The 104085-nt window shown below is 40.4% G+C and overlaps 3 protein-coding genes and 1 non-coding gene across 15 annotated transcripts; 2 read left to right on the top strand and 2 right to left on the bottom strand.

Moving 5' to 3' along the window:
* Window positions 1-1609: 1609 nt before the first annotated feature.
* Window positions 1610-24608, bottom strand: SUV39H2 (SUV39H2 histone lysine methyltransferase). Of its 3 annotated transcripts, none has more exons than XM_025000736.2 (6): window positions 24168-24608; window positions 21731-21876; window positions 7385-8056; window positions 5331-5477; window positions 3546-3675; window positions 1610-2722 (listed from the first exon to the last, which is right to left on the bottom strand). In XM_025000736.2, exons 1-6 carry the CDS (start codon window positions 24583-24585, stop codon window positions 2616-2618), a joined length of 1620 nt encoding a protein of 539 aa, XP_024856504.1. In that variant the 5' UTR covers window positions 24586-24608; the 3' UTR covers window positions 1610-2615. The 3 variants fall into 3 exon arrangements, with proteins under 3 accessions (XP_024856504.1, XP_024856505.1, NP_001032556.1); XM_025000737.2 differs by lacking the exon at window positions 24168-24608 and adding an exon at window positions 23701-24147; NM_001037479.2 differs by having other exon boundaries at window positions 2092-2722; window positions 24555-24608.
* A 10033-nt stretch (window positions 24609-34641) lies between these two features.
* On the bottom strand, window positions 34642-59241 carry HSPA14 (heat shock protein family A (Hsp70) member 14). Of its 10 annotated transcripts, none has more exons than XM_059892696.1 (15): window positions 57785-57869; window positions 56878-57053; window positions 54957-55681; window positions 53978-54476; window positions 49255-49303; window positions 49021-49126; window positions 48002-48092; window positions 46939-47043; window positions 45716-45877; window positions 43974-44129; window positions 42072-42174; window positions 38275-38487; window positions 37697-37870; window positions 35670-35740; window positions 34642-34813 (listed from the first exon to the last, which is right to left on the bottom strand). In XM_059892696.1, the coding sequence occupies exons 3-15, from the start codon at window positions 55513-55515 to the stop codon at window positions 34735-34737; spliced, it is 2367 nt and encodes a 788-aa protein (XP_059748679.1). In that variant the 5' UTR covers window positions 55516-55681; window positions 56878-57053; window positions 57785-57869; the 3' UTR covers window positions 34642-34734.
* On the top strand, window positions 37245-37368 carry LOC112449448 (small nucleolar RNA SNORD22). Its single transcript, XR_003038013.1, has one exon. It is a non-coding gene; the product is annotated as a small nucleolar RNA SNORD22 (small nucleolar RNA).
* A 319-nt stretch (window positions 59242-59560) lies between the features above and the next one.
* CDNF (cerebral dopamine neurotrophic factor) lies at window positions 59561-81225 on the top strand. The gene is made up of 4 exons (NM_001205769.2): window positions 59561-59753; window positions 71993-72120; window positions 73204-73345; window positions 78859-81225. Exons 1-4 carry the CDS (start codon window positions 59639-59641, stop codon window positions 79035-79037), a joined length of 564 nt encoding a protein of 187 aa, NP_001192698.1. The 5' UTR covers window positions 59561-59638; the 3' UTR covers window positions 79038-81225.
* The last annotated feature ends 22860 nt before the right edge of the window (window positions 81226-104085 follow it).

Below are 104085 nucleotides of genomic sequence, written 5' to 3'. Positions count from 1 at the left end.
AGCAGTCTAAGCCCATTTCTTCAGTGTGTTTAGGGAAGACAGCACCAACCTCCTCGACTCATGAGAAGCACAGGAGGACACACGTAGGGCCTAAGACTTGCTCAAAGGTTATCAGCTCTAATTCTAAAATTCCTCTGCACTTCCAGGCAGAACTTAGCAAAATTGTTTAAGTACTTGGTGACTAATGCTCAAAAAATTTAAGCATCCATCTACCTTATGCTAAGTACAAAATGGTACTTTAATATTCAAATGCATGAGCCATGACAATAAAAAAACTTTCTTAAAAGTAATATTTAAAAGAATGGTATAAACCTTTGGTTAATCTCAGTAACAGGTACTCAGGAATGCATCAATAATTTTCTGCCCCTTTAGCTTTACTGAAAATGACAGTAAAATATTCAGAAATACAGCTAAGGCATAATAAAAGAAAACCAAACGCTAAACTACATTTATTTTGCTAAGAGAAACTGCTTAACTATGAGTAAGTGCAGTCTAGATTTTGTGCATATGTGGGGAAAAAACCCTGAGCTTACCAACTATGTGTCAGAATCCTTTTCTGTAGATACTGAAAACAGTGCTATCAATACAACATGAACAGTGGATTAATTTACAGCGTTAACTTGATTTAAATATTGTAAACTTGATCTAAATATTATCCTTGCATATTTGCTTGATATTGAGAGAAGAAATTCTGACAACTTAGGAAACAAGTAGCTAGATGTTGACTTAAAATAGTTAAAGCTCCTAACAGCTTCATTTAGTTTCTAGTATTTTACTGCTTAAGTTCAGCTTTTTTAACGACTCACGGTTAATGCGGGTATTTAAAATGTCAAAAGCTCATTACATTTCTATTATAATAAGGACCAAATGCAAGTTTACCGAAAATAGTCATTTTTCCCTTTGTTCTCCAGCTTTACATTTCTTTAACACAGAGTAGACAAGATCAAATAACTAGACAGTAAAACACTGACCAATGTTACAGCTTGAACCTGTGAGAATTATAATTCAAAGTAAGTCTGGCCCCTGGGGGCAGCTGTAAATTTGTGACTTTTTTTAAAAAAATCACTGACACCTTGTGACTTTTTTTTTAAATCAAGAAATGGCACTAAAAAAATATTTTTTTCTTTGACGCCTCCAAATTTTGGTATGCAGATATACTCCGAAGCTCCAAACATGTAAACAATTCACCCTGTACTATGAAAAAGCCAAGTCCTGTGACAGCAATATTAACAAAGTGCAGCTTCTCCCAAGAAGAGAAGTTAAGGATTAAGATGTGAAGTGCTGCATCCCTGAAGTCAGCTCAGTTTTACCCAAGGGCTCTGCGGGTCAGGAATACCAACAGCCAGACTCAGCTGCTGTTGCTGTCACGTTGGACACCATGTCCCAGGATCTGAGGGAGATGAAAATAGTTTTTTTCCCAACTTAGGTTTCACTATGTAGGAAAAAACAAACAACCCCCTCGCCCCAAACAATAAATATAGTCACTTCAGTCTTCAGAGTTCAAGTAATAAATGGTCTCGTAATTCAGACACACTTTGGCCAAGCCAAGTTTAGCTTTATCACATTAAAAAATTTCACGTATAAAATAAGTATCTGTTCAAAATATAGATCAGGTCTTAAGAAAGGCATGCAGGCCCTTTATTAATTATAAAAATTATTAAATTTAGTGGCAAGGAAATGTTAAAACTACCTGAAATTCAGAAGATGCAATGTTAATTATTGTGTGGAACATTATCATTACATACAGCTGCTCTAAAGAGATAATCTTGTTTTTACTGTGGAGACCAGAGGTATTCAGCAGAGATCGCCTGATTCATATTATCAAGAGGGTCCTATAAAGTGCTCCATCTCCCCTGCTTGGTGCTCCAAAAGACCCTCATGGCCCCATGCCCCATCCTTTCTAAGAAGTGCATCAGCCAGCCATTCTAGAATTTTAGGTAAACTTCAGATACCTCTCCTCTACAAGATTAAAAAATCTTTTACTGGTTCAGATATCCACTCCTCCTACTGGTCTAGATTGCTTCAAAGTATTAAATCAAGCTGTAATTAAATTTTTTTACATTTAATTTTAGACCTTAAATTTCTATATCATTAAGATACCAATGTTTTAATGAAAGTAGAAAATAGAGTATAATTCAGTATCACCTATTTGTCTCAAATACAAGTACAAAGAGTTGTTAAGTAGGTAAACAGGAATGACAATAACAAAAATAGAACTTGTGTATTTGTCCAATTCTAAATTCAAGGTATATGGCAAATTGAATGTTCAATCTTAGCAACTGTTACATCATCAGTTTAACACTTAAACACTGAAGGAGGCATTTCTCTATATTCACATAGACTTCCTGTTAAGTATATAGTTGTTGATTTGCAAACAGTTTTCCTTTCATGTTTGGTATCTAACCACTGAATATGTATATGTAGAATTAGTCTATGTGACCCCCACGTTCCTCTCTTCAAAAGGATCAGTAACGCATTTGGTCAATAGTCTGAAAGGTAAATTGTAAATCAACGTAGTGTATAATCTTGATAATATGAAAAGAGTCCAAAATACTTTTAAAATGTTAACATTAGAAAAAACACTATAATCGTCATAAGTTCTATTTCCTGAAAATTCAGTTGAGGTAACCTCTGCAAGTCACAGCTCCACATTTGCACACAGTTCTGGCCCTCTTTTTGGCTGGGCTGTGGTCAATAGAATCTGAAGATACATCTCCAGAACCTGGATACATAGAAAAAGAAATACAGGAGAAAGAGTTAAGACAATTCATAATGAGTTTCAAATTTTGTATCAGTTACAAGTAAGTGTGACTATTCAGAGACAAATCATTATGAAATGTCATGAAAGGACGGTGTAGGCTAGTCAGAGGTAAAGTGTTTGTTATTACCCAATGTTTATGAGGATGGATTTGTGAAATGATGAAACTTACTAGTAAAATTCAATATACAAGCATTTCATAAATTTCTTAAGAGCCATAAAGCAAGGTCAAATAGTAACAATATGTAAAGGGCATCATACTTAGAAAAACAGTAAGTGTTTTCTTTCCTAAGCAAAGAAGACAGTAAAGCACATAAAATTAAGTGTTCACAGGAAAGCAAAGAGAATTCAATGTTCTTTTTAAAAGCCAGATTCAAGTAGAAATGGAATAAGCTCATATATGATTTAATCATATTTTCAATCTTTTGAATATACATCTTAGTAAACATTCAGAAATGTAAGGCTGAAAATTTTTTAAATTCAAGTAATACTGAAAAAAGATCTTATAATAAATAAGCTTCTATGTGGAAGTTCTGAAAAAAGCAGGCAGCAATGTGATGTAAAGAAACAGCATTACTCAGCCCCCAAGGTCAGGCAGACCTGGATTCTAGCATTAGCTCTATCAGATTAGCTTTGTGCCCTTGATGGAAAAGACCAACTCTTATAGCCTTTTTTGCCCCTTTCTATTTAGTTAGTATTTAGTTTGGTTCAGATGTTCTAAAGTCTTCTACTCTAATTAGATTTTTCACACTGAAGTTCCATCAAAGAAACTATTTGAAAATCATACCTTTCATTTGATAATCAAAAGTGAGCTCTTCTCCAGCATTGATAGTTCTCGTGGAAAATAATGCTATTCGGGGAAGACGGGTATCGAGGTTATCAATGAAAACATTGAACACCTGAAGGTTTGGGTCACACTAAAAAGGAACATGAGATCCCACTTAAGTAAAAATGACATGAATAAGCTCTTCTATATGCTATGTAAAATCATTAATTTCCCAGAGTATTAGTGTTAAATTCTATGAGAAATTAAGTGGCTTACTGTTTAGAGGGTTTTGAGGCATGCACACTGAAAAAGTGTTCCCTTACAGAAAATTTCAGACATAAACCTAGAGAAAGTAAGTTCACATACATCCACTATGCAGCTTCAAGGACTATTAACGTTTTTGTCATTCTAGTTTCATCTAATCCCAACTTCTTGTTTCTGGAGAATTTTAATGCAAGTATTAGATAATATCATTTCACCTGTAAATATTTTAGTAAGGCATCTATATATTTTCTGCTTGTTTCTAAAGTTTTTAATATTTTTGGAGAATGTTTGACAGCAGTAACTAAAATCATGGGAAGTAAAACTGCAGATAAACAGGGACTACTGTATCAAAAGTTTATTGAAAAGCCTAGAAACAGTCAAAAAAGGCCCACACAGAACATCTAGAAATAGATTATTAAAAGTAAAAGATGCTCTAGTAAGGCTTAAAGAACTGCAGTAACTGTTCTTAAAATATCAAATCATGCAATTTCATATTGCATGGAGTTTCATTTCTTAAAACTTTTGATTGGAATTATTCATCATTTTGAGAACTCTACACTAAATTCTATAATATGCAAGAAAGATCCAGTGAATTATACTAAGAAATAAAAATGACTGTTTAACTGTCCTTGAATAGAGTAACTATTTTGAAAGCATTTTGATTTTATCATTAAGAAAAAATTAAATGTTTAAGCAAACCAGAAAACTAAAATGTCAGAAGGTCTCTGATATTTCAGTACTCATCATAAACTAGTTTCTTGGTATAAAACCCAATAAAAGATTATCATGGGCTACGTTCCTTCTATGGCCAACTGTAAGACTTACTCTGTGAGATACATTTTCCTTATATCTATAAAATGGAGACAATGCCAATCTAACAAGCCTAAAACTTTGTTATCCATTGAGCACTAAATAGGTGTCTAGTAACTCCTAACCTCCCTTATAGTTTTTATAGAGTGTAGTTTTTTAGAGTGTAAGTTTCTGGAGTTAAGGTTCTAACTGTATTTCTAAATTTGTTTCAAATAGGAATTGAGAATACTAGTTCATAATTTGGAAAAGTAGCCCTAAATACTTCAGTACTCAAGAAATCCTAAAATTTTATAAAAATGTTAACATGTTTACATTTTAAGAGAACACAGCAGTCTTTCTTTAGTCATACATCCTAAATTTAGCTGTATTAACATCTGTAACCCATAAAGCTGTGCTAATTCTTCAACATTTTACCTCTTTACTCCTCTGGTGATTAATTTCCTTCTCTATATGAGGATAATACCTATCTTATAAAGTTGTTGGAAAGTTTAAATGAAGTAATACATGTAAAGATTCTTAAAAGGGATAGTATTTGGTATGCACCTTGATGAATTTTCCTAAAAGAGCAGTAATACCAGGAATTAACAGAAAAGGCCCTTGTATAAAAATACTTTGGAAATAATGAAAAAGTATATAATTATCCCTCAAGTACAGAAAATCTTTTAAAACAGTACTAATTAGTCCTGTCTGTAGTAAGTGGTCCTAGTCCTGTCTATAATAAGTATCTCTTACACTGTGATTCACAAAATGAGACACATTTCCATATCGAGCTGCATCCACTGTGAATTCATCAGATTCATAGTCCAGATCAAAGAGATACGTGATTCCTTTGTTGTCATATAACTGGCCACGTCTCTCAGCTTCCTCACTGGTGATCACCTAAAAAGAAAAAACTGTATTATATAGCTGTTGCTGAACTGAAGAAACATTCATCCATAAATCTATTAATATATTAATGGCCTTCAAGTACATAAAAAGAAATAAAAGTGCCATCAAAATAAACATTTACCATAAACTATTCTAGAAAAACTAGATGAAAAGAGGTGGGGAAACGAGAGGAGAAAATGAGGGTGCTAAGTATGACTATTTAAATGAGAATTAGGACAACCCAACAATTATCAAGCTGAAATAGTATACTACTTTGGTTCTAATTTATTGATATGTTCAATATATCAATACAGGAGCTACATGATAGCTCTCTGTAGAACACACCAGAATGTAAAGAACTAAGTTTACAAGTAAGTATCTGTGCTCTAAAGCATAATTTTCCTATAATTAATCTGTGTGTAGTTACAAACAGAAATTAGTTGCAAATACAGGAGAGAAGGTATGTTAAATCCACAGTTAACTATGGCAAGTTTAGTTTTGTAGAACAGGTGGTTTTCATGAAATTCTGCAACTCATGACCATCATCTATACAGTTCCGCTCTGAAGAACACAGCTTCACCACATGCTCAGATTAAGAAACCAAAAATGTCTCAAGTGATTCATGGTGGCAACCAAATTCAGCTGCATTTATTAAACTCAAAAAGAGAATGATTTGATTATACAAGATCCAGTCTCCTGAATAAGTGATTTATAATAATCTGCCGTTGCCTAAAAATTTAAGGATCAAAATAGGGATGCAATTTAACCTGAGAATTCTGAGTGAATGCAGATACTTAAAGGTGATCCAATTCCAAACAACTTCTAAAATATCTGAGTTGACAACCCCAGATATGCAGTCACACTTGTATTTTTCTAGCCATAGCCTCTCCCACCATTCAGTCTGGGGAAGAATGGTGCAGGGGTCAAAATTCTAGAGCCTTGGTTTTGAATCTTGGTTCTTTGTTACTATTAAGTGACCCTGGGTGAGTTGCTTATTTTTCTCTGTGCCTCAGTTTCCTCCTGTATAATAACGGAGAGAATGCTACCATGTCATAGAGTTGTTGACAGAATTCATAAGTTAAAACACGAGGTACTTAGAATAGTATGCAGTGAATACTATCTTCTGTAGATCTACATTGCATGTATAAAAACAAATTTGCTTAGTATTTGGTAATTTAGAGAACAGTCTTTGTAGCTGAGTTACAAAGGATTCGGACGTTCCTTGCTGGCGGGTGCAATACATGTTTTTATGTATATTTTACAGTGCTTGCTCATAAAACGTCCATTTACTCTACAGTCTTTCCTACTGATACAAAACTGAGTTTTGCCGACTACACATAATCATATTTGGTCAAATGGATGAAGTGAATTACAATTTAACAGTTTCCGGAGCCCAGCCTGGTACTCTGTGATGACCTAGAGGGGTGGGATGTGGGGAGGGAGCCGCAAGAGGGAGGGGGTAGGGATACATATATATATATGATGGATTTGCGTTGTACAGCAGAAACCAACACAACATGGAAAAGCAATTTTCCTCCAATTAAAAAGTAACCACCCCTCTGCCCCCAAAGTTTCCAAGTCAGGATGTTTTTAGATCTGATTTTCAAAACTGTCTTAGGACTCTTGTGTAAAATAGCTGTCATATTTTCAAATTTACAAATGCCAGTTCAGTGACTATGACTGGGTATTTGTTGAAAGATGACTACTACATTTGTCATTATATATAATTTTTTGATTCATATTCAAGTTTATATTTTTAATGATGCCAGTGAACCCTTCTTTCAAACCTGAAATTTGTACATATTTGCAACGATAATATCAAAACATATCAAATGTTTGTCACAGAGGTTAAAAAGGCAACTTTTCAAAAGCATAAACCTTCCTTGTACATTATCTGCTATGAGAGAAGGTGAACGTACCTCTCCAACATATTCCATGACAAAACTCATTCTTTTAATCTTCACAAGGGTTTTTACACCCCAGCCACAGCCATTGCTAGTTCGAAAGATGCAAAGTGAATACTGTGTGCCTTTTTGTACGATCCTGTTGGGACAGTCGGGTCCACATTGACATCTTGAGTTGCACTCATAAATGGGGGTACCAGGTGGGATTTTAATTTGTTGATTTTTATTATAAGCCAAAAGAACTCCAGCTTCAGCAGGACAACATTTTTCAAAGAAGCAATCTGTGCATGAACAACCAAAGGTAGCTTCATTTACTAAGCTGATTCCAGGAGCTGGTTTGTATTCATTAATGTAGTAGAAGTCTGAAGGGGGCCCCTCTAAGTCCACAGTATTTTCAACAAAAATCATTCCTTTGTGAGTCTTCCTTCTGTTGAGTTCATCCTGCCATCTCTGCAGGGCTATCCTTTGTTTAGCCTTCTTTACAATGTATTCAGCAACAGCAGGTTTCAAGGCTCTGTGATTTTCTTTTAGAGTTATTGCTTTGCCTTTCTTTACCTGAGATAAATAATTATGCTTGTCATTAAAGAACTGCTGAAGTAGTAATGGGCACTTGAGATTTTGCAAAGGTTCCCAAGTATTTGTAGAATCTGGCCATCCTTTCCATTTTACAAGATAATATTCCATATCCTTAAAATATAAAAGAAAATGCAAATCAGATTATGACATATCCATTTATCAAAAATAATTTAATATCTTAAAGGGTATTCATTATTATTTTTCTTAAAAAAGTTCATAATACACAGTTACAGATTACTAGCAGATGAAATACAAATCATAAAATAAACCTGTTTTTCTTTACATTACATAAAATATGTACAGAAAACTTAGATATAGCATTATGTTTGACTGCAGGCAAAAGAGTCACACCTGGAGAAAGATAAAAGTAATGAAATTCATGAATATGTTACCAGTGATCAAGTTAAACAAAACAGTATTTATCTTTATATGGAAATAAGCTGTACCAAAATGAATTTATGACATAGGTCAGTGGCTTGCTTGGCCAGCACAGCTGCAGACACCACCCTCTAAGGTCTGTAATAACCGGTTCAATGGACATGAACTTGGGCAAACTCCAGGCGATAGTGAGGGACAGGGAGGCCTGGAGTGCTGCAGTCCATGGGATCACAAAGAGCTGGACGCGACTTGGTGACTGAACAAGGTCTATAATTTAATATTTTACGCTGGATATGAGGGTAGTTCTTTTTCATTAATGTCCAGGACACACCTCCCTAGATTTTCTAGAGTGAACTGTCTCCGTCATTCCTGGCCGCAGGTCACTACTGAATGTGGCTGGTCCAAACTGAGATGTGCTCTATGTAATAAACACTGCACTTCAAAGACTCAGCACAAAAATAATGTACACTATTTAATTTAAAAACATTGATTATACATGGAAATAATATTTGGGGTTAAATGTATTATTAAAAGAAGTTTCACCTGGTTCTTTCCATTTTGTTTAACACAGTTACAAGAAAAGTTTTTTTTAATTATAGTTGTCCTTTGGTATTCACCAGAGGATTGGTTTCAGGACCCCTCTCGGATAATAAAATCCACTATGCTCAAGTCCCAGATGTAAAATGGCATAGTATTTGCATACAACCTACTTGTATACTTTAAATCATCTCTGCTGCTGCTAAGTCGCTTCAGTTGTGTCCGACTCTGTGCGACCCCATAGACGGCAGCCCACCAGGCTCCCCCGTCCCTGGGATTCTCCAGGCAAGAACACTGGAGTGGGTTGCCATTTCCTTCTCCAAAGAAATCATCTCTAGATCTAATATAATGTGAATGCTATATAAATAGTTGCCAGCGCACGGCAAATCCAAGTTTTGCTTTGCAACTTTCTCTTTTTCAAATATTTTCTCTCTGAGGTTAGTTGCATCCTGTGGTGCAGAACCTGGGGATACAGAGGGCCGAGTGTATACACCTGTAGTTTGTATCATATTTCTATTGAACAGCACAATTCCAGAGACACTTGCCTGTGGCTGGATTAGGTGACAGGCCCTCAAAGCACCAAAGATCAAATATTTTGATTTATCCTTCAGACTGCTGTTGGTCACCATGGTACCTGAAATCCTGCTTTCTCACCCCAGGAGTCAGGCTGTGTCTTCTTCCGAATGCTGTATTAAGTTTCTCTTTAGAAACGTAGTCTAGTGTACGTGCGTGTGTGCTAAGTCGCTTCCACTGTGTCCGACTCTGTGCGACCCCATGGACTGTAGCCCGCCAGGCTCCTCTGTCCATGGGATTCTCCAGGCAAGAGTACTGGAGTGGGGTGCCATTTCCTCCTCCAGGGGATCTTCCCAACCCAGGGATGGAACCTGGGTCTCTCACATCTGCACTGGCAGGCAGAAGTCTAGTGTACATGCTGTACATAATAAATTATTCAAGTAACGTCTCGATTTTCTTTGTTCTCTAGAATAGCGAACATATACCTATGAGTGCTAGGGTAAAATGTCTTCTGAAATATAAAGTAATTAAACTGCATCCTATGGCTTTTAGTTAGCATTTTAATTCATAGATATTGATAAAAAAATTAACTGGGATACATTTGATTTCGCCTGAAATTTTAAATAGAGGTTTTATTATAAAATAAGGATGTCTTACTAGTTCTAGTTTATATGACCTGGCAGGTCCAGAAAATGTACTGAGGCATGATGGGGTGAGGAGCATTAAGGCAGCCTTGCAGGAGCTCACCTGGCTAGTCAGGGAGCTTATCTCCATGTTTTATTATATTCTACTCAATACACAATAATGCTTGTTAATGAAAAGAGCTCTACTTCTTTGTGAAATTGGTAAAAATGTTTAGTCAAAAAAAAAAGTGATTAAATTATGGCATGAACATATGCCCCAAAACTGTACTTCTATGAAAAATATATTATGATTCCAGGGCAGAAAAAGCCTAGACATATTGAAGTGTTAGTCAAACTGGCTCACTAAAACATAACATGGGTTTCTCCCTCCTGTCAGGTGACTACAATTTGCAATGTTGTTAGCAGATATATGCTCAATAACAATGAGGATGGTTTGGCACCATGTAACATTACCTATTCCCCTTAATTATAAATAAAAGTTACATTTTTCTGATTCCAAAATAAAACAGTGCAACCCTGGTCCTCTTTTTTTTTCCTACCATAGCCCTGAGTTATACACCAAAAGTTGCCAGCAAACAATGAAAGAAACACTAAAAACACTAAGCCACTGAAGTCCGCTTTCTAAATAATGCATTGTTCAATGATGAGTCATTTGCATTTTTAGTGATTATTTTGTATGTTAATTACATTGTATCTACTTAACTTATGGATGGTAAAGGTGCTTCTAAAGTATGAATGCAGTGTAAATACAAGTAACATTTTATTTCTATTTTGTAGATTTGTCTTACATTTTATAAGAATGAAAATTTTACTTTTTATATATATATCTCATTTTACTTTTTATATAAAAAATTTCCCTTTTTAAAAAATAAAATAATTTTATACAGAAATCAGTTTGACTTAAATGCAATGACTTCAATACCCTAAACTCTCAAATAAAAGTCAAAAATTTCTTAAGTCTCACAGGATGTCAATATCTTATTCAGACATGCAGTCAACTCTTGATTACCTATAAAAATGGAGTGGAGTCATAAAAATGATCCATTAATCACTCCTGTATAATTTGGAATGCATCACATGAAATTTTTTCTTCAAGACATTTTCCCCCACTATATTTGGCTTAGGTTAAATTCATTCAAATATCTTAGTGTCTATAATGAGCATATGGAAGTTCAGTCACTAGGGGGCGGGATGAGATGTAAGACAGTATTAGCCTTTAAGTGTAAAATCTCATTGGGAAAGGAAGGCAGTAGTATGTAAAATAAAGAGCGATGCAAGGTGGCACAACTTTAAAGGCCAAAAAAAGTAAGACAATAAATACCACTAAAACATAAAGAAGGAAATCAATATAGGTCAATGAGAAAAAGGCACAGGAAGCAGAACAAACTACGCTGTGAAAGACTGATAGCGTTTGTTGGGCAGGGCACAGGGCAGGCAGGATGAGAAACACAAGCGAAGCTTGGAGCTAAGATTTGCATGAAGTATCCAGAAAACAGTGAAGAGACAGATTTAGCTAGCTTTGAGGTTGAGAACACTGAAGCGAGAGATTAAACTGCAACAGCAAGGGAAGAGCAAATTTGGGACAGCCTTGAATACCTGACTGAGGCATCAGAGCTTTATTGTAGGCTAATGGTTTTAACAACTCAGAAACCACGGTGTTTCTGTAGGAAGTGTCATTCAAAATAAATATTTAATTTTATCGTGTCTATTAGAACATTTTACCAATCTTCCAACTGTCAAGCCAATTCAGTCCTCATCTGACTTCCTTAGGCTTTGATATCATAGTTCTCTCTTCATTTTTGTTCCTTCTCTGCCTTCTTTGCTGAGATCTCTGCTCATCACTTAAAACAATGTAGTCACTCAGGATTCTGTCCTTGGTCCCTTTTCACACTAAAGTGTTTGTCTCTTTTGAGAATCTCCAGAGAGCTACAGACTTTCCCCTATCAAAAGTTACATGTATGATACAATGGGTAATTTCAGGATATTTGGATTCTAGTCTAAGAATTCTTCCTCTAAATGTTCTCTCTGGGCAACCTCATTACTCCAACGGTTTTAACTGTACGCTGACACTCCCAGAATTTGAGCTGCAACCCCATGGAGTCAGTGACCTACTAGATGTCCTGTAGGTTCTTAATCTACCCACAGGGAACTCACCACTGCTGTTCCTAAGCAGTTCCCCTCTGTATTCTCATCAAAGCAGCCTTAACCTCCTCTACCTGGTCACACAAGCTGCAAATCAGGAGGTCAATCTCATGTCTTTCTTCCCTTCAATCCCCCATCAGCAAGCTTCCTTAGATCCTTTCACCCATCTCTATTAACATAATGCTATTTACTTCAAGCCTTCAGTCTTGCCCAGATTATGGCACTGATCTCCTACTGGTTTCCCTGCCTCCAGACTAACAACAATCCATCTATCCTTCTCTACTAAAGTGTAGATTTTTAATAAAAACAAAAAGCACCCCCCCACCACAGTACCAGTCATTCTGTTATTTTCTTGCTTAAAATTTTTAATGGCTTCCCCACTGCCTAAAGAATTAAACTCAAACTTCCAATTATAACAACAATTATTCTTGACTGGGTCTTTGATGCTCCCCTGACTCAGTGTTCCAATATGGCCCCATTCACATACCACCCTCTAGCCACACTGAACTGCTGTCTTCCTACCTTTATGTTGCTCTGCTCACACAGTTATTTCTAGTTAGAATGTCTGCTTCCATTTGTCTACTGAACACCTATTTCAGTCTCATCTTTTCTGTGCAGAAAAACTCACCCATTTTTAAAACTCAGCTCAAATGTCATCTCTCCTGTGGAGTCTTCCTTGCCACTCTTGCCCAAGGTGGACTGATTATTGCCAACTTGAGTTCCCATTTCTAATAGAAACTATTGGGTTAGCCAAAAAGTTCGTTTGGGTTTTCTGTACAATCTGATGGAAGAACCCAAACAAATATTTTGGCCAAATCAATATTGGCCAACTCATTTGCAGGAGGGTAGCAATCTTATTCCTGGTAGCCCTAGCACCAAGCAGAATTCCCCACTATGTCCTAGGCACTTACTAAACGTTTCTGAATGTGTAACAAAAACTGTGACTACTAATATGTATGCAGTATTAAAAAATCACAATAGTAACCATATGAATCCTTAAAAGAAATACAAGCTGTTCAACTTAACCTGAAGATAACAATTCATGGTTGTTTTTTTTTTTTAATGTCTGTTAGTATCTGTTACCTGTAGCCAGTAAGAGGTAGCAAGCACAAACTCTTTAAAATGCATATATGTGGGAGCACAAAAAAGAAAAACAATTAAAATCTACCTCTCATTAGCTAATTTTCCCCTGCAAGTTTTGAGATCATAATATTCAATATTAATGGTAGAAGAGCTGCTGCTGCTAAGTCGCTTCAGTCATGTCCGACTCTGTGCGACCCCATAGACGGCAGCCCACCAGGCTCCCCCGTCCCTGGGATTGTCCAGGCAAGAATACTGGAGTGGGTTGCCATTTCCTTCTCCAATGCATGAAAGTGAAAAGTGAAAGTGAAGTTGCTCAGTCGTGCCCGACTCTTAGCGACCCCAGGGACTGCAGCCCACCAGGCTCCTCCGTCCATGGGATTTTCCAGGCAAGAGAACTGGAGTGGGGTGCCACTGGTAGAAGAGCATGAATCTGAATACGAAAATCACAGTTACATGGGAACACAGTTTGAGAATTATTCTGGTCAATGGAAAGTCACTGGATTTTCGCACCACTAATTGAGAGAGTGTACGTATTGTGAGGAATGGGTTAGAGGCCCAAAACTGACACAAATGAATAACATGACCCTGGAAAAGTCCTTCTTGGAGCTCTATTTTCCTGACCTCTACAATTTAGGTTTTAGTCTAATGATTTCTATTATTCCATTTCTTAACAAACCACCCTAATTGCAGTTGTCTTTAAGGAATATGACTATGGTGAAATGTGGATATTTTGTTAATATGTGTCATTCAGTCTAGTGCTAGTCCTAGAGACAGAGAATGACCTGGAAACTTTAAGAAGTCAAACCTTTAGGTAATATTTCTTTAATATTTGATTCCTAAGGACTTCTTCACTGATGAGCTGAGTTTGTCAATAAAGAGCACCCAGTTTTGTCACAAATTTTTCTGCATGAAGGGGCAACAATGGCAAACACGTGGCATTAAAAAAAAAAATCACATAGCACCGAGACTCCAGTTCACAGCCTTTGAGTTCCACTGGACCCCAGCAGGAGCCCATCTTGGTAACTGTCCCGTTGTTCCCCCAGCTGGTATTCCTTCCCCGTCCTGAGTTGGCTATTCCAGACCTTCTCCATTTTCTTCCAGGTCCCTATCCCCCGCCTCCCCCCTAGTATTTTTGGGAGCACACAGCCCTGACTTTCGACTTTCCATCCTTCCATGGACGTGGAACTAGAGACGAAGGGGACCAAGGATACGGCAGGAGAGGTGCCCTTCCTCCATCAATGCCTTCCCTCTCCTGTCTCTTCAGTTTCTTGCTCTCTCCTGATTTTCACTAGCATCTGACTCTCCCTTAATTTTTTAAAAGCAAAATTAAACCTCCTTTGAGATATAAATGCTTGAATAAAGAGGGGACCTCTAAAAGATATGATAAATTACTAAAAGTTTAGAGATCAGAGACTAAGGTCAAGGAGTGGAAGATTTTTTTTTTCAGTATAAAATGCTTTATAACATTCAATTTTAAAATTCACATTATCTAGTCAGATATTTTTTTAAATTAAATTATCAATACTCTTAGACCCTACACATCCATATTTGAAAGTGAGAGTTCTTGAAGAGTTGCCCACGCTACTTGACCTTACTTTCTCATTTCCAACTTATTCTTTAATTCATTCTATTTTGGCTTCTTCTATCCAAACCACAGAAATGCTCTCAGGGCATCAGCGACCTGTCCACTACTCAGTCCAGAGGGTAACGTTCTACTTCTGCTTTGACCCCGCTGGTCATGACTCTGTCTTGCTGACAAGAACTGCTCCTCAGGCTTCCGTGGTTTACTCTTCTGATTCTCCTACCTTTCTTGCCAGGTTGTGCCTGTCCTTGGACAGCTCTTCCCTGTGAGTACCCCTTCCTGTTCCTCGATCTTGGCTCATCTCCCATTTTTTTTTGCGTGGATTACTGTAATGGGCCTCTTATCCTTTCAATCCACTCATTGTGCAACAGCCCCCTTCCTGACCCCTCTCTCCCATGTTACTCCCCTAATCAGAACTTAGAGTCAAAAATTCCTCTCTCTGTCTACAAGAAGTGGCACTTTCTGGGCCCTGCCCCATCCTTCCAGCCGCATTTCAATCCTTCTGGCTTATTATGTTCCATCCATACTTCAAAGTCTTTGCAGGAGTCAGGCTCTCTTCCGACTCAGGACCTTTCCCCATTATCTCTACACCCTTTAGTACTAAGTCTGAAATCAGTTCCTCATGGACACCTGCCTATTCTCTCCAGGATGAGTTACAGCCTTCTGTTACACTAGCCTCATCTCAACTATTATTCGGTTCTTGGTACAGTGATAGTTAAGGTTTTCCTACATTCACCAAAAGGCAAACTCCATGACATCAGGGACCATACTTCTGTGTCATTCACCACTGAGATTGCTAGTGCCCAGGGTGTGACATGATAGGTGGTAGAAGACTGGAGAAATATCTGTGGGTTAATGAAGGGGTAAGTGTACCCAGTCCCGGGGCTTCAGTCCCCATTCTTCCACCAATCACTTCAAGGGCCATGGCACCAGTCAGTTCTCACTCTTGATTTAAAGCCACATTTCCAACCACCTGTCTTCTTCAAGTTGGCTTAGAGGGTCAAGAGTCTGCCTGCAATGTGGGACACCTGGGTCTGATCCCTGAGTTGGGAAGATCCCCTGGAGAAGGAAATGGCAACCCACTCCAGTACTCTTGCCTGGAAAATCCTGTGGTCGGAGGAGCCTGGTAGGCTACAGTCCATGAGATCGCAGAGTTGGACACGACTGACCGACTTCACTTCACTTCACTTCCAACCACCTACTGGTTCAGCTCACATTTAAATGTTCTCAACCTTCTTCTCCAACCTCAATCTGGCCCCCTATCCTACTCCTCCTTATACTAAGCCTCATCTTCCTGTATTCCTGGGTCTTGGTGAACAGGACTACCACCAACACCACTGCAAGCTTTCCAGTGCTGGATCCCCAGCCAACACCTTGACTGCTAAACCACAGACTGAAATTTTACATCCTTGATAATTAAGCAAATCATCTACTTCTTTTCATCTTGATTGTTACTACTTTAGTTCAAACACAATCACTTCTCGCCTACATTACAACAGCCTTTCAGAACATGTAAGCTGTACATGTGTCATTTCCCTTCCTGCTAATCCGCTCTCTCCCTCACTGAGAAGAGAAAACCCTCTGAATATAGTGTCACTTTTTAGAACCAGATGATGCTCTCTGCAGTAGGATGGCTGGAGTTCCTTCACTTGTCTCTCACCATCTCCAAATCCCAGATCCTTCCCCTCCATTCTCTGTACTAAAGCCTTAAGGAAAGACTCCATTCAGTGTTACGAGGTCCCAGCTGGATGTTATCTGTTCCAGGAAGCCTTCTCTGAGTCAGCCTAGGCCTTCCTCCCATCAATCGCGTCAGGATGTCTGTCTTAGCGCTTACTAGTCTATACAGCATTGGATGGTTTACTCATCAATCTTGTTCACTGGGCTGTGAGTTCCTTAAGATTCGGGACCATTTCTCATTAATTTTTATGTTCCCATTGCCTAATGTAGCACCTGATACAAAGAAGAATCTCAAATGTTTACTGAGTGAGACTACAGAAAGATGAATCGGCAGACATCAGTCAGTAAATTGGTGCTGTCATTTAAGCATGAAGCTATGAAGACATGGTCCAAAGGTCATTGTGAGGACTGGAGAAACCACTGACATAAAAAACCAATTCATCAACCATGAACTAAATACCCACTGTGTACTACGGTTTATAGTAAGACATAGTCTTGGCCCTCAAATCGTTGATAGTTAAGCAGGGAAGGTATGAAACAAAGCCACAAAATGGGAAAAGTTTTAGAATAATGACAAAAACAGTGCTTATCCTGAACATAAAGAAAGTAATTTTGCTGAGATGAGCAAGGAAGGAGCCTCTGTGGTTGGTGTAACCTTTCAGCTGAACTTTGCAGGCATGCAGGATTTTGCAAAGGAGAGAAGAAAAACAATGTTTCGGAGAGAGAAGTGGATGAGAAAAGTCAAAAGGCACCAAGGTGCATGATGTGTTCAGGAATTAGAATATAAGCTCTGTCTGTTGTTAAGCTAAATTCTCAATGCTCAGAAGACTGCTCAGCTCATACTACACATTCAGTAAGCCTTAGCTACATGGAAGAACTTTCTAGCATATCAGTGCGGTTGGGAAGTAGGATATGTTACAGGAGATGAAGCTGGGAAGGGGTTTGGAGGCCCGATGACAGAAAACATCAGTCCAAAGGGACTCAGCTTAGATTGGCAGACACCAGGTAGCCACTGAAAGGGCTAAAGGAAGGTCCTAGTGCAATCAGAGCTGTGTTTCAGAAACTAATGACTCTGAAGAATATGCTGCTGAACAATCTCTTTTATGAGTTAAATGGAGGGGAATATTTAAGAAAAGGACAGGGTCATAAAATCTCTCACCTGCCCTGACTGTAAGACAGAGAGACACAGACAGAAAAGGTAGAAATATACTGAAGTAATACTGGCTTACAGACTCAATAACCTGTGTTAGGCAGAAGAAGTGAGGGATATAAGTGGGCTGTCGAGGACATACGTGCAGGAAGCGTGCTTATTCCAAAGTAAGAATCCAAAAGGAGAAGGTTGAAGGACAGCAAAAGTTACCCAAACTGAACTGTAAGACTAAGAATTCTGAATAAGAAAAAAGATTGGCAGCTCCTTCAATGTAAGCACAGATTCCTTGGTAATTAACTCTGTATTAAAGTGGATCAGGAATTAACAGCAAAAGACAGAGACATATGGTCTCTAAGAGGTAGAGACCATATAATCAGATGACCTATTAGATTTAGAGGGTAGGGAGAAAAGAAGAATTTATAAGGATAGGTCACTGTGAAGATTATAATTCGATGAAGCTAGACAGGGGACACTAGATCAGGATGCAGGTTTGATGGGGAAAATGGGTATAGATTTGAATATGTTCAGTGTGGTTACCTAGAAACTGGGTGCCCAGTTTGAAATGAAGCTCAGAAAGAACACAATGCCTCACAGAGATTTGAGGGTCACTAATACTTTTGCCTGGAAAATCTCATGGACGGAGGAGCCTGATAGGCTGCAGTCCATGGGGTCGAGAAGAGTCAGACAAGACTGAGTGACTTCACTTTCACTTTCCACTTTCATGCACTGAAGAAGGAAATGGCAACCCCCTCCAGTGTTCTTGCCTGGAGAATCCCAAGGACAGGAGCCTGGTGGGCTGCCGTCTCTGGGGTTGCACAGAGTCGGACACGACTGAAGTGACTTAGCAGCAGCAGCAGCCAAATCAATGTAAGTAGAGACCACCAAGAAGAGGCCGTCCACAGAGCAGATTCCAGGTGAGAAGAGGGCCGAGGAGAGCGCCTTGATGAGTACGTATCGACATTTCAGAGGAAGGACAGGCAAGAGACAGCAAAGGAGCTTCAGACAGAACGTTAAGAAAAACTGGTGGTGGAAAGAGTGGAGATTGAGGTGAGAAACCATGACAGCACATGCTGCTCCCACATGACAACCACGGTCAGTCTGCTAACAGAAACCCTATGAGGTGGTACTGTCCATTCATCTCAGGGAAGAAACTGAAGGAAAGAGAACCAGGTAATATATTGAAGGTCATGCAACTAGTACATGGAAGAGGCGGAATCTGAACCCAGGCAGTCTCTCCAGGACAAGAGGTTCAAGGAAGAAAGAGTAGCCAACAGGGTAGGATGTTGCAAAGAAGGAGAACAGATCTGAGGTCCTCAAATGTGGCAATTAGGAGGTCACTGATAGGAGCATAAATCAAAATGGAGTGGGTTAAAAAGTAAGACGGGAAACAACAAGCAAGCTACAGCACAAACTTTTTGCAATCTGTGTATCTGATAAGGGACTATCTAGAATATACAAAGAACTAGTACAACTCAGTAAGAAAAAGACAACCCAATTCAAAAAAAGTAGGTAGGGACCTCCTTGGTGATACGGTGCTGAAGAATCAGCCTACCGATGAAGGGAACACAGATTCCATCCCTGGTCCGAGAAGACCCTACATGCACGGGGCCACTAAGCCCGTGCACCGTTAACCCTGAACCTGTGCCCTAGAGCCTGGCTCCACGACAAGAGAAGCCACCACAGTGAGAAGCCTACGCACCTCAACTAGAGTAGCCCCTGCTCACCACAACTAGAGAAAGCCTGCACAGCAACGAAGACTCAGTGCAGCCAAAAAGAAATAATAAATTTTAAAACCTTTAAAAAATAGGTAAAGGATCTGCATAGATAGTTCTCTAAAGAAGATACACAAATGGCTATCAGCACTGGAGCAGATGTTCAGCATCATTAGCCATCAGAGAAATGCAAATCGAAAGAACGAGATGCTCCACACCCACTAGGACAGCTATAATCAAAGTCAGATAACAGGTATTGGTGAAGATGTGGAGAAATCAAAACCTTCATACACTGGTGGTGGGAATGTAAAATGGTGAGGTCACTTTGGAAAACAGTTTGGCAGTTCCTCAGATGGTTAGACCACAGAGGTACCATATGACCCAACAGCTCATCTCCTAGGTATATACCCAAGAGAAACAAAAACATGCCCACAGCAAGACTTGCACGTGAATGTTCATAACTTTATCTATAACAGCCCCCAGACAGAAACAACCCAAATGTCCATGAAGTAATGAAAAGATGAATCAAATGTGCTATGTCCATATAATGACATATTTGGCAATAAAAAAGGTACTGATATATGCTACAGTATGAAAGAACCTTGAAAATACTATGCTAAGTGCAAGAAGCCAATCATAAAGGACCACATACATACTATATGATTCCATGTACATGAAATGTCCAAATAGGGACATCTGTTGAGACAGAAAGTAGACTAGTGGTTGCTGAGGGTTAATGGGAAAAAGATCTGGAGAGGTTTGGGGAGTGATGGCTAAGCAGTATGGGGTTTCTTTTTAGGTTAATGAAAATGTGCAACCACTGCTACAACTAATTTTAGAATAATTCTGTGAGTGTGCAAAAAGCTTTGAATTGTACAGCTTCAACTGGTGAATTGTAGGGTATGTGAATCATATATCAATAAAGCTGTATTTAAAAGTTGATGGGAAATGAAGAAGAAGGAAAAGATAGGAAATGCTTGAGTGGGGATGCAAGATCAAAGAAAGATTAGGGAAAATCTGATTTATCGATTAAGATAAACCAGTGGAAAAATAGCACTTGATTAAAAAAAAGACATCAAAGATTAAGCAAAGTTCTGAAAGGGATGGGCAGGGGAAAAAAAAGAAAAATAGGTGCAACCTCTGAACAAAGATAACTGATGTGAAGTAAGTTGAGAGTTCATACTTGAAGGATCCAAAGAGGTAGAAGTCTGCAGCTGAGAGGGTGAGGGACAGAGTAAGAAGTCCAGAAAAGTTATAATTGGGAAAACTGATGACAAGAATGGAAGAAGCAAGCGAAAGATAAAAGGCTTGTCCAGTGGAACTGAGCAGTGTGAGAACAGAAATAATATATAATGGAGCCACGAAGTGTGATTGTATGACCCCTGCAGCTATACTAGCCAGGCAAGAGTTTAGAAACTGAAATGGCAGAGGACTGGGCTGTTTGGGGGTTGAACTACAACCCTGAGTACAGAGAGCGCTGACAGTGTAGGTAAAATTTTGTTGTTGTTTAGTTGCTAGGTAGGTGAAATGCTTCATCACAACATTCCACTGAGTGAGGAAGCCAGTGAGACCAAAAGAAGATGGATGTTTCAAAGGAAGAATTTGATTTAATGGCAGAATCCATATGGAAGATGAAAGAGAAGGAAAACAAGGAAACAGGATTTGATTCATTCATCCAGAACTGACAGATGAACAACCAGAGTTCTTACAGAATAGGTAGGCAATGGAGAGATGAATTACTCGAAAGTATATGGTAAAGTTTAGATTGTAAGAGCTTCTTGAAGAACCCTGTCATTTTCAAGAGAAACAGAAACACAGGGAGGCCCAGGGAAGTTAAATGACTTTTCTGGAATCACAAGGTACTAGACAAAGGCTAGAAATGACTGAACTCCAGGCTGCCCTACTGCACAACAAAACCTGATTGCTATCTGGAGTTTGACAGGACGGTAGGAAATACAAATGGTGATGCTTCTTGAGATTTGGTAACATTAAAATTGGCTTGAATTTCTAGGTTAATCTCAGGTGATAGTGGGGAAATATGATTCAGGAACAAAACGAATGACAGGAGAAGCCAATCTGAGCTAAAACATTTGCTCTGGTAATCCACATGGAGATAATCAAGAGTTGGATGTACAATGACATAAGTACCTTGAAATATTTGAATGTAAGAACATTTTATGCTTCAAAATCCTTTCAATGTTAGTTGGCAAAACAGATGACAGGACATATAAATTTATCATGGCTAAGAATTGTAACCATTAAGAAGAGCTTTGTTTACTTTTAAGGTTATTTTTATGCTACAGAAATATGAAATACTAAAGGGAGGTCTGATTAGGTCTTTTTTAAGGGTCTAGATATTTGCCTTACCTTTACTACCTTGTAGTCACACAAGTATTCCACCTCATAATTGTTTAGATTCCTTTTGGTGATTCCAATCGATTTACATGTGAGCTTTTCTTTTCTACATAATTCCTGAAGAGTATCAAGTGAAACTAGGCAAGGCACACACCAAGCTACAATAAGAAAATAGAATTCTTTACTAATGAAATAGCTACTCAATTAAAATAAAACAAAACAAAAAATCTTGACTTCTATATCCCCACCCTTCAACTGGCAATTTTATAAGACTAAAAATTCAAGAAACCATTTACATGTCTAAGAAAATTTAACCACCGAAGAACTATTTTAGTAAATATTTCTTCCTGGATTTTCTCATGTGTCTCTGCCCTACTATATCAATTTCCACTAAGCCACCTGAACAAAATGTTTCATGTCTATAAGCTTTCATAAGATTACACATAGATAGGCTGGGATAGTATTTTTAACTTTTCATTGTATTCTATATAGAACTGCTGTTTTAGTCAAATGTAGACCTCAAGCACAAAATTATTAGTTAGAGATACATCTTAAATATATTCAAAAATAATCTTACATTGTTAAAAAGTAATTTTCCCTTTCTCTTTGTCCAGCAATAAGAACTGAAATCTAATTCTATAGTTATATACTCGTGACATCATATGATCCACTTTTCCTATTTGAGAAGGTTGTATGAAATTTTAACTTCAATTTTGCCCATGCAGCAATGTAGTTTAGCAAGGTAAATTAACCCAAGGGCTACAATTAAATAATGAAGAGTATATTGAGTTTTGTAATACTCACTTCCTGTATTGTTTTCAAAGCCAAGGATGACAATACAGAGTATTCAATTTACACCAAGCCTGAAGAAAATTACATACACTCATCATCAACCTTTTAGAAGCCAGTAACAGTGCTGTGGAAGAGTCTACCCTCAAATTCCTATTAAGAGTATGCCACCACACTGCATTAAAAACAGGTTAACACAGAGTGGTGATCCACCGGCTAAGACTCCAAGCTCCCAATACAGGGGCCCAGATTCACTCCTGGTCAGGGAACTAGATCCCATACGCTGCATCTAAGACAGAAGATTGGTGTATCTCCAACTAAGACCTGGCACAGCCAAATTAAGTAAATAAATATATTTTTTTAAATAGGTTAACACAAACTGACGTTTAGAAACACAGAATAAACTTGGCTTTCCGGCTAGTGCCACGAGAAGCACCAGAGAGGATCAAGGGTCCTCTGTTCCAGCCCCCGCGAGGCCCCCTAGCTACATGACTTGAGGGAGGTTTCCATCTTTCCGGGATTCAGCTTCACTGAAAAAAATGTGAGGGCTGGAGTAAACTGGGAGTAAACCAAACAAAACCCATCAGTAAACGCACGCTTTACTTGGCAGCTCTCCAAGGTAGCTGTGATAACCTTTTGGGTTTGGAGGTAATTTCCCAGGAAGAGAGAAGAGCTGTTCCTAGTATACCCGTTCCTCGCCCTCCCAAATTCACCCAGGGGTCTCATGATCAGAAAACCTGAAATATGATTTCCAGCCGCCCCACCCCCCAAAAAAGAACTCAGTTCTAGATCAAGAAAGTGAAATGTATTTTCCCCCCAAAAATTTGAGGGGTGGTTTGGGGGTAGGGGAGTAGTGGAAATACAAACCACCCCTTATATCCATCCCTTCCATTTAAAAAGCCTCAGATGTTTTGTGTAGAGTTAACCTCGTTATGCTGATTACCTGGACTTTCTACCCAAGGTGTAATCTGTCTGCTGTTCCTACCAATTTCACTTAGTGCAAGTAACAGAAGAATTCAAGACGCAACCCTCCACGGAAATGCTAGTTTTGAGAGTAAGAAAACTTGGAACACACGACAGCGCAACCCCCCTGGTAACCAATCTGTCTCTAATAATGTAGAAAGAGAATTCACTGGGAAGAGTAAACATTTCATGACCACCACAAAAACTTGACACTAGAAGTTCACACTAACCCCTAGCGGAGGAAAAGTTGGGCGATAATGAGTCCATAATCCAAGCGGAGAGGCGCAGTGCTGGAAAACACCTTTCCGATTCAGAAGGCATTGAAAGTTCCAGTCTTGGAGCGCGCGCACAAACACACGTTCAGCACCGAATTCTTTGGCGACCACAGAAATAGCACGCAAGTTCCCTCCCGGCGGGGATGACGATTCCCGTGAGCCAGAGGCTAACGCCTCCAGTACCCACTTAGTGGGACTTCCTCCAAAGGGTCCTCCCCGTACGTCCGAATCGGGGTACATCCTCACTCATTTCCTTTCTTAGCCTTCACACCTCTCAGCCCCGACCTCTCTCCGCTCCTCCGACACTGAGGTCACACCCACACCACCGGGATCCTCCTGCTCCCAGTTCCAAAACCAGCCCGACCGCAAACGTCCCGCTCAAACCATCACAAAGGAGTCGCGCCCCCCTCGTGTCCACGGACCTCGAGGCGCGCAAGGATCCGCCGTAGCCACCCGCATGCCCCCAAACAGCGGACGGGAGGGGTGGGGTTTCTGGGCCGGCCAGCGGCGGGGGCTGGGCCGCCGGGTCCGTGGGACGGCAGCGGAGGGCGGGGGCCGGGCCTCGCGAGGGCCAGGCGCGGGAAGAGATTGCGGGCAGCGGGCGGGCCGAGCCGCGAGGAGGGTCAGGGGCCGGGGGCAGGGAGGAGCCCTCGGCGCGCGTCTGGGGGCCGCAGTGTCAGCCGCGCGGAAGGCGGTGTCTCGCCGCGTCGAGTTGCGGCCGGCCCGCGCGTTCCGACCCCGCTTCCCGGGCCTCGGGAGTTTGCCCGGCGGACAGGGGACAGTGCGGGGCGCCGCTCTCCAGCCCTCACCTCCTGGCGCCTCGGCCCCGGCCGCCGCCATCTTGAGGAGCTTTCATTCAAACTGGCGCGGTCTGACGGGATAGCTCAGTTGGCCCAACGCCCCGCCCCCGCACAGCCCGCGCGGAACTCGGGAGCCCGGGCGGGGGCCTAGAACCCGCGAGGCGTCCTGACGTCAGCGGCGGCCGTCCCAGCCGCGGCGGCGAGTGCGCCTGCGCCCCACGTCTTTCGCGGGGACCGCGCGGACAGGGGCGGGGCAAGCGGTCGGAATCTGGGAGCGCTCGCTTAGGTGAGCGGCCACCTGCCCTGGCCTGGTTGGCTGACCGCCTAGTTCAGGGAACGGGCATCAGTCAGGCTTTCCTACAGTAATTATTTCTTCTGCCTGGGCGCTGGGTGTGCAATGTGCAGAATTCCAAGCGCAATGTACGTTTTTTCCCCTCATAATTGTTCCTCAGCCACCTGAGCCCAACAAACCCTTGTTTCCTTCTAGGCTCTGCCTCTAGATCACACGTTCCCAAAATTGGCTATACATGGGGACCCCTTGGAGGTTTTGTTTTTTGTTTCACTCTCGGAGATTCAATAGGAATGGGGTGTAACGGGGACGTTGGAATTTTTAAAGCTCCCCAGGTGATTCTCAGTGTGCAATTTGAAACCACTGGTCTAGATCAGTGCTTCTCACACCTGAAAGGGCATAGGAGTCATCTGGACATCTTGTTAACATGCAGATTGGAATTGGCGGTGGCGGTGGCGGTGGGGGGGGCGGGGGCGGGTGGGCGGCGAGCTGGGCTGAGATCTGGAGTTCTGTTTCTGACTAGCTCCCGGGCTAAGCCCCACGCCTGGGGGTGGCGCCTATCCTTGTAGCCGGGCTGCAGGACGCCCAGGTACTCATACCTGGACCACACAGGTCTCCACTCCCAGCCCGTCTCCATCCATCCATCACACCGCATCCATGGTGACTGTTGTAAACAATCTGAAGCAGAAATCTTCCAAGAGTAAATCACAGAAGTTCGGTAGAAAGCCGTTTGACGTCTACCAAGGACTTTTAAAAGCAATTTATGTAAAATACGAAAAGATTTTAAAGCATCCTATCTAAGTTTGCGATGTTGAGAATAAACACAGAACATTAAAGGAATTAATTTGTTTTGATTACATTATGAAATACTGTCAAGCCATTAAAGATGTTTATGAAGCCTTTGGTGTCATGGAGAAGTGCTTAACAAAACTTCCTATAACATAAAACAACCAAAAGCTGTAAAATATACAATTTCAACTATGTAAGGAAATGTATAGGAAAACAGATATAAATTCTCGGGGAAGTGGTTTCCTTTTTGACTTCTTGCTTTTACGAATTTTCTATAATGAGCATCTTGTAATGGTTTAGTCGCTAAGTTGTGTCCAACTCTTGTGACCCGATGGACTCTAGCCAGCCAGGCTTCTCTGTCCATAGGGTTTCCCAGGCAAAAATACTGGAGTGGGTTGCTATTTCCTTCTCCAGGGGATCTTCCCGACCCAGGAATCGAACCAGGGTCTCCTGCATTGCAGGTGGGCTCTGCCAGCAGACTCCTCCTGCATTGCAGGTGGATTCTACAAGGTTATGACTGCCGGGAGCCAGTGAGGCATTCCACTCGGCATATGACCATCTTATTACCTTGATAATAAGGAATAGAAGGTCCTATCCAACCCTGCTACATGGAGGGCCCTTTGTGATATGGTGGTTCCTGCCCACTTCTCAAGCCTCACTGCTCATTTCCTCCTGTTCTGATTGTAACTTCCTGGAATATCCAATCTCCTGCTCCTTGTCTGCAGGACTTCGGTCAAACCTGTTCTCTCTGCCTAGAAAATGCCAACTCTCCCCCTGCCTATGCTAGGATGATTCCTACAGATCCTTTAAGACCCGGATAGCACCTCACCTACTTCCCAGGGCTACCCCTCCCCCACCCTCGTGTACTCTCTGCTTCTATGTTTTCGGAGCACCCCTACTCAACAGCATCCAGCCTCACTCAACTGCCCTCTACTTCCCTCTTGGTTTTCCCCCACCTCACTGGCCACTCTTCACTCCTATGTTGGCTCCCTTTCCTCTATCCAGCCTAAATGCTGGGGTTCAAGATTTGGCCTTGAGACATTTCTCTTACGCTCTTTTCCTAAGTGACTGCCTCAATTTCTATGGATTTAAATATCTTTTCTAGTTAAGAGTCCCAACTTTCTGTCTCCAGTCCTGACCTCTATTCTCAATTCCAGACTTGAATATCCACAGTGCCTAGCTGACATATCCACTTAGGTGTTTAAACCAACATATCAAATTGTATATATCCCCTTATTCGCCTGGAGTATGTTCCAAGACTCCCAGTGGATGCCTGAGACCACAGATAGTACTGAACCCTATATATACTATGGTTTTCCCTAAACATACATCTATGATGAAGATTTAATTTACAAATTAGGCACAGCACCGTCACTTCATGGCAAATAGATGGCAAAACAGTGGAAACAGTGGCAGACTTTATTTTGGGGGCTCCAAAATCACTGCAGATGGTGACTGTAGCCATGAAATTAAAAGATGCTTATTCCTTGGAAAAGTTATGACCAACCTAGACAGCATATTAAAAAGCAGAGACATTACTTTGCCAACAAAGGTCTGTCCAGTCAAGGCTATGGTTTTTCCAGTGGTCATGTATGGATGTGAGAGTTGGACTGTGAAGAAAGCTGAGTGCTGAAGAATTGATGCTTTTGAACTGTGGTGTTGGAGAAGATTCTTGAGAGTCCCTTGGACTGCAAGGAGATCCAACCAGTCCATCCTAAAGAAAATCAGTCCTGAATATTCATTGGAAGGACTGATGTTGAAGCTGAAACTCCAATACTTTGTCCCCCTGATGCAAAGAACTGACTCATTTGAAAAGACCTTGATGCTGGGAAAGATTGAAGGTGGGAGGAGAAGGGGATGACAGAGATGAGATGGTTGGATGGCATCACCTACTCAATGGACATAAGTTTGAGTTAACTCCGGGAGTTGGTGATGGACAGGGAGGCCTGGCATGCTGCAGTCCACAGGGTTGCAAAGAGTCAGATGCGACTGAGCGACTGAACCGAACTGAAGGGATTAACAACAATAAACAATAATGGTAGGACAGTTATATAGTAATAAAAGTTATGTGACTGTGGTCTCTTTCAAAATACTGTGTAGAAATTGGATATTTTCCATCTTAATGAAGCACTTATCACTTGCTGTGGTGGTAACTTTTTCAGTTTGAGGTGTGACAGCAAAACTTGCACAATTTTTTTTCCTTCTTCACAATTTTATAGAACATTTGTTTTTACCAAAGATCATGGGAATCTCAGCAGATGACTTTTTCCCTTTCCTTACTAAGTCGAGAACTTTCACTCTTTCACTTAAATGAAGTACTTTATGTCTTATCTTTGGCATATCTGAATTGCCACATCAATCCTTGTGTGCTTTGGGGTCATTATTAAGGGTATTGTTGTTGTTCAGTCACTAAGTCATGTCGGACTGTTTGCGACCCCATGAACCATAGCACACCAGGCTTCCCTGTCCTTCACCATCTCCCTGAGTTTGCTCAAACTCATGTCCAATGAGTCAGTGATGCCATCCAACCATCTCATCCTCTATTACCGACTTCTCCTCTTGCCCTCAATCTTTCCCAGAATCAGGGTCTTTCCCAATGAATTAGCTCTTACCATCAGGTGGCCCAAGTATTTGAGCTTCAGCTTTACCATCAGTCTTTCCAATGAACATTCAGGGTTCATTTCCTTTAGGATTGACCGGTTTGATCTCTTTGCTGTCCAAGAGACTCTTGAAAGAGTCTTCTCCAACACCACAGTTTGAAAGCATCAATTCTTTGGTGCTCAGCCTTCTTTATGGCCGAACTCTCACATCTGTACATGCCTACTGGAAAAACCATAGCTTTGATTATATGGACCTTTGTCAGCAAAGTAATATCTCTGCTTTTTAATATGCTGTCTAGATTTGTCATAGCTTTTCTTCCAAGGAGTAAGTGCCTTTTATTTTGGTGGCTGCAGTCACCATCTGCAGTGATTTTGGAGCCCCAGAAAATAAAATGTCATGGTTTCCACTTTTTCCTATTTCCTATTGTTGTGAAGTGAGAGAACTAGATACCATGATCTTCATTTTTTGAATGCTGAGTTTTAAGCCAGTTTTTACACTCTCCTCTTTCACCTTCATCAAGAGGTTCTTTAGTTCCTTTTCACTTTCTGCCATTAAAGTGGTATCATCTGTGTATCTGTGGTTGTTGGTATTTCTCCTGGCAATCCTGATTCTAGCTTGTGCTTCGTCCAGCCTGGCATTTTGCATGATGTACTCTGCATATAAGTTAAATAAGCAGGGTGATAATATACAGCCTTGATGTACTCCTTTCCCAATTTTGAACCAGTCCCTTGTTCTATGTTGGATTCTGTTGCTTCTTGTCCTGCATAAAAGTTTCTCAGGAGGCAGGTAAGGTGGTCTGGTATTCCCATCTCTTTAACAGTTTTCCAGTTTGTTGTGATCCTGACAGTCAAAGGCTTTCGCATAGCTAGGTCATAGAAAAAGCAAGGGAGTTAAAAAAAAATCTCCTTTTGCTTCATTGACTACACTAAAGCCTTTGACTGTGTGGATTGCAAGATAAGGGTGACCTGAACACAAGCACTGTGATACCACGACAGTCAATCTGATGATTACTAAGTGACTGAGAGGTGAGATAGATACATTGGACAAGGATGATTCAGTCCCAGGGCAGCCAAGATGCCATCACACTATGCTGAACATTGTGCAATCTAAAGCTTATTGCTTATTTCTGGAACTTTCCATTTTTGGAATTCAGTGTAGGTGACTGAAACTTTGGAAAGTGAAAGCTTGTGTAAGAGGGGACTGACTGTACTCAGAAAAGTACCCTTGATTTTTGCCTCCCAGCCTGGTTTTCTCCACTGCAGCCCCATGAATTATTTCATCTCCATATGCTGGACCACCTGTTCAGGTGTTTAAGAAGTAATTCCAGCATCATCTTGATTCACCCTGTCCTTATTCTCCAAATTAACTCCATCCGCAAGTCATGTTAGTTATAGGTCTAAAATATACCTTGCTTCTGCCTCTCCTCTCCATCACTGTTGCTATTAGTCCAGGCCATCATTTCACAACCAGACTTGCAAAAAGCCTACCTGATGTCACTCCACTATTGCTCCCCTCCAGTCCATCTTCCATACAGCTGAAAATGTGGACTCAAACCTAAGTGGAACATGGCCTCCTTCTGCTTTAAATATCTCCCAATGTGCCTGGAATACAATCCCAACCTTCTAATAGCCCACACATCTTAGTGGGACTGGAATGCTGTCTTCTGAATCGTTGTGTCTCTCTCCTTCTGCCCACTATTCTTTAGGACTTGTTTTACTCATTCAGAAACCTGTCATTATGGAACTCCATTGGTGGTCCAGTGGTTAGGACTTTATGCTTCCAATGTAAGGAGAACGGGTTTGATTCCCGGTCAGGGAACTAAGAGGGCTTTCCAGGTGGCTCAGTGGTAAAGAATTTGCCTGCCAAGCAGGAGACGTGGGTAAAATCACTGGATCAGGAAGATCCCCTGGAGAAGGAAATGGCAATCCACTCCAGTACTCTTGCCTGGGAAATCCCATGAACAGAGGAGGCTGGTGGGCTACAGTCCGTGGGATTACAGACAGTCAGACAAGACTTAGCAACTAAATAACAACAGGGAACTGAGATCACACATGCTGTGTGGTGCTGACAAAAAAAAAAAAAACCTGTCAATGTGTATATCCTACATGCCAGGTTCTGTATGAGGTGCTGGGAATGTAACAAAGGACAAGAAAGAGAAAGACCATATCCTCCTTGTGGGAGGAGCAGATAATAAACAAGGAAATAATGTAAGGTAGCCCAAATTACTTCCTAGTTCAGAGGACATGGTCCTCCCTCTCTTCACATTGCTGAGTCTCAGCTTAAATGTCACTTCTTCCAAGACCTCTCCTGGTCACCCTGTCTGAAATAGATTCTCTCTCCCTTGCACTCTTAAGTGTACTTATCAAACCGTTATTTTGTCTGTTTTGGGGGTCTTGATCAGTTTCAGTAGTAATTTATAGAATGTATTAGGCTCTTTTATAAATCAACTGTTTCTTTTGTTTCTTTAGTCTTGCTGCTGCTGCTGCGAAGTCTCTTCAGTTGTGTCCGACTCTGTGTGACCCCATAGACGGCAGCCCACCAGGCTCCCGTCCCTGGGATTCTCCAGGCAAGAACACTGGAGTGGCTTGCCATTTCCTTCTTCAATGCATAAAAGTGAAAAGTGAAAGTGAAGTTGCTCAGTCGTGTCCAACTCTTAGCGACCCATGGACTGCAGCCCACCAGGCTCCTCTGCCCATAGGATTTTCCCGGCAAGAGTACTGGAGTGGGTTGCCATTGCCTTCTCTTTAGTCTTGGATAGCATTTATTCCAGGGGACAGATTAGGCCTTGTGTCTTCAACACACATTACTGTGTCTACTGTCTAGAGCAGCAATTCTCAAAGTAATGTAAAAGGACCTCAAGATCCTTCCAGGGGGTCATAAGTTCAAACTACTTCATGACAATACCAAGATGTTATCTGCCTTCTTCACTTTTCTCTCATCAGTATACGATGAAGTTTTCCAGAGGTTACACAACTTGGACCCTGGAACAGACTGAATGAAGGAACAGATAATAAAATAGAGCTATTTTTTTAAGGCAGAAATTGAAAAGATTGAAAAATATAAAACAATACCACTCTTGCCACTAAATTTGTTATTTTCAAAAATGTTACCTGTGCTAATGTTAATTTACAAATGAATGATTATTTTAAAAATATCTTGGCTTTAATTTCTATATGGTAAATAACACTGAGAGGGAAGTTCGTGTGGCTCAGCGTTAAAGAATTTACCTGCTAATGCAATCCCTGGGTTGGGAAGATCTCCTAGAGAAGGAAATTGCAACCCACTTCAGTATTCTTGCCAGGATAATCCCATGGACAAAGGAGTCTGATGGGTTACAGTCCAGGGGATCGCAAAGAGTCAGACATGACTTAGCGACTGAACACAATAACAACAAATAACTATATATATATAACAAGTACAAACAAAAGTTCCTTAGGTTTTCAATAATTTCAAAGAGTATAAAGGAATCATGAGACTAAAAAGTTTGAGATGTTGGTAAATCCTGGCTGTAGATGAAGAGGGAAATAAAGTCACTAAACTTAGTGACTAAACAACAAACATACACCAGTGTCCTCAAGAAAAACAAATAGAGAATTATGCCACCACCTCCCAATTCTTTATAAAAACCACAGAAAGCATACTTTTGAAGATCCATGGAACGTCTCCTTTTCCATTTACATAAATTTTCTTCTTTGAGTAATAGAATAGTAGCAGAATGGACACCAGAAAATGTGAATTTAAATGAAAAAAAAAATGCACATAATGTGCTTAGAATAGTAAGCAATCAAGAAAAATTAAGTATACCAAAAAAGCACTTGAACATTAGTTCAAAACCCATTTATTTTCTCTGAGACCTTGGGAAATTATTTAACTTCTCTGAATCTATTTCCACATCTAGAACACAAAAATAATACATGCCATATTACTCTCTATATATTGCAAGTACTCACATGGTGAGATCACAATTCAAAAAGGAAATAACGAATTAAAGCAAATAAAGAGCAATACTATGATGTTACATGATAACTGTTATTTTAGAAATTCTGGCATTTCCCTCTAGTTTTGTGCTCTGACACTGTTTCCTCAATTTTTAAAAACTGTGATGAAATAGTTTGTGACCTCCTAAGACTTTCACAGTATTATATATACTATGGATATATATATAATATTATATATACTGTGAGTGTATTATTAGATATTATACTGTATACAGGCATTTCTTTTTGTATTTGGCTCTGTCCTTTAGACAATGTCAATGTCAGCAGGCAAAATTATAATCTGACATAATCTTCTGCTGATAAAAGTGCTCAAGTGTTTTAACATACATGAGACACTGCAAAAATGGTTGGTAAGTGAATGAAAAGATTATCAAGATGTTCACCAAAAATAACTTAACATTTGTTACTCAAGGTGCTAGAGTAGAGGATGTTTTATGTTTGCTTCTTTAATTTTAATTTATAATGAGTATGTGTCATTTTATAATCAGAAAAATGTTAAAGGTGTTTTCACCTTGAAAAATTAAAAGAAAAAGAAAAAACACTATGACGTTTAATTGGCAAATCTTCCAGTTGTGGATGTAAGAAAATTTGGGAGTACAGTAGACTCTTGAGAACATAGTTCAGGGACTATTCTGGGGGTTGGGATACGATGGTATCTTAGACTTAAGAGTCTCCTGCTCTCACAATGCTTAACAATCCAGTGGAGAAAGCAGTCAAATAAGTAAAGTGTTACCTGGATATGCAAGGAATGAAAACTCTTGGATAAATGCTTATGACATTTTACTCTGTAAATTTCACTCATCTATTTCAGGGGTTGACAAACATTTTCTGTAAAGGGCTAGACGGTAAATATTTAAAGCTTTGTGGGTCATACAGTCCCTGCTATAACTACTCAACACTCCCATTATAGTGAGAAACGGCCGCAGACAATACATACACGATTGAGTGTGGCTATGTTCTAATAAAATTGTTATTGACAAAAACAGGTGTAGGGAGGACACATTGCCAACCCCTGGTCTAAACAGCTAATTATAGCTACAAAATAAAACCCTACAGCACTTTTCCAAAGCATAACTGAAAGCAGATGTAGCAGTTCAACTAGTTCAGCTGGTATTTTCCTAAATTCTAGAAACACTTAATAGCTTATAATCATTTTATTTCAAAATCTTTAAAAACGTTTTATTTATTTATTTATGGCTGCACTGAGTCTTCGCTGTTGCTCATGGACTCTAGATTGTGGGCTCAGTGGTTGTGATGTATGGGCTTAGTTGCTCTGTGGCATGTGGGATCTTCCCAGACCAAGGGTAGAACCCACGTCCCCTGCATTGACAGGAGGATTCTTAATCACTGGAGGATCAGGGAAGTCCTTATTTCAAAGTTTTTAAAACTTGGGACAAGATAATAAAAGATAACTAAGTACTTCGCCTTTAATCAAAGGACAGACCTTTGAGGCTGCTTCTTTGTGGACTTATTAGACTCACACCTGAATTTTCCTTGGTGCTTCTGTCCATAATTTGATGCAGAATAATAGATTTAAGTTTAGTTTCTCCATTTAAGAAATAGAAGATTACTGCCATCTGTCTCCATAAAAATCAACGGTAATAATAAATCACATTTCAAAGTCTTGAACAGGTGAAAAAACAGCAGAGTTTTAAAATTTTACTGGGTAAAGATATTTCTCCTTCTCAAGTCCACTGGGAACCAAGGAAAGAAACGAGTGGAAAATCCTCCCTTGGTAATGAAATCTAGAGTCTGATGCACATGGCTCACCTTCAAGCTCTCTCTTCAATACAGGCAGATTAGCTGTCTTGTTTTACTAAGAGAAAAAGCTTCTTCCTCAGTATCCACCTAAGTATTCTCAATGCACTAGTCAGCATTTTCTGGTGAATAGAAAGTGGCTAGGCTTTTCTTCACAATAAAAAAAAACTTTCAATTTCAAATGAAAAACATGTTTGTTAGAGGGAAAAAATCAACCTCAAGATAATTATAAAAAGTGTATCCCGTGTATTTCCCTCCACTGTTAAGAGTCTGGTGTTCAATTGTCCATCCTTTTCTCTACATGTGTCACATGTGGATTTATAAACAATTGTGTGCTGTTGTTTTTTTTAAGCAAAAATGGTATCTTACTTTGCATATGGCTCTATGGTTTCTTTCATTTAACATCAAAGACTTTTAAACTGTTCTTAGCTGATTAATAAGAATTTCTTAAAATTAGAAATTGTAAAGACAGAAAACATTTTTAACTGCAACATTGAATTTCCAGTAAAGTTTCCTTCATTTTATTCTAAGTAGGTTCATGATAGAAAAAGTTCTTTGTATTTCCCGCTAATAATGGAAATCTTTAAGTGGAAAACAACAAAAATAAGTTTGCAACAATTACCAATATACTATAGTTTAATAGAAACATAGATCATACAGGTAATTTGAAAAGTATTTTAATATAAACATTCTTAAACAAAATGAAATAATGTTGACATTTTAGATTTAAAAAATTCATGGTTCCTCTAAAATATTAAGATGCCACCTCTATAGTAATTGCCTCACATTTTCCAGTTTCTTGATCTGTGCACGTCACGTGTAAAGATCCATCCCTGTGCAAACAAAAAATAGTAACACTTCATAAGCTCAATTTATAAAAGCAGAAAGTTCGTAAGAAACTACTTGAGGACTTTGAGTAAATAAGAGATCATTTTACCTTTTGAAAGAAGAGTATTAAGAGACAAATAACTGAAACACAACTTCATGTCTTTACATTTAGAATCATATGCCATACTTGGGTAGTTGTTCTTTAAAAATCTCCTTCTGTGTCACTCTGATGAAGGTTGTATTCCTTGAGAACCCATGATGATAAAGACCTTGAGTTGAAAACTTTATGCAAGTTCAAGATACATTGAGTTGTTTTCAATCCCAGGCCATGATAGATCTACCCTAATGAATTCTACATTCTGGCTAAATATGATTTATGGAATAAATTGCCCTTAACGTTGATTTGGAAATGATTTACTTGTAAGACATAGTATTATGGATGGACTATTGTTAAAGAAATGATAACAGCTGAATTTAATTTGTAGTATATGTTCTATAGATTTCCTGTTGAAATACTGAAATAAACTTACCCTTTCATAGGACAAAAATCAATTATGTAAACCTTAGGAAATCATATTTAAAGTTGATAAAAATTATGTCTCAAACTTGCATGGACCAGTTTTTAGGTTGAACTACACCCATAATAATAAAAGAAGTCACAAAAAATTCAGAATGGTAATGACTTGAGATATACTTTTCTTGGCAAATACAGTTAATTTTACAGGGAAAAATTTAAGTTACTGATAAGATCTTTACAAGCTTTTAATGATTTTCTCAGAGTGACAACAGATGAATCAATGGAAAAAAAGGCAGAATCTCAAAGCAAATTTTCTTAACATCAGAAGTACATTAATTTTTTACCTTTTCATAGTAAGAACAGCTAATATATCACGTAATCCATTTTCTTTTTTATCTAAATCTTGGAGCACAACCTGTTTAGGCAAAAATAATACAAAGATGATTCAGTATTTTGACATTAATAAACTGATGCATCAATTATTCCAATGGACTAAATCTTATTCATTACTGAAAAAACCTTTTAAAACAGGGCTGTTTTCAGTTCTTTTACCATTTATCATAATTCAGAGCATAGAATTAAGCTTTCTTAACTGACACGTCTCCTGTAAAAGGAGGGCATGGAAGATAACTAATATTATTTGTTCCTCTTAAATGTCATGTCCTAGATTAAAATGATACTGTTTGTTTCAGAAAATAAAGACTGTTTTTCTTTTTGGTGACTACACTATTACAGTAATGCGTACATTACATTTTGGCAAGCCTTTTATATATACTTTAAAAAATTCAAATATTTTCAATGCACTTGAAAAAACCATTTAAAAGAAATACATGTCAACTTCTTTTGTACTACTATGATTACATTTGTAAGTAAGAATTATTAATGGATTTACTATAAAATTACTCGGTTTCCTAAAGAAAGGCATAATGACAGGTCAAGTTTGAAAGTGACTTTTCAGATTTTGCCAACATGAAATTTTATGACCTTAGGTAAACACCAAGTTTACTCATTTGTAAACTGAGGCAGTTAGAAGAGATGGAATCTGTAAAAGATTCTCTTCCAAATTCAGTATTATGTGACTATTTTCCTTTCCAGCATCTGGTAGCTACAGAGTCTCAGAGTAGTGTGTCCAAAGAAAATGTAAGAAATGCACTGATTCAAGAGATGAATACTACTTCCATCTGAGTTTAGAGCCTGGTGCACAGCAAAATACTTTTATAGTGATACACTGCAGAAGCATATGGAGGAGCTTTGAAACCTTTACTAGCTTGAAGGAGCCCAGGCAAGAATACTGGAGTAGGTTGCCATTTCCTACTCCAGGGGATCTTCCCAACCCAGGGATTGAACCCAGGTCTCTTGTGTCTCTGGCACTGGCAGGCAGATTCTTTACCACTGTGCCCCTTGGGAAGTCCATTACTTCTTGGGCATGTTTCTAAGCAAATTACATGGCTCCACCTGATACTTTTTAAAGGATGTAGAGGACCATATCATATGATCCAAGCATGTGGTATTTGAAAAAGCAAACTTATCCTATGTCAGAGGCAGCATGCTGCAATGGCAAGAGCATGGGCTCAGGAGTAAAACCAACCTGAGGATAAATCTCAGCTCAATCAAGCACAAGGTATTTACTATCATGAGCCTGTTTCTTAATCACCTATAAAATGCACAACAATGTCTATCTCATAGCACTTGGGATTATGTTTGTAAATTGCCTAGTAGAGCACACTTGGCATTTAGCAAACAAATAAATGTCATTTCCCCTGCCACTGACCTTATTGTCAAGGAGGGTAGAGAGCACAAAGAGAAGTAGAAACACAACTGTACTTCGTTTTCGTTTTCCTCTTTCAAATTGAAATAGCTTGTTTCTTCTCTTTCCAAAATGAATAAGTACAATTAATCCATTCATAACAATGTGTTAATCCCAGTGAAGAAACATTCATGTCTTATTCCCTGTCCTAGTCCCATAGCCTGTAAAGGTGAACCCACTGGGGTTGGCTGGGGGAGAAGAGGAAAGTTCATTCCAGAAGGAACTGTCTGAGGGATCCTAAGAATTTCTAAACAAGGCAAAGAGGGGAATAAATGACTGATTGAAAAGTAGATTGTATTTTTTTGTTGGGTCTAAAGAAAGAACAAAGCACACATGATGGAATCCAATATGAAGGAAATAAAAAATGAAAATTTTTTGTACAGATTACCTGTTCAAATTAGCATATAATCATTTCAGCCTGTCTAAATAAGTTTTGTTTTAAAAAAAAAATGTTAAATGTCCTATATACACAGTTTATGAATTAATGTTAAACTGAACCTAAACCAGAAGGAAAAGCTAAATGGTTTCATGTGATTAATTCATAGTATAATCTGATATATTCACCTGTGCAAACTTGTTTTCTACTTTTGCAGAGTTTTTCCCCTCAGACTCATAGAGTTCAAGACACACTGAGGATATACTTCCAGGGGCCTGTAATGTGTGTTGTCTTCGAGCTGGCAAAGGAGTCCCTGATGGAAACAGTACTTTGAAGCTGTTGGCTCCTGATTCATCAACTCCCTAATAAGCAGGAAAATAATATGCACATCCTTTGATATCATTACAACGAGAAAAAAAATCACTATTAGAAATGACGATATAGTCCTTGTTGATAATCTCAACACTACAAAGCAGCAAAGAGAAGAAAATGGAACTGATCCTTAATCCCAACCCACTTTAAAAATAAATTGAAACATACACTTCTCAACCTGTATTAGAAGCTTATGATTAAAACGATAGCAAATTAAGAAATTAACAGATTAATATCAACTGAAAGAATATCAGAAACTCATTACAAGTAAAATTATAAACCTAAATTAAAAATTTTTACCAGTACAAGGTTTTATTTTAAAAACCGTATGTATGTAAACCTGTGGCAATAACTTTATACTATGTATGGAAAAGTAAAGACAAGCTAAACATACCTTAACTAAAATATCCTTGGCCGAACACTCTATCTGAAGAGCATCTTCCACTGAAAGGCTTTCTTTCCCAATAAGGATTCCTGCTTCTATAGCTGCACCAATAGGGATGACCTCATCAGGAGGAATGGAATTGAGAAGCTCAACAGCTGGGAAAAGATCTCTAATCATTTGCTGTAGCCTTGGGATTCGAGAAGACCCTCCACAAAGGACAACCTAGAAAATAAAAACAATTTTCAGTTTTTTTACTTTTAGAACAATGATTGTTTCTCAAAATTAGATGTAACAGGCCATCTTCATCACATGAAATGGTAAAATATAAGAAGCCCTATTTTGGCATATTATTTTAAACTTATCATATAAAATATACACATATAAACATGCATTTAGTACACTGTTAATATTTAACATATTCTTTACTTATAATGACAAAGTTTAAAATGACAAAAGAGTAAAGAAAGAGCCCTGGTTATGGAGGCCAAGTATCTGAGTTCTAATCCTGGCTCTATCACTTACATGCCAGCATTACTTCAGGGAAAGTCCTTACCCTCTCTGGAAACCTTTTATTGGGTTGGCCACAATGTTCATTTGGGTTTTTCCATAACAGCTGATGAAAAGGCACTTCTTGGCCAACCCTACAGTTTCCTCATCTGTAAATGGAGAGCCAATTTCCTGACTTTGCCAGGATTAAATGTTTCAGTGAATATAAAGCCCATCATTTTCTCCCTCTATCCCTGTAAGAGGATTAAACATCCCCACCCACAGCTACTACCCAGACACTGCAACCCCTCCCTTTTATTTCTCTGCTCCATACTCAGGACAGGCCATGGGTTTAGCTTTGGCCAGGTGAATGTGAATACACTGGAGTACAACATATCTAAGCAGAAGTTTTAAAAGCCCTGCATGTTCCGCCAGCTGCTTTCCTCTTTCCCTTCCACCACGAGAGCTGCTCCTTTAGCCTGGGTCATGGAATGAGAAGCACACAGAAAAATGCCAAAGCAGTAGACACACGGCCACCTTCAGCTGCTCGTGTGGAACACAAGCAAGAAAAAACTGTTCACTACAGAAAACCAGTGAGACCTGGGGGTTGTTCATTACTGTCACAAGGTCAACAAACTACAGAGACAACACTATATTTTTAAATTCTCAAAAGCTTGTATTTTAGAAGTATCTAGTGGGAAGCTGCTGTATAGCACAGGGAGCTCAGCTCAGTGCTCTGTGATGTCCTTAAGGGGTGATCGCCTCCCCAAGAGGGGGGCGATTGCCTCCCCAAGAGGGAGGCAATAAATGTATACATATAGCTGATCCACTTTATTGTACAGCAGAAACTAACACAACTTTGTAAAGCAATTATACACCAAAAAAAAAAAAAAACAAAACCAACCTTAATTCTAAGAATGTACCTGATCTTTAGTCAAGCAATTGAGGATTGTACCATCTGTGATATCTAATGTCAGGGTTGTATGACCAGTTAATGAAGGAAGAGAACTCACATTAACTGATCATCTATGGTACGTCACACCCTGTGCCATACATGGTTTTCATTTAATCCTCACAACAACCCTATAGAATAATAATACTTACCTGAAAGTTAAATATTATCACCCTCCTAGTAAGAAGAGACAAGACAGTAAGGCTCAGGAAATTAAGTGATTGGTCTATTCTGGAACTATTAGCACTGTGAGCTTTCCAATTCAGCTGGATCTGTCTCCAATCTCATTCCCTTCCCACCACTGCCTTGTATCATTTATACCATGTGCTTTCATCTTTATAAGCCACTCTTCCACTCACGTACCACAGTGCATAGCATATGTATGCAAAAAAAAAAAAAAAAAAAACCCAACTGAACTAAAACCTCTACAAACAGACAAAAGAATGCAACTTTCATGTTACAACATACACAAAAATAGTGAAAATATAAAACTTTCAAACTACAGCAAATTAAAAGAAAACAGTAATAAATATTTGTCAAACACTTCAACAAAGATGGAACTGGTAAATTCAGAAGCAGCTGAAGAAATGAGAGTAACAGACCAACAGATTTAAATAGGTCAATAAATGAAACCTCGGTGTGTCAAATACCCATCCTCCCTAATAGAACCAAAATTCAATAGTAAACTACATGCCTCAAACGAAGGTTGCAGTAAATAGCAGTTAATTTTCTGATTATACAGAGCATTTACACAAATAAATTTTAAAAATCCGTAAGATTTAATCGACTAAACAGTTAAAGAATACGAAATATTTACACATAAGGAAATACAAACTTAAACATTTACTATTTAGTAACATTGACAATACTTTTTCAAAGAGTCCTATAATAGTAAAATATAGAGTAAAAACATCTCTTTTCAACTACTTAATGGAAAATTTATCTTTAAATGTAAAACTCAGTTATACTAAAATGTATAAAATTTATCTTTAAATGTAAAACTCAGTTATACTAAAATGTCTGTTCTCATACACTGCTGATGAAAGTATGAGTTAATCCAGCTCTTTTGAAAAGTAACTGAAGGTAAAAATAGGCTTCTGCTATCTATATTCTTTGACTCAATATTTTTATTATAGAAACTTATCCCAAAGAATAATCTTAAATATAGGAAGAGATGAGCACCACTTTTCTGGGGAAGGGAAGACCCGATCTAGGAGTTCAAAAGAACAATGAAATAACCTACGGTGCTCTTGCTTTTCTAGGATATTAAGAACCTATTTAAAATTCTTTCTTCAATTCTTATTGACTTATTTAGGCTGTGCTGCGTCTTTGCGGCCGCACGCACTTCCCTCTGGTTGCGGAGAGCGGGGCTGCTCTCTTGTGCAGCACAGGCTCCAGGGTGCACTAACTACACAGCTGTGACCCCAGGGCTCTAGAGCACAGGCTCAGTAGCTGTGGCGCACGGGTTCACTCGCTCAGTGGCAGATGGAACCTTCCGGGACCAAGGATTGAAGCCCCGTCTCCTGATCTGGCAGGCAAATTCTTTACCACTGAGCCACTGGGGAAGTCCAAGAGTCTATTTAAAATTGTGTTGATGAAGACTATGTAGTAATATGGACAAAGACATTGGTTATAATATTGTATAAGGAACATAAAATTCAAAATTGTGCAACAAATTTGACAAGTTTATTATAAAGTAAGACACTGGACTATTTTCTGAGTTTTCTTATATGAAAATTCCTTTATCAACAACAATGAAAAAATGTATATATATCGTGAAAGAGTAGAAATAATCTTGGGAAAAAAACTACAAACCAGTAGAATATTCTTCAAAGTCTCTAAATCTTCTTATGCAAGCAAATATGCAATATTTCTCAGCAAGCAGAGAGGAGACCGTTGTACTGGTTAAAAGCAGAACTGGGAACCACACTGAGTTAAATCCTGGTTCTACCACTAGCCACATGATAACCATGAAGCTACTTATATCTCTGTACCTCTGTGCCTCCAATTATAAAATGGAGATAAATAATATCACCTACTTCATAGAGTTCCTGGTTAAGATACAGCAAGTTAATTCATGTAAAACACTCAGAAACAGTGCCTGACACCTAAGAAACACTCTAATATTTGTCAGTTTTTGCTTATATACAAAAAATACACTGAAAAAGAATTTTAATCTTTTTTGCTAATAAACACACAGAACTGTGAGTTCATTAGAGCCATTAATCAAAATTTCCTTATTTCCTAATGTAAGGTAAGAAAATATTTACATGTATAAAAATACTCTTTCGGTACCAAGGGGCCATATCCTAAATTCCCAGTCGAAAACTATTCCTAACATAAATAAGAAAAATACAAAAGTTATTACCTTGTTGATATCATCTGCTGTAAATCCACTTTGTTCTAAGACTTCTCTGATTGCTTCTATACATTTATTAAAAAGTGGAGAACACAGAAGTTCAAATCTTGCTCTGTAAAAACACATAAACACAAAAGAGACAGCAGAAATAAGTTAAACAAGATATCTTTTTCTTGTAAAGGGTAATGTCAAAACCTACTGTAATAGATCTTTTAAGAGTAGGTTTATGATCAGAACAGGATATTAAGCACTCAGCAGAGCAATATCATGGGAGGAAAAAGTCTAGGTTATTCATCTACATACAAATGTATATAATATTAAATTCACATAGAAAAATTATCATACCCATAGCCTGCTTATAAGCTGTCAAAAAACCTAAAAATAAATTCTCAGTGTATGGCATTTCTACCAATAAATCTATTGATTCAAATCAAACCATAATTTGGAAATTTTTGCTATTTTTATGTTTTAAAGTTTTAAAAACTGTTTCTCACTACTTTTCTTTATGGTCTGAGCCTCTGCTGCATTTAAGTTTGGTTATTTTGCACCCCTTGAGAAGCCTGAATGCTAGCAAATAAAATGACAAATTCTATTTCCTTCTTAATAACTGATATGAATAAGCAAACATTTACTGAGTACTTGGACAAACTTAGCACTAAGTTAAATATTCTGGAAACAGAAAAAGTATAAAGACTCTCTTGCCCACAAGAGATTAAAATTCAATGGAACAACTTTCTTTTAGGTTGTAGCTTGAAATGTCTTGAAATATCTAGAGAACTTTCTGGAGCCACTGGCCACTTGAGACTACTGAGCACTTAATTCTGGCTAATGCTACTGAGGAAATGAATTTTTAATGTTATTTACCTATTTAATTAACTAAAAATTTTAAATAGCCACTGGTGGCAGTGCTGACCTGGAATCAGGGAAAACCCAGGGAGAAAGAGGGAGCAAGCTACAAGGGCCAGACAAAGAGAGAATTTAAAGCCTAAAAATAATGAAATACTGTATTCTGGATATTCACTAGGCTTCCAAGTCACCTGTTAGCTTGTTGGGAGATTTAAATAGTGCTAACTCACGGTAGCTATTAGTGTGGTGAGTAATACACAACACACAATGAGAGAACAATGGCCTCCCCTACCCATTCCTGGGTGGAGGTGCAATCATTTGTAACCAATGTTTTGGATTATGGAAAAGATATGAGCATTAAAAATAATTTTATGCACATTAAACCTGTGTTTACTAAATGTCACAAAAGCTATTAAAATTTAAAATGTTGCCAATGGATGACAAAGCAAATAAAACCAAGACAGAGATCAATCCTCAGAGTAAGGTGACAGGTAGTGAGCACGAACCTGGGACTCAAACTAGCTGGGTTTGCATCCCAGGTCTGGATAGCTGGATAACCTTGGACAAGAAACGAAACCTCCTGAGTAAAGTAAGGAAAACAACAGCACTTACCTCATTGGGTTGCTATGAGAATTTGAGAGTTAATACATAAGAACGAACTTAGAATATAGCCTGCCACACAGGGGTAACAGTGAAATAGTAAACAACCACTGATGCATGTGGAAGCCCCACAAAGAACTAGGGACTATACAGGTGGGACTGCTAGTCAAGAAAGGAACTTTCAAGTCTCCCCTTATCATTCTTTCAAAGGCCTGGGATGCTCCTGTCACACACTGCTCCTGGTAGGTTTAACATAACAGGGCAGTCACCACTGACATGATTGCTTTGGGAACAGTCATTTAGTCTGACAAGAGCTGAAAACCCTGGAAGTAGAAACAGAAAAGCTCTCCTTTTATAGTGGGCTAAAAACCTCAAGTGAGAAAATGAAAAATCCAAAGTGAGAACATTACACCTAAATGTGAATACATTTGGAACTTTTTGAAGTTTTTCGAACTGCAGTTTTACCTGGACACGTTGCAGTCAAAATCCTGACCTTCATACAATGAGTCAAGGAAGCAATTGGCGCTTCCCAAGGTTGACAAAGAATGTTTTGCAGTGTCAGCACCGTTCATCAGCTTCATCATGGCGCGGGCATTTCCTCTCACATCATGTCTGAAGGATCTAAACAAGAAATACAGTTTTTGAAGTTTAAAAATTACTAGGTCATTTAGAATTTATTGTAATTAAAATCTGGATAATCCCCATTAGGATAATTGTAAGCTCATGAATCAGGGACTTCCCTGGTGTCCAGTAGTTAAGACTCTGTGCTTCCACTGCAGGGGGTGCAGGTTCCATCCCTGGTCGGGAAGATCCTGGATGCTGTGCCATATGGCCAGTAAAAAAATAAATAAATAAGCTCAAGAATCAATATTAATACCAGATTTTATTTTTTCAGAATATATAAAGAAAGAGAATTTGAAGAGGGGTCTCAGGAAAAATGAATAACCAATATCCTTAAGACTCTGAATTGCTGGATTGTTTAACCACAGTTATGGACTGCACTGAAGAGGTAGAGGAGCCATCATCTTTTTGCAGATGAGACAAAAGGACGTTGAAGGAGATTCATGCAATTCGGTCAAGTCTCATACTTCACCCTTTACAACCATAGCATGATTCTTGTTGAATGGCATAGAATTATCTGTCCAGCATTAAAAAAAAAAAAAACTAAAAGTGCTTCTTCAAAGAAATTTGAAACCTATAAAATATGTAAAATTACAGTTCTTCTACCTCCAAGGTGAGTTAACTGTTAAAACTGCTTGCTAAGTGGTGACTGATGGCTCTGCTTTTAAACAGGTTTAAAACCCATAATAAAATTAACAGTGCCCTTCCTTGAGTGGGAGGGGCTTCCCTTGCGGTTCAGCTGGTAAAGAATCCACCTGCAATGCGGGAGACCTGGGTTCGATCCCTGGGTTGGGAAGATCCCCTGGAGAAGTGAAAGGCTACCCACTCCAGTATTCAGGCCTGCAGAATTCCATGGACTGTATAATCCATGGAGTCGCAAAGACTCAAACACGACTGAGTGACTTTCACTTTCTTTCACTTTGCTTGAGTTGGAACACCTTTATAACAAAAAGCATCATAGGTCTTTATTGAACAAATGAGAAATTACCACTTTTTCAGGACTTTTTTTTAACCCAGTGTAGTCAAACTGATGAAAACACTACTTTTTAGAGCAGTGATGTCCCAAATATAACCTTTATACATTTGACTCATGATGTGCCAAACAGGATTAGAATTTTGAATGGAATAATTACATCCCGCAACAAAACTAAAATATTCCTTGTGGTAATAGACAGCACATAAGACTGGTTCATTGGAATCTAACTACAACATAATCTTTTACACCTGTAAAAACTGTTCAGAAGGTAGTGAAACCTTACTGCCTTTACCCTCCTTCACCCAAACATAAAAGCAACCACTGACGAATTAGGAAGTTGAACTTGAGATCCAAGTTCATGCAGTTCAGTGTCTGGTGGTCCCTTACACCGAGTGAAAACTCTAAGTATACTGCACTAGGCAGCTGGGTCTCTGCTTTCACCTGTTTGCCAGGATAGATTGTATAATTTCAGACATGAAAATATCCAGTGCCCTGGAAAAACCATGCCCTCCTTTGAAAGAACAATTTCAAATAAATTCGGTGAAAAAAATTAAACCTGAAGCTAAATTTCAGGTTTATCACCAAACGTATCAAGTCCATTAATACTCACCTCTGAAACTCAGAGGCTAGGTACTGTGCTAAGGTTTCTGTGAAGTGGGTACCTCCAATGTTATTATCAGTGTTTGTTGAAAGAACACGGTATATTCCACTGTTAACTTCCATGACACTGATAGATAAGGATGTTCCTCCAAGTTTGAACACCAAAATGTTGCTTAAAAAAAAAAAAACAAACCACGAGTAAGTTATGAGAGAATCATAGTATTGTAAAGCCAATTTTGATTTCTTAAACTAAGAAGTCATTTAGTTTAACTCCTGTAAATCACAAATGAGGAAACTGAAGCTCTTACGGGAGAAATTGAGGTGTCCATGGTTATCGCTTAGGAATGAATCAAGCCTAGAAACCAGATCTTCTGATTTTAAGTCAAAGCTCATTTTTATTTAATCCTGCTGGTAAAATTGTATTCTTTCTCACTAATTGGAGTTCAAGACACTAACTTTTCAAAGTAAATAAAAAAGAGATTTGCAATTAAAGTAAGTCTAAGAGCATTAAATATAGAAACTTCGTTAATACTCTTAGTTACTACTGCAATGTCCATGTTCTACAAAAGTTAAAACATATGCAAAACTAGGCATTAATTTCCTATGAGTCAAAATCCAAAATTTCTGGTATTCTACATTTTAGATTACTTAAATTCCTAGTGATTTATATTAGTTTCTTTGTGAGATATGAATAAAAAGATAAAATTAGGGAAAATTAACACATCTGAATTGACATCCCTAAAGTTGCACAATGTGTCAGATCTATTAGGACCAGTTTTACAATTAAATTAGGAGTACATTTTACTATTTCATTATCAAATGAAATCTTAAATTCCCATCCTGTCTTTTCTGTTATCGCCTGCCATGAAAGTCCTCACTGTTTTTCTAAGTATGTTTAATATTCAAATTGGTAGTAAACTTAACAGTGTCCTAGAGCTTCAGTTGTAACTTGGCTGGCTTATAAACTGCAAATCTTCCTTCACTAAAGGGACAAAGTGTTAGATGATAAGAGAAGGGCAGAAGAGCGCAACCTTCCCTCCTGTTATATCTGTTCTCTGCTTTCTAGGACATCTTTCTCATCTATTTGAAAAACTCTAGATGAGGATTTTGATGTCTTTCCATCTATAAAAGCTTGGAATGACTGCACTATATAACAATCTCTATTGAAATAACTGCTATCATCTAAAATGTTTTCTACACTGAAAAACTTAAAGCTGAAAATATGGTTTTTACCTTTTTCCAGTGGGGGAGTCCTGTCCAATTCCGTAAGCCAAAAGAGCTGCAGACGGTTCGTGGATTAACCGCAAAACATTAAACCCAGCAGCTCGGGCTGCTTCCCTGTGGACAATGTGCTTTTAATGAATTTGGTATCGCATGTTCAAGTCTACATTTTTAGAAATGCTCTGCTAAAGATTTTATGCAATAGCAAATAAGATTTCACAAGCAGAACATGAAGGGTAATGATCTTTTAGAAGCAAGATAACAGAACACAAGAAACAGACCTAAGTCTTTAAGTGTAGAGATTAATTTCTCTTTAAAATAATAATGTTCAGAGTCTATTTTCTTGACAAAGAAGACAACATGTGCCCATATTAAGGGAAAGAAAGCTCTCCAAATGCTTGAGCTTACAAATTTCAGAAAGAGATTAGGACATATTTTATAATTCATTTCAGAGTTAATACAATACATATTTATAAAACACTTATAATACATTTCCAATTTCTTTACTTTAGGTTCACAGCTTTAACATTCCACAAGTACAAGTAAACAAAGCAATTCTGTGGCCCAGAAGCAAATCAGATGTTCAGCAAAGCCCTACAAGGAACTCTATCTACAGACCAAAAGACTGGGTGCTTGCCAATTACATTTGCATAACAACTTATGAAAACTAGATACAATTTTTTGTTTAGATGTTTATCTAGGTTAAAAAAAAACTCAAATACTTTCTAAAATTGCTTATTTTTATACAATTCCTACATAAGCCTTAATTACAATACACTAAGGCAAAGTGATTCACAAACGTCAACTTAATCTGGTCATCAAATGTTTCCAATCAAAATAGCGAGGAAGATATTAATACATGCGGTTTCAGGTTCTTTTGACACTTCATAAAATATAGGCAATATTAATGATTATTACCACGATTTTACCACAGGATTTACATATATAAATATATACATGATATACAAACACAACATTTTGTGTAAGGTATTTTCACATATAATTTTACCTTTTACTATATAGCAATGTTGTGAAATTTATATTTTCTTTAAGAGAAACTTCATATTATACTTACCCAAGAGCACTTTTTTGCTTTTCTCCAAAATCAAATGGAACAGTAATGACTACATCATTGGCATCTGAGCCCAAGACAGAATGTGCCGTTTCTGTATACGAAAAAAAATTTTTTTAGTTCATGAAACTTAATGTGGTAATCATGTCATGACATACATAAGTCAAATCATTACACTATACCCTTTAGTTATATAGTGCTGTATGTTAATTATATCTCAATAAAACTGGAAGAAAAACATAAATTCTGACAATACACAAAAATGTCAAGTGATACTGAGGTTTATTTTTTTGTGCCAAAGATCTTTTTATTATAAAGATTTTCCAATTTGTGAGGCTGTCCCACCCCACTGATCTCCTTCTCTTGTTCTCTTAAACTGTGCACTACTTTCTATGGTTTTGGTACAGTTCGTGGACATGTGACTAGGTACTTTCTAAAGTGTGTAGTTCTCAGGCTTCCAAGTTTCAACCACCTCCCAAATGAGATGGGCCCCATTGAGAACGGGCTTCTGATGCACAAAGGTGCAGCCCAACTACCATAAAAGGCTGCCCTCCATCCCAATTACTTTCATCACAGATTCCAGAGCTGAAGTAAGCCTCGTCAACAACCCACTCCAGAAGTCCTCAAGTTGTTCCACAGGAGGCTGCTCAGCTCCAAGCTTTTGCCTGAAGTGATAAAGCCAGACCTACCTAATCTGCTTAAACACTGTGGAGATTGTACTATCTTGAGGGAGACATAATAATTCACTTTTCACCAGCTTACTGGCCACTTTGTCTTTAGAAGTTTTGAAAACGCTGATTTGGCCCCATCCATTTACATTTCTTCCGGGGAAACCACAGTCAAGGAAAAGAAGTCGTCTAATCAAGGTCACATGGCCAGTTAGCAGGCCAGTCAGGTCTAGCATAATTTAGGCCTCCTCACTGCACATCTGCTCAATCACCCTGCTTCGCTCCAGATCAAAAAACACCTCTAGCTTTTTTAAAAGGCCAACTTTTAAAAAGATCTTTTCCTTTGCTCAATACCTTTCATTTTACTAAATATCAGTCTGGCAACATCTTCTGGGCTGACAAATTTCTTTTCTTCTCCAGTATCTATTTCATATAATAACTTCCCATTTTTTTCAATGACCTGTGAAAGAAGTGTGTTAAAATAAGAAATGATTTTAACAAAATACAAAGTTTCAAATCAATATAATTGGGTCACGACCTTGGCAGTTATTCTGTGTAACAGGGAAATAATAATAGAAGCATACTCACTAAACATTTACTTTCCGTGATGTATTTCCGAGACTGAGGATCATCAGAGCTGTCCATAAGACAAATATAAATATTTATATCATCATCATTGATATGTAAGTTTTAAAGATTATATTCTTCAAACCAACAAATATAAAAATATAATTACAGTAATTCCATGAAAGCGTTAATCTTCACATTTGAAAGTAAATAACCCTTACTTGTTCTGATCTTACTATCAATAGATGTTATACATTTGAGAATATTTTCATAGTATCAATTACTTTAAGTCCTATAATATCATATCTTTGATCATATCTCAGAGCCAAACCACTGAGATTAAAAAGGACAAAAGGAGGTAAAACCTCAAACCGGAATACCTAACACCACCTTTGTTGCTTGGTTTCTGAACATGAATCAATGTCTGAAACCTAAAAGCACTGAGCAAAAGTATGAATATTATTATATGTAAAAGTACAGAGTACTACAAGTAGATAGATACTGTCCTATACAAAGTAGGTACTCAAGAAATGTGTATGGCAAGGAAAAAACTAAGACAATGGGTATTACGCTGCTCAAAATAGTAATACAAATTAATGCAGACTAGTGCAGATTACAAAACATTTCCACTGGATCTTCCCAGCACTTAAGCGGGGTTAGTTTGGCAGGTAGTATTCAGGAGTAACAGATTTATAGACAGTCAACAACTTACAAGCTGATAAGGGGAAGAGTCAGTACTTGATCCCAGGTCTTCTCTACCAGGCTAGGTAGACTGCCTTGCAGTGAAGACAGTGAACTACTAAGGTACTTTTGCCTTGAGCAGGGATAAAAGTCTGATTCTTGGCCTAATTTCATCTATAAATGAAGATAAGGTCAATCCTTCCACTTAACCCTTCTTGCAAGGGGCTGCAGCTATTCTGTCCAGAGACCAGTCTTAACTGTTTAGTAGGAGGAGATGAAAATTAACAGTGGCTCTTCACTGAAGGGTTACCAAACATGAGGGCCCTAATCTGTGTAAACAAGGGGGAAATGAAAGGGACTTAAAAATGGGATTAATTTGGCTTAGAACTTTGTTGGCAATATTTGTAGATTCCTCCTATCACCTCCACTATGACAGGTAAGCAGTTTGTCTGACGTCACATGGCTAATTAATAGCACAACTGGCTGGAATCCAGATCTTTCATATAAAGTTTAGTATTCTTTCCATTAACTCCTGCCCTCTTTTCTAAACCCAGTATTTATACCATATCCTGGACAAATATTTTAAGGATAAGAAAAAAAAGACTAAGTGTGCCTATGGTAACTTTTTCCCCCATCAATGCTGTAATGTTGGCCTGACATGTAGTGGTTTAGATGCCTTTAGAACAGAATTTAAGTCAACCAGGATGATTTCTCTGAGTATGTTATCCGTCACTCAGATAATTTGCCAGAAAAGGGTATTTTAATGGCTTTAAATGGAATTTAATGAACTCTTAGAAATGGCAGTTTTGGACCTGATAGGATTAATGGGACTTAAAGGACTTTTAGAAATGGCAAATTCTTTCTCAACTGAGGGTCTTGTTCATTTGAGGACAGAAAGCACATGTAGCTCTGAAGGTCTCAGAGAGGTAAGGTCCTGGAGGTTAGCCAGTGGATAAGCAGAAAGCAGAGGATGGAGATGATGGACAAATGTTCACAGTAGCGCCAGAAAGTAGTGGACTGACCCACATCTGTGTACAGATAGCAACTTTATTTGTCCACACCAGGATCAAGTCACTTCACAGAGAGACAGAGGGTGGTGGGAGGCTGGTATACACAGCACCATTTACTTTGCAGGCTTCGGGAGGCAGAGCATCACTCCTACCAGGGCACCCTGGCCTTCATCCTCCTCTTTCTTGAAGGGCCCCTTGCAATAGGCAGATCCTCACCCCACACTAACATGCTACTGGGCTTGTTTCCCGCACCATCCCAGCACAGAACCTGTTACAGCCATCTGTCCACTGGGTCCTCATGCGGCTCCTATGAGGTAGCTGGGATGGCCTCCCACTGCAGAGGGGAGGGGCCTGAGGTACAAAACGGTAAAGTGACCTGCTTGTGGACAGATGGGGAGTCCCAGCTGGGCCTAGAGCTCAGGCACGATATCTGGGCCTGTTTTCCTCCAGTCTCCCTTTATTACAACTTCCTCCTCTGAACAGGCTTTGGCCTGTTATTCTGTTGACTTCTTTAGGATCTTTCCCTTTAATTTTATTCCCACCTTCAAGTTACTTTACCCTTCAGGTCTGCACACTACTTCCTCTAAAGTTCAACTTGACCATCATGCTTTAGCACTTCTCTTCTCTCCAATAAATCCCTGCCGGAGTACTTTGCTACCATTAAGTGATTAATAGAGTATGGGCCTAACTGTTTCAAGTACTTCCTTAATTTTTCAGAAAATCTAACTATCTACAGGTAGTGTTATCCAGTTGTAACTGAAATGGATCCCTCTACATAAGGGCCTAAAACAACACAGAAGAAAATTTAAAAAAAATTATCTCCATTTCCAGGCCTTTTTAAAGCAAGGAATCTATGTCTGGGTATGGAGTTAATACAAGTCCACGAGAAGTCATAAATATCAATACTGTAGAATCTTTCCCTAAAATACAACTGTTAGCAGTGTTTCAAACATACATTAATATGCTGCTGTGACTGAAAACATGACAATCATAATTTCACTTTGTCTTCTGTTATGCTATTCATCTAATTTTCTGGAAGGTACGAGAAGGTACAAACTTCTCTTTAGAGATAAATAAACTGAGGCACAAAAAAAAGACAAGTGATTTGCTCAATGTAACAAAGTGTGACAGCATCAGAACCCAGGAGTTCTAACTCGATTCCAGTGTAGTCTACCTCACGCCTCCTCCATAATCACTTGTTCACCAGAGCAGCTTGCCTGCCTGCCATCTGTTCCTGGTTCCAGGGATGTTCCCACTGTGGTTCGGACCATTTCTCCACCTAATGGTATTTCCAGCATTTAGGTAAGCAACTGAGCTGCAAAATATAAAACAAAACCTCTCCCAACAGGCCTGTACTTTTTATTTCACTCTCTAGATTACAGGAGGGCTTCCCTGGTGGTTCCAGGGATAAAGAATCTGCCTGCAATGCAGGAGACACAGGTTTGATTCCTGGATCAGGAAGATCATTGGAAAAGGAATGGCAACCCACTCCAGTAGTCTTACCTGGATAATCCCATGGAAAGAGGACCCTGGCGGGCTACAGTCCATGGGGTCACAAGAGTCAGACATGAGTCAAGAGACTAAACCACCACCACCACCACCACTAGCTTATAGGAAAGCTTTTTAAATTCCAAGTCTGCTTTTTATATTTCTTGAAATAACTCATGTCTCTTATGTCTCCTGCATCAGCAGGCAGGTTCTTTACTCCTGAGCCACCTGGGAAGCCCAAATAACCACTAAGAGCTTTAAGTCAGGTTAATGATGGTCAGTTATGGCTTCCCTTCTAAAGTAAGTTGGAAGCCTGGCTCAATACCATCTATCTCCTGTAGGAAATGTGTGTGTTTCAGAGAGAAAAGGGGATGTGTCTGTGAAGGGCTGGTGCTTTTAAAAAGAGTTATCTGTTGCAGGCTTTCCTTATTCATACCACCCTCAACTGTTACCAAAGCTATTCTCTTCTAATAATATGCCATTAACAAGGTGAACTTTTGTTTACACTTTGTGAGAAAAAGTGACTCTGGAGTTTTCTAGAAGAAACATTTTCTCAGTCTTGCCTTTTGCAACATTCTAGACAGAAAACAAAGACACAGAGAACAAAATTAGCTACAAGTATTTGGGAAGCTTATATAATCCAAATTGTTTCCATGATCTCCAAATGACAAACCAAACCTAAAGATATGTAAGTATGAATATAAAGAAACCTAAACATGGAATGCAAAGAATTTACTTATAGGGAGTTATTTTATAAGATAGCCAATTTCTCATTAAAGATTATCAACATGAACCAAAACACATGATTGTGGCTTCCTATCAGTTCTGAACCATATCCATAGAGATAGACTAAGGACAAGTAAAATAGAGGCAAAGATGGTTTGACTATTCAGTGCTTGCTAGTAGTTATGTCACAGACACAGCAAATATAAAAAGGGACCAACACATGTTGTGTCTACATTAGCCTAATGAACTACAGAGAGGTTTTAAGAACTGAAGATTGTAAACTCCAGGAAGCAGTCAAGTTAAACTAGTAGAGATTTAAGCAATGAGGTCATGGTGTACAACCCTAATCCTGTATCTTGTCAACTACTGTGCCTCACCCCAGCCTTCTCTCAGCCAAGGTCATATGCTTTAATAACTTACATGTGTATAGTGCTTTAAACCCTTTCACATCTATTTCAGCCATCTGATCCTCACAACAACCCTGTGAGGTAGGCAGGTTTAGCAGCTGAGGAAGCTGGTGTATAGAGGTAAACTAAACTGTCTCCCATCAGTGACAAAGCTAGGGCTAACTAGCTCTGTGGCCTTGGTTGCATCCTTTTTCTACTGGGCCACCCCTTGCATTTCTAAAGGGTCTTTCAACTAGTGGAGACACCTGGGAGCAGCCACTAGCACATATGTTCCTACCACTCCACATATTAATCGTTCATCCACTCTTTTTTGTCTGAGGACATGGAAAAGGAGCTGGGGTATCAGGAGGCATTGGTTGGACCCAGGCTCTGCCAGTGTAGGAAATACACTCTTGCATGATCAGCTCCTAACTTTTGGTGTTTGAAATTAACCTCTGAAGCAACTTTTCAAGTCCTAGCTGGAAAGCCCCGGTTGCCTCTTCCACTGCTGTGGCCAAGCGTCTGACCGCAACCACCGCATCCCTGCGGAGCTCGTTGGCAGTGTCCTGCTGAGCGCTGGCCTCCTCGCCAATGGCAATCAGCCGATCCAGTTTTTCTTGCTCCCGCTTTGAAAGTTCTCGTGCCAACCTCCTGTTTTCTGCCAGCTCGGCTGCAATAGTCCTGGCCACTGACCGCCTTCTTCGCCGGGCCCACCTGGGAGGGGGCTCACTGGTCAAAGGTCTATCCCCACCAGAAACAAAAGGAGCCCTGGAGGAGGAGGCTGGAGGCTGCTGTGCGGAGGCCACCCCGTGAATGTTTCGGCTGGAGCTGGAGCAGGGGCTGGGCTCACCGGACACAGCCAGTCTGGTCATGGGGATGCTCTGACAGGGGGCAGCTGCACCTCTGAAAAGGTGATGAGAGCTGCTGTAGCTGGGGGTCCCTTGAGAGCACCCTGCAAAACAAAGCAACAATGTTGCAGAGAGGACATTCCTGCTATGGGAATGCTTGGAGCCAGCTGCAGAGTTGAGACACAAGGACAAAACCAAGGCATCTCTCTGCAGGGGGTGGGGAAGAATTCATTTTCTCATGCGGATATTTTGGTCTGCTACAATAGTATGTCCAAAACATCCCCCTCTGCCTTCCATGGAGCTATCCAACCCTTTCTACAGCCACAAGTTCCTAAGTCCCCATTATAAATGATGCCCAAACGAGTTTGGTTCTAAAGAGTACTTGAGGTTTAAAAGAGTTCTAATATCATACATACCTAGGGTTATAGCTTTTAAAAATCTGGAGCCCTTTCTCTCACCATTAGGTTTAAACGAGAGGGCAGGGGCTGAAATAGCGACTATGCTGAAGAGGTCACCATCCAAATACACACTGATGAGAGCCAAGTGACTCTGGGACCCGGACCCTTCACACGCTTGGGGGTTACCTGCACCCGAGGATTCATCCCAGGAGTCCTCGAGGTCACTGGTTTCTGGCATCTGGTCACTGACCCTCAGCTGACAATCATCTGACTCCTTCACTGTTTTCAAAATAGGCTGATGCTCTGCTGCCTGAGTCCTTTTTGCTCCCAGAATGCTGGTCCCCTCCTCCCCTGGGGTGTCAGGGGCTGCTAAATTCAGGTCACTGTGCTTGGCCCAAGCAGCGTCCTCCATTAAGTTGTCTGCATCAGTCACTATCTGATTTCGGAGAAGCTGATCCAAAGTATCATAAAAGGGACAGTGTGGTGGGTCGCCCATACTTGTGGCGTGGGCCACATAGGCCTTTAAATATAATGCCTTCAGGACTTTGAACTTGGAGCGGCACTGACGCTCGGTGCGGCGGAAGCCTTCCTGCTGCATCCGCTTGGACACGGCCTGATAGACATCTGCGTTGTGATGCACGGTCTGCAGGCGCTGAATGTACTCTGCCTCGCCTAGTATGGAGAGAAGCGTCCGTGTCTCTTGTCTGGACCACCGGATGCCCGCACTGCTATTGGAAGTGGCCATGGCGGACTGGGAAGAAAGGCTAGCTGGAGGAGACTCTTGGGCAGGAGGGTGCCGACCTGAAGGTGTGAGGAATTTCTGTGTGCTCCAGTCTATCTCCAGGAGCCAGCCGCTTCTTCCCTCTCTGGGCTAATTGCTGAGAAGCCAGGTCGGAGGACCGCATTTCTGGCTGGAAGGCCACAGGGGAATGAAAGTTACAGGAACGGTGTAAGGATAATTGTGGCAGTAAGTTAAGTGGTGCTACCTGTAAGTAGGTTGCAAAGAGAAAGGATGCCAGGGTTGAGAAAAGCCCAACTCTGGGAGTTCGCTCAGGATGGGGACTGGACCAAGGGCTACAAAGGGCCTTACTGGCTTGGCAACAAGGGGACTGGCTTCTCCACAAAAGGCAGGATGCTTCCAAGGCTGAGACCTGGAACCACCGTGTATCTGTAAAAATCACCATTGTCTTGTAAGTAGATAGACCAACGGGGGCGGGGATGCCTGGATCCCGAGACACATCACTCTGGAGAAGGGATAGCAGGACCGTGGTGCAGTAATATGTGTCTGCTGTGGCTCATTCCTCACTAACCTTGGCCTGGGTGGTATGCTATGCTGTGTGTTACCCATCTGACTGTCACCACTGCGCTCCTTTGTTAAAAGGTAACTTCCAGGGCCAGAAAAGCAAGCTAAAGTTGTTCTCACTAATACAAAGCTTTTTGCCTAATATGGCAGAAGACATCCATATCTTTATTTCCACCACCTGCCCCCAAATATCAACAAAACCCAAAAAGGGCTCCCAAAGAGATGCACCTATAGAACTATTCTGGATTTTGACCGTGTCAATGCCAGTACCCTGGTGTGATAGTGTAGTATAGTTTTTCAAGATGTTACCAGTTGGGAGAAAATGGTAAATCCAGAAATAGATTGGATCTCTCTGTATTATTTCTTGCAACAATATGTAAATCTACCATTATCTCAAAAAAACAGTTTAATTAAAAAAAATATTATTGGCTGCTTACTTCCTGCCTTTTTTTTTTTCAGTTAATAATTTGAAAAATTTAGACAGCAACTCAATTTATTTTCAATATGCTCAGTACTAAGTTTAGTCAACAGATACATGGATATGCGAGTGTATGTATCTTCACAACAATTTGAATTCTCTCCAAAACACTATAGTTTTTGACTTAATCACAGATATTCTAAAGAAAAAAAAATGAGCATCAAGTTCAACTTACCTAAATATATAGGTAAGAGATAATAAAAAAACAAAATCTGTATGTAATATATATATATATATATATATATATACACACACACATATCAAATTTAATCCATGATTTCCCAAACCTAAAAACAACACAAGGAAATTTCTACTTAAATTCTCACCTGAGTAAGGTAGAAAGGAAAGAACCTGAGGTTAAGAGTTAGGTGTCCTGGACCACAGTCCTGTAGAGTTCACCCCACTAAACTAATTTAGGGATACTGTAACTTCTGCGTGCTTTGAATTTCTTATCCAGAAATGAGGAGGTATAAAATCTGCCCTTCCAATCTTACAGGGATTTCTGTGGATTAAATAATAGATGTGAAAGCACTTTTAAATTTAAAAACACTATATCAAGTATTACAACTCCAATGAAAACGAAAACCCCTAATTTATAATTATAATTTGAGGTAATCTATAATTTGAGGAGACAGAAGTCTGGGGAAGCAGGCCTCTTTAATCTTTTAATTAAAGTTATAGCAGATGATTAACCTGATTCTTAAGACTTTAATTAAGCTGTTTTCCCTAATGATTAAAGGTGTAAGCCAACTGGAAAAGTTAGTTCCCAGAAAGTGTCACAAAGAGATCTGAAGAAGAAAATCAATAGCTTCTACATAAATATTCACCAATTACAATAGACTTTACAAAATTCAACTATAGTGCAAATAAATCTTCAAATTCCCACGCAATCTCGCAGTTTAAAGAGTACTGTAAAAACGTGTTAAGTTCAAACTGCCACCTCTGAATGATACAAATTATCAAAACTAAATGCACACTGGCATCTATCAATACTAACAGACCTGTAAGCGAGAAGCAAATGTCTAAATGTCTCCGTGAATCCCATCTTTGAGAAAATTCAGCACTAATATCAAAAGATAACAGCCTACTGGGGAATTCTGTGAAATGACTCAGTCATTAAAAACAACGAAAAACACACTGTAAGTTTCTAGTTTCATTTCAAATTATGCTTACATTTAAATTATAAACATGTTTTTTGTTTACCATAGGTGAAAGCATTATTTTACTCCATACCTTCTGCCAAGGATCTGCTTGACTTTCATTACTGTGTTTGAAATATTCCTTATTCTACTTTGTTTTGCTGCCAATCCAACAACCTGAAAAAGAGCAATCTATTACAACACGTCATTTTATACTTATTTCAATGTACAAAAATGAGGAGAATGGTACCTCTTCATTTTTTGAGTAAGCAACAATGGCTGGAGTAACTCTGTCGCCTGCATCATTTGCGACCACATCAGCCCGGCCATCCTGGAGGTAAATACACAACTGTATTAGTTCTTTTGAAATGAAATATATAGTCTCCTTAGATACATTCAGACATATGTGGGGCCCTGTGACTGACATATATGTGGAAACAAAAACTGCTTTACTGTATTTCTAGATCTTAATAACCAGAATTCTACAACCAGCTGCCTCTTTTCAGTCTGTTCTGCATAGTTGATAACAGAAGAGACATGATAATAACCTCTCTATATAAAACAACGTGTTAATACATTAACCTTTCTATCTCTTTTCCTTTTCCCTGTAAACGCTAATCTTTCTTCCCTCTTTTTACATATGATGAATTAGCAACAATCCTTCGGCTTTTCCCTACAAATCATTTGACATTTAACCGTGAGACGAGTATCAGGGCTGTCCCTTATGGTTCCTTCCGCCTCCCCACAGACGAGAAGAAGCCCTAAACTCCCAGTCACACACTCATTTCCAGAAAGGACAAGTGACTGGAGCACACACCATCAACTGGCTTCCTACGCTTCTCGGGATTAACAGGTCCAGTTCCAGATCGCCGCCACCTTGCTCTTTCTTGGCAAACGTCCAGAAACCTCCGGGTACCAGACGCTCGGGTCCCCCTCCCGGCATCCTGCGTCCATGAGGTCCCCAGGTCCGCCTTCCTCCTCTAGGCCTCCAGCGCCCAGGACGTGGCCGGGTCCGTCCCCACCCTCAGGGGGGACCTCCAGCTCCCAGCGTGTCCCTGGGTCCGCCCCCCAAACTCCCGGGGCCTCCAGCGCCCAGAACGTTCCCGGGCCCGCCCCCGCCCCTGGGGCCTCCGGCGCCCAGAAAGTCCCTGGGTCCGCCCCTGGGCTCGGGGCCTTCGGAACACAGGATGTCCCCGGGTCCTCCTGCACCCTGGATGTGCTGGGTCCGCAGCTGCCTTTCCTGAGGGGCCGCAGGGGAAGAGGCCGAGTCCGCCCAGCCCTTAGCCCCGAGACTTCCTCGCAGAATCGCCTCTCCGTGCGACGTCCCTAGGCCCGCGACACGCTGTTCACAACCCCGCAGACCAAAGGACTTGGCCTCGTACCCAAAGGACGCTGCACCCGCAACCCAGCTCCCCGAGTCCCTCACCTTATAGACGGCCACACAAGCTGATGTGCAGCCCAGGTGAACCCCGATGGCCGCCATGAGGCGGCAGAGACGCCGGCAGCACTAACGGGTGGTTTCCCAACAGCAACAGCGCCGGGCCGCGGCACAGCCCCATCAAGCACCGCGGAGACTTCACGTTCCAGTCCACCCACTACGCCTCCGCCCTTGCCGAGGCCGCCCGCGTCGCCGCCAATCAGCGTGAAGGTCCCGCCTTTTCTGTCGCGCAGTCGGCGATTAGCTATTGTGAGTCTCGCCCCGCTGGGGCAGCACAGCTTGAGCAATATTGCGCACGCGCAGGTCGGGGATGAGAAACGAAAAGGCTCCTTCGTCCCACCCTCTTTTCCTGAGAGCCAATGGAAACTCACGGTTGAGTTGCGTCATTTGTCCTAGCAACTCCGGGTAGATTCATTGCATCCCAGGCTCCGCGCTGCTTCGTCCTGCGGGCGATACCCGCGCGGCTGTTCTTTTCGCAGGTGGCGAGGAGTTTGAAACTGCTGGCTCAGCATGTGGTGCGGCGGCGCAGCCGCAATGGTGGCCTTTTGCGCCGGACTTTGGGTCTCTAACCCGGGGCGGGCGCAGGGCCAGGAGGCCGGGGGGATCCCGGGCGCCGACTGTGAAGGTGAGCGGTGTGAGACCTGCTTGCATGGCGGTGGCACCAGATCACAGCGCAGCTGTTGTTAGCTTTGGCGTCTCCCAGCCTTGGCTATAAATAACATTGCACTCAGGAATGCGGGCCCTGGCCCTGGTTTCTGATCGCCTTCGTCCAAGCCTAGACAAAAGTTCGAGCTGGGCCCAGTGACACCTTCAGACTGCGTTCTTGGTCTTGCTCTATTAAACCGCCGTAGTCAAAGCTGGTGCGTTTATTTATTTATTTTTCTCTTTGTCCCTCATTTTTATTTATTTTATTATTATTATTTTTATTATTTTTTACTTTACAATATTGTATTGGTTTTGTCATACATCAACATGCATCCGCCACGGGTGTACACGTGAGCTGGTGCGTTTAGATTTGGACTCAATTTTGTGCACACACGTCTAGCTGCAGAGACACGTGCTGCTTCTTGTAGTGTACAGAAGTCTTCCAAGTTCAAATTAGTTTGTAACTCCCAAAAAGACAAAACGTGACAAACTATCTGTAATTGAGGTGAAATGGCTTAAATCAGAGGACAGAATTAACATTTGTTAGGACTTCACAGGGAAAAGGGACTTTACAAAGGAGTACTTTAACTCGTTAGAAAAAGGAGGAATACAGAAGAATGAGTCCTTTGCTGTTCACGGAATCTCCTCTGTGGACTTGCAGCTGGAATAGATGGGTCTACATCCCACTCAGCCTTCTGGCTCCAACTGGCACTGTAACTGTTTCTTGAAAAATCAACGTGACAATACCTATCTCAGAGGGCTGTTAATGAGATCAAAGAAGATAATTAGCTGTGCTAGCTCCTCCCTCTTTGGGTTTTCCCTGTGGCTCAGCTGGTAAAGAATCTGCCCGCCATGCGGGAGACCTGGGTTCGATCCCTGGATTGGGAAGATCCCCTGGAGAAGGGAAAGGCTACCCACTCCAGTATTCTGGCCAGGAGTCTATGGGGTCGCAAAGAGTCGGGCGACTTTCACTTTCAGCTCCTTCCTCCTGGACTACTGGAGCACTTACCTCGTGTTTAATTCATTGAAATAATTACCTTAGATGTATATCCTTCACTCATCCCTAAGCCTGAAAATCTATTCTCACATAACAGGAAATGGTAGCTTCACAATACATGTTGAATGAATGGGTAACTACAGACTGTACCATATAAGTGAATAAGTCTTCACAATTGGAGTCCAGTTTTCTGTCGGCCCTGCAATAATTAAGCTTTTCTCCAGAAATTTAAAATACCTACATGACGTTATTATCAAACTTTAGATACAGGTAGTTACTCAGCTAAATATTGTAATTTTGTTTAAAGGTCCCGTATAACTTAACTAGGTCCTACACGTATAAAGCAGAACTTAATAAGGCATAGACGATTGGATTAATCATCAGCAGTTTAGTTTCTGGAGTTTCTACTTACAAACATTTCAGAAAAGCCAGAGCATATGTATTAATTAAATCTGAAGCTTCTAACTTGAATTTATTATAGCATATTGTGATTATTAACTGGCATGTCTGACTAACCTGGGTGTGTGTTCCCCTTTGTTAACACTAGAATTATAGCGAAGGAAATACTGGTTTTAGAACAAAACGAAAAAGTCTAGATCTGGGTCTGTTTCTGCTTATGAGTCTTTATCATTAGCCAATTAACTTCCCATCAATGTATAAGATTAAAATGCTATACTATACATAATGTAGGGCAAATTGCCATTCTTATCATGACTACTCTGTGGCATGGGACACCACTGATTTCTTTTATCAATAGAAAAACCTGACACCACATCAAAATTAATTGGCTGTATTTTGAAATTGGGAGATGTCATACTAAAAAATTCAGATTTCTGACTTATCTTGAAAACCAGGTTACCAGTCAAGACTAGCCCATCTGTCCATATAGTGGGAATTAGCTGTGGCTGCTCTTTTCAGAAAGGACAGCGCATTGGTCCTTGGATTGGTTTACCCATTCATTTTATCTGCCTGAGTCCTGAGAGTATTTAAGTTTCTGATTGTTTTAGGTCAAGTGAAGCTTTACTGGAAAAAAAAGTAAATATTTCTGAATCTCATTTAAAGGATAGTATTATGGGACTATTAAAATTCTTTTTTACTTTGAAATAATTATTCACTTATGGGACTAATTTTAATAAATAAAACCCTACAGCATAACTAAAAGGAGTATGATTATCTGGTTAAATACATGCCAGAATCCTTAAACTAATTTGTTAGTTGATTTGTAGTGATATTACTCTCTTCATGTAAGCCCAAGGAATCTTTTCTATTCTTACTGTGACTTCTCTTTGGCATGGGACACCACTGACTTTTTCAGAAAATTTCTTCTCTCCCTTTTGGCCATGCCAGATGGCATGTGGATGTTAGTTCCTCTACCAGGGATGGAACCTGCACCCCCTGCAGTGGAATGGTAGAGTCTTAACCACTGGATCGCCAGGGAAGTCCTTAAAATTTCTTCTCCTCATGGCTATGATACTGCTTTACCCCTGCTTTTGCTTCCTGTCTCTGTGCTCATTTGCTTGACAGTATCTGTAAGTTTCTAATTCTCTAGCCATGGCTTCAATATTAGAATTTTCCAGAATTCTGCCCTCTGTCCTCCTCTCTTCTCAGTCTACACACTCTTCTGTGCAATTGGAATTGACCTACCCATAGTCTGATTAATCCCAGATGTTTATATCTACCCCATCTCCTTTCTGGAGTCCAAGGCCTTGAATCCAATGGACAACTGAACACATCTACTTAGATATCTTCTACTTCAAACTCAACAGAGTCACAAACCAAAGTTATTTTCTCCTCTCTTTCTCAGTCCCCCAAGTCTGTTATGCTATGACACCAGTATATAACTAGTCCACGAGACTAGACTTCTCTCCCTGATCCCCTAAACCCATCAAACACTGGGGCTACTGATTCTACCTTCTGATTGACTCTGCTCCTTTCTTCTGCCCAGCTCCAGTGCCTTGTTACCAACCTTCACCATTTTCAGCTGCCACAATTGCATCCTTCCCCTAGTGTGGTGATCATGTAATTCCCATACATAGTATCTTTTACTGATCTTCCAAATTCCTCCAGGGAGGTGCCTCCCTTTTGTATCTAGTACGTGTCTCATAGTGTTGAGAAATCATTTTGGCTTCCTCCACGTGTGCCTTCCTTGACAGTCAAGACTTTTTCTCTTCCCACATCATCTCCAGCAGCTACCATGGTGCATAGTTCAATTCTGTTGAACACACGTTATATAGTGCTTCAATAACAGGTTATATAGCTTATAGTGAGTCAAAAGTGTATCATTCAAAGTGCAAGTTAGAATTCCCAACTTCCATCATCTAGGTAATACATTGACAGAGCAACAGTTGAAGTGTGGATATCATCTGAAGGTGTATTTGAGAATAGAGAAGGAGCTTTGAGGCATCAGAACACAGGGTTTCTTTTGCAGGAAGAGGAGAATCAGGGGTCATCAGGAAGCTTTAAAGATGGTTTCTGCATTGATCCCTACAGCAGGTATCTCCTTTGCATACTTATCAAAATGCATGTTTTCCACATTCTATCAGCAACATTCAACACAACTTATCAGTCAGTCCCTCCCTTTTAACACTTTATTCACTGTCTCCTGGGACACACTCATTCTGTGTTCTCATCCTACCTTACTGGCTTCTTATTTCAGTCCTTTCTGGTTCTTTACATCTTTTCAACTCCTACACAATGGAATTACATCACACTGAGACCTGGGATCTCTCCCTATCCTGTGGTTTCACCCTTTAACACCATTTTATTGTTCAGTTCAGGCGCTCAGTTGTGTCCGACTCTTTGCGACCCCATGGACTGCAGCACTCCAGGCCTCCCTGTCCATCACCAACTCCTGGAGTTTACTCAAACTCACATCCATTGAGTCCGTGATGCCATCCAACCATCTCATCCTCTGTTGTCCCCTTCTCCTGCCACTTTCGATTTTTCCCAGCATCAGGGTCTTTTCCAGTGACTCAGTTCTTTGCATCAGGTAGCCAAAGTATTGGAGTTTCAGTTTCAGCTTCGGCATCAGTCCTTCCAATGAATATTCAAGACTGATTTCCTTTAGGATTGACCAGTTGGATCTCCTTGCTGTCCAAAGGACTCTCAAGAGTCTTCTCTAACACCACAGCTCAGAAGCATCAATTCTTCGGCGCTCAGCTTTCTTTATAGTCCAACTCTCACATCCATACATGACTACTGGAAAAACCATAGCTTTGACTAGCCAGACCTTTGTTGGCAAAGTAATGTCTCTGCATTTTAATATGCTGTCAAGTTTGGTCATAACTTTTCTTCCAAGGAGCATCTTTTAATTTCATGGCTGCAGTCACCATCTGCAGTGATTTTGGAGCCCCCGAAAATAAAGTCTGTCACTGTTTCCACTGTTTGCCATCTATTTGCCATGAAGTGATGGCACAAGATGCCATGATCTTAGTTTTCTGAATGTTGAGTTTTAAGGCAACTTTTTCAGTCTCCTCTTTCACTTTCATCAAGAGGCTCTTTAGTTCTTCTTCGCTTTCTGCCACAAGGGTGGTGTCATCTGCATATATGAAGTTATTGGTATTTCTCCTGGAAATCTTGCCTCCAGCTTGTGCTTCATCCAGCCCAGTGTTTCTCATGATGTACTCAGCATATAAGTTAAATAAACAGGGTGACAATATACAGCCTTGACGTACTCCTTTCCCAATTTGGAACCAGTCTGTTGTTCCATGTCCAGTTCTAACTGTTGCTTCTTGACCTGCCTACAGATTTCTCAGGAGGCAGGTCAAGTGGTCTGGTATTCCCATCTCTTTAAGAATTGTCCAGAGTTTGTTGTGATCCACACAGTCAAAGGCTTTGGCATAGTCAATAAAGCTGAAGTAGATGTTTTTCTGGAACTCTCTTGCTTTTTTGATGATCCTTTTCTGTCCTTTATTGTGCCCATCTTTGCATGAAATGTTCCTTTGGTATCTCTAATTTTCTTGAAGAGATATCTAGTCTTTCCTATTCTATTGTTTTCCTCTATTTCTTTGCACTGATCACTGAGGAAGGCTTTCTTATCTCTCCTTGCTGTTCTTTGGAACTCTGCCTTCAAATGGGTATATCTTTCCTTTTCTCCTTTGCCTTTCGCTTCTCTTCTTTTCATAGCTATTTGTAAGGGCTTTTTGCCTTTTCAGAAAACCTTTTTGCATTTCTTTTTCTTTGGAATGGTTTTGAATCACTGCCTCCTGTACAGTGACACGAACCTCCATCCATAGTTCTTCAGGCACTCTGTCTATCAGATCTAATCCCTTGAATCTATTTGTCACTTCCACTGTACAGTTGTAAGGGATTTTATTTAGGTCACACCTGAATGGTCTAGTAGTTTTCCCTACTTTCTTCAATTTAAGTCTGAATCTGGCAATAAGGAGTTCATGATCTGAGCCACAGTCAGCTCCCAGTCTTGTTTTTGCTGACTGTATAGAACTTCTCCATCTTTGGCTGCAAAGAATATAATCATATAAATCCAGATGTACATACCTAGCTGCTCCTTACTGTTTGCAGTGTCAAATAGTATATTAGTGTTCTCTAGAGAAACAGACCAAGAAGATAGATAGACACATACATACAGATAGATTTATTATAAAGAATGGCTCTCCTGATTATGGAGACTGAGATATCTAAAGTCTGTATCATGGGCCAACAGGCTGGGGGCCCAGGAGAGTTGATGGTGCATAAGGCAGTCTACTGGAGAAATCCCTCATGTTTGGGAAGGGCAATCATTTTTGTTCTATTCAGGCCTTCAGCTGATTGGAAGAGGCTTATCCACATCATGGAGGGCAATCCATTTACCTAGAGTTCATGGATCTAAATGTTAATCTCATTCAAAAACACTCTCCAAGTGGATGCATATAAAATTAGTTGTCACAGTTGTCTACAAGTATCTCAAACTTCATTTAAGTATGTCTAGACTTAATTCCTGGGACTTCTTTGGTGGGTTCAGGGGCTAAGACTCTGCATTCCCAGTGCAGGAGGCCTAGGTTTGATCCCTGGCCGGGGAACTAGTTCCCACATGCTGCAACTAAGACCCGATGCAGTCAAATAATAAAAATACTTTAAAAAAAAGACTGAATTCCTGCTGAGCTTCCCAGTTTAGCAAATGGCAAACTCCACTCTTACAGTATCTCAGGCCAAAATCCTTGAAGTCATTCTTGACTTCTGCCTCTGCCCACACCTCTGTGACTCTCTCATGCCACATCTAATCCATTAGGAAGTTCTTTTGGCTTTGCCTTCAAAATATATCCAGCATCTCATCACCTCCAAGGCTCCCACCCTGGTCCAAGATAGGCAGCTATTCTAAGAACCTCCAAACTCTTCTGCCTCCTTTCCTTCTTGCCCCCCGTGCAGGGTATTCTCTGAAGAACCTCCAGAGGCATAATTTAAAAGTCATGTCAGACCACTGCACTCCTCTCAAAACCTTTAATGGCATCCCTTCTCAGAGCAGGATCCAGAGTCCCTACCATGGCCCCAAGGCCCTAGATGACCTGACATGCTGCTGTTTATTTGACCTCATTTTCTACTACTCTCCCTCTTCATCACTCTACTTCCCCAGTATTGGCTCCCTGACTGTTCCTGGTGCTGCCAAGAACACGCCTGCCCTATTCTTCCCTCTGCCTGGAGAGTTTCTCCCCAGCAGTCCACTTAATCTGTTTTCCCATTTCCTTATGTTTTCTGCTCAAACACAACTTTATCTGAGAGACCTTCCCTGACCACCCCATTTAGAATTACCTTGTCACCCTCTATCCTCCTTACCAAGTTGATGTTCCTTCATAGCCACAAGAGACTTTTATTTATTCACTAGAATGTAATCCTTGAAAGTAGGAACTTTGTTTTTCCAACAGCCTGTAGAATACTGTCAGGCACTTACTAATTGCTCAATAAATGTTTGTTAAAACCACGACATGGCTATTATATTTAGTGTTCTGTTCTTATTAAACAGCATAAAAAATCATGTTCTAAAAATGGACATTTCTAGTCCTTCAGCTGAAAACAACTAAAAACACTGGATAAAATGAAAAATATGAAGTGTAAGTTAGGAAGGCCTTGTTGTCTGTTGTTTAGTTGCTAAGTCGTGTCTGACTGTTTTGCAACCCCATGGTCTGTAGCCTGCTAGGCTCCTCTGACCATGGTATTTCCCGGGCAAGAATACTGGAGTGGATTGCCATGTCCTTCTCCAGAAGATCTCCCCAACCTGGGGATGGAAGCTATGTCTCCTGCATTGACAGGTGAGCTCTTTACCACTAAGCTACCAGGGAAGCCCAGGAAGGCATACTCAGAGGCCAAAAACAATGTGAAAACGGGAACCAGAAGAGGTAAAGGGACCCTGAGGCTGGGATTTTTCTTGAGAGTATTTGCCACCCAGGCAATTGGAAGTTAGATTTTTCATGGCTATAAAATAAAAAGAATGAATAAAATAAAAAAGAAGGATAAAGATATAGCCCAGAACCTTCTCAAGTTAGGCACATAGTAACTAGATCCTCTTCCAATTAGTTTGAAACCCTGGAGAGATAGACCTTCATTATAAAAGGTGACCTGGAAATAACCACAACTCTACCACCATCTCCAGAGACTAAAGGGAACTGTAGTACTTGAACTTTTTAACTGAATAAAAGGGAAAACAAAAAATACCTCCTAATCACTCATAGTCACAAGCTACCACACAATATGCATTGAAGTCCAAATGTACACAGCCAACCTGGGTGATTCAAAACATCTCAAACTGAGAATTTAGTTTAAAGGGATTTCAAGTAGGAATGAGCAAATGTTAATCTCACTGATAGGAATCTACCTTCAACCCAGTCCCACAAAATTCTAATAATTCCAACAAAGTTCTCAGAAAGAAAGCTCACAATTAGAAAAATCACAAACACATGGGAAGAAGAGCATCCTAAGTGGCAGCCAGTTGAGACAAGAGACAGAGGCAGCATACCTGGAAAGGCTTCAGGGATTGGAATTATCAGGCACAGAATATAAAATATGTTTATTATATGTAAAGAAATGAAGGGATTGAAAATATGAATAAAGGGCAGGAGACTATTAAAAATATTTCCAACATGTGTGGAAAAGAACCAAATAAGCATGCACAAACAGAAATTACTAGGATTAGGACTTCCCTGGTGGGTCAGTGTTGGAGAGTCCACTTGCCAAAGCAGGGGACATGGCTTTGATCCCTGGTTTGGAAAGATTCCACATGCCTCCGAGCAACTGAGCCCATGTGCCACTAAGCCCACGAGGGCAGCTACTGAGGCCTGGGTACCTAAAGCCCATGCTCTGCAATAAGAGAAACCACTGCAATGAGAAGTCCATCCACTGAGACTAGAGAACACCCACATGCAGCAACGAAGGCCTGGCACAGCCAAACAAATGAAAATAAACAGGAAATAAGTGGGATTAATAGTGGATTAGACAGAGCTGAGAAAAAGAATTAGAGAGTTGAAGACTGAAGAAATTGTCAAGAAGGAATCACTGAGTGATTCCGAGAATAAAAATGCAAAACAGAGGTAAAGGTACAATGTGGATCAAGAGAAGAATTCCCACGTATGTTAATTAGACTTCCAGAAGGAGAAGAGAGAGGTATGGATGGAGCAAAAGAGATGATAACTCATTTTTGCAAACTGATGAAAATCACCCATCCACAGATTTTGAAGTCCAGCATATTCCAAACAGTATAAATAAAAAATAATTCCACATCTAACCACATAAGAAGGAAACTGAAAAACACAAAAGGAAAATCTTAAGCACAGAAAAAGAAGACTGATAAAACTTCAAAGGCACAGCAATTAGACTGTCAGGTGATTCAATGTTGAAAGGCCTGAAGTCACAGCTAATAAATATGAAATAATAAAGCCAGGATTTAGACCCAGAAAGTTTGGCTTCAGAGCCCAAGCACTGAGTCACTACTAAACTGCCTCTGAGTATGGAGTTGGGAACTAATTTATTTAAGGCAATAGTAAAAATAAAATTGGAATGACGAAGTTTAGCCTACATTTATTCAAGAACTTTTGGCTATTCTTAAAGTCTCAACGCAGTATAACATGTATCTTATTCCTAGGTAGCAATTCCCCCTGGTCCTGACACCAGCAAGACTAATCTGGTGTCTTTTTTTTCCATCCAAAATCAAGTGGAGCAGATAATGTGGGACCAACTTTAGTTCTAGAAGGTATGGATGGAACTGCTGAAAACAATGTTCCTAGTTTACAGGTAGCTTAATAATTTCACTAACCTGATTTTAAACTTTATCATTATCTTAAAAAAAAAAGTTGTAGCTCTTTTCCTGCAGGTGGCATTATTATATTTTTTAAGTACTAAGTTGTAAATACTCAAGTTAGAAGACAAGGATTGTTGCTGTTGTTCAGTTGTGTCTGACTCTTTGCGAACCCATGAACTGCAGCACGCAGGCTTCCCTGTCCTTACAAAGATTTTAAGGCTACATAAAAATATCCAACCAAACGCTTTTTACAGGAGATGGGTTTGGGCAAAAGAATTAAATCTTTCTTTTCTACAGAAAAACCTATAATAAATATTTAAAACTAAAAATAGGAGAGACTTGGAAACAAGTATAAAATTTATTTTAGAGTGATTTTCTTAAAGAGGAGTGGAGAAATGGGATGGTGTTTGGTGTTGGGGAGGAGTGTTGAGGGAGATTTTGTTGCTTTTAAGATGTGAGAATGAACAGCATGTTCATGGGAACAATACAGGAAAGACAGAGGGCAGAGGTGCAGGAGCAGGGAGCTGATAGGATCTACTTAGCAGGTGGAAGAGTTGTCACACTTCATTCATGGAATTAAAGTAGACTCTGCTGTGTGGTAGAGGCGAAGACAGAGGCAAATGAGAGTTCTCTTTTGTTGCTTTTTTTTGCCCCTCGAAGAAATGGGAAACAGGATCAACCATGACGATGGGGTGGAGGTGTTAGGCAAGGCTTGCTAGAGAGCTGCTGTGTACTTGTCCTTTTGGGAGTGGGATACAGTGTGGGTGAGGTCCAAGCAGGGGGATTGTTGGAAGCACTGGTGGCTCATTGAAATCAGCAGTCATGAATTAACAGCAAGACCAGTGAACCTCGTGGTGCAGTTTCCTCCAGCCACGTTAAGTGAGTGTAGGTACCAAGTGGGTGGAAAGAGGTTTCAACCAGCGTTAAGATTTTGCTGGGTGAGTCCAACAAAGGAGAGCGATACAAGGGAGTTGAATTTGTATGAAAAGGAGTGATTATAATGTTGAACCACAGAATCTAAGCTGGGTGAGGAAGCATGGTAGAGAGATAGCAGAATCAATGTGACCTGGCGGGATCAGAGAATCATTGGTGCTGGGATGTTAGAGGATGTGAGCTGGGAAGATGGGAGGTGAGGATCAGACAATGAAATATTTCCACTGAGAATACAGAGAAGTTATAGTCACTGGTAATGACTGGACCTAAGGGTATGACCACAGCAAAAATGTGTTTGGAATATTAATCCTTTGTCAGTTATATAAGTTGTAAATACCTTCCTCCAGTTTGTGGCTTGTCTTATCATTTGCTTATGATTTATTTTGCATTTACAAAAGTGGTTAATGTTTATGTAATTAAATATACAGTCTCTGGTTTGGTATCTTCTTTAAGAAATTCTTCTTTATCCTGATGCCATAAAGAAGATGCTTTCCTCTAAAACTTGTTTTGTGGCTTTTCTTTTATGTCTTTATTCTCCTGGGATTCGCATTTGTGTAGTTTCCGATAGAGATCTAAATTGAACTTTTCCCAAGGTATATGGTCTGAGTATCATTTATTGACTTGTGCATTTCTTCCCCCACTGATTTTTAACATTGCTTCCATCCTACACCAAGCTCCTCTAGATTTCTGGATTTGTTTCTAGTCTCACTTTTGTTCCAGCGGCTTTTTTTTCTGCGCCAGTCCCACCATGTTTTAAATGCTATAGCTTTAGAATTGTCTTGATATCAGTAAGATCTACTCCTCAAGTTCCTTCTTCAGAAATTTCTTGGCTTTCATTTGCTCTTGTTTTTTCATACGTATTTTTGGATCAGTTCGTCAAATCTGATTTGACAAAATCTTTTGGAATTTTTAATGAGCCCTGATGGCTCCGCAGTAAAGCATCTGCCTGCAATGTAAGAGACGCAGGAGACACGGGTTTGATCCCTGGGTTGGGAAGATCCCTTAGAGAAGGAAATGGCAACCCACTCCAGTATTCTTGCCTGGGAAATCCCATGGAAAGAGGAGCCTGGTGGACTACAGTTCATAGGGTTGCAAAGAGTTGGACACGACTCAGTGACTAAATAACAACCATAGAATTTGCTGCTCTTCCTTATCATATTCCCCTAAAATTCTCTTTCTAATATTAGGGCTGCTTTGTTCCAGCATAAGCTCTGGTCTCCATCTCCTTCTCAGCTTGCTTGGACCACACACCTGCCCCTTTGAGCCAGCAACATGGGAAAGCAGCTCCTCCTGTTGCAGAGTAACCTAGTGGATGAGGCTGTGGACCAGAGTGAGACCTCCTGGGATCAAACTGCCTCCACCATTTACTGGGCAAGTTCACTGGCCTCTCTCTGACTCAGCCTCTTCATCTGTAAAATAGGGGTAGGAATGTATCTACATCAGAGCTCTGTTCTGAGACTGGAATGAGTTCATCCACATAAAGGACTCAGAATGGTGCCAAAAGCTAGTAACTAGGTTGTTCTTATTGCCTGTGCTTCTTCTGATCGTCATCTCTTCACTGACTTTGGACCCTGGGACTGAATATGATTGTTCAGATAGGGGTTCAAACTGGAACAAAGACACAGATGCAGACTACCAAGGAGCTTCATTCAAGACACATACTTTGGTTCTTCTCTGTGCTTTACCAAAGCTGTCCCTAGCATCATATCCCAGAGGAGGCTGGCTATATGTTCCTATAGGGTTAGTGACATTCTCATATTAGGTGGGAAATGCTCATATTTGAGAGTGGAACTTGGTTTCACAGACTGGATTGATTCAAAAAGCTTATGTTATTCAAGGCCCAATACTAAGCTAATAGGTACAGCATAAGCTCTGGTCTCCATCTCCTTCTCAGCTTGCTTGGACCACACACCTGCCCCAAACCATTCTTACTTATAATATGAATTTGTTGTCACAATGCATTGAATCATACTTTTTTATTTGGTGGGAGGGACATGTGCATAGGTGTGGTAGTGGTGATATTGTACATAAATACACAAATACATAATTTCTTTGTTCCTTATAGTATGTCAAGAATTCTTGAGTCGATTCTACAATTCCTTGATAGCAAGAGGAGTCAACTTTTCTCTGGACACCATAGAAAAAGAATTGATCAACTTTTGCTTGGATGTCAAAGGAAAAGAAAACCGCCTGGTATGGTAAATTTTCACCTTTCATTTCCCCGCTTGTGCTTGGAGAAAACTGCTAACTGTTTCATTTCTTATCTTGAGTTTAATGTTCTCCTGTTTGGATCCTTGCCCCAAGCATGTTCCCTGTAGAAGGCCAGCAAAAATTGATCTTTCAGGAAAATGGAGTCAATGTATTTTCACCTAGAATATGTCTGGTTTCATCTGGCTTTTTGGAAAAAACATAGGCAACCAATTCCATGATTTCTTAAATGAAATTACTATACAACTGAATTCCTAATGAGAATTTATTTACTGTCCTGAGTTAGTGTGGGTAGACTTTACATTTCTAATCAAGACAATTAGTGAAACATATAAACATATTTTTACATAATTATTTATGCATAATTAATGAAGTATTATTATCTTGAAATGGTGTTTCCTGGGTAAACACAAATGACTTGTTCCAATATACTGTCTTCATAGCACTAAAGACAATCTTGGGCCAACTTGCTTTGCCTAAAACTGTTGTACTGAATTTGTCAATTAAATTTGCCTTGTTAACTGCTCACCACTGACACACTATAAAACTCTCAGCATTTGTCTGCACCATTAAGGTTTATATTTTTAAATGTAAAATGCTTTTCAGGTAGCTTGAAAGGCAATACAACATGATGGAACAGGGCATGGACCCCAGATCCAGAAGGCTAGATTTTTGAATTAATTCAGTCTCTTCTACTTGCTGGTTGGGTGACCTCCAGTTGGCTTGGGTGTGAAATAGGGAAAGTTCTAGTACTAATGTCACAGGCTCGTTATGAGAATTAAATACATCAGTACCTTTAAAGCCCTGAGAGCAGCATCTGACACAGACAAAACATTTAGCAACTGTTATCTCTTATCATTAGTCTTTAAGTTTAACGTGAATTTCAGGGCACTTCTAATTAGGCTGATCACGGGAATGGAGTCATTGTTTTCTCATGTCTTAGTGAGTACGGGTTAAATTTAAGACCTGGGCCATGAAAACTAGGTTAACCTCTTTCTCACTTCTGGAAATTATACTGCTTGCTTTTCCCAGTGTCTGGGACCCTAAATTCTCTTTGTTCCCCTTCAGTGCTACTATCTAGGAGCCACAAAAGATGCTGCTACTAAGATCCTAAGTGAGGTCACTCGCCCGATGAGTGTGCACATGCCTGCAGCGAAGATTTGTGAGAAGCTGAAGAAGATGGACAGTCAGATCTGTGAGCTGAAATATGGTATAATGGAGTTTAATGTTTTCCCCCAAATGTCCAATGTATTGCCAATTCCCTAAACATGGGGCCAGGTTTTTAAACCATCAGTGTTAGAAGAAAAGGAATTCTACACTTGCTAATAGGATGCTGGGCTAGTGGATGGTGTCCAGTGCTGTCTGAGCTTCTTTCAGGAAAGAAAAATGAATTCTGGCACAAGCAGCATTAGGTGAAACTGCCTACCCAAATGGCAAAATTTAAACTCTTAAATCACCAAGACATTTTCAACTGCATATGTCAAAGAAAAGTTCAAAATATCAAGGGAGGGGCTTCCCTGGTGGTCCAGTCGTTAAAACTCTGCCCTTTCAATGCAGGGGGCATGGGTTGAATGATCAAGAAACTAAGATCCCACATGCCATGTGGTATGGCCAATTAAAAAAAAAAATTCAAGGGAGCAGCTATTCATGGTGAATTAGCTCTTGGTAACCTATTAAGCCCTGGAGAAGGAAATGGCAACCCACTCCAGTACTCTTGCCTAGAAAATTCCATGGATGGAGGAACCTGGTGGGCTACAGTCCATGGGGTCACAAAGAGTCGGACATGACTGAGAGACTTCACGAACCTATTAAGACCAAAGGTGCATCTACTCAAAGGTAATGTAAGGACCCTGAAGTTTTAAATGGGGCTCTAACATTCCTCCTAGGTCTATCACTCTGCCAGGTTTAACTTTTAGGAAATAGGTTAATCACATTAAATCAGATTTTGCCTGATGAAATAGACTTATCAAGGGTGCCGAAAATAAACAGCCAGAAAAGGAAGATGTCCTATTTAAAACGTTATTCTTGGCCTTATAAATTTTACATACATATATCTATTCTTATACAGATAATTTGTATCTGGGCCAGCCTTTGGGGTAGATGGATAGGACTTATAGAAGGCCGAGGAATTCTGCCTTTAGCCTATCCTTTAACCCTTGCAGTTCCACCAAAAGAAGTCCATTTCTTTTGTTTATGTCATCGTTTCATGTTACATACGTGGCGTAATATTTTAAACTACCTAAGTAATTAGCACCCAACTCTGAATCATTAATACTTTAGTCTTATTTTCCAACATAGCTGTGTAATATGCCTGTGCGCCATAGCTACACATCTGGCTTTAAAAAGATTTAATGTCTGGAAGATATCAAGACAACCTGTTTCCCAACTGGGCAAGGGCAAGCCCTAACTTCCAGGGTGATGATGATGGACTAGCATCTTTTTCTTGGCTTCCAAGTAATGAAGTAGAAGGAGGAATCACTGAGTCCGTAGAAAAAACAGTCCCCAAAGGGACAAAACTGTACTGATTCTTTCATTTAGCACATTTCTTTTGAATAATTTCTGCTATGACCAAGGTATCTTACTGGGCTCCTTGAATAATAGAAAAATTCATCAGATATTACTGAGAAGAAATGAATACTTAACTAATGTTTCGGCAATGCTGGCCACTAGAGGCCCCTGGGGAGCCATGCCATAGAGAATTTTCTTTTTAAATTGATACCAAATGATAAGTTCTCCAGAATAACCTGAAGAAACTACCAGCACCTAAAAGAAAGTAATTTTCTCCTTCAACTATTTATCTTGAATAGACCACTAGTTCTAAATTTTTCCCAGCTTCCTTTTGGTGAAAAAGTTGATATTGAACAAGGGCCTTTGAGCTGTGGAATACTAAAATTTGGGCTCTGAAAGCTTCTACTCTTAAAGATATTATTCTGTCATATCAGCCATGAAATTAAAAAACAAGGTAAGTGTAGATTTGGAACATGTTTTCAATCAGGAAGGTGTTATTTGGTTTTGAACCTGAGAGGATGTTTCCGCTTTCTCTGTTTTTTAAAAGAATAGGAATCATTATTAAAAATTGTAAAGATTCTCGAATTTATGGTTACCGGTGGGGGAAGGGTGGCGGAAAAAGATAGTTAGGGAGGTTGGTATTGAGATTTACACACTGCTATATTTAAAATCGATAACCAACAGGGACCCACTGATAGCACAGGGAACTCTGCTCAACATCATGTGGCAGCCTGGACGGGAGGGAAATGTGGGGAAGAATGAATCCATGTATATGTATGGCAGAGGCCCTTTCCTGTGCACCGGACCCTATCACAATATTGTTAATTGGCTGCACGCCAATTAAAATAAAAAGTTTAAATTCAAAATACCCACACACACAAATGTAAGAATTCTCTGGAGCACAGAGTGTAGTGACCCTCCAAATAAAAAAGGCTTTATATACAACTTTGATTTATTTCCAGCTTTACTGAGATATAAGTGACATACAAAAGTGTGTAAGTTTAAGGTATAAAATAAGTTGATTTGATAAACTTATATAGTGTAATATGATTACCACATTAGCTAATATCTCCATCATCATCATGTAATTACAAATTGTGATGGTTAGCAAACAGCTCCATTATATCATCTAATTACTCTTCCTTTTTTTGTGATGAAACTATTTAAGCTCTACTCTGTTAGCAACTTTCAAATATACAATACAGCATTATTAACTGTCTTCACCATTTTGTTCTTTCTCAGGACTGCTTTGACTATTCGGGGTCCTTTGTGATTCCATACAAATTTTAGGGCTTTTTTTTTTTTTTTTCTTTCTCTGCAAAAGTGCCACTGGCATTTTAGTAGGGATTACATTGGTAGAAGGCAATGGCAACCCACTCCAGTACTCTTGCCTGGAAAATCCCATGAGCGGAGGAGCCTGGTAGGCTGCAGTCCATGGGGTCGCTAAGAGTCGGACACGACTGAGAGACTTCACTTTCACTTTTCACTTTCATGCATTGGAGAAGGAAATGGCAACCCACTCCAGTGTTCTTGCCTTGAGAATCCCGGGGACAGAGGAGCCTGGTGGGCTGCCATCTATGGGGTCGCACAGAGTCGGACATGACTGAAGCGATGTAGCAGCAGCAGCAGCACATTGGTTTTACAGATAGCTTTGGATAGTATAGACATTCAGTTAAAAAAAAAACTTCATGTTATTTATTTTTGGCTGTGCGGTGGGTCTTGTTGCTTTATTCGGACTTTTCTCTAGTTGTAGTGTGCAGGCTTCCCATTGTGGTGGCTTCTCTTGTTGCAGAGGGCTTCCCAGGTGGCGCAGTGGTAAAGAATCCGACTGCCAATGAAGGAGATGCAGGAGACCTGGTTCAGTCCCTGGGTGGGGAAGATCTCCTGGAGTAAGAAATGGCAACCCACTCCAGTATTCTTGCCTGGCAAATCCCATGAACAGAGGGGCTTGGTGGACTAGTCTACGGGGTCACAAAGAGTCAGACACGATTAAGCACGCCATACTCAAATACTCAGCTCCTCCTGTTGCAGAACACAGGCTCTAGGCATGTGGACTTCAGTAATTGCAGTGCACAGGCTTGGTAGTTGCACTTGTTGTTCTCTAGAGCAGAAGGCAATGGCACCCCACTCCAGTACTCTTGCCTGGAAAATCCCATGGACGGAGGAGCCTGGTGGGCTGCAGTCCATGGGGTCGTGAAGAGTCGGACACGACTGAGCGACTTGACTTTCACTATTCACTTTCATGCATTGGAGAAGGAAATGGCAACCCACTCCAGTGTTCTTGCCTGGAGCATCCCAGGGACGGGGAAGCCTGGTTGGCTGCCGTCTATGGGGTCGCACAGAGTTGGACACGACTGAAGCAACTTAGCAGCAGCAGCAGCAGAGCAGAGGCTGAATAGTTGTGGCCCACGGGCTTAGCTGCTCCATGGCATGTGGAACCTTCCTGGATTGAAACTGTGTCCCCTGCATTGGCAGGTGGATTCTTATCCATTGTACCCCCAGGGAAGTCCAGTATGGACATTCTGAATTCTTCCAAACCATAAGTATAGGATCTCTTTCCATTTGTTCGTGTCTTCTTCAATTTCTTGCATCAAAGTCTTATCATTTTCTGTGTACAGATCTTTGACCTCCTTGATTAAGTTTTTTCCTAAGTCTAAGATTCAACTTTAAATTAGGATACACTTACTGGAAAATTTTGATAAGTCACTTGAAAGCTATGTTAAGTTATTAAAAGGCTTTTAAATGCCATGTTCTTTCATGTAGGTGTCAAAAAGAAATGCTTCAGAAGATGTCAAACTGAAAAAGTCCTAGGATGCCACTAATTTTTTAAAAATATTTTAGCTACACCATGCAGCATGTGGGATCTTAGTTCCCCGGCCCAGGATCAAATCTATGTCCCTTGCAGTGGAAGTGTGTAGTCTCAACCACTGGACAGCCAGAGAAGTCCCAGAACTAATAGTTGAATAAGTCAACTGAAGTGCTGTAGCTATGAGCAAGCATGCACCTAGTGGCTGGGGAGGTGGGGAAGACACTTGCCTTTGAAAGAGAAAAACTGCCCCTTTCTGATACAGAAATCATAGTCATGGGTATATTATAGATGAGCTTAATTTTTTTTCCCTATTTTTGGGCTTGGCAATAGAGCAGTAGCTGAGTTCTTGACATCCTCTGAAGATAATCTGTAAATAGGGAAACAATGGTCTTGCTAGAGGAGTTAGACGCTGGTGACAGATACTATTGGCAAGAATGTTAGGAACCAGATTGACTGGTACAGAAGCACCAGCATTAGAGAAGTTGGTTTACCCCAAAGGACTGTAAATCAACTCTGTGTGGCTTGGTAATCTCGGTAGGGGAGGGGAGATCCGGTGAGTTTAAGCTGAGATCCAAAATAGCTAAGGATTGGTGAGAATGCTCCTAATTTCATTCATGTGTTTGGGTTTCTTTAAATTTGTATTTAAAAACTAGCTTAAATTCTTTATATTGTATTTATATTCTTTAAATTTATATTTTAAAATTGTATTTAAATTCTTTAAATTTGTATTAAAAACTAATTTGTATTAGTGCTTTGTAATATATATGTTCATCCAGTTTACCTCAGACATATTTTTCTATAAAAACTGAACCATGGGATTTCCCTGGCAGCCTAGTGATTAAGATTTCACTTTTCAGTGCAGGAGGTACAAGTTCAATCCTTGGTTGGGGAGCTAAGATCCCACATGCCTCATAGCCAAAAAATAAAACATGAAACAAGCAATATTTTAGCAAATTCAATGGCTTTAAATTTAAATTCAATGACTTTAAAAATGGTCCACATTAAAAAAAAAAAAAGTGAACCATAACTTTCTAGTAAATTACAATCCATGGCTTTCAGTTGGCCACACACAAGGCCATCCCAAGGCACCACCCTCTTGATTCCCTTCTTTTTGCCTTAAAAGTAGCAATTAGGATGTTGTGCTATTTGTTTTACGAACACTGCATAGGTCCCCGTTTTGCAGCAAGTATGATTCCATGGGGAGGAAATCTGATAGATCATGAGTTAACATAATAGCTTTATATATGATACATTTTTCTTGGGTATGTCTTGGTTTCCATAGACCTTGGAACTCTTCCCCACTTTGGATCACAGGGTAGACAGTACCCAGATAAGGAACACCATTTGCTTTTCTTAGTTTAGTTTTTTTTTTTTTTTAATGTATGCCTTTCCTTTTTGTCATGAAGAAAAGAAACTGGACTTGGCATCAGTGGACCTGTCCAAGATGAGAGTAGCAGAGCTGAAGCAGATACTGCACAGCTGGGGAGAAGAGTGCAGGGCCTGTGCAGAAAAAACCGACTACGTGAATCTCATCAAAGAACTGGCACCCAAGTATGCAGCAACGCACCCCCAAACAGAACTCTGACTCCTGGAAGCCAGCGCACCATTGGCTGTAATTAGAGACAAAATGCCTCTCTAGGGTATGGATGCATTGGTTGAGAGGAACCAGGAATTTCAATATGTGTGGTTTCAGACTTATTGTTTGGATGTGACACTTCAGAATTGGTTACCTGAGTTTCTAAGTAGAACTGTTAGTATTAGTGGTTTCTGAAATCTGCAGTGTACCAAAACCTACAAGAGCCTTTCTCATAATTTTCTTGTATGTCAATTATCATTGCCTATCTCCTTAAACTGGGAAAAGTGAACCACTGAAAAATCAGTGGAGTAAATTGATTCTAAGTAGGAAGAGAGTACTCAGAAGCTATCTGTATGCTGCTGCTGCTGCTATGTCGCTTCAGTTGTGTCCGACTCTGTGCGACCCCATAGATGGCAGCCCACTAGGCTCCTCTGTCCCTGGGATTCTCCAGGCAAGAATACTGGAGTGGGTTGCCATTTCCTTCTCCAATGCATGAAAGTGAAAAGTGAAAGTGAAGTCACTCAGTTGTGTCCGACTCTTAGCGACCCCAAGGACTGCAGCCTACCAGGCTCCTCGGTCCATGGGATTTTCCAGGCAAGAGTCCTGGAGTGGGTTGCCATTGCTTTCTCCAGCTATCTGTATACTCATTTTTAATTAAATATGTTGGATTAGAGAAAGACAAATATCATATAGTGAAAAGTGAAAGTGAAAGTCTCTCAGTCATGTCTGACTCTTGGTGACCCCATGGACTATACAGTCCTGAAATTCTCCAGGCTCCCCTTTTTTTAATATTCCACATATAAACAATATTATATGACATTTATATATTGCTTATATGTGGATTATAAAAAAGGGGCACAAATGAACTTATCTACAAAACAGAGTCACAGATGTAGAAAAGAGTCTTATGGTTACTGAGGGCGGGCGGAGAAAGGATAAATTGGGAGATTAAGATTGATACACACTCCTATGTATAAAATAGGTAACTAAGAAGAATGTGCTGTGTAGCACAGGGAACTCTACTCAATTATTCTATAATGGGCTATATGAGAAAAGAATTTTTAAGAAAGTGTATGTATGTCTGTGTATAACTAATTCACTTTGCTGTAATACCCGAAACTAACACAAGATTGCAAAGCAACTATACTCTAATAAAAAAAATGTTGGATTAGGACAAAAGAGAAGATGTTTAGCTTACCTAATTCCCAACTTCAACCTCAAATGATGACCTGGTGAAATCAGAAGTTTTTTTAAAAGTAAACTTTGTATTTAACTGTAAATTACTTTACCTTCTGGGGCTTCCCAGGTGACTCAGTGATGAAGAATCCACCTGCCAATACAGGAGACACAGAAGACACAGGTTTGATCCTTGGGTTGGGAAGATCCCCTGAAGTAGGAGATGGCAAACCACTCTAGTATTCTTTCCTGGAGAATCCCATGGACAGTATTCTTGCTTGGAGAACCCCATGGACAGAGGAGCCTGGAGGGCTATAGTCCATGGGGTCGCAAAGAGTTGAACATGACTGAGCAACTGAGCGTGCGCACGCACGCACACACACACACACATACATCTACACTCACACTGTTAACTGAACTAAGCTTAAGGTCATTTGCCTTTCTTCCTATCACATATTAGAAAAACTTATTTATTTTGGCTGTGCTGGGTCTTCGTTGAGGTGTGCAGGCTCTCCAGTTGTAGCATGCAGGCTTAGTCACAGAGAGGCATGTGGGATCTTAGTTCCCTGACCAGGGATTGATCCCTCGTCCCCTGCATTAGAACATGGATTCTTAACTACTGGACCACCTGGAAAGTCTCTAGACAAGCTTTTGATAGAGGATAGAAGCTTATTAAGACTAGCTGCAGACAACATGGAGCTTTATGGGTCTTAATGCTATTTTATCAGATTTAAATTATAAAATCATCTTTGGTTCCATTTTCTAGTTACATAAGAATATGGTACCCATTGTAGATGCGGCTGGCTCTGTGTGGCAGGTGGAAGAGGGAAATGACTGCAGCGCAGTTAGAGGGAATGTTCTGGGGTGTGGAAATGTCCTATATCTTGATCAGGGCGATGGTTACATGGGTGAATATGACTGTCCAGAGCAGTATAATTAAGATGTGGGCATTTTATTGTATGTAAATTACACCTAAATACTGCTGTAGAAAAATTACTTGAAAATTAAAGTCAGTTGATTCAAAACATCTTATTTGTTTAGGAATTGCATTTGCTTAAAGTTGCCAAATGATCCAGCAATCCCACTCCTGAGCATATATCCAGACAAAACTATAATTTGAAAAGATACATGTACCCATGTGTTCATAGTAGCACTACTTGCAAAAGCCAAGACGTGGAAACAACCTAAATGTCAACTGACAGATGACTGAATAAAGAAGATCTGGTATGTATATACAATGGAATGCTATTCAGCCCTAAAAAAGAATGACATTTTTTGCCATTAGTAACCACATGGGTGTTATGCTCGGTGAAAATGTCAGAGAAAGACAAATACTGTATGCTGTCACTTATATGGGTAGTCTAAGAAATTAAAAAAACAACTAGTGAATATAACAAAAAAGAGACTCACAGATACAAAGAACAAACTAGTGGTTTTCATGATTAGCCATAAAAAAGGAAGAAAGAATGCCAGATACAGCAACATGGATGGACCTAGAGATTATGGTACTCAGTAATGTAAGTCAGAAAGAGAAAGACAAATACCATATGATATTGCTTATACGTGCACTCTAAAATATGACACAAAGGAACCTATCCAAAAACCAGAAACAGACTCACAGACGTAGTAGACAGGCTTGGGGTTGCCAAGGGCGAGGAGGTTGGTGAAGGAAGGAATGGGAGTTTGGGATTAGCAGATGCAAACTATTATATATAGAATGGATAAATAAGGTCCTACTGTATAGCATGAGAAACTATATTCAATATCTTGTGACAAACAGTAATGGAAAATAATATGAAAAAGAATATATATATATATATATATATATATATATATATATATGTACAACTGAGTCACAATAGAATAGGAAACACTAAGATCTCTTCAAGAAAATTAGACATACCAAGGGAACATTTCATGCAAAGATGGGCTCAATAAAGCACAGAAATGATAGGGACCTAACAGAAGCAGAAGGTATTAAGAAGAGGTGGCAAGAATACACAGGAGAACTGTACAAAAAAGAGCTTCACAACCCAGATAATCACAATGATGGGGTCACTCACCTAGAGCCAGACATCCTGGAATGTGAAGTCAAGTGGGCCTTAGAAAGCATCACTACGAACAAAGCTAGTGGAGGTGATGGAATTCCAGTTGAGCTACTTCAAATCCTGAAAGATGATGCTGTGAAAATGCTGCACTCAATATGCCAGCGAATTTGGAAAACTCAGCAGTGGCCACAGGACTGGAAAAGGTCAGTTTTCATTCCAATCCCAAAGAAAGGCAATGCCAGAGAATGCTCAAACTACCGCACAATTGCACTCATCTCACAGGCTAGTAAAGTAATGCTTAAAATTCTCCAAGCCAGGCTTCAGCAATACGTGTACTGTGAACTTCCAGATGTTCAAGCTGGTTTTAGAAAAGGCAGAAGAACCGGACATCAAATTGCCAACATCTGACGGATCATGGAAAAAGTAAGATAGTTCCAGAAAAATATCTATTTCTGCTTTATTGACTATGCCAAAGCCTTTGACTGTGTGGATCACAATAAACTGTGGAAGATTCTGAAAGAGATGGGCATACCAGACCACCTGACCTGCCTTTTGAGAAACCTATATGCAGGTCAGGAAGCAACAGTTAGAACTGGACATGGAACAACAGACTGGTTCCAAACAGGAAAAGGAGTACGTCAAGGCTGTATATTGTCACCTGCTTATTTAACTTATATGCAGAGTACAGCATGAGAAATGCTGGGCTAGAGGAAGCACAAGCTGGAATCAAGATTGCCGGGAGAAATATCAATAACCTCAGATATGCAGATGACACCACCCTTATGGCAGAAAGTGAAGAGGAACTAAAAAGCCTCTTGATGAAAGTGAAAGTGGATAGTGAAAAAGTTGGCTTAAAGTTCAACATTCAGAAAACGAAGATCGTGGCATATGGTCCCATCACTTCATGGCAAATAGATGGGGAAACAGTGGAAACTGGCTGACTTTATTTTCAGGGGCTCCAAAATCACTGCAGATGGCGATTGCAGCCATGAAATTGAAAGACGCTTACTCCTTGGAAGGAAAGTTATGACCAACCTAGATGGCATATTCAAAAGCAGAGACATTACTTTGCCAACAAAGGTCCGTCTAGTCAAGGCTATGGTTTTTCCAGTGGTCATGTATGGATGTGAGAGTTGGACTGTGAAGAAAGCTGAGTGCCGAAAAATTGATGCTTTTGAACTGTGGTGTTGGAGAAGATTCTTGAGAGTCCCTTGGACTGTAAGGAGATCCAACCAGTTCATTCTAAAGGAGATCAGTCCTGGGTGTTCATTGGAAGGACTGATGTTGAGGCTGAAACTCCAACACTTTGGCTACCTGATGTGAAGAGCTGACTCATTGAAAAAGACTCTGATGCTGGGAAAGATTGAAGGAAGGAGGAGAAGGGGATGAGAGGATGAGATGGTTGGATGGCATCACCAACTCGATGGACATGGGTTTGGGTGGACTCCGGGAGTTGGTGATGGCAGGGAGGCCTGGAGTGTTGCAGTCCATGGGGTTGCAAAGAGTCCGACACGACTGAGCAACTGTTCTGAACTGAACTGAGTCACTTTGCTGTACAGAAGAAATTCATACAACACAGTAAATCAACTAAACTTCAATAAAATAAAAATGCTTTTATTTAAATCCTTTTTAAATAAAAACATTTTATTTAAATAAAAAGCACTTTCTTATTTAAATGCTTTTATTTTAATAAAATGCTTTTATTAAAAAAGCATTTTTTAATGGTTTTCATTAAAAAATGAATTGCATTTACTTACTAGGAGTTCTTTTGTGGAGTGGATTGAAATTTTCCAGACTGTAAGAATACATTAGAATGTAATTTACACTTTTAAATGCTGCACAGGTGAAAGTGTTTTCAGCTAGGCAGTTAGGATACAACTGAACTTGTCAGGGATTAGCGGCTAGTAACTTTAAAATGAGAATAAAAAAGCTTTCGTGTGATAAATAGCCAAAATGGTTACTGTTTCTGGATTTTTGTCATTATGTGTAAAGCTCCCTACTTTATTATTAATTATAAAAGCCTAATTTTAGGCTTTTTACAACCTTCATGTTTGTTTTTCTTTAGTGCATTTTGAACCTTTTGAGAAACTAATCATTTGAAGATAATCTGATCTTAAAATCGGGTCATATATCTGTCTCATTTTTTAGGATATAAATCTAGGTAATAGGAGCACTGTGCAGCAGGTCATTCAAACCCATAATGTTTAGTCTGGTCTTTTGAGGGGCATTTACTCTCAGGCAGTGCCGCTCAAACTTCTGCAGGTGTGTATACAGGTCACCCGGAAAATGAAAGTTGCTCAGTTGTGTCCGACTCTTTGTGAGCCCGTGGACAATACAGTCCATGGAATTCTCTAGGCCAGAATACTGGAATGAATAGCCTTTCCCTTCTCCAAGGGATCTTTCCAACCCAGGGATCGAATTCCGGTCTCCCATATCGCAGGCAATTCTTTCCCAGCTGAGACACAAGGGAAGCCCACAGATCACCCGAGGATCTTGTTAAAATGTAGATTCTGACTCAGTAGGACTGGGTGGGACCTGAGACTCTGCATTTCTAACAAGCCCCCGAGTGATGCCCAGGCTGCTCTACTAGGGACAACACTTTGAGTGGCAAGGGCCTAAGTCATGGGTCCTGAGTTTGACTGATCTGTTTCCTTCTGCTAAACCCACTAAGGTTTTTGACAGAGCTGAATATAATAACAACAATAAAACAAACAACAACAAAGGCACAAGATTTGATTCTCTCACATAAATGAGGTCCGGATGTAGCCAGTTCAGAGTAAATATGGTAGTTCCACGAAGATGTTAGCGACTCAGCTCTTTACTTTCTGCTTCATTTCCTAGTGGTGGGTTCTTTTTTAACCCACAGTCCAAGCTGGCTGCTGGAACTCCTGGTTCCAGGAGCGAGAAGGTAGAAAAGATCTGTCTCTAAGCTGAGCCAGCTCTCATTTTGGGGTATAATTACTTTACAATGTTGTGTTTATTTCTGCTGTCCAACGAAGTGAATCAGCTATATGTATACATATATGACCTCCCTCTTGAGCCCCCCTCCCACCCCCATGCCATATCCCACCCCCCTAGGTCATCACAGAGCACCAAGCTGAGCTCCTGGTGCTGTAAGCTCCTTGTGCTTCCCACTAGCTGTCTATTTTACACATGGTAGTGTATATACGTCAGTCCTAATCTCCCAATTCGCCTTACCCTCCCCTTTCGCCCTTGTCCACATATCTGTTCTCTACGTCTGCATCTCTATTCCTGCCCTGGAAATGGGTCCAGCAGTACCATTTTTCTAGATTCTAAACATACGTGTTAATATACGATATTTGTTTTTTTTCCCTCTGACTTAACTTTATTCTGTATGACAGATTTTAGGTTCATCCACATCACTACAAATGGCCTGATTTCATTCCTTTTTATTTAGCCAGGTTCTTTAGGGCAGCCTTTCCCTTCCCTCTCCCTTCACTCCCAGTCCCCAAGTTCCATGTCCCACTCAATACTCTGCTTATGTGTCACTGACGAGAACTTAATCACATGCCGAGCCCTGCTGCAAGGGAGTTTGGGAAATAAAAGCTTTTAATTGAGTTTATTGCTGCCCAAATAAAATCAGGATTTTTTTTTTAAACTGAGGAGGAAGGGGGAGAAAGAGTTTGTGACCACAAGCCATCTCTGCCACAGAGCACACAATTTTTCTTCCTGTGAATCTTAGTTATAATTCCTGGTTGTGGTGTGGTTGTTTAGTTTCTAAGTCGTGTCTGACTCTTTTGCAACCCCATGGACTGTAGCTCACCAGGCTCCTCTGTTCAAGGGATTTCCCAGGCAAGAATACTGGAATGGGTTGCCATTTCCTTCTCCAGGGGATCTTCCCAACCCAAGGGTCGAACCTGCATCTCCTGCATTGGCAGGTGGATTCTTTACCCCTGGAGCCACCAGTGAAGACCAAATATAATTGTTGAATCAGACCTTAAATACTTCTCCCTCCTTGCTATTTGATTCCATTGTAAATGTACCTAGCTCAGTCGTTCTTTTTTTGTTTGACAAGAAGTGGCTACTGTTTTTCTATTTTATTTTCATTTGAAATGGCTTTCTCTCTCTTCCTCCCTCTTTTTCTTGTGTGTGTGTGTGCATCTGCACGTGTGTGTGTGTGTGTGTGTGTGTGCATTTTTCGGGTATGTTTTTACCCCAAATCCATAAGCACACATGTTAGAAGTCAGACAACCTGACTTCAAAGAGTAACAAAACTCTGGGCTAAAAACTTTCATCTAATCAGTGGCGGTCTAGGGTAGACATTACCCCTAATCTACTCTAGATTTCAGGAATTCCAAGCAAATGACCCTTTAATTTGGTTCCTAAATACACATGAGAGACTAGATAAAGTACAACTGAAAAGTTGTAGTTCTTCATTTGAGGGTAGATATGTATAGTCTACATTTCACTAAAAAATGATAAATACAGAATGAGTTACCTTGCCACATAGGATAAGAAAAGATTTGATTATCAGATCCCTAAAAAGCAGCAGAGAGTATTTTGTAACCCAGAAGCCCTACCTGTGTTTTTGAGCAGTGCTCAGGTTGGTAAGAGTCTTTTTAAAGCAAATATCTCAGTTTTTATCCTCTGAGTCTCATCCAGAAGAAATGATCATCAGGTGCCCATTCTAACACAGTGTGTTTGAAAGAAAAACAATTCCACCAAAGGAGAAGCAGAAAAGGGAATGAGCAGTGTGTGTTACCAAGTTTGTGTTTGGTATGCTTTTCAGTGGCAAAAAGTTTTGAGAATCTGGGATTGTGTGGGTGCATCTGGTGGTGAATTTCTAAGGTTCATTGGGATTAAAATTAAAATTTTAATGTGTGAGGTGGATAAATTAAAATTTTAGATGTGATCGTTGGGAGAAGGAAGATCGTTAGATATCAGTGAAGTGGATCAATTTTAAGGTAGTATTTTCTTTTAACCAGGGTGTAGTTGCTTTACAATGTCATGTTAGTTTCTGCTGTACAACAGCATGAATCAGCCATCTGTATACATATATATCCCCTCCCTCATGGATCTCCCTCCCTCCCCTGTCCCACTTCTCTAGGTCATCACGGAGCACAGAGCTAGACCCTTGTGCTGTACAGCAGCTTCCCACTGGCCGTCTATCTTACACATGGCAGCACTCCCCTTCCCCTCTTCCTCGCCCCAACCCCCCATGTTCACAAGTCCATTCTCTGGGTCTGTGTCTCTGTTCTTGCCCTGCAAATAGGATCATCTGTACCATTTTTCCAGATTCCACATTATATGTGTTAATATACGATATTTGTTTTTCTCTTTCTGACTTACAGTATTTTTTTTTAATTTAATTTTATTTTTAAACTTTACAATATTGTATTGGTTCTGCCATATATCGAAATGAATCCGCCACAGGCATACATGTGTTCCCCATCCCGAACCCTCCTCCCTCCTCCCTCCCCATACCATCCCTCTGGGTCGTACCAGTGCGCCAGCCCCAAGCATCCAGCATCATGCATCGAACCTGGACTGGCGACTGGTTTCATATATAATATTATACATATTTCAATGCCATTCTCCCAAATCATCTTACCCTCTCCCTCTCCCACAGAGTCCAAAAGACTGTTCTATACATCAGTGTCTCTTTTGCTGTCTTGTATACAGGGTTATTGTTACCATCTTTCTAAATTCCATATATATGCGTTAGTATACTGTATTGGTGTTTTTCTTTCTGGCTTACTTCACTCTGTATAATAGACTTATAATATTTTTTAAAGCTTCTCGGGTGATTTCCCTGGAAGGCTGTCTTAGGTTCTCTGCACACCATTCAGACAGCTGCCTCCCTGTGGAGGCAGCTCCTTGGTGTCGGAAGTGACCTGTACCTTTGTGTCTTTCTAGTCTGCTGGTGGACTCTGCAAGCCAATACATATAATCTGACAAGCTGTGCACTTTCTATGAACATATACCTGCTTATGAAGACACCTAGTCAATTATACTGTGTTAGAGATGAACTAACCTACACTTAGAAAGGAAATGGCAACCCACTCCAGTATTCTTCCCTGGAAAATCCCATGGACAGAGGAGCCTGGAGGGCTACAGTCCATAGGGTCCCAAAGAGTTGGACACGACTGAAGCGACTTGGCACTGCACAGAATAAAACAAGAAGGCAAAAAGAAATCATAAAGCTATATAATACAGGCCCACAGTCCATCACTGAAACTACTTGGAGCTGGGTCTTCTTAGAACTCATAATTTTTCAGAAGAAAAGAAAAGATAGCATGATTCATATACTATATATTTCATAATTTCCTCTGGGCTTGTGGCCGCACCCTCCCATAAATCTAGGTCAGGTTTTGTCATCAGAAGAAATCCGGCCAGGTTTTGCCTGTCAGATGAGTTACAGAAAAGAACTTTGTATTTTCCAAGCTTTTTGGATTTCTGGATCTTGGATGAGAGATTGTGGCTCTGTGGTGACTCCAATCATTGAGGGTTTATCAATCATTAATGAAGACTTTGGGCCTTCTTTGATAAAGCCTCTACAGCCCATAGACTAGTGTCCGATAGACAGAACTTCTTTCTTCTATAAAGGAGCTGAAAACACCTGGGGGGCCTCAGAAAATTAGGACTTCTGGGGCCTTGTTTCTTTCTTTTCTGGCCCCATGCCTTCCAGGAGCACAGGGCATGGTAAGCACCGAACACCTGCTCAGGGAACCAGTGCTCACCGGCTGTCTTCCTTCCCAACAGGTAGGTCAGCAGTGGTTTCTCCTCTTCAGGTCATGGTAGCCTAGAAGCCGAAAGGAGTATCTGTTCCTCCTTTCTGCAGCCCCCCACTTGCTGTCCCGCAAGCCTCCTCTCTCATCAGACTGAAAGTTTGCTCAGACTCTGCAATCCACTACCCTGACAATCAGCTGCATAAGACGTTGTTTGCAGGGCTCTTGCCTTTTTTCCTTTTGAATTTTTTAAAACCTATTTTGGAAAGACCAGATCAAATGTTGGCGCCTTCTTGATGGAGCAGCTATAAATACATTCTGAGGGACTTTGGGCCGTGCAATTTCTAGCAGGCAGCAAACTTGCTGGCCTGCTCAGTATGACCTAAGAATGTGTGTACCTGGTCCAGGAATTTATTTCTCCTCATTTCTGAGTCTTCCACTGACAGCCAGATATTTACTTCTCATATATCTCTATTCTTCCTGAATTTTAAATGAGTAAATTCCTTGTTCCTTTCAAAAAAGAAATCAGAGTTTTTTTTCCTCTTAAGTTATATTTGTATGTTTTTGCCTCCCTAGAAAGTTTAGGGTCATAGCACCTTGTCCCTCGGTGGTATGTGCTCAAAAGCTTGGTTCAGACCCAAACTCTGAAAATGACCTTTAGTTTCCTTTATTTTCTCTAATATAGTTTACTGGTGGTTCCCCCAAATTTCATTCTACTGGAAAATCTTATTAATAGCATCTTGACTGTAAGATAGAATAATAAGATGGAAAGAGTACTGAATTGGATTTGAATTCTAAGTTTGCCTATGGTTGGTTGTGTTGGTTGTGCCTCTGTTTTTCATCTGAGAATGTACCAGTTCTACTTAATTGCATTATTGGGAGGGTTAAATGACAAATATAGGTAAAATTTGTAATAGAGTGCCTAGCTCATGGTGGACACCTCAGCAGATATTAGCTGAATCTGAGTTGCACTTTTATCTTAACGATTTCATTTATTGTCACACCATTGTACATGAATACATTTAAAAATATCTTCTGGGTGCAATGCCGAAAGACTACATCGCAGCAGGTGGGATCCTTATAGCTCAGTTGGTAAAGAATCTGCCTGCAATGCAGGGACCCTGGTTTGATTCCTGGGTCAGGAAGATCCCCTGGAGCAGGGATAGGCTACCCACTGTAGTACTCTTGGGCTTTCTTTGTGGCTCAGCTGGTAAAGAATCTGCCTGCAATGCAGGATACCTGGGTTCAATCCTGGGGTTGGGAAGATCCCCTGGAAAAGGGAAAGGCTACCCACTCCAGTATTCTGGCCTGGAGAATTCCACTGACTGTGTAGTCCATGGGGTCACAAAGAGTCAGACACGAATGAGCGACTTTCACTTTCACTTTTCATGCAGGATCCTAGTTCCCTGACCAGGGATCAAATCCCAGCATTGGCAGCATGGAGTTTCAACCACTGGACCTTCAGGGAACTCCCATGAAGACATTTTAGAGATGAGGAAGTGAGGCAAAGGAGACACTTAGCAAGTTGTTTCCTGAGGCCAAGAAATGAATTCAGTCACCTGACTTCTGGACTGGATGTAACTATCAGGCTGAGAAACTCAGGAATGAGAGAGTTGGATCATTTGGAAACCTGGGCTTTAATCATTGGGAAGTAGGAATACTCACACCACATCCTCAGGGTTCTTAAAGGATATGGCAAGTAAATAATGAACATAATGCATTCGAGAATGGCACCTGTGATAAGTAGTGGGTTGTCTCTTTTATTTGAGATGACTTGATGTTTCTGGAGCATCCTTTAATGTTACACCCCTCCATGACGCTATTGCATCTTGTAGGATGCAGGAGACTGTAGGTCAACTGTCTTGAGTCAACCCTCTGCCCCAAATAAGTATGAGTATGTTCATGGATCTTTTTATTGCAGCCACATCTACCAGTTCTTTGGAAACACCTGGAAAATTTACTCATTATCATGTCTCTATAAAACCCATTAAAAACTAGTGAAACTCAGCAATCTCAAATGAAACACTTTGTGAGCTGTGCTTGATTTGAACGACTTTAACTATTAGTAACTTTCCCACCTGTCTTCCTTTTTCCACTAGGCAAAATAGATTATATACTGTAATGTGATAACTTATTGTTCTAATTTGAAAAGTTGCTTTTCACTTGTTGAAATTGTTAGAAATGTATGGGTTGGTATTCTTTTCCTATTTTCCGAGTAGTATCAACTATTTTCATCTAGCCTACACGTATTGGAACACACTCCAAAGTATAATATCTTTCTTCTAGAGGGAGGGGAAAGTGTGTAATATAGTCCTTGAGAAAATAAATGAATATGCTTTGCTTAAAAGCCTACTTATACCTTAATTTTAAACCAAGGACTTCTATGAGTAAATAATATATGTTTAAAAGTTCATTTAAATGCTTCCACTAATCATCGCATAACTGAGATGAAATTTTCCGCCAGCTGTAAGAATGATGATGAATCAATAACTTAATATTTTGTGAGTGACTCAGTAGCATATGGAGAAGGCAATGGCACCCTACTCCAGTACTCTTGCCTGGAAAATCCCATGGATGGAGAAGCCTGGTAGGCTGCTGTCCATGGGGTCGCTAAGAGTTGGACACGACTGAGCGACTTCACTTTTCACTTTCACTTTCATTCATTGGAGAAGGAAATGGCAACCCACTCCAGTGTTCTTGCCTGGAGAATCCCAGGGATGGGGGAGCCTGGTGGGCTGCCATCTATGGGGTTGCACAGAGTCAGACACAACTGAAGCGACTTAGCAGCAGCAGCAGCAGTAGCATATATTTTTGGGGGTAGGTTTTGCTTTGAAATAATTTTTAACATGAGAGTCCCTTGGACCTCAAGGAGATCCAACCAGTCCATTCTGAAGGAGATCAGCCCTGGGATTTCTTTGGAAGGAATGATGCTAAAGCTGAAACTCCAGTACTTTGGCCACCTCATGCGAAGAATTGACTCATTGGAAAAGACTCTGATGCTGGGAGGGATTGGGGGCAGGAGGAGAAGGGGATGACAGGGGATCAGATGGCTGGATGGCATCACCGACTCGATGGACGTGAGTCTGAGTGAACTCTGGGAGTTGGTGATAGACAGGGAGGCCTGGCGTGCTGCTATTCATGGGGTCGCAAAGAGTCGGACGCAACTGAACTGAACTGAACTGAATTTTTAACAGAAAAAATTTCAGTTTCCAGAATAGCACACAGAACTTCTGAATATTCTCCCCCAGATTCACCAATTGTTAACATTCCACCATATTTTCCATCTCTCTCTCTACAAATACATATATTATTTTTTCTCAACCCTTCGAAATTAAGTTGCAAAATGTGTGATGCCTTGTGATATGCCTTTAGATGCCTCTAAATATGTCATTTTGTATTTCTTTAAAACAAGAAGATTCCTGACATAGCCACAAGACACCCATTCAAATCAGGAAATTAACATTGGTATTGTACAATCTTCGGTTCACAGGTCCCCACTCAAATTTCATTGATCATCCCAATGATGTCCTTATATGTCCAGAAGCATGCATTGTAGGAAGCTGGCATGTCTCTTTAGTCATCTTAAATTTGGAATCCATTGACTAGTCTTCTCTTACTCCCTGGTGGCTCAGTTGGTAAAGAATCTGCCTACAATATTGGAGACCTGGTTCCATCCCTGGGTTCAGAAGATCCCCTGGGGGAGGGCATGGCAACCCACTCCAGTATCCTTGCCTGGAGAATCCCCATGGACAGAGGAGCTTGGAGGGCTACAGTCTCTGTGGGGTTGCAAAGAGTTGGACACGACTGAGCGACTTTCACACTTCACTATCTTCTGTTATCTTGACATTTCTGATGTGTTCAAGCCAGTTACTTTGAAGAATGTCCCTCAGTTTGGGGTTGTCTGATGTTTTGTCAGTACATTGATTGAACGAGTTATCATTAGATTCAAGTATATCACAGGAATATCACAGAAATGACTCTGTATTCTCAGTACATATTATCAGCAGGTACGTGATGTTGATTTTAACTATTACTGGTGATGTTGATTTTTTAAAACTTTTTATTTTGTATTGGGGTATAGCTGATTAACAATGCCGTGATAGTTTCAGATGAACAGAGAAGGGGACTTAGCCATACATACACATGCAGCATTCTCCCCCAAACTGCCCTCCCCTCCAGGCTGCCACATAACACTGAGCAGAGTTCCATGAGCTGTACAGTAGGTCCTTATTGGTTATCCATTTTAAATACACCAGTGTGTACATGTCGATTCCAAACTCCCAAACTATCCCTTTCCACCATTCTTCCCCGCAGCAATCATAAGCTCGATCTCTAGGTCTGTGAATCTGTTTGTTTTGCAAGTTCATTTGCATCATTTCTTTTTAGATTCCACCTGTAAGCGATGTCATACTACATTTCTCCTTCTCTGTGGTGATGTTGATTTTTATCATTTGGTTAAGATGGTGTCTTTTGGGTTTCTTCACAGTAAAGTGGTTTCTTTTTAAAATTTTTATTAGAGTATAGTTGATTTTACATGTTGTGTTAGTTTCCACAGTAAAGTTAATAAGTAATTTGTGGTGGGATATTAATAAATATTGATAAGTATTCATTACAATGTTAATAAGTATTTTGCAGGGATATAGTTTAAGACCATATAAATATCGAATCCCTCATTAAACCTTTATCCATTAATTGCGGCATCTACAAGTGCTTCTTACCTGACCCAATTATTATTAAGGTAGCTGAAAATTAATTTTTATTAATTATATATGCTACCGTTCCTTCTATACACATTGGTTGGCATCCTACTATTATTATAAGACAAAGCTTTCTCTTATTTATCTATGTCAGTATGGCTTCATGGATTCCTATTTTATTGAATGAGTTATCGTCCTCTACTGGTATTATTTATCATGATGCTTAACCTGGCCCAGATTTGGCCAGTGAGAGCCTTTTCAAGGTCCTGTGACCTTTGACAGTCCCCATCATTCTTGGAGAACTTCTTATCCCTCACAGAAGAAATTCAAGCATGTCTGATACTTTTGCTGCCTCAGCCTTGGACTCATCCATTTCTGTAAGAAGCCCTAGTTAATTTTTAGCTGAGAATGGTACTTAGAAATCTAGGTTTAGATATTGAATATGCTCATTGCTACCAGGGTGTCATCAATTCCATGTCTTCTCTGTGGGTAGAACTATCAGTTCAGTTCAGTTCAGTTCAGTCACTCAGTCGTGTCTGACTTTTTGCGACCCCATGAATTGCAGCACACCAGGCCTCCCTGTCCATCACCAACTCCCGGAGTTCACTGAGACTCACGTAGAGCTATATACACACACATACATTATCTATGGGCCTCCCAGGTCATGCTAGTGGTAAAGAACCCACCTTCTGATGTCAGAGATGTAAGAGACACAGGTTTGATCCCTGGATTGGGGAGATCCCCTGGAGGAGGACATGGCAACCCACTACAGTATTCTTAACTGAAGAATCCCATGGACAGAGGAGCCTTGCAAGCTACAATCCATTGGATCATGAAGCGTCAGACACAACTGAAGTGACTTAGCATGCACATAAATTATCTGTATCTGTGTATTCTGGCGGAGAAGGCGATGGCACCCCACTCCAGGACACTTGCCTAGAAAATCCCATGGACTGAGGAGCCTGGTAGGCTGCAGTCCATGGGGTCACTAAGAGTCGAACACGACTGAGCAACTTCACTTTCACTTTTCATTTTCATGCATTGGAGAAGGAAATGGCAACCCACTCCAGTGTTCTTGCCTGGAGAATCCCAGGGACGGGGGGGGAGCCTGGTGGGCTGCTGTCTATGGGGTCACACAGAGTCAGACACGACTGAAGCGACTTAGCAGCAGCAGCAGCAGCAGCAGCATATATTCTGGAAATCTTGTGTTCATGTCAATGGCTTCAGTTATAATCCAAAATCACTTGAGTTATTCTAGTCTTCCCTTTTTCCAGGTTTCCCCTCTCTAACAGTGGGAAGTCTGGCTCCTGTTATCCTCAATGTATTTGATTAATTCTTTGAGATGTAACCCATCTCCTGTTCTTCCTGGCCATCTTTTCATCTCCAGCGCTTCTGATTCACATGGACCAGTGCAGGTCAAGAGCTAAGAGGTTCCCCGAGCCCTGGTGGTATGCTGGCTAAGAGTGCTTCCCCTGTATTGTTTTGAATGAATCTATGAGGGGCTATCATCTAGTGGCTGAGTGGGAGATCTCTACAGTCAGAACGTTAGGTGTATATAACACCTATGCCACTTGCTAGCTGTGTGATCCTGGGCAAACCAGTCAACCTCTTCTAGTCTCTAAGATTTCTCTCTTCAAAGAGAAGCCATAGCAGGAGACAGCAGTCTCTGTACTTCTTGCTGCCTTGGGGACAGATCTTGAGTCTCAAAATAAAGGCTTCTGTCTTCTCTGCTCTAGTAGCCACTGACTGATCAATGAGCAGCAGCCTTCAGCAGGCCGCAAAAGGTGCAGCGTGGGAGATGGCTTCAGAGGCGTGGGTGGCCATACTAGCCAGGTGTGGGGCGGCGGGGCGCAGGGTATCATAAAGGGGGCTTGCCTATGGCATCCGTCCACTTGGGATAACTATAACCCAGAGCAGAATGATGTAAAGTCAGGGCCTCAGTTTCTCTATCTGCAAAAAAAGAAGATAAACATGGGCTTTCCCATCTTAGAAACCTGTTGTGTGAGGATCAAATGAGCTAATGTTTCCTAGTGCAGGAAGTGGGAGACACTTAAAGAACATTTCCCACCTCCTACCCCTAAAAGCAAAATATATTCACTGTAGAAAATTTAGACAACCAATATAAGCAAAAGCAAGGTATTAGCTATCACAGGTAACCCCAATCAGGCAAAGACAACCATTTATATTTAATTAGAGGTCCTTCCAGTCTTATATCTGGACACATCAGCATAAGATACTAAGATTATGGAGTTCCTGCTCCCTTCTCTTCTCCCTGTACAGAGGAGGAACAGATTTCTCTTGGGGACCACTCCCCTATCCCCTGAGTCTCTTGCTGGCTGGACCCAGCAGCACAACATCCCCACAAAGCAGGCAGCAGGCGGGCAGGGCAGGGTCTGCATGTGCGGCCAGGGGACCTCACACCCGGCTCTTCTCCTGCGTGGGCGGGGGGGTGTGTGCATCTTCCTTCCCAGGTACAGGAGGCCAGGAAACAGGTTTCCTCCTTCTTTGATCAGAATGAATCGTCTGCTGCGGAAGCTGGCTGTGGCCCAGATTCAGGGGGAAACGGCAGTGCAAGGCTTTTCTATTCGAGGGCTGCCCCATGGTGCTTCTCTGGGCTGAGTGTTCGGGAAAGCGAACATGACTCTAGAATGGATTCAGAGGATGTGGGGGGCTGTGCTGAGGGATGTGCCCATGCTGATTCCTGGGCTTCCCATCCCTATTGTCTCTGATGTCAATGTCAGCTTGTCTGGCTCCTCTACTTGGACATACTGGGTCATTGTGTAAATATATTCCTGTGCTGTACTAAGCCGCTTCAGTCATGTCCAATTCTTCACTACTCCCATGGATTGTAGCCCACCAGGCTTCTCTGCCTATGAGACTCTCCAGGCAAGAATACTGGAGTGGGTTGTCACTGCCTCCTCCAGGGGATCTTCCCAACCCAGGAATCGAACCCACATCTCTTATGTCTCCTGCATCGGCAAACAGGTTCTTTACCATGAGTGCCACCCAGGAAGCCCAAATATTTTCTTAAGGATTACCTAACACTGTATTGGTGCCTGGGGAGAAAAGAGGGGAGAAGAATGTGTAAAATCGAGAGCTGTATTTCCTCAGAATTTTCACCATGTAACCGATGAAGAGATTTCAGTTCAAGTTCAAGATGACTTTGCAGAACCTTCAAATGCTGCTCTAAGGACTCACTGATCCACCCAGCTCTTAGGTCCATCAAGTCACCAGTCCAGGCCCTGCTCTGACACTGACATCTTATGTTTTGGTTCATTTAATAAACATACTCATTCATCCTCACTATCTATTAGTGGTTTGGAATTTTACCCTTAGAGATTTGAGACTTTTGTGTCTGGAAGATTTTATTGACCAAAAAGCAAGTGTCTGATTAAATCAACAACCCTTGAGCTTTTCAGTGAATGGGCTGCTGTGTGTCAGTTGACTTGAGCTCTGTTTAGAGGCTAGATGGGGGAAAGTGGGGGGAGGAACACACCAAGGGAGGTGGTGACGGGGACCCTGGAGGAACTAAGGCCAAGAATCTCGTGGTGTCATCATTTAGCCAGCATTTGGATGTAGCACATCACTTTATTTAAATCCATCACACCTCTGCCCTGTGTGTCTTTATTTCCCTTCTCCCTGAGCTTGCTGCTAAGTTGCTTCAGTCGTGTCTGACTCGGTGCAACCCCATAGATGGCAGCCTACCAGGCTCCCCCGTCCCTGGGATTCTCCAGGCAAGAACACTGGAGTGGGTTGCCATTTCCTTCTGAGTTTAGCAGTGTTATAATCCCTGCTTTTGCCCAGGGCTCTTCTGGCCAACCCTGATGAAATCTCTCTCTGTTGGGCTCTACCCCTGCATCTGAGCAGCTAAGTATGGGTGCAGAGAAGTTCCCGACCCAGAGGACTGTTTCACACCAGCTCCGCGACTGTCAGTCTTAGGGAGCTCTGGGCACAGCCGGCAGCCCCACCTCATGCCCCTTGTCAGTGAGCTCCCCTATTCTCGGAGAGGATCACTTCATGGCTTCTGTCCTTTCCTGAGATTCTAGCACCTCCTCACGGGTCCTCCCCCTCAGCTGTTGGCCTTAATTCCAGTTAATAAAACAGATGTGATCCCAGAGAGCAGCCTGCATTTTCCTCCACCAAATCTTACCTTGGGACTCAGACACTTTGTTTCCTTTCTAGTTAGACAAGACCAAACCAACATCAGTCCATGCTCATTCCTGTGTGTGTTTTTAAAATGCAGTTTGCATTTGCTAACTGAACACATATATTACTTTTATTAAAATATGTTAACAAGAGGGACTTCCCTGGTGGTCCAGTGGTTAAAAATCTGCCTTGTAATTCAGGGGGACATGGGTTCGATCCCTGGTTGGGGAACTGAGATCCCACATGCCACGGAGCAACTAAACCTGCAAGCCGTAACTATTGAGCTCATGAGCCACAACTAGAGTCTGTGCACCAGAAATAAAGTCCTGCATGATGCAACAAAGATCTCACATGCCACAACTAAAACTCAATGCAGCTACACACACACAAAAATGTCAACCAGAGTAAACCAAGCAGGTCAATCGTGGTCTAATCTTGCTTGCTTGCTTTCCCTTAACATTTCTCTGAACTAAAAAAGAAACCAAACAAAAAAACCCTAATATCAGTCTCCCAAGGCAATAGAAATAAAAATGAAACTAAACAAATGAGACCTAATCAAACTTACAAGCTTTTGCACAGCAAAGGAAGTCATAAGCAAACCAAAAAGACAACCTATGGACTGGGAGAAAATTTGCAAATGATAAGAGTGATAAGGACTTAGTATCCAAAATATATGCACAGCTCATACAACTCAACAATAAAAAAACAAATAATCCAATCAGAAAATGGGCAAAAAAACCCTAAACAGACATTTCTCTAAAGAAGACAGTGTTGTTGTTTAGTGGCTGTGTCTGACTTTTGCAACTCCATGGACTGTAGCCCACCAGACTCCTCTGTGCAAGGGATTTCCTAGGCCAGAATACTGGAGTGGGTTGCTCTTTCCTTCTCTAGGGGATTTTCCTGACCCAGGGATCAAATCTACATCTCCTGCATTGGCAAGCAGATTCTTTACCACAGAGCCACCAGGGAAGTCCTAAGAAGACACACACATGGTCGGAAGGCACACGGAGAGATACTCAACACCACTGATTATCAGAGAAACGATCAAAATGGCCATCAATAAGAAGTCTACAAATAACAAATGCTGGAGAGGGGGAGGAAAAAAGGGAACCCTCTCACCCTGTTGGTAGGAATGTAAGTTGGTGCAGCCACTCTGAAAAACAATATGAAGTTTCCTCAGAAAACTAAAAATAGAATTATCATGCGACTCAGCGATCCCACGCCTGATCATATATCCAGACAAAACTATAATTAAAAGATACATGCACCCTGGTATTGATAGCAGCACTACTGATGATAACCAAGACATGGAAACAACCTACATGTCCAGCAACAGGTAAATGGGTAAAGATGTGGTCTAGTGAAATGAAACGAAGTCGCTCAGTCGTGTCTGACTCTGCGATTCCCATGCAACACTGCACAGCCATAAAAAAGAACCATTTGCAACAACACGGAGGGACCCAGAGATTATCATACAAAGTGAAGTAAGAGAGAAAGAGAAAGACAAATACCATAGGATATCACTTATATGAAAACACTCATGTCAAGACTTTGTAGAAGTATGAAATATATGCTATAATAAGTGAAAAAATAGGATTACTAGATTGTATATTCTCTATGATTTGGAAGAAATTATTCAAATAAAACAACTAGAAATTATATTAGTTGTAGGGTGGTGAAATTAAAGATGGCTTTGAATATCTGTTTTCCTAGATTGTATAACATAAATATATAAAAAACAATTTTAAAGTTCACTAGAAATATCTAATATTTAAGAAAGTAGGCAGCTCTAAGAAGCAAGGGTGCTTTTATAAATTATATAGGAACATCACAGAAATAATTAAGTCGCTACTGTATTCAGGTAGGAGGTGTTTATGGCATTGTTCTGAGTGATCCTGTTAACATCTTAAGCAACACAACATCACAAAGGAATGGGAACAGTTTAAGGGAATTTGGTGATTTTTTCCTATGTCTGACATGTTTTGGTCCCACATATTCCAGAATTTTCTCTATCCCTGCATGTAAAAATGTAAATATATATATGTATGCACACATGTATTTAAAACTTTAAAGTACATATTTAAAATTAGGTTAGAATTTCAGAATCAGAGAATAAAATGAATATATACTGCTTCTTATTTACATTCTCTGCCATGGAGCTTATTGAGCTTTTTTGGCATCTTGAGTATAATTTCTAAGCATGGATGAGAATTAAGCTAGGAGGTGCTAGCCTTCTTTTGATTATATTTTTCTTTCCCCTCTTATTCATATTACTCTTAGGCACACGGGATTCTTTATAGTTTTGGTCACAAAGGGTAAGGTCTGAAACTATCCGTTAATGCGTAAGCAAAGAGAAATTACTCTAAAAAGCTGAACAAGATCTAAAAAGCTAAACCAGCGAAGTGCTCTATAAGTAACTCTCAGACATAAAGTATATTTAGATCCTGGATACTCAAGACAAGTTTAGAAAAGGGCACATTACTACCAAGTACCTAAAAGGGCTAGATTTTTTAGTTCATTCCTTTATGGGAATGACTTGAGAGCTTTCAAGTGGTGGCCGGAGGAGAGGGGAGGATGTCTGTGTATTCCTGCGTGTAACTTTGTCCAAAGCCAGTTGTCCATTCTCCTATGTGAGCCAACTAATCTTTCTGCTGCTGTGACCATTGTCTCTGGAGTTGTCTTACTCTTGCTGCCCAAACCATTATACCTGATGGTTATGAAAATGGATACAATGATCGTCCGATGTGCAGGAGAGACAGTTTTACAGAAGAAATGGAGAGAGGAGACTCTGAAGTACAGCGGTGTGAGAGGAAATCTAATAGATGGCTGGGTGCACCCATGGGTCTCATCTTAGCAAGCTTCAGCCTGCTTGAGAACCTGAAGGCCCCCCTCATATGCTTCTGCTTACAGAATTAATTCTGGTACAGTTAATTCAGGTGGAAGAAGAGAAAGTCAAGGATCAGTTTAGTTCAGTCACTCAGTCATGTCTGACTCTTTGGGGCCCCCATGAATCGCAGCATGCCAGGCCTCCCTGTCCATCACCAACTCCCGGAGTTCATTCAAACTCATGTCCATCGAGTTGGTGATGCCATCCAGCCATCTCATCCTTTGTCGTCCCCTTCTCCTCCTGCTTCCAATCCCTCCCGGCATCAGGGTCTTTTCCAATGAATCAGCTCTTCGTATCAGGTGGCCAAAGTATTGGAGTTTCAACCTCAACATCAGCCTTTCCAATGTACACCCAGGACTGATCTCCTTTAGGATGGACTGGTTGGATCTCCTTGCAGTCCAAGGGACTCTCAAGAGTCTTCAACAAAAGCATCAATTCTTCAGCACTCAGTTTTCTTCACAGTCCAAATCTCACATCCATATATGACCACTAGAAAAACCATAGCCTTGACTAGACGGACCTTTGTTGGCAAAGTAATGTCTCTGCTTTTGAATATGCTATCTAGGTTGGTCATAACTTTCCTTCCAAGGAGTAAGCGTCTTTTAATTTCATGGCTGCAATCACCATCTGCAGTGATTTTGGAGCCCCCAAAAATAAAGTCTGACACTGTTTCCACTGTTTCCCCATCTATGTCCCATGAAGTGATGGGACCATATGCCATGATCTTCGTTTCCTGAATGCTGAGCTTTAAGCCAACTTTTTCACTCTCCACTTTCACTTTCATCAAGAGGCTTTTTAGTTCCTCTTCACTTTCTGCCATAAGGGTGGTGTCATCTGCATATCTGAAGTTATTGATATTTCTCCCGGCAATCTTGATTCCAGCTTGTGCTTCTTCCAGCCCAGTGTTTCTCATGATGTACTCTGCATAGATGTTAAATAAGCAGGGTGACAATATACAGCCTTGACGTACTCCTTTTCCTATTTGGAACCAGTCTGTTGTTCCACGTCCAGTTCTAGCTGTTGCTTCCTGACCTGCATACAGGTTTCTCAAGAGGCAGGTCAGGTGGTCTGGTATTCCCATCTCTTTCAGAATCTTCCACCATTTATTGTGATCCACACAGTCAAAGGCTTTGGCATAGTCAATAAAGCAGAACTTTATTCTGGAACTCTTTTGCTTTTTTGATGATCCATCGGATGTTGGCAATTTGATGTCTGGTTCCTCTGCCTTTTCTAAAACCAGCTTGAACATCTGGAAGTTCATGGTTCACATATTGCTGAAGCTTGGCCTGGAGAATTTTGAGCATTACTTTACTAGCATGTGAGATGAATGCAATTGTGCGGTAGTTTGAGCATTCTTTGGCATTGCCTTTCTTTGGGATTGGAATGAAAACTGACCTTTTCCAGTCCTGTGGCCACTGCTGAGTTTTCCAAATTTGCTGACATATTGAGTGCAGCATTTTCACAGCATCATCTTTCAGGATTTGAAGTAGCTCAACTGGAATTCCATCACCTCCACTAGCTTTGTTCGTAGTGATGCTTTCTAAGGCCCACTTGACTTCACATTCCAGGATATCTGGCTCTAGATGAGTGATCATACCATCGTGATTGTCTGGGTCATGAAATTCTTTATCTGGGTCATGAAACTCTTTTTTGTACAGTTCTCCTGTGTATTCTTGCCACCTCTTCTTAATATCTTCTGCTTCTGTTAGATCCATACCATTTCTGTCCTTTATTGAGCCCATCTTTGCATGAAATGTTCCCTTGGTATCTCTCATTTTCTTAAAGAGATCTCTAGTCTTTCCTATTCTATTGTTTCCTCTATTTCTTTGCATTGATCTCTGAGGAAGGCTTTCTTATCTCTTCTTGCTATTCTTTGGAACTCAGCATTCAGATGCTTATATCTTTCCTTTTCTCCTCTGCTTTTTGCTTCTCTTCTTTTCACAGCTATTTGTAAGGCCTCCCCAGACAGCCATTTTGCTTTTTTTCATTTCTTTTCCATGGGGATGGTCTTGATCCCTGTCTCCTGTACAATGTCACGAACCTCTGTCCATAGTTCATTAGGCACTCTGTCTGTCAGATCTAGTCCCTTAAATCTATTTCTCACTTCCACTGTATAATCATAAGGGATTTGATTTAGGTCATACCTGAATGGTCTAGTGGTTTTCCCTACTTTCTTCAATTGAAGTCTGAATTTGGCAATAAGTAGTTCATGATATGAACCACAGTCAGCTCCCGGTGTTGTTCTTGCTGACTGTATAGAGCTTCTCCATCTTTGGCTGCAAAGAATATAATCAATCTGATTTCAGTGTTGACCATCTGGTGATGTCCACGTATAGAGTCTTCTCGTTTTGCTGGAAGAGGGTGTTTGCTATGACCAGTGTGTTCTCTTGGCAAGACTCTATTAGCCTTTGGCCTGCTTCATTCCATAGTCCAACGCCAAATTTGCCTGTTGCTCCAGGTGTTTCTTGACTTCCTACTTTTGCATTCCAGTCCCCTATAATGAAAAGGACATCTTTTTGGGGTGTTAGTTCTAAAAGGTCTTGTAGGTCTTCATAGAACCGTTCAACTTCAGCTTCTTCAGTATTACTGGTTGGGGCATAGGCTTGGATTACCATGGTACTGAATGGTTTTCCTTGGAAACAAACAGAGATCATTCTGTCGTTTTTGAGATTGCATCCAAGTACTGCATTTTGGACTCTTTTGTTGACCATGATGGCTACTCCATTTCTTCTGAGGGATTCCTGCTCGCAGTAGTAGATATAATGGTCATCTGAGTTAAATTCACCTATTCCAGTCCATTTCAGTTCGCTGATTCCTAGAATGTCGACGTTCACTCTTGCCGTCTTTTGTTTGACCACTTCCAATTTGCCTTGATTCATGGACCTGATATTCCAGGTTCCTATGCAATATTGCTCTTTACAGCATTGGACCTTGCTTCTATCACCAGTCACATCCACAACTGGGTATTGTTTTTGCTTTGACTTCATCCCTTCATTCTTTGTGGAGTTATTTCTCCACTGATCTCCAGTAGCATATTGGGCACCTACCGACCCGGGGAGTTACTCTTTCAATATCCTATCATTTTGCCTTTTCATACTGTTCATGGGGTTCTCAAGGCAAGAATACTGAAGTGGTTTGCCATTCATTTCTCCAGTGGACCACTTTCTGTCAGACCTTTCCACCATGACCCACTCATCCTGGGTGGCCCCACACAGCATGGCTTAGTTTCATTGGGTTAGACAAGGCTGTGGTCCATGTGATCAGATTGGCTGGTTTTCTGTGATTATGGTTTCAGTGTGTCTGCCCTCTGATGCCCTGTCGCAACACTTACCTTCATACTTGGGTTTCTCTTACCTTGGAAGTGGGGTATCTTCACAGCTGCTCCAGCAAAGCGCAGTTGCTGCTCCTTACCTT

This window comes from Bos taurus, chromosome 13 (genome assembly GCF_002263795.3).
Source record: "Bos taurus isolate L1 Dominette 01449 registration number 42190680 breed Hereford chromosome 13, ARS-UCD2.0, whole genome shotgun sequence".
Classification (NCBI taxonomy): domain Eukaryota; kingdom Metazoa; phylum Chordata; class Mammalia; order Artiodactyla; family Bovidae; genus Bos; species Bos taurus.
Note: the sequence above shows the minus strand (reverse complement) of the source record. Positions and strands in the feature narration are given on the sequence as shown.

Bases quoted from the DNA above. Each gene is read 5' to 3' on its own strand.
- SUV39H2 (XM_025000736.2), bottom strand. From the start codon at position 24,585: ATGGCGGCGGCCGGGGCCGAGGCGCCAGGAGGTGAGGGCTGGAGAGCG. The intron at 21,877-24,167 runs GTCCGTGGACAC...TTCTTATTGTAG, and splicing joins GGATCCTTGCGCGCCTCGAG to CTTGGTGTGTGCCTTGCCTA. The intron at 5,478-7,384 runs GTACGTTCACCT...TTTTCTTTTTAG, and splicing joins TCATGGAATATGTTGGAGAG to GTGATCACCAGTGAGGAAGC.
- HSPA14 (XM_059892696.1), bottom strand. From the start codon at position 55,515: ATGGCCACTTCCAATAGCAGTGCGGGCATCCGGTGGTCCAGACAAGAG. The intron at 48,093-49,020 runs GTATTGAGCAAA...TTTCGTATACAG, and splicing joins GATATTTAGTAAAATGAAAG to AAACGGCACATTCTGTCTTG. The intron at 34,814-35,669 runs GTAAAAAATTAA...TTGTTTGCACAG, and splicing joins GCTGTTCTTACTATGAAAAG to GGATGGATCTTTACACGTGA.
- CDNF (NM_001205769.2), top strand. From the start codon at position 59,639: ATGTGGTGCGGCGGCGCAGCCGCAATGGTGGCCTTTTGCGCCGGACTT. The intron at 59,754-71,992 runs GTGAGCGGTGTG...TGTTCCTTATAG, and splicing joins CCCGGGCGCCGACTGTGAAG to TATGTCAAGAATTCTTGAGT. The intron at 73,346-78,858 runs GTATAATGGAGT...TTTGTCATGAAG, and splicing joins GATCTGTGAGCTGAAATATG to AAAAGAAACTGGACTTGGCA.